The sequence below is a fragment of the Mesoplodon mirus genome, assembly GCF_964341445.2.
Source record: "Mesoplodon mirus genome assembly, chromosome: 2".
Classification (NCBI taxonomy): Eukaryota; Metazoa; Chordata; class Mammalia; order Artiodactyla; family Ziphiidae; genus Mesoplodon; species Mesoplodon mirus.
Window position 1 is genome coordinate 43526416 of NC_138977.1, and position 144179 is coordinate 43670594.

At 36.6% G+C, this 144179-nt stretch overlaps 1 protein-coding gene across 1 annotated transcript; it reads left to right on the forward strand.

The window, feature by feature from the left end:
* Positions 1 to 46947: 46947 nt before the first annotated feature.
* Positions 46948 to 47650, forward strand: NAA11 (N-alpha-acetyltransferase 11, NatA catalytic subunit; the record flags this gene model as incomplete). Its single annotated transcript, XM_082642741.1, is given in 2 exon segments — positions 46948 to 47211; positions 47213 to 47650. Coding segments are annotated over 2 exon segments (702 nt in total).
* Between the last annotated feature and the right edge of the window lie 96529 nt (positions 47651 to 144179).

Genomic DNA, 144179 nt, shown 5'->3' on the forward strand with positions numbered 1-144179 from the left:
GTGAGTGGTGAATTTGTCACTGCTAGAAGCATGATAGAGTAAGGGGGAAGAAGAAATTAGTGAGGGCCAAGTTGCAATGGATATAAAGTGCTTTTCTGTATGCAACACTGCAAGAACACCAAACAGAAATGTTCCCACTGTATAAGAAAATAATATATTTTGAGAGATGGTTTTGGAAACAACAAGCCCAGTAGAGTCTGTTACCAACTTCATCTTACTCTGCAATTCCCTCACGGCCATAGTGCTTTACCATCTCCTGTAAGTAACTTGTTCCATTCCTTCAAACTTGACTAATAATCAGAAAGAAATGTGAAAGAAGGAAAAGGAGGAGTTGGAGAAGGAGAAGAATAAGAAGTAGCAGAAGTGGGGGTCGGACAATAGCATATGCAAAGCAAATGAAGCACTTACATTAAATGAGAGAATTAGCATAAAGGGCTTAGAACTATGTCTGCAAATAGCAAACATTCACTGTGTTAGACATACATCACAAAAGTAATCATCCAAAGAGACACAGAAAATTGTCTGATAAATAATTGCCTACACTCTCAAAGAAATTACAACTGTCTCTCAGAGAGAGCAGGGAGAGAGAGAGAGAAAAAGAGAGAGAGAGAGAGAGAGAGAGAGAGAGAGAGAGAGAGATTGCTGCTATGCTCTGTTTGTGTCCCCCCAAAATTCAAATGTTGAAATCCCAATGCCCAATGTGATGGTATTAGGAAGCTGGGCTTTTGGTACCATATATTAGTGCCCTTGTAAAAGGGACCCTATAGAACTCTCACTCCTTCCCTTTCTGCCACATGAGGATATAGAAAGAAGTTGGCAGTCTTGCAACCTAGAAGAGGGCCCTCACCTGATCATGCTGGCATCCTGATCTGGGACTTCCAGTTTCCAGAACTGTGAGAAATAAATTTCTCCTGTTTATAAGCTACCCAGTCTGTGGTATTTTTTTTATAGCAGCCTGAACAGACTAAGATATATATCTTATATATACATACCCACACAGAGGAGAAAGCTGAAAAAGGAAACACAATGATACAAAGGACATTACAAAGCAACAAAAAGATTAAAATTTATGAGGCAGAGCTTAAAATAGAAATGGGAGACAAAAATAAACATGACTAGAGACATGAAACTGTGGGAAACACCAAAAACTAGAATAAATGTGACTAAAAAGCTATTGACACAAAACATGGGTGGGCTTGAAGAGCTCATTCAAAGCAAAATTGAGACAAGAAAGCTCTATCATACATGAACTACATTGGAAGCACCAAAAACTAGAATAAACACTAATAAAATAATGTTGGGGACACAAGTAGGCTTCAAGGGAATAGTCTTGAGAAATCACTCAAAATAAAATTGGCAAGAATAAGGAAATGAAAATGATTGTAAAGTTGATAATAGAAGTAAAAATCCATCAATAAGTATCCAACAAATGAAGAGTTGGTACCCGAAAAGAAGAGGACAAAAGAAATTAAATAAAAATAAACAAACAAATATATTAATTGTCTTTAAAAAAAGAATTTAATTTGCTGATAAAACAGCACACAGTGCCCTTAGGACAAACTGATATCTAGTGTTGCATACTGAATTGTATTTTGGGGCATTTAGTAACCTAAAAGAATAAAGAAGCAAGAGATCTCAATGAAATAAGGAAGCTACCACAATGCTAAACGACAGACTATTAAGCATACCAACCAAACACTGAGAAAGCTTCAATAAGCAGAGGCAGCATGCAAAGAAGCGACACAGCACATTTCTGACCTCAGGCTGGACACAATTCTTCCCACAATATAAATGTCTCATCCTGAAAGGCATAGCCAATAATCTATCTCTATACCTATCTATCTATCTATCTATCTACCTACCTACCTACCTATCTATCTTTAAAAAAAAGTCTTCAGTGCTTACTCTTATTGCTATGGTTTACATAGTCACACTCACCTCTTTGGAAAAACATTTTCTTTTTCTTAATGTAGGGAGGATAAGTAATACCAACCACTAATTCTACTTATTCTTGTAAAGTGTGACTAAGTGTTATCTGCTAGCATAGTAGTGTCAATTTGTAGGTCTCAGAGCTGTTTCTCGTATGTCAACATGTGGCAGGTAGATCATGAGCTTTCCTGACAAATTACACAGTAACAAATAAACATAACCTTTCCTTTCCACTTTGGATGAAATATTACTAATTCAGGGCAACAACACTGATTTCTAATGTTGATCTGAAAATCTGGACTGCAGTTATATGATTTTGATTAACTTTTAAATGATGTGGTATCTGAATTATTTGTTGACAAATTCAATTTGTTTTATAGATCAAACTTTTCAAAACATGGGACCCATATTCATTACAGCACATCTCATGATAATAAATGAACTTTAAAATCAATATAAGGCAGCTTCAAGACGGTGGAGGAGTGAGATGTGGAGATCGCCTTCCTCCCCACAAATACATCAGAAATACACCTACATGTGGAACAACTCCTACAGAACACCTACTGAACGCTGGCAGAAGACCTCAGACCTCCCAAAAGGCAAGAAACTCCCCACGTACCTGTGTAGGACAAAAGAAAAAAGAATAAACAGAGACAAAAGAATAGGGATGGGACCTGCACCAGTGGGAGAGAGCCGTGAAGGAGGAAAGGTTTCCACATACTAGCAGTCCCTTCGTGGGCAGAGACTGCGGGTGGCGGAGGGGGGAGCTTGGAAGCCGAGGAGGAGAGCACAGCAACAGGGGTGGGGAGGGCAAAATGGAGAGATTCCTGCACAGAGAATCAGTGCCGACCAGCACTCACCAGCCCGAGAGGCTTGTCTGCTCACCCGCCGGGGCGGGCGGGGGTGGGAGCTGAGGCTCTGGCTTCAGTCGGAGCGCAGGGAGAGGACTGGGGTTGGCGGCGTGAACACAGCCTGAAGGGGTTAGTGCACCACGGCTGGCCGGGAGGGAGTCCGGGAAAAAGTCTGGAGCTGCCGAAGAGGCAAGAGACTTTTTTCCCTCTTTGTTTCCTGGTGCGGGAGGAGAGGGGATTAAGAGCGCTGCTTAAAGGAGCTCCAGAGGCAGGCGCGAGCCGCAGCTATCAGCGCGGACCCCAGAGACGGGCATGAGCCGCTCAGGCTGCTGCTGCCGCCACCAAGAAGCCTGTGTGCGAGCACAGGTCACTCTCTCCACACCTCCCTTCCAGAGAGCCTGTGCAGCCCGCCACTGCCAGGGTCCCGGGATCCAGGAACCACTAGCCCGGGAGAATGCACGGCGCACCTCGGGCTGGTGCAACATCATGCCGGCCTCTGCCGCCGCAGGCTTGCCCCGCACTCCGTGCCCCTCCCTCCCCCCACGGCCTGAGTGAGCCGGAGCCCCCGAACCAGCGGCTCCTTTAACCCCGTCCTATATGAGCGAAGAACAGACATCTTCAGGCGACCTACACGCAGAGGCGGGGCCAAATCCAAAGTTGAACCCCAAGATCTCTGCGAACAAAGACGAGAAAGGGAAATTTCTCCCAGCAGCCTCAGGAGCAGCGGATTAAAGCTCCACAATCAACTTGATGTACCCTGCATCTGTGGAATACCTGAATAGATAACGAATCATCCCAAATTGAGGAGGTGGACTTTGGGAGCAACGATATATATATATATATATATATATATATATATATATATATATATCCCTTTTTCTCTTTTTGTGTGTATGTATATGCTTTTGTGTGTGATTTTGTCTGTATAGATTTGCTTTTACCATTTGTCCTAGGGTTCTGTCTGTCTGTTATTATTATTTTTTTTAGTATAGTTTTTAGCGCTTGCTATCATTGGTGGATTTGTTTTTTGTTTTGGTTGCTCTCTTTGTTTCTTTCTTTAAATTACTTTTTAATTTTTATAATTACTTTTTATTTTTTATTTTAATAACATTATTTTATTTATTTATTCTCTTTCCTTCTTTCTTTTTTTCTCCATTTTGTTCTGAATCGTGTGGCTCACAGGGTTTGGGTGCTCTGGACGGGTACCAGGCCTCTGCCTCTGAGGTGGGAGAGCTGAGTTCAGGACATCGGTCCACCAGAGACCTCCCAGCTCCATGTAATATCAAATGGTGAAAGCTCTCCCAGAGACCTCCATCTCAATGCTAAGGCCCAGCTCCATGCAAGGACCAGCAAGCTACACTGCTGGACACCCTATGCCAAACAACTAGCAAGACAGAAACACAACCCAAGCCATTAGCAGAGAGGCTGCCTAAAATCATAATAAGGTCACAGACACCCCAAAGCACATCACAGGACATGGTCCTGTCCACCAGAAAGACAAGATCCAGCCTCATCCTCCAAAACACAGGCACTAGTCCCCTCCAGCAGGAAACCTACACAACCCACTGAAACAACCTTAGCCACTGGGGACAGACACCAAAAACAACAGAAATTACGAACCTACAGCCTGTGAAAAGGAGACCCCAAACACAGTAAGTTCAGTAATATGAGAAGACAGAGAAACACACAGCAGATGAAGGAACAATGTAAAAACCCACCAGACCAAACAAATGAAGAGGAAATAGGAAGTCTACTTGAAAAAAATTCAGAGTAATAATAGTAAAGATGATCCAAAACCTTGGAAATAGAATGGAGAAAATACAAGAAACGTTTAACAAGGACAGAAGAACTAAATAGCAAACAAAAAATGATAAACAACACAATAAATGAAATTAAAAATTCTCTAGAAAGAATCAATAGCAGAATAACTGAGGCAGAAGAATGGATAAGTGACCTGGAAGATAAAATAATGGAAATAACTACTGCAGAGCAGAATAAAGAAAAAAGAATGAAAAGAATTGAGGACACACTCAGAGACCTCTGGGACAATAATAAATGCACCAACATTCGAATTATAGGGGTCCCAGAAGAAGAGAAAAAGAAAGGGACTGAGAAAATATTTGAAGAGATTATAGTTGAAAACTTCCCTAATATGGGAAAGGAAATAGTTAACCAAGCCCAGGAAGTGCAGAGAGTCCAATATAGGATAAATCAAAGGAGAAACATGCCAAGACATATATTAATCAAACCATCAAAAATTAAATACAAAGAAAAAAGATTAATAGCAGCAAGGGATAAACAACAAATAACATACAAGGGAATCCCCATAAGGTTAACAGCTGATCTTTCAGCAGAAAGTCTACAAGCTAGAAGGGAGTGGCAGGACATATTTAAAGTAATGAAAGGGAAAAACGTACACCCAAGATTACTCTATCCAGCAGGGATCTCATTCAGATTCGACAGAGAAATTAAAACCTTTACAGACAAGCAAAAGCTTAGAGGATCCAGCACCACCAAGCCAGGTTTACAACAAATGCTAAAGGAACTTCTCTAGGGAGAAAACACAAGAGAGGGAAAAGACCTACAATAACAAACCCAAAATAATTAAGAAAAATGGTAATAGGAACATATATATTGATAATTGCCTTAAATGTAAATGGATTAAATGCTCCAACGAAAAGACATAGACTGGCTGAATGGATACAAAAACAAGACCCATATATATGCTATCTGCAAGAGACCCACTTCAACCTAGGGACACATACAGACTGAAAGTGAGGGGATGGAAAAAGATATTCCATGCAAATGGAAATCAAAAGAAAGCTGCAGTAGCAATTCTCATATCAGACAAAATAGACTTTAAAATAAAGACTATTACAAGAGACAAGGAAAGACACTACATAATGATCAAGGAATCAATCCAAGAAGAAGATATAACAATTGTAAATATTTATGCACCCAACATAGGAGCACCTCAATACATAAGGCAAATGCTAACAACCATAAAAGGGGAAATCGACAGTAACAAAATCATAGTAGGGACTTTAACACCCAACTTTCACCAATGGACAGATCATCCAAAATGAAAATAAATAAGGAAACACAAGCTTTAAATGATACATTAAACATGATGGACTTGATTGATATTTATAGGACATTCCACCCAAAAACAACAGAATACATTTTCTTCTCAAGGGCTCATGGAACATTCTTCAGGATAGTTCATATCTTGGGTCACAAATCAAACCTTGGTAAATTTAAGAAAATTGAAATCATATCAAGTAACTTTTCCAACCACAGTGCTATGAGAGTAGATATCAATTACAAGAAAAAATCTGTAAAAAATACAAACACATGGAGGCTAAACAATACACTACTTAATAACCAAGAGATCACTGAAGAAATCAAAGAGGAAATCAAAAAATATCTACAAACAAATGACAGTGAAAACACAACGACCCAAAACCTATCAGATGGAACAAAAGCAGTTCGAAGAGGGGAGTTTAGAGCAATACAATCCTACCTCAAGAAACACGAAACATGTCAAATACACAACCTAACCTTACACCTAAAGCAATTAAAAAAGGAGGAACAAAACTCCCAAAGTTAGCAGAAGGAAAGAAATCATAAATATCAGATAAGAAATAAATGAAAAATAAATGAAGGAAATGATAGCAAAGATCAATAAAAGTAAAAGCTGGTTCTTTGGGAAGATAAACAAAATTGATAAACCATTAGCCAGTCTCATCAAAAAAAAAAAAAAAAAAGAGGAAGAAGGCTCAAATCAACAGAATTAGAAATGAAAAAGAGAAGTAACAACTGACACTGCAGAAATTCAAAGGATCATGAGTGATTACTACAAGCAACTATATGCCAATAAAGTGGACAACCTGGAATAAATGGACAAATTTGCAGGAAAGCACAACCTTCCAAGACTGAACCAGGATGAAATAGAAAATATAAACAGACCAATCACAAGCACTGACTGAAACTGTGATTAAAAATCTTCCAACAGGGGCTTCCCTGGTGGCACAGTGGTTGAGAGTCCGCTTGCCAAGGCAGGGGACATGAGTTCGTGCCCCGATCTGGGAAGATCCCACATGCCGCGGAGTGGCTGTGTCTGTGAGCCGTGGCCGCTAGGCCTGCGTGTCCGGAGCCTGTGCTCTGCAATGGGAGAGGCCACAACAGTGAGAGGCCTACGTACCGCAAAAAAAAAAAAAAAAAAAAATCTTCGAACAAACTAAAGCCAAGGACTAGAAGGCTTCACAGTTAAATTCTATCAAATATTTAGAGAAGAGCTAACACCTATCCTTCTCAAACTCTTCCAAAATATAGCAGAGGGAGGGACACTCCCAAACTCATTCTATGAGGCCACCATCACCCTAATACCAAAACCAGACAAAGATGTCACAAAGAAAGAAAACTACAGGCCAAAAACACTGATGAATATAGATGCAAAAATCCTCAGCAAAACACTAGCAAATAGAATCCAATAGCACATTAAAAGGATCATACACCATGATCAAGTGGGGTTTATCCCAGGAATGCAAGGATTCTTCAGTATATGCAAATCAATCAATGTGATAAACCATATTAAAAAATTGAAGGAGAAAAACCATATGATCATCTCAACAGATGCAGAAAATGTTTTCGACAAAATTCAACACCCATTTATGAAAAAACCCTCCAGAAATTAGGCATAAAGGGAACTTACCTCAACATAATAAAGGCCATACATGACATACCCACAGTCAATCTCTTTCTCAATGGTGAAAAACTGAAACCACTTCCACTCAGGTCAGGAACAAGCAAGGTTGCCCACCCTCACCACTATTATTCAACATAGTTTTGGAAGTTTTAGCCACAGCAATCAGAGAAGAAAAAGAAATACAAGGAATCCAAATCAGAAAACAAGAAGTAAAGCTGACACTGTTTGCAGCTGACATGATAGTACACACAGAGAATCCTAAAGACACTAAGAGAAAACTTTTACAGTTAATCAATGAATTTGGTAAAGTAGCAGGATACAGAATTAATGCACAGAAATCTCTTGCATTCTTATACACCAATGATGAAAAATCTGAAAGAGAAATTAAGGAAACGCTCCCATTTACCACTGAAACGAAAAGAATAAAATACCTAAGAATAAACCTACCTAAGGGGACAAAAGACCTGTATGCAGAAAACTATAAGATACTGATGAAAGAAATTAAAGATGATACAAACAGAGGGAGAGATATACCATGTTCTTGTATTGGAAGAATCAATATTGTGAAAATGACTATACTACCCAAAGCAATCTACATATTCAGTGCAATCCCTATCAAACTACCAATGGCATTTTTCACAGAACTAGAACAAAAAATTTCACAATTTGTATGGAAACACAAAAGACCCCGAATAGCCAAAGCAATCTTGAGAAAGAAAAACAGAGCTGGAGGAATCAAGCTCCCAGACTTCAGACTATACTACAAAGCTACAGTTATCAAGACAGTATAGTACTGGAACAAAAATAGAAATATAGATCAATGGAACAGAATAGAAAGCCCAGAGACAAACCCAGGCACATATGGTCACCTTACTTTTGATAAAGGAAGTAAGATTATACAATGTAGAAAAGACTGCCTCTTCAATAAGTGGTGCTGGGAAAACTGGACAGCTACATGTAAAAGAATGAAATTAGAACACTCCTTGACACCATACATAAAAATAAACTGAAAATGAATTAAAGACTTAAATGTAAGACCAAATACTATCAAACTCTTAGAGGAAAACATAGGCAGAACACTCTATGACATAAATCACAGCAAGATCCTTTTTGACCCACCTCCTAGAGAAATGGAAAAAAAAAAAGGGACCTAACGAAACTTAAAAGCTTTTGTACAACAAAGGAGACCATAAACAAGATGAAAAGACAGCTCTCAGAATCAGAGAAAATATTTGCAAATGAAGCAACTGACAAAGGATTAATCTCCAAGATTTACAAGCAGGTCATGCAGCTCAATATCAAAAAGACAAAGAACCCAATCCAAATATGGGCGGAAGACCTAAATAGACATTTCTCCAAAGAAGATATACAGATAGCCAACAAACACATGAAAGAATGCTCAACATCACGAATCATTAGAGAAATGCAAATAGAAACTACAGTGTGGCATCACCTTACACCAGTCAGAATGGCCATCATCAAAAAATCTACAAACAATAAATGCTGGAGAGGGTGTGGAGAAAAGGGTACCCTCTTGAACTCTTGGTGGGAATGTAAATTGATACAGCCACTGTGGAGAACAGTATGGAAGTTCTTTAAAAAACTAAAAATAGAACTACCATATGACCCAGCAATCCCACTACTGGGCATATACCCTGAGAACCATAATTCAAAAAGAGTCATGTACCACAATGTTCATTGCAGTTCTATTTATAATTGCCAGGACATGGAAGCATCCTAAGTGTCCATCAAGAGATGAATGGAGAAAGAAGATGTGGCACATATATACAATGGAATATTACTCAGCCATAGAAAGAAACGAATTTGAGTTATTTGTATTGTGGTGGATGGACATAGAGGTTGTCATACAGAGTAAAGTAAGTCAGAAAGAGAAAAACAAATACCGTATGCTAACACATATATATGGAATCTAAAAAAAAAAAAAAAAGAAATGGTTATGAAGAACCTAGGGTCAGGACAGGAACAAAGATGCAGATGTAGAGAATGGACTTGTGGACCCGGGGAGGGGAAGGGTAAGCTGTGATGAAGTGGGAGAGTGGCATGGACTTATATACACTACCAAATGTAAAATGGATAGCTAGTGGGAAGCAGCCACATAGCACAGGGAAATCAACTCGTTGCTTAGTGACCACCTATAGGGGTGGGTTAGGGAGGGTGGGAGGGAGACGCAAGAGGGAGGAGATATAGGGGTATATGTATGTGTATAGCTGATTTACTTTGTTATAGAGCAGAAACTAACACTCCATTGTAAAGCAATTATACCCCAATAAAGATGTTATAAATAAATAAATAAATAAATAAATTTTTATTTGTATTGAAGGTATTGAAGCAAATGTTAAATAGCCATTAAAAATACTGGTTTTGAAACACTTAATAAAATATATAATGTTCAGGATATAATCATAAGAAGAAAGAAAAATAGATACAAATTCATATTTATAATATCTCAATTTTAGAAAAAAATATATAATCTATACATAAAGTAACTCTGCCAAGAAATATGTTAGTCTGTTAATTGTGAATATCTCTGGGTTATGAAATTATGGTTGATCTTTAATTTTATTCTTTTTTTTTTTGTTGAATCTTCTAAGTTGTCACCATTATACATGGGTTTGATAATAAAGACATAAAATTTTATAAAAAGTGATCTATAGAAGAAAAAATGGAAAAATATCCCTTGATAATGATAAAGTTTGGAATTAGTGCCTTAATGCTATAATGGAAATTAGCAAGGTAAAAAGAAAGGTAAATTGATTACTCCATTTCTTTCTTCCAAGATGACACGTGAGCTTCTCTTTAGGCTTTAACGCTCATTAACATTAACCAATCACTTTGTTACTTGACCAGCTAGAAGAATATTCAAGCTCAGAGTAAAGATGTGACCTGCCTCCTTTAAGTCTGAAAACATAAATGGTAAAATGAATAAAATTAATGAAAATAAACAGAGGAATTATAAATTTTTTTATGTTAGCATGTTTTTCCTCTATTACATTTTATCTTTCAGTCTACTGAATAAAATATACTCAGGTAAACTCTTGTGTTTTCTATATCCTCCAACATTTATGCCATAATTGCTAGTAATAATAACAATACCAATAATCATAATAAATACAGTATGTCTAAAGCACTTTTGAATTGAAAATCATATTATACAATTTAGTTTTTATTTAATGAACCAACTAGAAATTATTAAATGTAACATATATGGTCTCAGTTGTAACAAAAAACATTTAGTAAAGAAATAATTTAGTTCTGAGTTTAAAGTGCCCTAGAATGATAATATAGACATGTTAAAATGAGTAAGCCTGGGGCCTCCCTGGTGGCGCAGTGGTTGAGAGTCCGCCTGCCGATGCAGGGGATACGGGTTCGTGCCCCGGTCTGGGAGGATCCCATATGCCGCGGAGCGGCTGGGCCCGTGAGCCATGGCCGCTGGGCCTGCGCATCCGGAGCCTGTGCTCCGCAACGGGGGAGGCCACAACAGTGAGAGGCCCGCATACCGCAAAAAGAAAAAAAAAAAAAAAAAATGAGTAAGCCTTCCAAGTTAATAAGACTGTTATTACATTTCCAGGTTTTAGGTTAAAAAGTTGCCTAGCCTCTATTTTTAAGCATTACCAATCCTCACAATTAAAAGAAGAGATAAAATTGGCAGCTGAGGCAAAGGAGAAAAGTTAGCGCCCTGGTGAATGCTCTATTTATTACCACCTAATATAAGTCAGAATTTGTTACAGTTCCAAAAAGCTTTCTGAGAAGTATTTGATTAGGTATCTGAAAGAAATTCTTTAAATATCTAATAATTTGGAGAAAGCATCTAAACTATATTTCTAGTAGGTAAGACACCCTTTAATAATGGTTGTTTTGTTGCTGGACTTGCTTTAGAAAAAGTATATTGAACCATTTCACTGTTAAAACCATATGTGTGTATATATTTTGTTCTTACATGAACTCTTTTCCAGGGAAAGCCTGTACCTTGAAGCATTCTGGTGTGTTTCCAAGGCTCTTGTTCTCAGTCAGAAGCAAAGGTGAGGTCAGTAAGGGAACCTCAACCCATTCAGTATTTGGGTCTTTGTCAGCTATCACCAATGGCATTGTTTATGACAAATGAGGAGCCAGGCTTCCAGCTGAATTTCAGTGCAGTTATTTTTGTTTTAATGTATGTGTGAATCAATTAATCCTGTCATAGAAGGGCATCATAAACTGTGTGCCAGAGTTAATGAGTCAGCCATTATCACATCATTACACCAGCTGGCATAATGTAGCATGTGTTGTTTGTCATAATATACACTGCCATGCTTAACAACCATTAATTGTTTACACGAGCAGTCATATTTTTCTTCAAAGAACCTTCAGTGTAATATTTTGAAGTCTTTTTAAGTGAATAACTATTACAGAGAAAAGATATTCTCACTAAGAGAGCCCACAATGTAAGAAACTAAAATGAGGGGAAGACATTTGGAAGACAATGAAAGTCTTGAAGACCTTTCAGATAAAACCTCAATGCTGCAGGATCAACTAAATCGTTAAGACTGACTTGCAGTGCTGATTCAACCACCACTAGAAACGACCCCCTAAATGAAAGGAAAGATAGGGTCTTAAGAAAAAGTTGATGAGGTATGAATCATTGAGGCTTGTACCCATGATTCAGGTATTGCCACCAGGACTTCCTGAGAGAAGATACAATCATGGGTTTAGAGTTTTTTATTTTTTTTTTTAATCATTATAAAAAGCTTGGCTGTTGTGACCTTGGCTGGTGAAAGGCAGTATGTGACCATCACAGTTCAAAGTTATAGTTTACCGGCTTTCTGGGGATTCGTTTTAAGCGAATTTTGAGTGTTTTCATTGACCATATGGCTTTCTTCAGCCAAACACAGATACCACAAATAAAGGCAAAGTTTTCGAAAGAGTCAGAAATAGAAATCACAGTAAACTTTATCTACTTTAACTCAAAACTTATTTTCTCAGTGGAGTTTTGGTCATAGGTTAACAACGTCTGACAGCCAAAGAAATTTAAAAGGAACACAAATTTAATAAAACCATGAGTGATTTCACAAGTAAAAAATTAAACTGAATACAAATAAGGAATTAGACTGAATATAAACAAGGAAACAAAAATCGAATAATGTATAACAAAGCACTTTGCAAAGTGTATACACTACAAGCTACTACAATTATTGCTATAATTGTATTCAGTTTTTTTTTTTTAATTGTTGGTATGTAAAAGTAAAATTGACCACAGAGACTTTCTCTCTGTTTGGGAAGAACTACTCCTGTTTTTTTGAGAATTTCACTTTCAGGCACTTAGTTTTAGAAATATACATCCCATACTATATCATATTTTTATTTTCATAAGTGCAAACATACATATATCTTTACATTTTGAAGTGGTTATAAAATAGATAACTAATAAGAACCTTATAAAAATATAAAATAAAATTCAAAAACAAATAACATTTTGAAGTGGTAGAGCAAGCTTTTTTGCTATCATCTATAGCTGCTACTGTATTTAATCCTCACCTGCATATATTCTTCAGTGACACCGCAGAAGTACTTAAAATAAACAAAGAAAAGCCAATATACAATCATCTATGATTTATTTGGAGAAATTTTTGTTTGTTTCTTTTTAAATTGATGCTATTGAAGTATAGTTGATTTACAATGTGTTAATTTCTACTATACAGCAAAGTGATTCAATTATACATATATATACATTATATACATACTTTTTTAATATTCTTTTCCATTATGGTTTATCACAGGATATTGAATATAGTTCCCTGTGCTGTACAGTAGGACCTTGTTGTTTATCCATTCTATATATAATAGTTTGCATCTGCTAACCCCAACCTCCCACTCCATCCCTCCCCCACACCCCCTCTCTCTTGACAACCACAAGTTTGTCCTTTATGTCTGTGAGTCTATTTTTTTCGTAAATAAGTTCATTTGTGTCATATTTTAGATTTCACATATAAGTGATATCATACGGTATTTGTCTTCCTCTTTCTGATTTATTTCACTTAATATGATAATCTCTAGGTCCATCCACGTTGCTGCAAATGGCATTATTTCATTCTTTTTTTATGGCAGAGTAGTATGGTTGGAGAAGTTTTTTCACACTTTAAAGTAAGGAAGACTTACCTATGATGATTATGAAAAATGCAGATTCCCAACGATTCTGATTCAGTTGATATCAATTATATATTAACTGGAACCCAGAATCTATATTTCAAGAGCTCCCTACATGATTATGATATACTATAGAGATTTCTAGGGTATAAATCAAGAAATGATAATAACAATAAAGTAGAAATGTGGTAGAAATGAAGGATAATAATAATTTTGAACTTAACAAAACTATAGAACTTCAAAACTATTTTACATTGCATTAAAAATATCACATTCTGCGATATTAAAACATTTCAAAACACTATGTTTTTAAAATGTTTTAATATTGGAGTTTTGATAAACTAATGTATCAAAAATATAAAAAGTATGCATAATTCCCTTCCATAATCTGATGATATGCAGTTAGGTAAAAGTATTTCCATAGAGCCCATTTTCTTAGCAACATCAACACGTTCACAAATTGAGGTGGCGAATAACATTCAAAATAAGTCTATGCTCTCCAATTTATTCTCCAAAAACATCCCAGTGATCTAACTAGAGATCTTCTAGGATCCATAGAACAAAAGGCGAAATGCAGACGGAACCAAGTGAAATTGCCAGCAGTCGTCTGGTTTTGACCCACAAAAAATGGTGATTTCATTTAGTTCAACCTAATATCAGTAGTGGAAAATATCTAAACCACATATTGAGTCCTGAACTAGAGTCACTAACACTTGAGGTCACACTGACATTTTAAATAGGATAAGCCATGAAAAAAGGATTGATGAAGGCAAATTAGTCCTTTAGCTGCTCCAGATATGTCTCACACCGTGAAATAGAAATGGAAATGTGAGCCTTCCTTGGAAATATAACAAAAAAGTTGTAAGACTTGCTTTGGGGCCTTTCCACTTTCTGGTCTTTTGCCTGGGATACCCTTCAGAGTGACTGGCTTCAGGTCTCAGATCAAATGTCAGTGCTTCAGAGACTTTTTTACCCATCAGATTTAAAGTAAGTCCTCTCCAGCCCATTCTCTCTCACAGAACCTGTTTCTTTTCCCTCCCACCACACATCACAATTTGTGATTATATATTTGTGTCTTTGCTAATATCACAACAGTCTGTCTTCCATATGCTATTCTAAGTTTGAGGAGGACAAGAGTCATGTCTGTAGGTGCACAATAAAAATTTGTTACATGAATTATCTAGTTAAATCTACTTCTTTTTCATTAATATACAAGCATCCACATCCCTGTGGGTTTTTTTTTTTCCTTTTAAAGTTTTAGGGATATCCCATGTAACCAAATAAACATAATGGAAAGGTAATCTCATTTTCAAAAGTAACTTCAAATAATTAAATTACATGTAAATAACTAAGAAGGTCAAAAGAGAAATCACTTTGAAAACTGTTCAAAGTGAACGTCATACACCAAATAGTATTATTCTGGTTGGCAAGATATTTTGTCATATTCTACAAACAAGATACTTTACCGGGCTTCCCTGGTGGTGCAGTGGTTGAGAGTCTGCCTGATGATGCAGGGGACACGGGCTCATGCCCCGGTCCGGGAGGATCCCACATGCCGCGGAGCAGCTGGGCCCGTGAGCCATGGCCGCCGAGCCTGCGCTTCCAGAGCCTGTGTTCTGCAACGGGAGAGGCCACAGTGGTGAGACGCCCGCGTACTGCAAAAAAAAAAAAAAAAAAAAAAAAAAAGATACTTTACCATCAAAATTCAGACCTATATGAATTTTGAGGAGGTTTTTAGAAGCTTAAAATAAGCTATCATATTTCACCAAGTAGAAGGGTAAACTTATTGGTTGGAACAGAAAAAATTAATATTTATTGTTTACACAATTATCTATTGGTTAAAGGGTACTGATTGCCTAGCTCACCTCCTATGGGATACTGCTCTTGGAACATCCTATAATACTGCTAAATACACAATGCTGGAGTGCATGCCAGTCATGAGATTGTAGTTCATATAGTTGCCCTCCTAAAGATTAAACAAATCAGGTATGTTGCACAGATAAAAATAAAAACACATAAAAGAAAGAAAAAAGGAAGAAAAGAAAGGAGACTGAGAGGAAGAAAAGGAGGGGAAAAGGGAAGGAAGGCAGACTCTAGAAATGTATTAGCAGTAAGAAAAATACATTCACAAGTAAATGTTGTCACATATAATTTGCTGAGAATTATTGAACTAAGATTTCAAAATTCATTGAATTCAACAAGAAGAAGAATAATGATTTCAGTGCAGTGAATCTGATGCTTTGTTTTTCTATTTAGGCAGATGGATTTTTTCCAAACTGTTCTAATAACTCTTGCTAACCAGTTTTCATCATAGTATATTTCAGTAATCACTGTAGTTCTTCTGACATGTTTCATAATCACTCCTGCAAATGTTTATGAAAATATTTTTATTGGAGTTCTCAGAAAATCATTACCCTTTTAGAAGGATAGTGAAAAGTTGCTCTGAGCTAGATTAATATCAGTTATATGGACATGATAATTTTCAAAAATCCCACTGTCAAGGTAATAAAAGTGGCTTATAGAATCCTGACCAATAGTCTTATTGCTTCTTTCATTATGAAGATCACATTTATTAACATACTCAATTGTATCAGTTGAATACATAGCTAATTTTGTTAACAGGTTATTCATTTACCCAAATAATAAAGGTATGAAAAAGAACACCAAGAGAAGAACCTTGGAAGCTACAGCACATGGCAATCAGCATCTGTCTGTGGCTATAGGTCACCATAATCAGCACAGGGCTTTTTGCCTCCCCTGTGAACTTTGGAATACTAACACACTGAATTCTAACAGACTCTGATACAATTATTTTCTTAATTTTAAACTATGAATAATTCAGCGCCCAGGAAATAAAGTAACCTGCCACTTTGTGTGTGTGTGTGAAAAGGTGGAAACAATTTATCTCTCATTTCTGATCACAGGTCACAACTTTGCCTGTGATTTCAAATTGTCTCAAAAGCGTCATAGAACTCTTTCAACATCTAATGAATGTAGTGTCTACAACAACAACATTGATGTCATCCCCATCCAAGCGCTCCTTTGCCTCCAGATCTGTGCTCTCTCAGTCCCCCTGCCTGGAGTGCTCGTCTGTATGTAGCCAGGGCTCCTTCCTCATCTTTCAGGTCTCTGCTGAAATATTACCTTCCCACTAAGGTCTTTTCTGACCACAATAATGAAAATTGCAAACGACCCCTATTCTCCATCTGCATTCCCAAAATTATTTTTCTACATGGTGTTTCTTATCATTCAACTCTCTCTCTCTCTTTCTCTCTCTCTCTCTCTCTACTGTGTGTGTGTGTGTGTGTGTGTGTGTGTGTATAGTGTCTCATCTCTCTCTCCTCCACTGGAAAGCAAACTTCATGTAAGCAGGGATTTTTTTGTCTGGTTGGTTCACTGCTGTTTTCCTAGTGTCTAGCAGATGTACATCTAATATTTATTGAATGTATAAATGAATGAATGGATGAAAAATGAATGAACACAAACAGCCAGCAAACAAAATTATACCCTTTGATGACAAAATATAAATGGCTGTGAAAGGTATGTATCACAAGCAAGTTTGTGTTATGTTAGGGGGCAGCAAGCAATAATACAAATACATTTGGGGTAGACTGGTTAACACAAGTTTTTATAGAAAGAAAAAGTCTGAAAGTTACAGTTGACCACAGGCAAATTTGAATGCAGATAAAAAGCCAGAAAGAAATTTGCATTTGTTATTCGTTATTCAGAATTAATCAGACCTGTGTTAGAGACTAAGTATGAAAAATGTCTAAAAACTAAATACCAATAACCTGCTTAATTAAGAAGTGTTATTAAACATTAGTATTCATGAATCAAAATTAAAGTGTTATTAGAATTTACTGAACATTTAGTATTCTGCTAAGAAGTCTGGCTGCCACACAGCATTTGGCAATATCACAAAGATCCTACTGTGCATACACATGCAGATAGTTGGAGTTCCCACAATTTCATAGAGAACTCTTTGATTTTGCTTTTAATGAATCTTCAGTGTTATTCTTGCTGTTTAGCTATATATTCCTATTATTTTTATCTTCATCATTATCAATTTAGTATCATTTGCACAAATGCTGATACATATGTTTTTTCATAGACAGTCTTTTTGTCCTTTTAGGTTCTTTTTCTGATAATGTTCCATTAAGAGATGTGTTTTATGTATGGACACCAAGGAGGGAAAGTGGTGTTGGATGGGGGGGCGGGTGGTGTGATGAATTGGGATTGACATATATACACTATATGTACAAAATGGATAACTAATAATAACCTGATGTATAAAAAAATAAATGAAATAAAATTCAAAAATAAAAAGAGATGTGTTTAAAAAATATGAAACAGTGTTCATCAAAAAACACCATTAAGAGAATGAAAAGGCCACCCACAGAGAGGGAAAAGATATTAACACATATACCCAAGAAAGGACCCATATCTTCAGAATATATAAAGACTTCCTATAAATAAATAAGAAAAATACTGGCAACCCAGTAGAAAAATAGCCAAAAAACTTGTACAGACACTTCAAAAAAGGATATCTAAAAGTCCAACAAACATGCGGAGAAGTGTTCAGTTTTATTTGTCATCCAAGAAGTGAACATTAGAACCACAATGTGGTACTACTACACACACACCAGAATGGCTAAAATAAAAAAGACTTTAATATCAAGTGTTGACAAGAATGTGGAGCAATCAGAACTCTCATACACTGCTGGTGAGTGTAACTTTGTATAACTTTGGAAAACTGTTTGGCAGTATCCATTAAAGCTGAACATATGCACACCCATGACTTAGCAAGTCCACTCCTTGGCATAAACCCAGTAGAAGTAGATTCAATAAAGTCCTAGTATCTCAATAACCAGAGCAGATATATACATACCTAACCACCCCTCAGTGTGCATATTCAGTGACACTTCATGATTATCATCAAATGTTTTTTCCCCTTCCACTGGGGAGTGGAGTAGTTAGGTCTTTCACTCTGCCTATATGGTAAAAGAGCTACTTATTGAGGCTACAAATGAAAAGGCTGTGGGTAACTCCAGGGCCCACTTCATGGGTATGCAATCCATACCCTCACATACTCACTTAGAAGGGCCCTGAACTTGATTTAATGCTCTCCTGTCACCATCTTGAATGTCTTCATAATTTTTAAACAAGGGACTCATATTTTCATTTTGCGCTGGGCCCTGCAAACTACGTGATAGTCCTGGGTAACTCATTTACCTTTTTAAAGTATATGAAGTGGTCTCCGTAGTAGAAATTAAGAAGCAATAAACTTATATTTTGGTAGGAGAGACTTTGTTTAGAAATAATAAAGGTCCAGCAGTTCAGTAAATTAGTGCCTTACATATGGACACTAAAATAGATGCCCAAAAATGAATTGATTTTTTTAAAATGACAATTTTGAGACAGAAGAGAATAACTATTAGGTAGTTTTTGTGAAAACATAAGTAATCAAGCCAAACAATATGGCATATGCCTCCTACCTGCACAATTCTAGGATATGTTTCAGTACCTTCCCATTAATTTATCTCAGCACATCAGAAAAACATTTTTACAGAAAATATTCCCTTAGGAATGTTGAAAACATGAGTTAAGAGTGTGAATTAGTTCAAAAGCATGAGATTTGTTCATTCATCCATCCAGCCATCCTCTAATCATACATTCATTCTTCTGCCCATCTATCCACTCATCCCATTGGCAACAAAAGGAATACAAACATAAATCAGACCTGGATTCCATCGGAAAAGAGATACAGCATATCTGTAAGCAAACATCAGCTATGACAGCGCATATATTCTAAAAGACATTTATTGTTCAGGAAATTCAGAAGAAAGCAATTACTTCAGGGTGGGGAAAATCAGAGCTGTCTTTATAGAAAACATCTCTATATTGGGATTTGAAAGCTAGATAGGATTTGGATGTGCATAGAAGTTTGAAAAATATTTTTCGCTTGTTCTTTCTACAATACCTAACTCAAGTATCAGCTGCTCTAGAAAATTTTTCGTCACTTTTTTCTACCCATTATAGGTAGACTGAGTCTCACAGTTAACTATTAAATGGGATAATTTTAAGGACAAAAAATAAAGAGCTTGTACCTACATATCAAGAATCCAATAAAATGTAAAAGTAAAAATTCAATAAATGTCAGTTACTTAACTGAGACCTTCCCCCAAGGTCTTCTTTGGCTTTGAAGTATAGCATAGTGAATGGTTCAGAACACAGACTCTAGAATTTCAGGTCTGCCTGGGTTTGAACTCCAGCTCCAATTCCTACTAGCTATAAAACAGGGGTAAGTTACTTAACCTCACATTTCTTCACCTATAAAATGGGGATCATAATATATTCTTTCATACAGGTTATTGTGAGGATTATATGAGTTAATACATTCAAATGATATGTATAATTTTTATTATTATGCTATTTTCCAGAAACTGTAGTCAGTATTTTATGCATAGTTTATGCATTGTCTAAGTTTAGGGACATTGGTAATGATCCTGGCCTTAAAAATCACCTTTTCTTATTCACTTCTTGTTGCCTTAATATCCACCAACACAGATCCATTTCTTTGCTTTAAATCTTGTATGTCTCTTAAAATTAAATTTACAGTTTAAGCTTGAGGGAAGGGATTATGTTTGATTTGTCTTTATGCTTCTCTACCTTTTCCAATTCCTATCATATTTTCCCTACCCTTGCCCCTTATAGACCAGCTTAAACGAAATAGCTAGAGTGATCCTATTAAAATGGTGCTTATTGGCTGCCATTGTGAATCAAAACATGCCAAAACTTAGTGATTTAAAACAACAATGATTTATTATTTCTCCTGATTCTGTGGGTTGGCTGGGCTGTTCCTCTGATGGTTTCATCTGGGCTTACTCCTGCAGCTGCATTCAGCTGGAGACTTCCAGTTGGGCTGGAAGATCCAAGACAGCCTTACTCACAGGTCTGAGGGTTGGTATAGCTGTTGGTTAGGGAACTTCAGTTTTCCACACATCCTTTCATTCTCCAGTAGTCTAGACTAGCTACACCACACATGTTGATGAAAGGCGATACAAAATAATGCAGCCATGTTTTTCAATCGATCACAGTCTACCCTCTGATTACAATTATTTCCATTCCTCACACATGCAAAAAAAATTGCTCACCCCTCTCCTCTAACTCTCATCCCATTACTACAGAATCAGGCTCAAACTCCACTATCCCACAATCTGCACCTTGTCCAGATATAGATATGACAACTTAGCTGCACTCCTTGTGATCCAGAGATCTGTTTACTAAAAAGACAAGTTATTCAAATTATTAAGACATCTGTTTCTCATACAATGGTGAGCTAGAGACAGGAGCACTGCGTTAGACACTCCTCTTCATTGAGGAGAATAACAGAAGTCACACAGCAGTCCTCATGTGTAGCAATCCTGAAATATAGCTGAGCACATACCTCTAGCTCCCAATGGGAACTGACAGATCCAAGATGGCCTCTGGGATGCCTTGGCTCTCCTTCATGTGGCTTCTCATCCTCTAAGACTTTATAGACTGGCTTCAGTATACGGTGATCTCAAGGTAGCAACCAAAGTGAGCAAAAGTAAAAGCTGCCTCTTGAGATTACCTTTGACAAACAAATAATATAATTTGCCAAATTCTATTGGTCAAGCAAGTCATGTAGCCAGTCCAGCTTCAAGGGTGAAGAAAGAGAGTTGTGTTGATTGTGGGCAATTTTCTCTCAGATCTCAACTCACTCTTCTATACTCCAGTTTGTGGTGATAGATCTGGGTTACAGCAGATGATGATATTAGATTTGGTCAGTAGGGGAGAGAAGTTCCTAGGGGGAGACTGCAAAGTCAGAGGAAGAAGGAACTTGCTTCTCCCCATTTGATTAAAAGCACAAGTCCTCCCAATGGCCACAATGGTCTCCTTGCTGTTCTTTGAATATGCTAGTTGTACTCCTGTCTCAGAAACTTTGTTTGCTCTTCCACATGACCAGAAGAGTCTTCCCCCAGACTTCTAGGGAGCTCACTTCCTACTTCCCCACATCATCACTCAAATGTCACTTTCTCATCAAGGCATTCCTTGAATACTTTATTTAAAACTGAGCGAGTCTCAACCAAAATCTGGTACTCCTTATCCTCTTTCTTCTTGCGTTTTTTCTATAGCATTATGATCAATATACCATAGCATTCAATATACTTTACAGTTTATTTATTGCCTATCTCCACTTCACCTGACCCTAAAATTTAAGTTCCAAGAGGGCAATATATTTTAACTGTTCTGTTCCGTGTTGTTGTACCCAAAATCTAGAGAAGTGTTTGGCATATAATAGATTCTCAATAAATTCATAAGTATGTGTCTATTAAGTTTGCTGAAGTAAGACTGCTTTGTAGTACATTAAGTCATAAACATTGGAGCACAAATGAGTTTATAAGATCTTTTTTTAAAACAAATCAAAGAAGTGAAATCAAGAAGAAATTAAAATATTAAGAATATGAAGTGATGGAGGGAAAAAGGCTACATGAGGGAGCCCCAGAAGAGCTTGGGGAAGGGGGTAATAAATACAAAAAAACTGATCAGCTGTGATCTAATTTGCAAAGTTAGGATGGAGGAGATAGGGAAAGCATCTTGGAGTAGAGGAAAGAACACCAAATTTGGAGTAAACTGTAGACTATCCCAGCTTTTTTTCCCACAACTTTGCTGCTTACTATAAATATATTTCTGGGGAAATTAGTTAACCTCTCTTGCTCTCAGGTTCTACATTCCTGAATTAAGGAAAATAATTTCTTGTTGTTTCTCTCAGAGAGTTGATGTGAAAATCAAATGAGATCATGTATGTACATGTACAAATGTTAAAAATGCAGACTGATGATAATGATGACGATGATATGACCTCTAATAGATGTGACTAGGAGAGCCAGAAAGGCAGGATATGCCAAAGGACTCCCTAGCAAACCCTCTGCCAAGGAGAATTGAGGCATAGCCATCTTCAGCTTCAGGGTTACTGGCTCTTCATCTGGAATGCAATTAGAATGATTGGTTTTTAAATCTGTTATGTATTTTGTATGTGTGTGCCATGCCCTTCCCATCGAGTTGGAATTCAACTGTAGTCATGTACCCTATTTAATTAATTTTATTTTACTTCGCATATTTGGCATTAGGGGCTCAGGAATGTCGTATGTAAATGTATGCAAAACAGCATGCAAATTGGTATTGAGAGCCAAAAGCCCAGATTTTTTTTTTAAACAGTAATATATCATTAGGGAAAAAAAAAGGTTCTTCTCACAGGCCTACTGTGCTGTAGCTCTTTAAAAGAGTCTTCATTGTTTAATCAGAACTTCTGGCTACAAACGATACTAATACAATTTTATATAATATTTCATGTTGGAGAAGCTCGCACAAATTAGCAACTTTGGTGTATTTGACCTAGTTCTCCTTATTGAACAAACATATTTCTGTACCTTTAAGAAATTAGCTGGAGAAGTCGGGGATGGATGGTTAGGAAATGGAAATAGGAGGTGAAGTGGCTACTGTCCTTCACACCTGACGTGCCATATGTCAAGCCACTACCTCACAAATTTCTGTGAGATGAAATGAGAAAAGCTTTTTGTTTATTTTCTTAATTAAATGAGGTCTAGAAGGAGAGATATCAAATCAGTGGGCTTTTCCGTCCCATTTTAAATAAATGATTTATCTTATAGTTAAACCTAGAGTAATTCTAAAAAGGCTCTCAATCTCTGAAAATTTTGAAGAATCTGTAATCCTAACTTGCCGTATGCAAGTTAAACTAGTATTTGGAGTATACTGTAATAAATGATCCATTCTCACAAAGCTCAAATTAGTGCAGGCTTTTAGTACAGGACACAACAAAACACTGAATATAATCATAGTCGTAAAAGGAAAGAAATGCCTGAATTCAGAAAAGTCCTTTAAGATGACACATCTTTATTATTATTTCTATACCATACTAAATCCTTTTGTGTTCTGATTACTAGTAAAAGAGGGTTTGTTTATCTACTCTAATGTAGATATACATTAGAGTAGATTTCAATATGCTTTTGAAAATTTTTCAAATTACAAAAAAACTGGCTTCACATAGCACTTCATAATTTCCCTCATCAAATCCTAAAGACTATATTAAAACATCTGTTTTTGGAATATCTTACTAACAGTAGAATGTTATACCCCCAGGGGAGTATCCTCATTTTGCATAAAATTTGCATACTCATAAATAAGTTAACATTGGGGGGACAAGTATATCATTTGCAAACAATGCAAGTATTTTCCATATATCCTTTTTATAACTGGATTAGAGAAGAGAAAGACAGATTTTTTGAAAAATAATTTTTTTCTCATTCAATCACATTTTAAATGAGACTATGAATTCTTTATAAAGATTTCCCCCCCCCAATATTCTTTATCCTGCCCTCAGAAATGCAAGGTAGCACAAATTGATTCAATATTCAGAAATGAAATATATTGCAGATGTGTGCAAATAATATTTAAAGTGTGGCATATATAATAAACTCAAAAATGGAATTTTATAGTTACATATGCATACCCTGAATTATAAGATGTATGAAGACATATGGAGTAAGGTAGATGTCCATCTTTTTCTCTTATTCTGGCACAAAACAACTTTATACTTAATGCAATCTTGGTAATTTACACACCCTAGTCAAGTACCTAGAAGTGCATTATGATTTTTTTGTTTAATTAACTGTATGCCTTCAACTCTTTGAGTTTGAGAGGAAACTAACCTTCTCCAAGGTTTATTCTGGTCTCACACTAGCCTGGGGAATAATGGAGCACAATGCGAAAATTACTCCATATAGACAACTGTCAAATCTGTTTGCTACAGAGTCAGCATTATTACATTATTAATGTAGTACATTATTACAGAAGACTATTATTCTAATATAATGACTAGGAACTAGCTCTGATTCCCATTAATGGCCAGTTTCACATACTAGGCCAGTGAGAATACAGTAGGTAAGGTTTTGAACCAGTGAGGTTTCAGGAAAGACAGAAGGTGCCTTCACCCAAATTACCTTATACCAACCACTGGATAGTACACAAAGTTACACAGTTAGAACTGTATCTTTTATTTAAGATTCTAACTGTTGTGCAAATAAAAATATTTGGGGGAGGGGTTAACACATAAAGGTATTATCTGTTATTTATAACTTAATGAATGGGCTCTTAACCTGGGACCCCTGTACCATAGACAAGATTTAGAAAAATAGTAAGCCTTCTTAAACTATATGCAAATTTTTGTTTAAATGCATTTGGGTGAATATTTGGAGGAAAAGGACTCATAGATTTTTGACATATTCTCTAGGGAGTTTACACACACACACACACACACACACACAGGAACAAACACTTCAGTGTGAAGTCTTTGAGAACTAGATTGGACAGGGGTCTGGAAAGAAAGAATATAAGATGCCTGGCAACTAAGCAAGATATTGGGAGTCAAAGTTTCCAGAATTCTGATAGACAAAGAAAGAGGGTACATAAAAAAAGATACTGAATCCATAGGACCAACTTAATTGGATTCAAAATTTTACTCAATCCAGGCAGAGGCAACATGAATTTACTGGGTCAACTTGCATTCCCAAACAATGGTATTTACCAATACTCTTTTTCTATTTCCATTTTTTAAAAATCTTTCTCCAGAATATTGTAAACACCACTTTAGAAGATCTATATTGGCTCAACTAGAACAATGATTCTGCCAATACCAAGAATTGAGTCTTAAAGGACTGAATCCAGGGCAGTATATATTATCTTTATTAATTAGGATATTTTCCATTGCTTATATCAGAAAACTCAACCCCAAAAAGGAATGTTACAGTATTATTTGAATGAAAAGTCCATCAATAGCATCAGACAATAAGCCTTGATCCAGCATGAAAAATTATGTGACCAGAAACCTGTTTCTCTATTTGTCTCCTCTATCCTGTCAGGTCTGTTCATGGCTGCTGCAGCAACCAAAACTGTGTCTCCTTGTTCAGCTCCATCAAGATCTGATTCAGAATAACCAGCAAAATACTTGAGATTAATGGATTGGTTAAGTTATGTCCATCTTGGAATCATTGTAGAGAGAAGGGTAAAATCTGCTAATTAACTTCACAAAAGGACCTTGGAATAGAATTGATCTGATCCAATTATGTGGTTGAGGATAAGGGGAGAATGATCTGTCAAAGCTAAGCTTGTGGTATTTTTACCAGAAAAAAAAAAAAAGAGAGAGAGCGATAGAGAGACAGAAAGAGAGAAAGAGAGAGAGAGAGAGAGAAATATACCAGCTATCCAAAACAAAAACAAACAAAAAAACCCCAACAAATTTCTAAGAAAATATCCAAGAAAGAAATGAAAGAGCACCTCTTAACCAAAGTGTGTTGATGTTTGTAGTCAGAAAAACATCAGATTCAAACTGAAGAAATAGGGAATTAACCAAATAATAATGTTAAGATCTAGGAACTGGATGGGAGATGGATGGGAGCAAGTCAGCAGGAGAACAAGCAACTTTCTGGGCAATAGCTATGAACCATATTAGAACTGTTTTGGTTTATGATCAGAAGGTATTTGCTGTGTGGTGGGTGAAGGCAGGTTAAAGGTACAGAATCAGGAATTCATTACCTATATCTCTCCACAAGAAACTCCTATTCCCAACATCATCAAGTTTGTACTTCATTTAAACCTTCCTTTATTGACAGCCTGGCATCAGCAGGAGTGAGTAGTGAACTTAGACTCCTCTTCATTCATTCTTTCTTGCCTTGTAATTCCTTTAATTCAAGGTCAGTTTCCCCCAGTCTCTCCTCATGGAAGAGGTAACTACTTTGGGACAGTGTTTTTTTTTTTTTCTAGAAGTATCTACCAAGAATTGTGAAGGGTCTGAGATTTTACTGTACTTGCAATCTAACAAGTTAGCCTACTACAGTTTCATGAATGATAGCAAAAGCGTCCTGGGTCAAAGATGAAGGATTTGTTTATTACTTGCAATAACAGCAGTGGTCATAGAACTATTATTTGTGCTGAGCCCCAGTTCCAACAGGGCCACAGAATAAGGGCCAGATGATATCTGCATGTGCAGTGGGTTGCATTACAGAGAGGAACTCTGAGCTCAGAAAACCCAAATCTTTTACACTGGACAGTAAGCATGTATGCCCACTGCTCTGGAGGAAAATGTTATCTTATCTTCTGAGGCTATTCACTATGGAAACATTCTTTAAATAATAGTCTATAACAAAAGCAGTCAGTTCCTCTGACCACAAGAGGTGAAGAAACATGAGAGAACCAAGAAGAATTTTCTCCCAATAATATCCAACTCCATTCTTCTAAGCCAAAGAATGGAGTGTACCAAAATTTTTTTTCTAAGAGCCACAGACACCATTCAAGTTTCTGAGTGTTTGACAATCAACTTAGAAATAGAAATAAGAATGGAGTGGAAAATAAGACATGTTAGCTAGAATTACTGGGAAATTTCCTAGATCCTGTTGTTAAAATGCAAATAAATATCTCCAGAGGAATGTCATTATAAGAGCTATTAGCTTATAAACAACTATTATAGGTATTAAATAAGTGTTCTGAATTTGTGAAGGATTTTTACAGCTACAGCTTTATTCTACCTATACAACAACGCTGCACAGCAGGCAGGTATGCCATTTAATAGCAGAATAAAACTGAGACACAGAGAGGTTAAGCAACTTGTTCAAGTATAACCACAGGAGTTATATTTGAATCATTCAATTAAATAGTAACATCATTAGTATATAGCAATCACATTTGCCCCAGAATTACAAATATTTATATGTCATTCAACCCTTAATAGATAAACATAAAACTATAAAAAATAATAGGTAAAACTTGAGTGTGAGATATAATTTTTTGAGGTTTTGGGGGGTTGTATTACAATAGCACTGCTTCAGAGTAGTATAAAATATTCAAGTGATGGACCCTAGAGTTGTTATTCTGGAGTATATTTCCTGTTTGATAAGAATATCCACAATGTTCTTGTTTAAATTCCCCAATAACTTAAGAAAAGATTACTGATACAAGCATTATTTTTCATAAGGGTGCTTCAAACTTCCCCAATTAGAGACATTTTTTTAGTGAAGTAACATCTACTAATCTGCCAAATTGAAATCACTTTACAAATGAGGAGACTAATTCTGTTTTTACCATTTACCTATAGGATATTCATCATCTGATGAAACAGAAAGATTTCACAAAATGAGCATGTTCAAACCATTTGGCAAATATCTGCTAAAGAGAGCAGATAAAAACTCTTTGGTGGAGGGGGGGAGATGATTTTTTTTTAACCTGAAACAATAGCCAATCACAAAATGTAATAGTGTTGTATTTCTCTTTTATACCTGTAATACAGTAGCAGATCGTCAAAAAGGTTAAAGACAATGTCGGCCATGACTTCTTTCAGCTTTTGAGGCGGCAACGTGTATTATTTGGCATAATGATGACACAGATCTGCATGTGTATGTCTTCAATAATTCATGTTACAGCTTGTCTCACTGTGGGGACAGATGTCAGTGAAACCAGTGACAGCCGATCATGCTGATCCCATAGTGACACTGAACCTTGTGTACATGCCCACCAAGTCTGATTGGAGTGAATAAAATATGGGCCAGCAAGCTTGGGTGTAGCTATTCATTTTGTAACTACATGAATGTACATATTTTTATGTATGTATGTATAAAAAAAAATCTTACTTCCATATAATTTCCTAAAGAATTGGAAATCTTTATAATTTGGACTAGTTATATGTGGAAACATTCCTTACATTTGAATGTCATATATATTAGATCATTTAAAATATACATAGAGGGCTTCCCTGGTGGCGCAGTGGTTAAGAGTCCGCCTGCTGATGCAGGGGACACGGGTTCGTGCCCCGGTCCGGGAGGATCCCACATGCCACGGAGTGGCTGGGCCCGTGAGCCATGGCTGCTGAGCTTGTGCGTCCAGAACCTGTGCTCCGCAGCGGGAGAGGCCACAGCAGTGAGAGGCCCGCGTAATGCAAAAAGAAAAAAAAAAAAATATATATATACATAGAAAATGTTACTGACAAAATTATTTATTGTTATGTATAGAAATGTATATCTCTCCTACAGCTGATGTATAGAATTACCAATCTTTTTCTTTCTTTTTAATAACAAATCCAATCACTTTTATTTTTATTTATTTATTTATTTATTTAAATTTATTTATTTATTTTTGGCTGCTTTGGGTCTTTGCTGTGTGCAGGCTTTCTCTAGTTGCAGCGAGCAGGGGCCACTCCCCATTGAGGTGTGTGGGCCTCTCATTGCAGTGGCTTCTCTTTTTGCAGAACACGGGCTCTAGGCACGCAGGTTTCAGTAGTTGTGGCATGTGGGCTCAGTAGTTGTGGCTCACAGGCTCTAGAACACAGGCTCAGAAGTTGTGGTGCATGGGCTTAGCTGCTCAGCGGCATGTGGGATCTTCCCGGACTGGGGCTCGAACCTGTGTCCCCTGAATTGGCTGGCAGATTCCCAACCACTGCGCCACAGGGAAGTCCCTAGAATTACCAGTCTTAATTAATCTTTCATTACTAATTCATGTATAGAATAAATTAATGTCACAATCCAGAAGATTAAACAAGCCTGATGTTTTGTTCTCAAAGACTTATCTTTGTTTCTTACAATGATAAGTATTTTCTTTTAACATTTGGCAGTAATCAAACAACTATCCTAGATACTCTAAAAAAAGTATAAATGTATATCTGTCAGTAAGTATCTATGAACATTAATTATAATATAAAATATAGAACATTGGTTAGAAACAGTCTCCCTGCCCAAAGTTAGTCTAATCCTTATGCCTTAACCCATAACAAGTTTCATAGCAAGGGACTAGAATAAGAGATGTAGCTGGAGCTGTGCAAGTCTATCATTTTTACTAGTAGCAATAGTAGCTCGACATACTTACCTTCTATTTGTGCATAAAGAAATACAGAGTGAGCAGTTCCAAAGCCTTTTCAAAGTCAAAATATTGTGTCATATTTTTAGATCCCAAGATGAGCTCCATTTATCCATTTCTTTAATAACATTAGGGAAAAGTGTCAAGCTCTACTTATAACCTGCAGAATCTTTGATTAACAACTAGAAAATACCATGTGTATGTTTGTATGTGTGGATAAATACGGGTGTGTGTGTATATGTATTACATTTTGAAATATTCAACAGAACAAAACATTCATCTTTATGTTTTTTTGAGTAACACAATATGTTCTGCAATTTTTGACTTGCTCTTAGACATATTGCTTAGCTTTTAGAGTCATTATTCTTGGTAATTTTATTGTTTCAGAGAAGTCCCTGGCTTATTCCTAATGACTTCTCTGATCTGTCCTCTCCCCATTAAGATCAGTATATTTAGGAAAAGGCATTGATTTTTCATTATGCCAGGATTAGACTATTTTCAAGATACACTTGAGTCAGGGAATCTCGTCATTTCTACCATGCATAGTGTTGCCTAACTGTGGGTGCCATTTTTCTTTGGAGGTGCATTAACATAAACATTTCTAATCACAGCTCTGTAAAGAGACATGGTATGCTTATTCATGACTTTTAGGTAATATGTCATATGAATCTTAACATATGGCATTACACTCTACAGTGGCAATCTTGGCTTCCAAAGGGACCTGGAAAACATCCAGTGAGATGAGAATAAGCCAAACTTGATAGAAAACCATATCGATGCTAATCCAGGTTTACACCTTTCATTCAGACTCAGAACTCTCCAGCAGATGGTTCAGTGTTGAAGCACTAATGTTAGCAAAATGTCAAAACTATTTTGCTAGACTCCCCAATTGTTCATACAGAGTATTTTTCAAGAGCTGGATATCAAAACAGTATTAATGAATGGTAGCACTAAGGTCTCTGATCTCAAGTCCAGGGTTTTGGTTTCAATCTCCAAAGATAATCTGGCTTTGCTCCCTTGGAATATAGCCAGTCAGTTTTACAAAGAAAATCAAATTTTAGAAGTTTCTTCCCTGATTCTTTAGCCAACAGTGGCATAATCAAGGAAGACAAAGGAATGCAGACCATTTGGCAGATAGCATTATTAGTGCTGCTATATCAATTTAGTCATCCAAACAAATGTCATGGAATAGAGGCTCTGAATCAAAATGCCTTATTCTAGGATTTGTGGACATAGAGCAAAAAAAACAAATGGGCTTCAGAGAGTCCATAAAGCATCTGAATTTAGAGGCGAATATGGATGTGGGTGTTCATATGCATACTTTTCAATGTGCACACATATTTACTGAATATGCAACGTGAATGAATGAATAGGTGTAACACTCATACTAGGATCAGCAACGGTTTCAGTATGTTACAGAAAGCCAGAATTACAGTTATAAAACAAGAACAAATAGGTTTGCATCTAGATAAAAGCATATTCAAGCACTAATTGATCACTTAATGCCTATTAGGATATATGCTGTCTTTAATATATTTTTTCTAATATTAAAAAGTATCTTATGAAGTAGGAATTAAGAGCCCTGTTTTGCAGAATTCTAACCACAAATGTCTCAGAGAGGTTTATCTGGACCTTCCCAATGGGTAGCCTGGAATTAGCTTTCCTGACTCCAAATTCCACTCCTTTTATTTTACATCACTTTTACCCCTTCAGTAATGGTTTCTACCTTAGTGTAAACAGACTACAATCCCAACAGCAAAAGATAGCGTCTGTGATAACACAAGAAGGCAGATGAATGGATTAAAAAGTTGTGTGTGTGTGTGTGTGTATACATACACACACAATAGAATATTAGCCATAAAAAAGAATGAAATCTTGCAATTTGCAGCAACATGAATGTACTTGGAGGGTATTATGCTTAGTGAAGTAAGTTAAGACAGAGAAAGACAAATACTGTATGTTTTCACTTACATGTGGAATCTAAAAAGCAAAACAAATGAACAAACATAACAATACAGAAACTGACTCACAGAGAACATAGTAGTGGTTGCCAGAGGGAAGGGCAGTGGGGGATGGGAGAAATAGGTGAATGGGGTTAAGAGGCACAAACTACCAGTTAGAAAATAAATAAGTCACAGGGAAGTAATGTATAGCACAGACAATATAGTCAATAGCATTGTAGTCACTTTGTATGATGTGTAATCTGTAAAAACATTATATCACTCTTGTACAACTGAAACTAATATAATGTTGTAAGTCAACTCTACTTCAATTAAAAAAAACAGACATACGAGTATGAGACCACTTTCAGGTAACATTCCTTCTCCCAAAATTTCTTTATGGAAGTCTAGAGTATATCTCTATTATTATCTTCAAGATGTATTTTCCTTTGCAAACTTCTTGTAGCAGCCACTATAGTATTAAATCAATCGGCATAAATTGATAAAACAGCAATGAGACTTCCCATCACATCTGTTTGAGTCCTGTCCATTAGCTCAAGGTAAAGCACGTGGGCACTCCACGTGGGAGCCAGTTCATACCAGGACAGCTATTTTTCATGTTCTTCCATAAATGTGCTTCTGGTAGTGAGGTCACTGGTAGAAAGATTCATGTTTAGCCCCTAAGAGGCTAGGCCAGATCAGAACTGAATAATGATCAGTAAAAATTGACCTGAGAGATTAAAGACAGCTGAAAAGATATGTCATGCTCAAATTAGGTCAAGCCATTCAGGACTAACCCTGTAAAGAGGACCTGAATCAGTAGGTGCCACTGGTATGTCATCGCTTAAAAGATTGTCAGGGTGGACTAAACAACATTGTTCCAATTATATAACTCTTAAAAAAGTGACTGCTTATAGGTTTTCCTCACTTCTAAACCCTAATTTTGCTCTTCTCACTATGTCTTTTATGATTAACCATGGTTTTATTTTCATTTTTGTTCACTATCAATTTCATTGCTGAAGACTGTCCATATTTCTTTAATGTGGTGACAAGAATTCTTTGCTGAAGCTAAAAAAAACAAACAAGAATGAAACAAGCTAAGAGAATAACACTGTATTCCATTTTTCCATTTAAAATATGTTACAAAACAGCTTTCAGTTTGAAAAATTTTGACAGTGTATATCCAATTTTTCAACTAACAGATGCACATACATAAAATTATATGATTGAAATTCAGTGTCAGGGGCTTTAGTCATTTAGTTTGGGCAAATTCAATGTACTGGTTCATAATATAACTCTTGAAATATCTATTTAATAATGAGAGAGTGGAGTTTCTATGAAACAGTGATATGGAAGTGCATTTAAAAAGTGTATTTATAGTGCATTTAAGAAGGATATTTTTGTGAATATTTTAAAAAAGAAATTACTATGTTTTATTTTTAAATGAAAAGTGATTTTCTTTTTTTTTTTTTTGAAATCAATTCATAACGAGATTGAGTGAGCAATACGTGGCTATTCAATGAAAGAAGAAACCAAGCCATGTCTTTGGACTCCTAGTTCAGAGTTCTTCGTTATAACTTGCAAACACCTGCTTATATTAGCTTAGACTTTCTCGCTTGTGTTATGATAATAAAGTGAATGACATCTGTTTTATTCCATTCAGGCTGCTATAACACAATAACATAGGATGGGTGGCTCTAACAGCAAACATTTATTTCTCACAGTTCTGGAGGCTGAGAAGTCTAAAATCAATGTGCCAGCAGATTCAGTATCTGGTGAGGGTCATCCTTTTGGTTCCCGGAGAGCTGGCTTCTCACTGTGTCCTCACGTGGTAGAGAGAGAGAGAGAGAGAGAGAGAGAGAGGTTTCTCTGCTCTCTTCTGATAAGGACACTAATTCCATCATGAGGATTCTACCCTCATTCTCTCATCAAACCTAGTTACTTCCCAAAGGCCTCACCTCCAAATACCATCATACTGGGGGTTAGAGTTTTGTGGGGAGACATTTAGTCCATCGCAGTAAAGTGACTGTCATCTAATATATTGTTCTCCGGATAGTACCAAATATATGTCTAAAATATTTTCAAGATAGAGGTGGGTTATGATAATTCTAGGATGGAAATGCAATCCTCCTACAGGGAAACATAGGCTATCCATTGTTCTTACAAATTTAGTGGGATAATTGAGTGTGCGCCACAGAAGCCAAAGACTTTTATCTTTTAATTGACAGAAATACCATATATATCATTTATATAATAACTAAGATCATCCCCAAAGACAGCAATTTGGGAAATCCAGATTCCTTCAGTATAGTGCAGTAATGAGGCATCCAGAATCAGATGAGCTGGGTCTGAGCTTCATTATCTGAGCTCCAACACTGACTGGGTAACCTTAGGCAAATTACTTGGTCTTTCGCTGTCCAGTTTACCAATCTATAGAACAGAGATAATCACAGGATTTATCTCCAGAGTAAGGATTATATGAGATAACCAAGTAAAGAGCTTAGCACAGTGACAGTGGTAAGCACTCAATAGATGCTATTATGTATTGCTATTTAGATATGGTGATTCCATCTAACCCAGGAGGCTCGATTTTTAAAATGTGTCAGGGTTAGCTAAGATTCCAGTGTCTTGAGTGGTAGCAGGCATTGTTATTTTTCAGAATCCGTTGACCTTAGGGAAACATGTTTTCCTTACAGACCTAATACAACCACTAACAAATATTACACATGTAATATTTTTAAAGAAAAAAAAGAAAATATATTTTACCTTTAGCTGGACCTTTTGTTCAAGACAAGACTCTATCAGAAACAATAGCTTTGTTGTAAGACATTTTATTCTAGGAATGGTTTTGAATATTCAGTAGGGCTCCAGGCTAGTGATTTTGTGGTTAGGTTTCCTGTCTTCCAGGAAGCCCTTGACAAAGGTCACAAACAATTTGCTCGTTCCTCTTATTAAAATAAAGATGGAAAGCATTGATGATAACTCTGCCCAGCAGCTAACTTCATCATCTGTAGCGGTTTCAACATATGCTTGTGAGATAATGAAAAATATAGCATTAAACACAGTGGCAGATTGAATCTTGTTTCAGGGTAAATATAGTAAGTCATTTTTTTCCCTCTTCATTTCCTCAGAACCTGTTTAGCATTAGACTGTTAATATCATCCCTGATACATGACAAAACCATTGCATAATATACTGCATTTCAGACCAACCTCCACATAAAAGTGAGCAACGGAAAACTATGAACATTAATCGGGCATTCAAAATAATGAAGTGCCTCATGCCAGCCCTCTTTAAAAGCCTTCCACTCTTATAGTTTTGTAGGAATAAACAGTTTTATAAATCTGACACGCTTTTCTGGTCCCATTTAGTGTTATGAAAATGTCATTTTTCTGAGGTACCGTGAATATTAAAAGTTTTTAAAGATATATCTTATAGCCAATAGTAAAAATATTCTATGCCATCTTTATGACATAATCTTTTTTTAAAAGCAAGTTTTGAAACTAAAATACAAGTTTATCAATATTGGGAAGGAAGGATTATTTACACTTTAATCTTCAAGGACTAGGAAAATACATATAATGATTTGGGGCAGCAAATATTTTGTTATGGTAAATATTTGCCTGGGGGAATTACAGCTATTTGAAGACTATATTTTTTATCCAAAAATAATTTAAAATTACCAATAAAAAAAACATGTAACCATTAACTTCAAAGAAAATTCTAATAAATTAACAATGGTTCAATTTGTGCTTGTGTTGAGGAGCATATCTCAGGAAAATTCTTTATACACACAATTCCAAAAAAATCTCATATTAAATCAAAATATGATTTAAGAATGAAAGTATTTACTCATTATATTACAATAAAAACTGAATTAGGAGCTGACATTTTACTGATAATTATCCTTTGGTTGGTGACTCTAGTAAAATCTGAGTTTTACCTGCTTTTACATCGTAGTTTTTGTCCCCACTTCATATGTCTTGCTACCAGATGTTGAACATGCTGCCTCTCTTTAGTTGTTTCCATTACATCAGAGGTCAGCCTAAGTTCTTCACTCTGGGTTCTCCCACCTATGCTGTTACCATCATGTTCCCCTTTCAAAAGTGACGTTCGGAAAATCATCTTCCCTCTATTGCCTCTGGTTTACAGAAGCAATAAATGGCTCAGCTGCAGCCATTGCTTCAGGATCTAATTAAACAAGGAATTGCAGATGCTGTGGATTTTTTTTTTCCTAATGATACAAGCAACTGCACGGAGCACATATGTTCCTTTTCTATTATTTGACAAAGACTGCAGAGAACCTGCACTTGCAACAAGCATGGGATGTGGTATGTTCTTAAGTGTTATTCAAGGTCACATGTTTTTAGAAGTAAAAATAACAACAATTAACCAAGTGACTTTATGTAATGTAGCCTGAGATTTAATGTCCTTTATTATTTAATGCTTAAAATTTATCATATGAGTATATTTAGCCCCAATCCACTTTGGATTATGCCTATACGGTCTTTCTTCAGAGCATCCTCCACATGTTTATTTCAGACAATTTTACATTTATCTTTTAATTGTATATTTTTAATAAACTGAAGTATATATGTAACATATATTAAAGCCTTAAAGAATAATAACAAGCAAACACTTGTGAACCCACCACCCAATCTAACAATGATAACATTAGAAATACCACTGACATCTCTTTTTTTTAAGTATTAATACATTCAGTTCAAAATACTGCCCAATTGCCCTTGTAATTTATTCTCTGACCCATAAGATATTTAGAAATATGCTGTATAGTTTCCAAATATTTGGTTATTTCCAGTATCTTTTGTTATTTATTTCTGATTTAATTCCATTGTTGTCAGAAATGGAATTGTATAATTTAACTATTCTTAAATGTATTGAGTTGTTTTATGAACCAGAATATGGTTTATTTTGGTAACTGTACCATGTGCACTATAGATTCTGCTATTTGGGGATAAATTATGCCATAAGTTCAATTAGATAGAGTTGGTTGATAGTGCTGTTCAAGTGTTCTATATATCTAGTGATTTGCTGTCTATATGTTTTATCAGTTACTAGAGCAAGACAGTGAAGTCTTCAGCTATAATTGAGAATTACTTCTGTTCTATCAGTTTTTGCTTCATGTATTTTGAAGCTCTGTTATTAGTTGTGTAAACCTTTGGAATTGTTCTATCCTGTTGTCCTGTTGATGAATTGATCTTTTATCATCATGAAATGACCTCTTTATCTCTGATAAGTAGTTTTGGTATCTAGTAGGTCATGTTCCCACATATTTTTCTTTTTCTTCAGTGGTATCTTGGTTATTCTGAATCTTTTCATCGTTCATATACATTTAACAATCATCTTGTCAAATTCCTCAAAGTCTCTATTGAGGTTTTGTTAGAATACCCTTAAAATTTTACATCAATTTGTGAAGACAGGGACAAGGATAAAGGACATCCACCCAAAACATATAGTAAGCATCATATTCAATGGCTAAGCATTAAAACTTTACCTCTAAAATCATAAAGAAAAGATAATGCTTATTATTTCTTCTATTCAACATCACATGGAGGATGTACCCAGCTCAATAAGATATGAAAAGGCAGTACAAAACAGAAGGATTGAAAAGGGGGAAAAGTTGTCATTATTAGTTAAATGACACATTTATCCACAGAGAAAATTTTTTAAAACCTACAAGCAAATTACTAAAAAACAATAAGATAATCCTAGTGAGTTCACTGAATATGATTAATACATAAAAGTTTTTAGCAAGAAAGATTTAGTAAATGTAATTTTAAAATTATAATATGAGTGATCTAGGAATAAGTCTAACAAATGATGGACAAGAATTTAATGAAGAAAATTATAAAAATTAATTGAAATATAAATTCTAATTGTTACTGAACATGTATAGAAGAGAAACTCTCTTAATGGTGGCTGCATAGATTAAAACCATTTTGAAACAATTCAGCCAAACTCAGAAGAGTTAGAAAACATATAAAGAACTTCTACAATTACAAGAAAATAAACAAGAGACACATTCAAGATTATTCATTTACGGAATTGTTTATGTGGTAGGCAGAATTCTAAAATGGTCCCCAAGATTTCCACTCTCTTGTATCCTGTATAATGCCCCTCACCTTAAGTGTGAGCAGAACTTGTGAATATGATGAGATATAACCTCCATGATTAAGTTACATTATATGACAGAGTGGATTTCACAGAAGTAATTAAGGTCTCTGATTAGTTGACTTTGAGTTAATTCAAATGAACGTCACTCTTGGTGGGCCTGACCTAATCAGGGAGCCTTGAAAAGAGGTAGAAAAGATTCAAAACTAAAGACATTACTTTTGCTGGCCTTGAATAAGCAAAATACCATGTTGTGCAACAGTTCACATGCCAGGGAAAGGTGGGTGGACTCTGAAGCTGAGAAAGGTCTGCAGTTGACAGAGAGCAAGGAATTGGAGACCTCGGTCTAACAACTACAAAGGACTAAATTCTACCAACAACTGAACTAAACTTGGGAGAGGACCTCTGAGGTGGCTGCAGCCCTGACCAACATCTTTATTTTTGCTTTAAGAGATCCTAAGAAAACGAGCTGAGCCAGGCTGCACCAAGACTCCAGACCCACAAAACTATAACAAATTTGTGCTCTTTTAAGTCTTTAAGTTTGTGGTCATTTGTTATGCAGTAATAGAAAAAAAACACAGTTTGTAATAGCAAAAAACAACAAAAAACCTTGAAATAACCCAAATCTCCATGGGTGGCAAATGAATTAATAAATTAATTCTTTGTAGTCATGCAATGTTACACTAGACTATGATAAAATTAAATAAAATATACAACATGGCAATGTTACACTACACTATGATAAAATTAAATAAAATATACCAACATGGATGAGTCTCAAAAGCTTGTTGAGCAAAAAAATTGCAAATCACAAGTATACACACTATGACTTTACTTATATAATTACTAAAATAGGAAAAGTCAAATAATAGGTCATTTAAGGACAGATATTGATGAGGAATGGTTAATACTGTACAAGTCAAGGTTGAGATTACCTCTGGGGGAGAAAGATATTTGAGAGGGTTATAAAAGTGGTTTCAAAGGTATTGGCGTTAGCCTATTTCTTAGGTTCAGCAGTGAGTACATGAGTGTTTATTTTACTATCTATCAAACTCTGCAGATATGTTACAAACACTTTTATAGTGGAAGATGTATTTCACCATTATGAGTACATAATCCTGTAAAAAGGTCCCCAAATTCTAGAAAGTTAATCTCTTGTCTTCCTAGATTAGAAATTGAATAATAAGTTCATCAAGTGGAAAAAAAAATTATGTATGGCTCTCCAACTGCATTTAAATACAGCAACAGCAGTAACAGCCATGGTTGTAGTCATCTCTTCAACCTAATTAGTGATGGCAGTTGAGGCAGATTAGCAAAGTGAGCCAGGAGACTAGTGACCCAGGTGTCGTCTTTCTTCTGTGCTGTGTGCTTTGCATGTTCAATCTGTGCTGTGTTGGGGAAGTGAAGCCGAGAGAAAACCCAAGTGCTAATAACAGTGAGAGAGAAAGATACAGAGGCAGAAAATTGAGGGAGAGAAAAATTTTAAATATGCTTCACATTTCTTGAATTAATTAAAAGTGAACCATAAACCAGTGTTTAACTTACAGCTTGACTGTGGGTGAATTATTTATCCAGTTGAAACACACAACCTATGTTCATAACATGGAGCTGTTTTGATTACACATCTTGAATGGTGAATCCGGGAAATTACTGTACTAAGGGTCCTGAGAAACTCCATCAAACCTGAACTCATGATTTTTCCAGATGAAATATTAGAAAGTAAGTCAGTTCTCTATTTTTACACTAGTTTTTCCAAATCTAATTTTGCTTCTCCAAAGCTAGTCCTGAATTTGATGACCACAATAGCTAAAGCCAATTATTTGACCTAGAGCTATGACGGGAACTACACTTTGTAGTAAGACTTTGTACAGATGTACCCATGTCTCTTGCACACTCATCACTTATAACAAATTGATGCTAAAACAGGTTTCACAAAGTGTTAATTCTCATAATCAGTTAGAATCACTGTGTATCCCTAAGTTATTGGACACTTCTAACACATTCTACTTTGCGAATTAATTGTAACCTAGAGCTACAGAAATGGTTGTAAACAGGGTGGTACTGTTTATATGTTACTGTTGAGGCTTGAGAAAGATAGCAAATTGTTTGCTACTAAGACTTTACACTAACACTGAGGAAAAGAGAATCCACCACTTCCCCCCTTTTGGTGCAAATATTTTAAGAGTTATTACTGTTAGGTTAGAAGAAATGATTTTCATTTAGTGAATTTCAGCTTAATATCACAGTATCATGTCACCACATCTTCCCTCTCCTCTTTGATTCCCACCAGCCCACTCCAACAACAGCCAAATTCATCTGTGCTAGACTAACAGTCACAGAACTTTAGAACTAGAAAAGATTCAAGATATCATGTGGTTCAACCCAACAATAAAACCACATTTGGCATGGTTGTTAAATGAAATTTCTTTTTGAAAGAAACACTAGAAAAACAAAACTGACTTTTCCCCATAGACAATTATTGAGAAGTTTTATTAGCTCTTTGAATTTGAGAAAGAAATCACTCTTTAAGCGGCTGAATTCTGCACGCACACACACACACAAAATAATAATTAAATCAGCTACTTTCAAAGTGACAGGACCGTGCAGCATGGAGATTATAAAGCAACAGCATTTATAAATGTTGGCAACTAGTTGCACACCAGGAAACCAAAAGCAATTTATGTAGGAATTTGGCATCCTCAGTTCTCTCTAAAATTCCATGACTAATTTCTCAAGTAGCTTTATTTCTCTCACTTAATCACTCTACTTCTTACTTCACAATACGATGAGAGCATTTGGTTGCATCCAATGCTCCAAAGAGATCATGGAATAAAATATGTCAGTGAGGTTTTTAAAAAGGCTGATTCTGTAACTAACAATGGAAAAAATGAGAAGATTTAAATGGAAAAATGTGAGATAAATTAGTTTTTCCTCTTGTGTCCTTTCAAAACCTAGAGACTATTGTTCCCTTGCTTTTTTGTCATTCCAGTACTACTTTTCTTAATCTAATTATTTTGAAACATATTCAAAACGTCTGCCATTCTGCGTCTGCTATATTTCCTTCACCTTGCCCCCAATTTTTGTTCTCATCAATATATTTATCAGTCAGCACTTTCAGGACTTCAAGATAACTTCTTCCACTAAAAAAAATTTATATTTGATAATAATAATAGTCCTTTGCATGAAGCTCTTATATACATTATCCCATTTCATTCTCAAAACAAAGTAGCAGGGTTAATATTTAGATTTCTATCCTCTAGAGGAGAAAATAAAAATCCCCCAAAAGATAAGTGGTCTGCCCAAGATCACAGCTAAATAAATATCTGAACCAAGAATGGAAGTCAAACTTCTTTTCACTATGCCCAGCATGATTTCTTAAAGAGCTCTTCTCTTCAGATGAATCAGCTAGTCTCTGGTCATCACTCTTTCTCTATTGCCATCTTCACTCCTACTTCTACTTCCATGCAATGATGTTTAGGAGCTTGCATACAAATTGCTTCTGACATAATACTAACTACAAGTGACTTCTGACAATCTCCACAACCCTTATAGTGCTTGACTTCCTATTGGTACTTAGAAACAACTGGGACACTTACATGGTAATAATATGGAACTGATGGAACAGGTTTCTGGTACCTCTGCCAGCAGGAATTCAATTAGTCTAAAGAGGTCTTCCCTTCTCATACCTGAGAATAGTGAATCCATGACTATCTCTGAATATTTTGTCTTATTATCATTCTAAGTGGCTGCAGTATTTAGGTTCTGTATCTGGGTCCTACGAGAAAAATAACATAACATTTTAATTTACATTAAAAACATAGTCAATTACTATAATTTCTATCAGTCGGAGACCAGCTAGCAAACCCCTCCAGGTAATTTAAACTGAGGAAATGTAATACATGGGTAATGACTGATGGAAGAGCTGAGAAGCCAACAGGGGATGGTGAAGCAACCAAAAGATTAGCAATGGCAAGAAACCACTACCACTTCTAGGGCTGGAGAGACAAAGGAGAAAGTCTTATTACCAGAGACTAGAAGCCATGATTACCGGGTGGGAAAGCAGAGGCTGTCTAGTGGGGAGCTAAAAGCACAATGGAAACCAGCCACTGCAGGAAGATGCCACCCAAGGATAAGCTAGTAGGGGAGAAATACCCTGCCTTCTCCCATTCTTCATCTCTCCCATCTCCCTTCCCCCACCCCCTCCCAGGCCTCCTATGGAGCAAATCTACCTGGAAGCTAGATGGAAAGTAAGTCTGAGACACATAGTTTATGGATGAGGCGTCGAAAATGAATATTAGTACAATAGCCAATGACCAACTCCCTTCCCAGGCATAAAAGAGAAATCTAGAGCTGTAAACTGATTGCTAAATTATGTTCAATTTACTTTTCTTTTATATAATGAAAATGATCTGCACATCTCTGAGTAGCCTAGACATTATAGCACTTGGTACATAATGTCGTTGGTTAGGGAAAATAATGCTAAGTATAGAAAGTGATGCAGCATAAGTACCATCATACTTTCTCATTACATACTTTAGCAACAATAATGGATATCGTTACATAAAAATATGTACTATAATCATACAATTTATTTGGACTGCATAAAGAAAGGATTTGCTTAGCCTGTCTTAATATATTTACACCTCTAATTACATATCCATTATATAAGCATCCATTCAAGACCTACTATGAGGCATACAATTTGCTAGTCCTTAGGGAAAAAATACTATTTTCATAAGACAGGGTCATATTCTCAAGAACCAAAGAAGATAGGAATTAAGAATAAAGTAAATGAAACACATAAAACATAGATATGATTGAGAGGAGCACACAAATAAGAAAGTAATTCATTTTTCCAGGGGGATAGGAGCCAAAAAAGACTACATAAAAAAGAGGATATTTGAACCAAATCTGAAAAGATAAGGAAGAATCAAAGCAAATGCTATGTTTCTCTGAAGCCTTCCCAGGCTCTTCTCCCATACACACAATGATCATTACAAGCATTGCTTACATATCACATTCTGGATCAATTACAATGCTGAATCATCCGCTTACTTCAAGAACATGTTTAAAAAGAATCCCTCGCATTTCTATCCACTAGACATTGCAAGAAACCTAGCAGAGATATTCTTAATTTTAAAGATCTTCCAGCATAGCAGGCTATGGTGTTACCTTCTTTTTCTGCCATTCCCAATACTGTCCCCTTGCTATCCTGATCCTGCTTGATATATACTACTGAATATTTTATAGCAGTGGATCTTTGTTCTAATTTGTTTTCTTTTCCAGTACAACCCAAGAGCCATATAGACCTGCAACTCACATTGACCCAAATTCCTTGAGACTATATTGAAAGATTTTCTTTGAACTCCCACATTTGGAAAGGAATTTAGATAACATTTTATATATTGGAAACTTCGCCCTTATCCAAGATGTTGATGACCTTCTGTTAGCCACTCTTTCACTGAAAGATGAGATATCTAAATGTTATGACTTGTGTAGACCATATGTTACAAAGCTTCTAAAAAATATATATGGTGATGCCTGTCTCGGATTCATTACTTGGGACATTACATACCTATACCAATAAAAGTGAGGTCATATTCTAGGATAAAAACCAGTCTCAGTGTCCCAAGGTCCACTTAAATTTCACAAATGTCCACCCTCTTGGGCTTAGCTAGCTACAACTTACATAGCATATTGGATATGCTTCTAATCCAGAGCTTCTATTGCATCCAATTTAAACAAACATCCCAGAGCCATGACCTTTGTCACAAGAAGCCAAATAGTCTTCTTTTCTTCTTTAAACAAACCTTGTAGAGAACCCTAGCACTAAATCTTCTTGGTAACGATAAGCCTATATATTTTTACATTGTGAGGAAAAAGAAACTATTTTATGTGTGAACACAGATTCATGAAAACAGAGAATGGCCCACTCCTTAGTATGAGTCAGTTCTGCCCTGACCTCTCTGACTATAGCTATTCCCCACACAGTCACAGCACTCCTAAAGACACAATCACATTCTAATATTAGCCTAACAAAATATGCAATTTTATTCTTCTCTGCAAACAGAGAAGGCTGGGCTCATTCTGTTTGCTCCCATTTCAATGCGAGGGGAGTTTCATAACTGTCTTACAGCCCCTGTCTACTGTTCAAATCCAGTATTAACTTCAAAAACTTTTTTTTTTCAAAATTACTGACCTCATATTTTATGTAGATTTGCCCTGTTGGTGGACAGAAAAAAGGTGGGTTTGGAATATGCAGCAACATGAGAACGTAGAAAATTCTTCTTTGTTGTCTATTCTTGTTTACCCACATGACTGAATTTATAATTTTTGGTCTTATTTATGACTATGGACAATGCAGGAAACAATGAGAGTTCATCACCTCAGTAGGTATAAAAAATGTTTATTTGTTCATTCATTGATGATCCCTTATACATTATCATATAGCTGTCATAATGTGTTTTGCTCTCTAAAAGACTTAGGCATGGAAATGCTTTGGTTCCCACTACAGCCAAAGTAACTGCCATTTTCTCTTTCTGGGTCCAACTAGGTGCCTCTGAAAACTCTTTCTGTTTTGCCTTACTCTAAGATTAGTCCTCAGATTCAGGATTAAACAGAAACAAACAAACAAAACTTACTAATAGGGTGACTCTTTTTCCCAAATTTGTACAGGCCCAAGGAACTTCTTCATCTTGCTTTCATGGCCTATGGAATGAAAAAGGTAAACAAAAGTGATGACAACATAAATGACAGATACATAATTGATATGTGAGTTTTGAGTTTTTCTAAGTTGGTCTATTTTGTCACACCTGCCTCATTTGTCAAGCCTACACTTTAGGAAGTCCAGTAAAGATACACTGTTCTATAGAAGACCACAATGAAATCAAATTCTGATAGTCCATGCTTTTGAAAGAAGTACCTATAATAGAAGAACCAAATGACTTTCTGGATTAAGTTTTTAGAGCCATGTCATCTCAAAACATATATCCTTGCCCATGGAGTAACGTTTAACATAAAACAGAAATTTCTGAATGGAAATAATACTGGGAAATAACTTTTTCAATGTATAGAGTCAATCAAAACATCAAGGATATAAAGTCTTATCTTAAATCTTATTAATGAGAACACAACTAAGTGTTAAATTACAACAAAGAATAGTGGCTTTTCAAGCTATGTTACACAAATCACATGGCTGTAGACTACTTCAGCTAGTAAATAAGTGTGTAACCTTATTGGAAAGAAGGCTGCACCCATTTTCTACATGAGTTAGAGTATAACCATGACCTAGCTAATGATACAAGAAAAGAGACTATCTAATCACAACAGTTAATTTTGGTGTGTGAGTTTCCAGGTAATGATATGACAGGAAATGGGAAAGGAAGACTGTATAAGATACATAGATAATTCTAAGGCTTACAGTCAGGTTACATGCAAGTGGTATTAATAAAATATGACTTCTTTGCACTATTAAAGAAATACCACATATTTTGCTATATCAAGGTGGTATAAAGTTTTTACAATGTATCTAGAAATGTAATTTAGGATTTATGACAAAGGCAAGAATGCAATACAGCGGAGGAAAGGTGATTTTTTTCAATAAATGGTGCTAGATGGTTAGAATATCCATGGAAGCAAAAACAGCTGAACCTCTACCTCACAACATATACAAAAATAAATTCCAACAGATTGCATATGTAAACATAAAATGTAAAACAATAAAGGTTTCTGGAGAAAACATAGAAGAATGTCTCTGTGACCCTGGAGTTAGCAAAGATTTCTTAAACAGGACACAAAAAAGCATTAATCATGAAATGTAAAAAAGTGGACAACTGGACTATGTTAAAATTCCCACTTGGTGTCAGAAATAACCATTAAGAGAATGAAAAATCAACCAGTAAGGGAGGATGCTATTCACTATAAATATATCTGACAGAAGAGTCATATTCAGAATATATATATTTTAAAAACTCTTAAATATCAATGAGAAAAATACACACAACCCAATAGAAAAATGAACAAAAGACTTGAACAATCACTTCATAAAAAAAGAATTTAGAATGGCTAATAAGCATGTAAAAAAAGGTGCTCAACTTCATTAGAGACATGCAAAATAAAACCACAATATAATACTACCATTCTCCCCCACCTCCCCACCTTGGCTAAAATGAAAAAGATGAGAAATACCAAATGTTGATGAAAATGTGCAGCAACCATTTTGGAAAATAGCTTGGCAGTATTTACATAAAAGTTGAATATGACGTTATGTTTTGACCCAGTAATTCTAATCCTAGATAAATATGCATGGGTCAACAAAAACATGCTCCAGAACATTTCGCTACACTATTCCTACTATTCCTAAATTAAAAATAATACAAATGGCCAACAACAGTCAAATAGTGAATAAGTTGTGATATGTTTAGGCAATGGAATATCAAACAGGAAAGAGTATAAAGAATTCCCAACTACACACAAGGTAGCTGAAACAAGTATCGAGTGGAAAAAAAACACACACACACACACAAAAAGAGTGTATGCATTATGATTCCATGTATATAAAGACTGTTAGAAATCTAGGTCACAGTTACTCTTGGGACATGGGGCAAGGAGGACTGGAAGGGGGCATCAAGGGGGGCTTCTGGGGTCCTCGCAGTGTCCTAGTTCTTGCTCTAAACTCCGGTTACATGGGTTTATACAGTTCGTGAACATTTATACAGATGTATCCAAATTAAAAAGTTACAATTGAGGGCTTCCCTGGTGGTGCAGTGGTTGAGAGTCCGCCTGCCGATGCAGGGGACACGGGTTCGTGCCCTGGTCCAGGAGGATCCCACATGCTGCGGAGCGGCTGGGTCCGTGAGCCATGGCTGCTGAGCCTGCACGTCCGGAGCCTGTGCTCCGCAACGGGAGAGGCCACAACAGTGAGAGGCCCGCGTATGGCAAAAAAAAAAAAAAAAAAAGTTACAATTGAAACAAATAAAAGAATAATGACAACAATGGATCAAACATTGTATTAAAACCATTGAGAGCATAATGAACTCCACTGCCATGTGCGGGAACACGCACAATGAAGTGAAAACCTCATTGGCTGGGACTAGGTGGACACTTCTGGAAGCCATATCTTAGCACCGCCCCTTCCATCTGCTGGTTATCCTGCCTTCCCGCCATCCAGCTTCCACGCCATCTGGCCTCGCAGCTTCGTCCCCCCCTGGACTCAAGCCCCCGAGGCAAACAGTGTCCCTTGTGCTTGGCGGTACCCTCTCTCCCAGTCTCTGCCCTCAGAGGTGGCTCGCTACCCGCCGCCATTATGAACATCCACAGTGCTCGGCCAGACGACCTGGTGAACCTTCAACCCTGCAACCTCCTTTGCCTTCCGGAGAACTACCAGATGAAATACTATTTCTACCATGGCCTTTCCAGACCCCAGTTCTCTTACATCGCTGAGGATGAGGATGGGAAGATTGTGGGCTACGTCCTGGCCAAAATGGAGGAGGACCCAGATGATGTCCCCCACGGACATATCACCTCCCTGGCTGTGAAGCGTTCACACCGGTGCCTCGGCCTGGCCCAGAAAGCTGATGGACCAGGCCTCCCGGGCCATGATAGAGAACTTTAATGCCAAGTATGTGTCCCTGCATGTCAGGAAGAGTAACCGGGCAGCCTTGCACCTCTATTCTAATGCTCTCAACTTTCAGGTTAGTGAGGTGGAACCCAAATACTGTGCAGATGGAGAAGATGCTTATGCTATGAAACCAGGTCTGTCGCAGATGGCAGATGAGCTAAGGAGGCAGCTGGAGCTGAAGGAGAAGGGCAGGTATGTTGTGCTGGGCTCCAGGGAGAACCAGGAAGTCCAGGGCAGCACACTTCCTGGTTCCGAAGAGCCCTGTCAAGAGAAGAACCCGGCCGCTGACGTTACTGGCAGTGACAACAAGGAACCCAGCGAGTCCACGGAAAGCCCCCGTGCCCAGGACAGCTCAGAAGACACACTCCACCTCCTAGAGCCTGCTTAAGGTATGTATTCTCTCTTCCCTGACCTAGTCCCTATCTCCCCTAAATTCCTGCACCATACCTGGGTCAGCCCAATCCCATCCCATTCTTGCCCTGATGGGTTTCACTGTGAAAGCCACATGTTGACCTTGGGCAGGAGTGTAGAGTGGGTTGGGGCAAACTCATTGCTCACTATTGGAAGTTAATAGGACTCCATGCTGAAAGTAGATTAAATTCAGTAAAAGAAACAAGCATTTATCCTGCCTTTTCGGTATGAATTGTATTTCAGGGTATCCACATAGTCACTGAAAGAAATTTCTTCTTTATAGAATGACAGCTAATAAAGACAGAAAGAATGACAGAATTATAAAATTAACATTTTGCAACTCTTGAAATAATAGATCTAGCCAATTGTCGTCAATGACTAATACCGTTAGGTGAAAGTTGGAGCAGTTTGCAATGATGGATCGGACTGGCAACTCTTGAAGTCACTGGTCAAGTGTAACATCACTACAAAGGAGACAAATATTATGTGCCTCCAAATGCAATAGGAAGTACACAGTGACACCTATGAAATATTCTTGCCAAAAGAAAATTTTGTACGTGTATAAAATTTATCTTGAATTCAAACAAGGCCCTAGATCTAACTACCATTTTTATTAAAATAATAATGATAATAATAATAGAGGGACATGTTAAGCTACAGTCAGCCATATCCAGAATGAGAGAATTTCTACAGAACAAATGACCTGGTATCTTCAACAAATAAATGCCAGTTTTTAAAGAGGGAGGAGGAATTTATCTATTAAACTTTAGAGATATGTTGACCAAACACAACCATTGTGGAGACTGTTTGACTTAAACAAACCAAATATAAGACATTTTGAGATGACCAGGCAAAATTTGAACATGGACTGTATATGCTATTAAGGAATTGTTAATAATTTTGTTAAGTGAGCTAAATGGTATTGTAGTGTTATGTTAAAAAAATTCTTATCTGTTAGAGATATATATTGAAATAGAGTTGAAAGAATATGAGGCCTAGAATTTACTTTAAAATAATCCAGCCAAAAAAAAAATAATAATCCAGGGCTTCCCTGGTGGCGCAGTGGTTGAGAGTCCGCCTGCCAATGCAGGGGACACGGGTTCGTGCCCTGGTCCAGGAAGATCCCACATGCCGCGGCTGGGCCCATGAGCCATGGCCACTGAGCCTGCACGTCCGGAGCCTGTGCTCCACAACGGGAGGGGCCACAGCAGTGAGAGGCCCGCGTACCGCAAAAAAAAAAAAAAAAAAAAAAAAAAAATACTCTAGCAAAAAAAGGTCGGGGCAGGGGGAATAGATAAAATAAGAATGGCAACATGTATAATTGTTGAAGTTGGGTAATGGGTACTTGGGGGGTTCATTATGCTGTTCTTCACTCTTGAATGTATGAAAATCAACATGAAAAGTCAAAGAACAAAAACAATTATGGTTCTTCCGACTACACCCTAATACTAATACTAAGCAGACACTGAAAAGTAGTTTTAAAAGACTATTTAATTTCCCTTAGGCTCAGTGGAGAAGTTTTAAGTTCCAAACCTACTCACCTTATGCTTACATATGAAAAAGGCAGCGACTTTCTCATAACAAAGTCCAGTCATGAGTGACACACACTGCATATAATTAAAATAAATGCTGTTTGATTAATTTACTCGTTCATAAAAATGTGTATATGCCTGGCATGAGGCTTGGCGCTTGGTATACACCAGTGATTAGGACAGGCTGATGTTTACGTTATACAGAATCTTATCTTCGTGGTTATTGGCTTCTCTTCAGTTGTTACACTCTACCTGAGTAAGATTTTAAGTAAATGAAGATAATTGGAGATTGCTTTAACACTGTATATATATATAGTTTTATATATTATATATATATAATTTGATGAATTCAAAAGCACTTAATATCTGATACGAGAAACAAAAATAACTGTCACCCTAGTAGGGGAAAAGAAGATAATAAATAATAGTAAGAAAATTATTGTGTGGCAGTTATATTACTGTAATTGAACTTTCTTTCTAAGATGAAGGAGTTGTTCCTTGTACTTAGCAAAACTGTCCTTCCATGTTGGTATCCTCTGAGGCAGCTTCTCTGGCTCCATCTAATCTTTGGTCCTCACTAGTCCCTTCTGGGTCCTTTCCAATCAGAGGCCTCTTCAGGTCTCGGGTGCTCTCTGCCATGTTTGGGCCATTTTGGTAGCAAGGGTATTAGTGTGCCTAGGCTAGTTGTCCTAAAAATTAACCTCCAAATCTCAATAACTTAATACAATAGCAGCTAATTTCTCACATCACAGTCCAATATGAGTCAGCAGTGTGGTGGGGATGTGAAGGAGAGAGGAAAAGAAGGGCCCTCCTCCATGAAATCATTCAGGACTCCATCTGTTCCTTAGCCCTCTTTGGCAATCCGGTGAAGCCTAAGGACTCCTCAGAAAATTGTCTTTTAATGGCATGAGTATCTGTGAGATCACAAAGGAAACCAATTTTATTGAAATACTGTTACCAAATTATTTTATAATAAACTTATGTTATATATGTTCCTTTTTATTAGCATATGTAATAAAAAATCTAGCAGTGGGTCTAATACTGTTACTTAAAAACAAATTGAGTGTAAATTGAGTGTAAATGGTATTTTGAGATACCTCTAACAGCTGTAATATAATATGAAAATACCTGTGATTTGTATTGGTCATAAAGTGACAAGTATTGCAAATATTACTATTCATTGGGGCCTACATTCATAATTGAAGGAAATGCTAAGTTTCAGTTAGAGGTTAGGGAAAATACAGAGTTATTTTTGTTCCAAATCCAAGTTCATGGTTCTCCTCAATTTGATTAATGGATCCCAGGTTAACCCCTGATTCAGTGAGTGCTGTTTTCTAGAATCATATGTCCTCTACTGGTTCATATACATTCAGCTTGCAGATAAGGGAAGAGAATACACATAGAGGTTCACATAAGTTTTGAAAGTCAGTCCTATTTTCCCTACTAACTGCAGGGTAGGCTAGGTAATGTAGTTTAGCTGTATGCCCAGGAGGAAGAGGAAGGAGTTCTGGTAACCACACAGCTTAGTTTCTGCAACAATGGGAACCATCCTAGTGGTGCTCTGGACTATGAGAAATTCTGCTTCCATGTCCAGATAGGAGCTTGGGATTATTCTGCTGCCCGCTCTCCATAACATGGCACAGGGAACTCTGTGCAGCTATCTAAGGCTGTCTGCTTAGTCACATGACACACATGTCTTCTGCTGTTGCACAGACCTCGGCATGGGAAACTGGGATCCTGCCACCTTGCCGCCTTTATACCTCTTGTTAAAGCCTGGAAAAAATGACCCCTTTACTTGGAAATCCCCCAGATTGTCTAAGGCTTCAGTTACCATCCCTCACCTCCATCCTATTCAACAGGGTATTACTAGGACATACACCTAGCTGCCCGAATGGGAAAAGGCTACTGTGAAGAAAGAATGGGGGAAAAAAAAAGGTTAATACTACAAAAGTATTATCTTGCCACAATTGTGGCATTCCTCATGTGGAACTGGAGTTAAAATACCTACAGAAGAAAGTCTTGAAAGAAATAACTTTTCATTTTCCCTTATCTTCTTTTGGGTCTGGGCACCAGAGACAGTTAAAGTTAGAAGATTTAGAAGTGATGGTGAGTAGGGCAGCTGGTGAAGGAAACTGGAGGTCTTCATCTACAAAATGGTAATAAAAATCACTAATAACACTATGAGAACACTATGTCATAGGAACTATTCTAGGTATTGTGTATGAATTGTCTCACTTAGTCCTCCTAATTTCCCTCTGAAGTAGGTACTATTACTCCATTTTACAGATGAGAACTGCATGTCATTCAGATAGTGAGTGGAGAACAGGGGTGCAAACTCAGATGGTGAGACTCCACTATAGTGAGCATTAAATGGACAGTCCCTGTAAATTGCTTAGCACAATACCTCACACACAGTTATTTATTCTGTAAATTTTAGCTCTTAATATAATCTGTAGTAGCTATTTAGGCTCTTTTCTTCTCCACACTAATCAAATGATAGGATGTTGTGTATGAGCAGCAACAGTTTGCAATCTTGGAAGGGAGATGCATCTTAATGATTAAAATAGCTTTCACTGACAAGCTGAATGTCAAAGCATTCAGCTGAATCAACGCTCATCAACAGCAGAGTTTCTAGGGAGCCATAGCAGTGAAGACAAGTCAGTTCAAAACATGCTAGTTGAGGCAGGAATGCCATCAAATTGATGCTCCTGACAAGAAATATGTGGGTGATTCATAACAAAAAAGGGAAAAAAATGCAAAATCTTAGAATTTTCCATTGAGCTGGCAATACTGAGTTAACCAAGGTTACTTCAGTGACTCTCCTTTTCTGGTTTATTCTTTCTGTCGCTAAGCTGTCATCCTAACAAAAAGTTGTTAAATGTTCACACGAGCATTCACTGAAATAGACTGTTCTTAATTTTACCAGACAACTAATTATAGCTGGAATGATATAATGAAATATGGAAGAAAGTTAGAGACTGACAGGTCTGGTAAATTCCTAGTATAACCTTACCCCAGATATGCCAGAAACCATAGATTTCAAATGTAGCTGCACTGTATGAAGATATAGAGGGGAGGGGGTTGGGAAGAGATAAAATATTGTTTTGAAATACTAATCAGATAGTATCATTTGTTGAATTAATTTATAATCTCCAGTAATGTCACTTTTCAATCAGTGTATGATGTACATTTAGGATGACTGAAATACCAACGTCTTTTGCTAAATTTTGTACTCTTTCCATGCCAAGGAGCTTTATGGTAGAAGAAGTAAGAAAGAGAAGATAATAACCATTCTTCTGTGAATGGCAGTGGTTCAAAGAGCCTTCCTAAAACATTCTGCAATGCTGTTTCTTTAGACTGACATCCTCAGAACATCACAGGAATTATTTTTTAAAGTCAAGTCATAAAATTCTGTTTTGTTTTCAGAAAGTAATGATAACAACATATTTCTCAGGCTGCTGTTGCCCTCCTTTAAGGAATCCTAGTAATGTAAAAATTTGTACTTCATAAGCTAATAAGGACTGTAATATTCATATTTTATCTTAATGTCTTAAACTTATCAAGGAATATTTACTGAGAAAACTAAAAGAACTATAGAATGTTTGGTTTTTATATAACTTCTTTTGCAGGCCTCTCTTAACAGTATTTGAAACAAATTGAAAAAGTGATGATAGACTTTATGGCTTATTCTCCCACATCTTATTACTCTTCCATTATAGCAAATACACTTTTTTAAAAAAACAAGATTTTGTATTATATGCTTCTGAATGTCCTGCAACTTGATTTACTGTTGTTATTCTGAGAACTGACTTCTCTGTAATTAAGATTTTGTACAAAAATGCTTTTTAACTGCTCTGTGCATAAGTCAACTTTTATTACTTCTGTGTGCATTTGATAGATGGGTAAAGAATGCATGTTTGCAGTTGTAAGGTTCTGTTGTTGTTTTGTTTTGTTATGTTTGCAGTTGCTCAGCAATGGGAAGCAATACTGCACTAGCTTTTCTTTAATTTATATATTCCATTTACATATCACACAAAACTTTCTTCCTTATTAAGAATAGGGTTCATGTCCCATTTATCTTTGTTTCCTTAACTCCTGGCACATTATTCATTCATGGTAGGTACTCAGTACATACTCATTGAAAGAAGGAAGGAAGGAAAGAAGGACCCTCCCAAATTACCAATGCAGAATTTAAAAGTGGAAAGGAGAGAAAATGTACATACGGTACTACTTCCTATTACCTAATGTAATAAGGACACTTATAAGTTATGAATAAAGAGACAGTGGGTATTTTGGTTTCATCTCCAGGTCTCACAGAAAGAAAATATGACTTACAGAATTAGACACATTGCATCTAACTTATCAAGAGCTAAAAAGGCCTTTCATTTCATTTGAATTGAGATAAATTTCTTTTTGAGTGGAGTAGGATGGGATAGAATTTGAAGATGACAAGCAAAAGTATCATGGTGTCTTTAGGTTTAAAATAGGACCTCTGAGGTAGATCTCAGCCTTTCATTGTTCTCCCTCCTACCCTTTCTCCTGGCAGAAATGGCTTTTAGGTGTTGTTAGTAAAAGTTCATGTGTCCTCATGGCAGGGAGAGGAGAGAGCTCCAGATCCATATGTGGATCTTTGTGTTGTCCACTCAATTCTCACTGGCTTCCATGGAGATATATCTAAAGTGGCTATTAATGCCTTGCTGATCTGCTGCCAAAGTCTGTCATTGGTTAAACAAGTATTTTATTCTGTCAGAGCCTGTAGCCCTCCTTTGCTCACTTGCTCTCTTTTCACTTCTCAACAGCATTGCAGGTCTTCATGTCTCGGCCACGTCTTCCCTCTGAGCCCTGGCTTAGCCTGTGAGCTCTGCAGCATCTGCTCTGGGGTCGTCTCAAGGAGACCCCAATGGCTTCTCACTGTCAACTCTCAACCTTCCACATGCCCTGCTGGGAATGAAGGAATACGCGGGCACAAGAGCCTGCTGCACAAGAGCCAAGGAAGTTTGAGGCCTTCCATCACAGAACCTTCCTTGGCCTACTCCCGCCATGCTACCATTTTATTCTGTTTGTAGTAGTTTGTCTTGCAAGGTTGTCTCTTCCGAGAATGCAGAACAGGAAGCAGGGCAAACTCCTGAAGCTCCTCTGCTTTCAGTTTTTGTCATTATTTATCTGTGTTTTCATTCTTGAGAGGGTAAGCAGGACCATCAAGTCAGACCTCATGCCCCCTTCCTCTTCCTTCTTCATCTTTTCTGGTAGAAGTTTTCTGTTTCCTCTTCCTTTCTCTGGGAACCTGTCCTCTGTCGTGTCCTCCCATTTCTTGAGGAGGTATTCTCATTCTCCTTCCCAGCAGGAGGAAGGGGTAAGTAAGGGCTTCTACTGTGCAATCAGAACTTGGAGATTTCAAGAAAAGGACAACCAGTAATTAAATTGGAATATCTAATCTGCTTGTTTGTATCAATTTGTTTTTTGTTAGTGACATAACTTGCCATTTATTGAGGAACTATAATGTTCAGGCACAATGCTAGGCCTTTATTAACAATATATTTAATCCTCTCAGCAACCCTAGGAGGTAGGTATTATTATCCCTGTTGTATAGATGGGGAACCTGAAGCTCAAAGAGGCTAAGTAAATATCTAGGATCTGAACCCAAGTTATTTGAATTCAAAGCCAAAGTTCCTTTCACTTTCCTATTGCTACTTTTTGCATTTTATTTATAAAAGTGTGAAAACCATAGCAAAAAAAAAAAAGGAGTATCTACTGTTTTAAAATGTTAAGTGTTGGGGCTTCCCTGGTGGCTCAGTGGTTGAGAGTCCGCCTGCCAATGCGGGGGACACGGGTTTGTGCCCCGGTCCGAGAACATCCCACATGCCATGGAGCGGCTGGGCCTGTGAGCCATGGCCACTGAGCCTGCGCATCCAGAGCCTGTGCTCCGCAACAGGAGAGGCCACAACAGTGAGAGGCCCACATACCGCAAAAAATAAAATAAAATAATAAAAATGTTTAAGTGTTGACTTAATACATGACAACTATATGTCATTTGTAAATATTTAGATAACCCTCTATTATAATCCTATTTACTATTTTCCCCAGTAAAAATAAGTGAAGACAAAGTGTTTTGATCGCTTTTGACAAAGTGCAGTGAAAGTCACCAGATAAATCCAGAGTTATTATTAATGTTTTTATATTCACTGAATGTGAATTACCATAGTATATAACACTTCTCATGTTTAAATTTTTATGAAAGCTAGTGTATATGGTTTTAAGTCAAAGCCCTGTCATTAACCATCTTATGACAACAGATAAATCTGTTCTCTGTAATCATAATCAGCCCTGCTAAGCTCTTCTTACAAATCTTCTCTAAGAATGCACTCTAAGAATGCCTACCTAATAGTAAATGATTGCCTGAGGCAGACACAGAAGTTTTTTTTCCTACACAATAAGGATTTGCCATTTCCTATGCCAATACAAACCTCTCATCTATCTTTCCATCTTTTTTCTTTTTAATTTTCTTTCCCAATTCTAAAACTATTTTATTCCTTCCCCTCAAGCATCTGTTTATCTCTTTATTTCTAAATATAACAGCTTTCTAACATCTGTCTCTAGGGCAGCATAATCCTACTGATGAAATATTCCATGTTTTCCTTGAGCCCTTGTCAATATGTCTTCGTGTTAACAGCTTAGCAGATGGAGAAACAGAAGGAGTAGCCTCAGCTTACCTGAATGATTTCTCTCTAGCACCAGGCACATTACTGTCTCTACTAAACTTGATGATAGGAACTGGAGTAATTGGAAAATAAGAAATGATATCTGACTTTTGCAGTGTTATTTACTAAAACTGTTGGCTGCTTTTCTTTGTTACTGTTATATCCTTTTTCCCAGTCTCATACCAGGAGAAGACAGAGTTATAGCAACCTACCTAATTTGGACTGTGCCTACTTAGATAATGGAAGTAAAATAAACAATAATACTAATATTGCTTTGGGCATAAATTAGCATGTTCCCAGTGGTTCCAGGGTGATCATGGTGATTTAGCAGCAGCCATAGCTTCTGCAGCACTGAAATTGTGGGAGCCTATAATACTGCTTTATGTAATAGCATTGTTCTTTTTACATGGGGCAAATTATTATTATTATTTTTTAATGGACTGACCACTTTTTCCTTAAGTACAAACCTAGAGAGGCCAAAGCAGGGCTTTGAAGCAAGGATATAGGATAGTTAATGGTGAATACCATTGGACTAGCTGTAGAAAATGACCCACACCCCCTCCTTTACTTGCTGCTTTAAAGAAACTACCTGGGTGGGCTCAGGTCTGTCAGCAAATTGTTCAGAAATATTATCAAGATGCAAAGTTTTCTTTGGCTAATAGAGAGAAACTTGTGAATGAAGTCTGCGAGTTACCTATTTAGAATCTGTGTGATTTTTCCCTTTAGAGATAAGAACAAGGGACAAACAATAGGTGATTGTCTAAAAATAATGGGGTATGTGGATGTGTGGGAAAAGTGGGGAGTGGTGCTGGAAGTTAGTCCAAAGCTGGGAAAATTTGGAAAGGATAAGGACTCTGAAATAGCTCAAAGGAAGTTTTCTCCAGTTTTCACATGCAAATGAGTCATCTGCGGGATCATGTCAAAATGCAGATTTTGTTTCAATAGGTCGGGGGTGGGGCCTGAGTGTCTACATTTCTAACTAGTTCCTGGATAACGCTGATGTTGCTGGGCTAGGAACCACACTTTGACTAGTAAGGGTCTTAACACTCATCTGCAACCCTGGACCTAGTCAAAAATACCTGGGACTAGCCTTTAGGTCAGTTTGGATTAGAACCTAAATAATTCGGGAGTCCCATTCTTTTTTTTTTTTTTTTTTTTTTTTTTTTGAAGTACGTGGGCCTCTCACTGTTGTGGCCTCTCCCGTTGTGGATGGAGCACAGGCTCCGGACGCGCAGGCTCAGCGGCCATGGCTCACGGGCCCAGCCGCTCCGCAGCATGTGGGATCTTCCCGGACCGGGGCACGAACCCGCGTTCCCTGCATCGGCAAGCGGACTCTCAACCACTGAGCCACCAGGGAAGCCCCAGAGTCCCATTCTTAAATACACATACAAATCCTGTTTGTCTTTGGAATTTTGTCATATAAGGTTGATGGCCTAATAATTTTAATAAAAATTCCAAATATATTTCATCAAAATGTGTAAAACAAAAACATTGTATATATAGTATATGAGATACATTGATAATAACTGACATTACATCGTCTGTTATTATTAGAATGCCTTGATATGTTAATATTTCCTCATCTTTGACTTCCAAACAAGTTAACAGTATATGAAATTTTTGAACTATCAATCAATTTATTGTGTTCGTTGGTCCATAGATTACCCTAGACACTATGAATTTTTCCCATGCTGACATTTGACATAGAAATTGAAAATGATGCATTTAAAAATTGGAGTATGAGATCTGTATGTGGATTAAAGTGGTGTGGGAAACAATTTCAAGAGAAAATTTCTATCCAGGGGTAGGAATTTCTAGCCCAGGTTTTCTCAAAGTATAGTTCATGGACCTATTGCATCAAAGTCACCCAGGTGGTATGTTAAAAATACAGTTTCTTTGACTCCAACTCAGATTTACAAAACAGATCCTCTATTTTTAACAAGCCTCCAAGTGATTGTTTTACATGCTGCCATCTGAAAATCACTGACTAATAAGGTGAATTCCTCGTGAAGGTAATTTGAAGGGCACATTTTCCATGGTGATGCTTTCCAGATTTAAATTAATTTGTCCAAAGAAGCATTTTTTTTTTGTCATTACTTGCCTGCCCATTTTTTTCCCCAGTCCTCCCACATCAGTGCCCCACTCCCCATTCCCTAGTTTTATCCTTTTTTTCCTCCAAGTTCTAGTCAAGCAAACAATAGCTACAATTTGGCAGTAGTGACATATAGCACAAGCTTGAAGAGTGAGAACACTCACAAATCACACTGAAATTTTCTTAATTTGTTTCCAGAACAAAAAGCTCAAAAATTTCAATGTTCAGTTAAGAATCAGGCACCAGGCCAGTCTGGAATCACATGCCTTTCTACTCATGTGTCATTAGCTTCTCATATCCCTTCATCATCTGGGTGTTCTGAGTTACAACTTTTATTAACAGTCCTCGGCCAAAGAACTGATGAAACAGACCAAGTGACTTATCACAGCCCTTCTTTATACTTTTTCCTAGACATGAATGCTTCTTTGAAATCTTAAAGGACACAGATCATTTCACTGAGGCACACTTGAAGCGTTATTTAAACAGCTTGTTTCTTTATATGGATATAGGAATTGAATTTTGTGAAGTTCTGGAAAAAAAATATCCTTTCATTATAAATCATACATATATTGCTTTCCTAACCAAAATTAAGATAGATTTTGCACTTTTGGAGTAAGGTCATCACCTCAACTACATATTATAAAAGCTTACTTAAAGAATACAGTCCTTAGCAAATTGAGCAATTTTCACAAGAGGTGGTTTAATAGAGTGGGATCACAGACCTGACTCCAAAGGCTTAAATTTTAGTCCCAGTTTGGCTTATTACTACCTGGACATCCTCTGGCATGTCAATTTTCTCATATATAAATTAGGGAAAAATAACTTCCATGCCCTCTGGGTCATTGTGTAATGAGATAGTATAAGAAAAACTGCATTGTAATTTGTAAGAAGATGTGTAAATGTTATTGCTAACATTTTTACTTTGCTAACATTTTAACTTTCAGAGATTTTTATCCCCAAATTCAAACTGGTGAAAAATAACAATGATCATTTTCTTTTTCATCTCTAGCCATCCAGAAAAAAAAATCAGCTTTTCAGCAATGATGAATGTGTCGTGTATGAATATTTTAAGGGATGACGTATGAAGAAGGGAGTGAATTCCTGTAAATGTAACAAATCAACTGTCTATATATTCATTTAAAAAGAAAAGAGACTTAGTAAAAGTTATTTATCTCTTGCTTTCTATGACCTAGGCATTCATATGTAATAAAATTATATTCATGTGAATCAAATTGTACTTGTTCTCCCGTTTGCATGGTTTTAGGTGAAAGAGATTCACCAAAAAATAAATAAATAAATAAATAAATGTGACCAAAGTTTTCACATACTCAAAAACTTTAGTAAACTATAGTAGTACATTAACATCTGGCTGATTTTCCATCACCAGAGCCCTAAGCAGTGTTAAGTCCCACAGTCCCTACTTTTATTGCTTAAAGGAGGTACATAAGTTAAACTTTGTTAAACAATAGATATTATAAAGAATTTTGAAAAGTTATGGACTCCCTTATATGAAGAGGCTTCTAGGAAATAAATATTTCTAATTGTTCCTTTGGCATCCAAGACAGTTTTGTGCCTTGGTAAATAAGTGTGCCCTACGTAGTGAGATTCTCAGTGAGTGAGAGATAGCATTTCTTTAAAAAGTGGCAGAATGATTAGTGCGAAGGAAAGTTGAGAAAGAAGAACCAACACCACAGAAGGGCTCTTAGGCAGATCAGTCTAGGAAGACGTACATTTGGAAGTTGAAGATACAGATTTTGAGCCCCTTAAAATTTGCCCATCCTGTATATCCCTTGTAAAGTACTGAAGTATGAAAAACAAAGATCCATGATATATTTTCTACCACTTCATACATATTCTTTAATTTTATTCTCTTCCTTATAATTGGGGGAATCAGAGGGGGCAGCGTGGGTAGATTAGTTTATATCCAGTAAGCATCTAAGGCTCAAATATCACAGCTTTTGTGTGCCTAACTAATTAGCATCTTTGTCTCAACTGTTTCAAGTTAATGGGTGGTAATATTACATAGGGGTTAAGCCCGTACATTCTAGGTTATACCTGGAGTCTCTGAAGCACCTGCTTTAGAAATATTTAAATAATTGCATATACCCTGCTTTATAAGGATGACAACCATGTCAAAATGATACATTCATGTAATAACCTGATAGTCATTTGTCAGCTGATGGTAGAAATCCAGAGTCAGAGTTAGGAAATCAATTTAGGAGTGAAAATGTCAGCTGTTACAAAGTCAAATATTGTTTATGAAATTTGTCTTAGGTCCGCTCTTATCCTTGTCCAGAAAAAATACAGATCATTTCTTTGATTACTGATTAGAATTTTATTTGGTCATTGAAAGGAAGTAGTTTCAGAATAATTGGACATCCTTAAAAAAAAGGAAGGCTGTATTTGTACTTTAAAATTATGTATACCAGTACAATTCTAATTGGAAAACATTTTGGTCACTTATGTTAAAAAACAAGTTCCTGTCTTTCATGAGGAAAAAACATTATAGTGGCTTATCATAGAATGTAAAGCTTTTAGAATCACTCTGTAATTCATGGCTTATCCCTGAGAATTCAGAGCTTTATAATTTATAAACATTTTCCAGGACAGGGTACACACTGTCTTATGTCAGACGGGGCAAAGCTAAGCCAAGGGCATAAATGAATTTTCGTTTTTTCACCCTGAATTCTTCTTCCATTCCTGATACCCAGTATTCTATTACTCTTTTCTGGATTATGTTGTACACCCCTAACCTACACCAGAATTCCTTCAAAATAACCTACACTCAGATCACTTTTTTTTTTCTTTTTTTTTTTTTTTTGCGATATGCGGGCCTCTCACTGTTGTGGCCTCTCCCGTTGTGGAGCACAGGCTCCGGACGCGCAGGCTCAGCGGCCATGGCTCACGGGCCTAGCTGCTCCGCGGCATGTGGGATTTTCCCAGACCGGGGCACGAACCCGTGTCCCCTGCATCAGCAGGCGGACTCTTAACCACTGCTCCACCAGGGAAGCCCCAGATCACTTTTTTAATATCTTTTCCCCTTCTGTCCCCACTTCCCATAGATAGATGGATGGATGGATGGATAGATGGATAGATGATAGATAGATAGATAGATAGATGATAGGTAGATAGATCAATCCTACATCATAGCTGGTAATAAGCATTTTTTTAAATGCACACAAAATTATTTATAACTGGCAGGCTTGCTCCTCTAAAGAATATTTATATTTAACTCAAATGAATCTCAGGTAGGATAAACCTGCTTCATCAATATTCTTATCCTGTCTATTGGAAGATCTAAACTAGGGCTCCATGGGGTGTCCTGCCACCTTGGGCCACAGCTTTCAAAGGAAAGAGCGAATGCATTTCTTATCTATGAGCAAATGAAGGCATAGAGTACTACGAAGCAATGTTTTCTTTTAAGACCTGAAACTTTCTTCATCTTTCCTCCAATTCTTTTTTATTCTTTCTCCCACATCTTCAACAATATTACTGTCCCAATTTATACACCTATAAAATAGGAATAATTGTAGGGTTGCTCTAAGGACTATAAAGTTATTGCAAGGGTTAAGTAAGATAACTCATGTAAATTACGCACCTATCCAGAAAATAGTAGGTGCACAATAAATATTGGTTCCAGTTACTTCCCTTCTAATTGGCAAGTAAACATTTTAATAAAGCTAATAATTCTAATACAGAGCTTTACATTTGAATAGCATTTTATGCAAAAAATTATTTAGTGATCGTAAGCTGTTTCTGTCTTCTTGGTGTCTTCTCCATTCTCTTCAGATTCATCTCTGAGTGTGTCCAAGCAATAACAGGTGCTCAAGTAAAAGCACGAATGAATGAAATGAAAGGATTTACAGATGAGGAATAATTGAACCAATGAAGATTATACAGAATCCCACTTTATATCAAATAATTGTAAAACAAGAATCCTTTACGATCAAAGAATAAATGTTTTTTAAGAAGAAACACTCCAGTGCAGTTCTGTGCCAATAGTAAAGTATTTCTATTTTCCCTCTGTTTTCAAATCTAAAAGCCAAATAATATTATCCTAATATTTCCTTGCACAAAAGGTAAAATAAGAGATACAAAATAGCTAAGAACACTTAGCAAATCTCTTAATCAAGATGTGTTTCTCCAAATATAATAACAAAAATTCATTTAAAGTAAGAAAGTATGATGACCAGTGAAAACCAGGACATTACAAACCCGGTTTTCACTTTAGAAATAGAACTAAAATAATATATGAAATGTTTTAAAAATACAATAAAATGTGGTTGTCATAGGTGTTTATGCTTTTTGAAAGGGGAAAAAATGACTACCATTTCATTCTTTGTGTGGAACAGTCTGTTTTGTCTATTAAAAAAAAATAAATGAGCAATAATCTCCAAGAAATCATCTTGACCAGCATTAATGACTAGTGTGATAGTTAAGAGCCCGAGGCATAGCCAGAGGCCATTAAGGCTCTTGTGGGGGGGAAAAAAGTTGGGGGATTGTGGTTTACCAGTAATTAACCATAGTTATGAATCAAAACTTCCTAAGAGATAAAAGTTAATCTGGATTATTCTATCTGTGTCTGTCTTTTCATGCACCCCTCCCCCACCTTTTTTAGCAAATAGGAAAAGAGGATGCTGCCATCATTTCACAAACCAGGTTGGATAGGCAATAATTCATTTAATGAAACAGGGACACTCAGGGGACCAATTAATGCCTTTTCAAGCTTAGACTAGACAACTATAAGAGCCACTTAAAAAAAAAAAAACTCAAAACTCAGTCTAACACATTAGTTGATTGTTGGTGAACTGAAACTCAATCATGAGATCATAAGGATTTTTTGGAGCTTTTTTTTTTTCAGTTTTTAATCCTATCTCAGTAAAGGTAAATACATAAGGATTATAAATAAACAAATCTGAAGTAATATAGATTGGGGAACCTCAAGAGGGTCAGGAGATAATGAAGATTATACCTCAATATTGGGATTATGAATGTTAGTTCTTTATTTCAATAAAAGTGGATAGAGATCTTTCATATCAGGGACAGGGCTTAGCTGTAAGGACAAAGTAATCTTCTGGGAATTATGCATACAGGCTTGACATCATTTTTATTGGATGGCTGATGAACTGGAAAACTCCAGGATAGCCAAGCTTTAATTTGTAATCTTAATTTTCATATAAATCGGTACATTTCAGGGGGGAGGGAGTGGGGGGATGTGGGGGACTTTGATGCTTGCTAGCCTTGTGGTAATAAGACAGCACTGGAGCGTGGGCTGCAGTACTAACTCATCCAGTATCTGAGTCTGTCTTTTCCTCTATCCATCTGTCTTCCATCTTTACATCTATCATTTGAAGAAATTTACAGCCTGCAAATACCAGAGAAGCTAATGTTAGTGCAATCTTCCCTCCACCTTCTCTTGGAATGATCTATAGTAATCTACTTATCACAGACATGCACACTATAATGTGCAATAATTTAATCTTCAGCCAGGAAAATGACTGCAGTTGTTTTCCAAGCATGCATTAATAAGGTTTTTTCCTTCTTTTTATCTTTTTTAAAGGCTATAGGGCATGAGAGAACACTGGTTTCCCTTCACAAAACAATTATCTTGATGCTTCCCATATATACTTTCACATCCATAGGATTACACAGGGGCAAAGTTATCAAACTAGAACATAGTAGTGATATATTTGGTCACACAGAAACTGGGCCCATATATTTCCAATATGGAATGCAGATGCCTTTCACACTGTAAAATAAGTAAAGTGCTATTGAATAGAATACTTTAGAAATATATCAATAAAATAGAATTTTCTCTCTAGACTGTTTTGGTCTTTTACATCATAAGTAAAATAGAATCTTCATGCAAAATTGTTATAATCAAAGACTATTTGAGTTGAATTGACCATAGAAAATAAGAGGGGAAATTTTTTGTTCACAAGCACATATTTTTTCTCTCCTTTCAAGTAATGTTTCTACAGCTTTTCAATCTAAAAATTGTAACTTGTCCTTTTGTTATTTTGTTATTTTCCTACAGCTACCTTACTTCCTGGACCAAAATTAATATGCCTTAACATTGACCACTTTCTTTCTACATGCCTTGCCTCCTTTTGCAGAAATGCTGTTATACGTCTTGTCTCTGATTAGGCTAGAATGATACAAATCTTAATCAACTAATTGATCCATCCATCCATCTATCCACTGTGTCAAGCACTGTACAGAGTGATAGATATACTCAGGATATACAGTATTTTATCTTAAGGAATTCATGACTTAGTAGGGAGATAGACTTGTAACAAAAACAAACAAACAAATAAAAAAAAAAACAGAGATGGTTTCCAGGAAGAAGTGACACTGGGGTTGAGATTTAAAGATATGAAGAGGTTAGCAAAGCAAAGATAGTGACGGATAAAATGGGATAGTACAACATTTGTAAAGGCAGAGCAAATGAAAGGGACTTTGACACATAATGCAGGAATGGAGTTCACAAGCATTTACAAAAATGAATGAGTCTAGTGAGGTATAACTTGGTTAATGGTAAGAGCCTCAAAGGAAAAGATACAATCTTCAGTTGAAGGTGTGAATCTCTAATATCGCATCAATTAGCATTTACCTGAACAACTTCAGTGACTGGAAATTCATTACAATGAAAGGCAGCTGAATTTATTTTCAAAATTCTAATATTTAGGATATTCCTAAATTTTCTAATTTTTTAGAACTGGAAAACATATTACATATACCTATCACCAAAGCTGATATGACTACCACCACTGCCAAGTGCCAAGTGTAGCAAGTTGATCATGTTGTATCCCTTTTCTCATGGAGGGTATAGCAATTTGCCTTTATAGAAATACAAGCTTATTCTGGATATGAATTTCCATTCTAGTCTACAGCACTTCTGCCAATACCATTATTTGCGAACTTAAAGAATGACTTATCCATTGCCACATAAAGCTACACAAACAAGGAACCCATTTTACAACAAAGGAAATGTAGCAATGGGCTCATGCCTGTGGAATCACTGGTCTTACCCTATGCCTCAACTTCTAGAAATGGCTGTTATAAAACAACAATAACTGAACTGAAAGCTCAGTGGTATTCAACCTTGAGAATTTGGGAAACTTTCTATATGCCTTAAACCAGGAGTCAGTGTATAGTGTTATGTCTCCAACTGTCAGCATGTACAGGTTTGGGAGCCAGGAGGTGGGATGGTAGTGAACCCTCTCATACTGTGCCTAATAACCCACTTAAGCAATTTCTGCTTGTCAACCCTGATGTCTTGTCTCAGTGGGTTTAGTGGTCCTAGTGTTCTAGAGGGGAATATTTATACCAGGTGTATTAAACTGGAATCTGTGACTGTCCCTGGCCATTTTGGGTTCCTCATGCTTCTAAACCAGCAAACCATTTTGAATAGGATGATTGATGTTATTTTCCAGGAGGAAAATTGGGTTGTTGTCACATACTCAGGCAAAGAAGACTATGTCTAGAGCCTAGGAGTTTCACTGAGACACATCTTAGTACTCTCTTGCTTAAAAGTACTGTCCCCAAACTGCAGTAACTTAATGACTTAGATCCTATGGGCATACACGTTTGGGTCACCTTCAGGTAAAGCACTCAACTAGCTGAGGATCATCAGAGGGAGAGGGGAGCATAGTGTAAGGGTGTGTCTTAGTGTGGCTAAGATATAATGCTCTATACCGTGGAAGGCTGACCTCTATTGATCACCTTAACTGGATTCCTTTGCCTTTTAGTTTCCAGCTGGGATGGGTCAATGTGACAAAGTAGAAAGAGAAAAAGAGAACAGGATATCTACCCCCCAGCTCTTCTTCCCCAGCCACAATTTGGAGGGTTGATTTATTTCCTCTACCTATGGCAACAGCTCTTGTCCAGCAGATACTCTCTCATGAGTGCTTCTTTCTTCATATTCTGGTAGTACCTTCCTCCCCTTGCACCTTCTGTCCCAGGAATGGTAGTGGCTTCCTGATGTTGCTACATCATCCCTTGTTCATCTCTTTTGTTCTTCTCAGGCTTTTATAATCAGACCCTCATTTAACTCTCTTCAGTCACCCCCTTTTTTTAAAAATTTTAACTTTATTTTGGAGTATAGTTGATTTATAGTGTTGTGTTAGTTTCAGGTGTACAGCAAAGTGAATCAGTTAAACATATGCATATATCCATTCTTCCTCAGATTCTTCTCCCATATAGGTTATTACAGAATATTGAGTAGAGTCCCCTGTGCTATACAGTAGGTCCTTTTTGATTATCAGTTTTATATATAATAGTGTGTATACATTTACCCCAAACTCCTAATTTATCCCTCCCTCCCATTGGTAACCATAAGTTTGCTTTCAGTTTGTTTTCAAAGTCTGTGAGTCTGTTTCTGTTTTGTAAATAAGTTCATTTTTATGATTGTTTTAGATTCCACGTGTAAGGGATATCATATGATATTTGTCTTTCTCTGTCTTCAGTCACCCTTTTGAATGTGTCATCTGTTCCCTGACACCACCAAAATCAATCCATCTTTATGTCTCTACATATCCTTATATCTCCATTACTTTATCAGCTTTAAATAATATTGCTATCCATCTTATGATACAAAGAGATCAGCATATTTATTCCACCTCTTACTGCTCTCCCTCTCATCTCCTCACTTTTGTTGGATATATAATTTCTATATTGTCCAATTTTTAACATTTACATTCTAATCTTTATCATAATTCTCACATTATGATCTTAGTTCCAGGGACAATGGATTCAATTCTCATAATCAGTCCTTTTGCTGTAGTCTCTCCATTCATCAAAGGAAGGCTGAAGTTAAAAAAAACTCGAAAAACTATATTCCTTGAATTCTTATATGTTCAAAATTGTTGCTTTGATGTTGAACTGCAGTTGGTCTAGTTATAAAGATTCTTGAGTCCCTCTTTTTTCAAGCCTTAATTGGCACTGATTGTTCCACAGTATTGAGTATTGATATAGAGAAGTCTGAGGTTATCCTGCATTTTTTCCCCCTTAAGTCTCTTGATCTTTTTATCTGGATGCAGACTACATGTCAATATATATTGAAACTATGAAACTTTACTAGAATGGATTTTGGTGTTGGTCATTCTCTCACTTTTTCTCTTGGATATAGCGTATGTATCCCATCTATAGATTCAAGTCTTTTATTTTTGGTAAGTTATCTTGGGTTATGTCTTTAAATATGTATTTGGTTACATTATTTTGGTTCTCTTTGACCATGACACTGATTTGCCTGTCTTCCATATCTATTTTTTTCTCTCTTGCCATTTTAAACTATATTTATTCTGATCTCATATTACATCTTTTCTAATTCCTACCATTAATTGTGCCTGTGTTTTCAGAAGAACCTATTTTCCTTTGTGCTTCTTCCAATCTGGCTCATTTCTATAGTATTTAATTTTCTTCCTTCTATTTCCCCCTTGGGGGCCACTGTTACTGACTGTAGGTCTGAAGGGGCAAAGGGAGGGAGTGGTAACTAGAATCCAAAGAGAGAGCCATTTAAAAGCCTCTCCTTCCTGAACCTCTGCTTTTCTTGATAGTTCCATGGTGGAGAATGGGGCCCCACGACAGGTCCATAACTAGGACTGCAACCTCGTGTGCATTGGCATTTTCTAATGCTGCTTCTGTGGCACACAACCAGCCTGGGCCCCGTGGCCACAGCATTGCTTCATATGAAGTTCAGCTGCCCAGATGGAGATGCAGAGGAGCTGCTGCCTTCCTGGGCAGGGTCCCTGGGAACAGGACACTCAGGGTTAAGGCAGATTGCAGAGGTGATTTGAACTGTGGCCTCCAGCAGCACCTTGAGCTTACTTTTTGTAAACCAGAAGGAATAAAAAGTAACACCCTTCAAAAAAAAAAAAAAAAAAAAAAAAAAACCTCTCTTTCCTTAGTCAAGGGATGTTTCCAGCCCAGCATGACCCCAGAGGGTACCCAAGGGAATAACTTGACCTCTTCTGCCCCTCCATTCTTCTGCTGGTACTCTCAGTTGGCCAAGGCCAAGTAGAAGCTAGAAAACCTTTTGAATAGTTTAGAGGTCAGCCTCCTGGGGAACAGATCAGAGTAGAGAAGAGTAAGGAGTGTATCTAGAGGGGCATCTTTCCTGAGCTCTTCTGCTCTACTGTGTCCATTTCTGTTTCAGTTATAATTGTCTCATTAAGGATTCTTAGTAATTCTTGATGACATATGTGGTTATAATTTTTATCTCCTCCATGCTATATTCTTCTTGGTGACTGTTCATCATCTGATATTTGCTTTTCCTATTTCTTTACCTCTTTTCACCCATAATAGCTTTGTTTAAAGCCTCTGCTTGTTCCTGTTATGATCACTCATCTTTTAAACGAGCAGCCTCCCCATCAGCCATTTGAAGAAGGTTTGGGTGGCAGAGTGGATAAGACTGTGTTTGAGGCTCCCAGCAATTCTGCTAATGACAGAATTGCCTGTGCGCCTGAGTGATTTTAGCTATTATATCTTCCCTGCTGACAAACTGCAGCACTGTTAGTGACATAAAGTGTCTCTCCTCCTTTTCCCTACAACCAGAGGTTACTTTCTGCAAATATGGATTGTTCAGGTGATTCCTCAGTTGACTCTGACTTCCAAGTATCCAGAGATGTTCCCTAGTCCCAGTGTTGTGAATACAATATGTATTATTTTATATTACACTGTCGCATACTTTTTTGAGAGATTTGTGTGTAGAGCTTTTGCTGAGCTCTGTCACTATGCAGGTCCCCTCTTTACATATTCATCTGTCCCAGTTGGCCTTTATTGCTCTTGGCAGCTCCTTTTTTTGCTTACTTTGCTATGATTGTTTGGAGGTTTCATATATTTCCCAGTCCCATCAGAGATCAAGTTTGCATTAATTTTTCTTTTTTCTTTTTTGGCTTTTGGAGGATTTCTTTCTTTCTTTTTTTTTTTTTTTTTTTTTTTTTTTGCGGTACGCCGGCCTCTCACTGTTGTGGCCACTCCCATTGCGGAGCACAGGCTCTGGACGTGCAGGCTCAGTGGCCATGGCTCACGGGCCCAGCCATTCCGCGGCATGTGGGATCTTCCAGGACCGGAGCACGAACCCGTGTCCCCTGCATCGGCAGGCGGACTCTCAACCACTGCGCCACCAGGGAAGCCCTGGAGGATTTCTTATAAAAGAATTCATAGACCTCACTCCATCATTTTCAAACCAGAAATCACACGTACCCCTTTGATCTTCCAACAAACACATATGTAAAGAACACATGAGGCTCATGTTCTACCATGTAAAAGAAAAAATCCCTAGCCAAAGCTAAAAATGTATAACTCATTAAACATAGAACATTTTCCAAGTGCCGAGTATATCTAAATGACTCTGGTTTAAGATTTCTCCCATGGTTTAGAGGTGTTTTCATTTTTCAAAGATAAGTCATCTGTTCCTAAGCCTGTTTTTCTTTATTTGTGTTCCAAAGTCTTCCTAGATGCACAGTCTCCTGAAATGTCAAAATACTACCTTCAGAGCAGAAAATAGATTCTCCCAGTCATATCTTATCCTCTTATCCTCCAAAGCTCCCAATTTGCCAGTGAAGTAACATAAAAGTTGAAGATAAATTCTGTGACTGTAATCCCAATTGGGAGGCACACTCATCTCTTAAACAGTTCTGTCAACTTGGATTTATCTTCATGGAAGGCATATAAAGCATCGTTTACATAAATAATGTGGAGCTTTGAGTTGGACAAATACCAGGGATGAGTAACTGCCCTGGAGTAGACCTATTAAATCAATCACTGGGGCTCAGACAATCAGAAAATCATTGACTATAGCCATACAAAAACTGATCACAACATAATCTTCCTCTGCTTCTTGATGAGGTAACAAAATATGCTGTGTTCATTGAACAGCTGCTTTCATAAGGAGAGCAATAATGAAAAAAATTTCCCAGAACCTTTAGTACTTTCACATGGAAACAAGATTTCCAGTGAGAAAATTAAAATGCCAACAAGATTTATACTTACCTATGTAGATGTCCTACGATCGTAGACATGTTCCATTACTTTTAAAGTGCAAGAGGGAGAAACAGTGTCATTTTTTAAAATACTGTGATTGAAATATAATAACAATAGGCATGGTTCCTATTATGGGCTGAATTATGCAACCCCCCTGGCCCCACACAATTCATATGTTGATGTTCTAACCGATAGTACCTCAGGATAAGACTCTATTTAGACATAGGCTCTTTAAAGAGGTAATTAAGTTAGAATGAGGTCATTAAAATTGGCCCTAATCAATATGACTGAGCCCTAATCCTTATAAGAAAATGAGATTAGAACACAGACACACATAGAAGGAAGGCCGTGTGAATATACAGGGAGAAGATGGCTATCTGCAAGCCATGAAGAGAGACCTTAGAAGAAACCAACCCCAAAGCCACCTTAATTTCAGACTTCTAGCTCCAGAATTGTAAGAAAATAAATTTCCCTTGGTTAAGCTACCCAGTCAGTGCTACTTTGGTGTGGCAGCCCTAGCAAACACACTTCTCTTTCTCTTTTAAAGGTAAATAAGGAAATGAAGATAGAGAGGCCCAAAGTTAAGCCATCTCTACTGTGCTCAGACAAAATTCTGACACTTGCTGTAAACATCCAGTTTTTCAGTGGTTACGTATGGAAATCAATGTTCCCTTAATTGCTTAAGCTTTGGCTGTGAATATTCTCCCATCACCCTCTCTCTATTAAGAAGAGTGAAATGTCGCATAACTAGTTGGAAAGGGGCTTGCCAGAGCTGCATACAGAAAGCATGAAACCATATTCTACATAGAAAAATCTGTTACAAATGAGTTAACTGAAGAAGGAGACATTAAGTAGTATCTGCTAATTGATTTCAAAGTGGGTATAAAGAAGAGATATGTGTAAATTACTAGTGAAAAAATAATGGAAACCAGCTTCTCAAGAATTACAGGGTTATGACATTTCAGATTTTTTTAATAGTACCTACAAAATAAGGAAAAAGGCCTAGTTTGAGATCCTCTTAATAAAGATGGCATTTTTTTTCTTCTTTAAACATTCTACCCTGCTAAGTGTCCTTATAATGAACAAATAAATAATAATATCACATCTCCTCGCTTCTGCATTTATATGAAAAGCTTCCCCATTTCACTGCTTCCTAGCAAATGAGAGCAAGAAGTGAAATAAAGTCTTTGGGAAGCAGGACATCACTCACACAAAACAAACATGGGCTGGCATCCTACTTAGACTCACATCTTAGGAAGAAGGCCCCATTCACTTGTGCTGGCTTTTCTGGAAGATGTGAACAATCTTTCAAATGACTTGGAAAATTTTAGGCACATCAAACTCTACTGAATCTAGATCTCAGAAAACCCAAAGTGAACTAATGACCCCGTGACAGTAGCAGTGGTAATGTTTCACTTTGGGAAATATATGGAATATAAACAAAATTTTTAAAAAGCAGTATGATAATAATGGCCTTATTTTCCAAGATTTCTTGGACTAATCTTTAAGATCTATGTCAAATGTTTTATCCGAGTTATTAAGCACCATTTCATTTCATGCATGATGGAGGAGGGGTCTCTCTTTGAAGATAAACTCCACCCATGGTAGTGCTGATGTATCTGGATATGTGTCAGATGTGATCCAGAAAGGACAGGGGTCAGTCCCAGCAGCTTGATAGAGAGATGCCAACCTGGTGACAGTGTCTTAGTGCAGCCCGCTGGGGCCGGGAGCCAGTGCGGGGAGGAAGAAAAGTATGCTCTTTTTTCCTAGGCTTCTATTCAACTATGTCTGTTCCTCACCACAGGAGGCCTGGGCTCTCAACATTACACCTTTTTATTGAGAGAGTACTTTTAATTTGCACCCAGGTAGGTATAGTACACTCATTATATTAGGGTGAGGGGCTCAGAAGGGGCTCCTAAGTCAGTCTTACAATTTGCCTGAAACCAGCCCTCCTCTGTCACTCTCTAGGCTCAGGTGTTATGCTGACTCCAAGTCTCTCACAAACATACTTTCTAGGGAAGATCATATAAGAACGCCAAACCAGGATATTTTTGAGAATGAAATAGGGCACTAAAAGTAGTTAAAATTATTTAATTTGTTCAAAATATGTATAGTAACTTACAATTTGGTTTTATTATGTTGGCTGTCCCAATGAAATATTTCTATTAACAGCTCTTTTCAAAAATAAAATTTGTGCTAAAAATATAAAAATAACATATCTGTACACTGAAGCAAAATAAAAATGTCTCTTTATATATTATCTGAAAATTCAAAAGTAAACGGGTAATCACTCCCTTTGCTACAACATGGATGGGCCTTGAGGGTATTACGGTAAGTAGAATAAGTCAGAGAAATACATACAAAAACTGTATGATCTCACTTATATGTGAAATCTAAAAAACTGAATTCATAGAACCAGAGAACAGATTGGTGGTTGCCAGAGGTAGGGGATGGGGGTGGGGGAAATGGAAGAAGGTGGTTAAAAAAAAAAGATAATTATTCTTCGTTCATATTCACATTCTTTAGCTAGTTTCTTAGCTGTATCTGGCTCTAACACTGTGTCACTGGCACTTCTCTGAAGAATGTATTTTTTTCAATATTGTATTGTTTTTAATCTTTTAATAAAATTGCCTGAAAATTTCTCTAAAATTGCATTTTATGATTAATAAAATTAAAATGTGTTGACACTCAACTGACTCCTCTGTAGACTATAATACTTTTAGTTGGGAAAATACTATCTACAGGTATTGAGGCTCTTAATAAGATCAGAGGAAATTCTGCTAAATAGAGGATATCCTCAATTTTAATTGCATTGAAGTATATAAATATCTCAGCCCAAATATTTTAACAATTAAAAGACAAAAGAGACACAAGAACAGGAAATATAAATTACAGATGAAGAACTCTTACTACGAAAAATATATCATGATATATATATCTGGAAATGACAAAACTCTAATTCGAAAAGATATGAACCCCAAATGTTCAAAGAAGCACTATTTACAATAGCCAAGACATGGAAGCAACGTAAGTGTCCATCAAAAGATGAATGGATAAAGAAGATGCGATACACACACACACACACCCCTGAATCACCTTGCTGTATACCTGAAACTAATACAATATTGTAAATCAACTATACTTCAATTTAAAACAGAGAGAAAGAAAAATATGCCACGAAGCAGAAGAAGATTATGGCCAAATATGTCAACATGAATTTTTTAAAATCAATAAAATGAACATATCTTAAAAACAAAAGCATAATGTAGAGATAAAAGAGCTCAGGGAAGATCTGAAGATTTTCCTCTCAGACTGGGCCATCTAGGTTCATTAGAGACATCCTAATCATTTTGGTCCTTAAAGTGAAAAGGTCTGCATTATCATACTCTTACTCCTAGAAGGCTACTTCGTTTCTATGCAAATCTTCCAACTTACTCCCAGCAAGTTGTAAGCCTATCAAGGAATATGAAAGAGGTATCATTCATTATCCTAATCAAAAGATTATCAATTATATTCTCCCCCAAAACGATAGAGGAGGCATTATTGACTTAATTCTAAAACGTCATCCAAATGGTTTTTCTCAGACCAAAATCTGTCTGCTAAAAAAGCCTTCCTGAGTTCACTAGTAGAGACAGAACAGCTCTAGCTATATTTCAGTGGCCATCTTCTCCTTTTCCTTTCCCATTAAATTAAGTCCTACCTCAACAAGCCCACCACTATTATTATCTTTTGCATCATCACTGATTAATAAAGGTCAAGAAGAAATGATGAGATTTGCATCTGAAAATAAACTTTGAAAATAGAGACTTTGCAATGTTTTTCCAATGATATATGTCATTTCCAATGATAGTAAACACTAACCTGTAAATTTACCTCTCATTTCCTTACCAATTAGGGATGATTTTGCATGTTTTTAAAAAAATATGTTGGTGCATATGAAAAAAGCTTTGAGAAAACAGGACTGAAAAGAGAAGAATGTGCACAAATAAAAAAGTCAAGATGGCAAACATATTACTTTGGGTATATTTTAAGTACCTATAACAAAAGGTCCTATATTTCAATGGCTTAAACAAAACAGAATTTTATTTCTTTCTTAGTTAAAGGTCTGGGTGTGCATTTCCAGGCTAGTGGGGAAGTTCCTTCTCTACAGAGCTCATTACTCTTCCATTTCCTAGAATATTCTTCTCTGCACTGGATAAGGTTGGATCTAGTCCAAATTCTAGCTTGTAAGAAGGGAGAAAGAGAAGACGTGGCAGGCAAGCAATTTCTTCTTTAAATCCTGTTACTTGGAAGTTACACTTAACACTTATTATGTCAATGCCATAGATATGGCATATGAAATATATGGCATATGAAATATGTGTGTATATTTATATACATACATGCAATACAAATAAATATACTAAACATATAAGGATATATACATTATATATATATTTATATTTATACAATCTCAGATGATGCAATGAAACAACTGAAATGAGACTGTTATGATGTTACAAAGCACTTGAGTGTTTTTATAAAAAATATACTTAAAATTTGTCAGATTAACATTGGTCATCAACTGCTTTTCCTTCCTTTTTTTGGCCGACCACCATTTTGATTGTTTTGTGGATTTTTAGCATTTGCAACCCAAACTGAACAGGAATAAGTCAGTCATATTCTCTTTGAATAACTATCTTGTCACATCAGAGTACTAACAGCACTTCCCACAGAATAGGAAATCAGTACATTTGGAGAGCCTGACAAAGAGTGGATAGATAGATGGAAAGATATTTCAATATGATCTCAGGAGCCATGCCAGTTTAATTCTACATGGAATTCCTTTTATGTGATATCTTTCCTTATACAGTTACAGGTGAGTTTTAAAATACAGATACTAAATGAAATAGAAGAAAGATACGACATTGAACAACAACAAAACTCATTGATAACTTGTTAAGCATGCTGCTTAGATCTTCTGTGAAAATTTCATCAAGTTATTAAAAGCAGACATCTGCAATATAATTTCAAGACATTCTACTTATATGGTATCAACTTATATTAAAGTGCATATTTCAAAGCAAAACTCCTCTGATGCTCTTGTAGCCCACATATATATTCGTACTCTCAACATATTGCATATGTTGGTTTGTAAAATTACATATGTAGTTCTACTAGTACAAGGCCAAATAAACCAACTCGATAGATTGAGAGGAAATTAGTTCAGCCAATCTTTAATTTTTTTCTACTTCTGCTACATATAGAAGCATCTTAGCATCTGCCATTTTCCAAAGAAATTAGAGACTGCTTAAAGTGAGACTGCCTCCCGTTACAGACAAATTAATTTTAAGCCTCTTAGAATACAGTAAGTTATGGAATGAAAATTAACTACTATTGAAAAGGGTATCTTTGTCTTACAAAGTAGAATCAAATTTACACATTCATTGTGAGTTATTATAGAATGGTCCTTAGACTCAACTGCTTTCTGCTTTGTCCCTCAGCTAGCTGGAGCCCTCATGCCTGCTAAGCCCCAGGTTGGAGCTCTTCTGCTTTCCCACTGGTGCCCAGTCTTTATCACCACTCTGTGCAGAAATATTTTTAATTTATTTTACTGTCCTTTTAAAGACCTGGAGCAGAAGATCTAAAAGTGGATTCTAGAATTAAGAAATGAGCCTGAGGTGAAACTGCTTTCTCTGGTTAATCTGCATTACAATTTATTTGAATTCTGGTAGGAATTGACATATTAGTCAATATTAATCAATAAACCAATTTTTATAATGATCAAATGTGTAAGCTGATGCAGGTGTAATGAAGGATACAAATATAAGAAATAGCACCGGACTTCCCTTGTGGTCCAGCGGTTAAGACTCTGTGCTCCCAATGTAGGGGGCCCAGGTTCAATCCCTGGTCAGGGAACTAGATCTCACATGCTGCACCTAAAGACCTGGTGCAGCCAAATAAATAAATAAATATTAAAAAGAAAAGAAAAAAAGAAATAACACCAACCCTTAAGGAATTTATAAATTAACTGAAATAAGAAAGGGAGCAAAATATTTAACAGCAAAATGGGGTATATGGTAAGTAACTAATGACAAGTACAGGTAATCAATATTTTAGGAACTCAGACACAGAAAAGATCACTATTCATAGGACTATTCTAGGAAGTCATGGTGGAAATGCAACAGAGCTGAGCAGATTCCATCATGGCAAAGAGGAAAGTGGAAAGAAATACTTTAAAGTAAAAAAAAAAAAATGTTGGGGGAGAATCTTCTTGCCAAATTCTTCAGCCATCTTTCTTAAAATCCATCCACAATCATAATATCAGTTAACATTGATAACTGATTGATAACAATGAGTGCTTATTCTGTGCCAGGCATTTTCAAGGATTATTTCATTGAACTAAAAACACACTTCTGATATGGATGTCAAGATAATTTTACTTTATTGATAAGGATAATGATGCTTATGTCATTTATTGATTCGTTTAAGGTGACAAAGCTAATGATGGCCGAAACAGGATGCAAACCATGTCTTCCATGCTTACCCATGTAATATACTGGCATTCTTCTTGCAATGTTATTGGAATCCACCACCCCTTCCTTCTCACTTCTACTTCCAGTGATTACCGTTTAGGCCCTTATCATAAACCACATGAACTGCTATTACAACTTACTTAAAGTGTGGCTTCCCTAATTTTAATATCTGTCTCTCCATTTTATCCTTCATAATGTCCATCCATGTTCTAATCATTTACTCCCTGTTCAAAACCTTTTAGGGACTCCCATTGTTTTAAACAGACACATACACACACATGCACATGCACACAGTTAAAACAACCCTTTAATGTCCTCATAGAACTCCAATTTACCTTTCCACACTTTGCCTTCCCTACTGCTAATTCTATTTCATATCAGATTCATTCATGTATTTGCTTGTCTTTCTCACTAGATTTCCAATACTTAAGGACAGAAGCTATGACTTTTCCTCCTTCTTTCTTCTTTAGCTTCTAGTGAAATTCCAAGCATATGGTAGACATTGAACAAATGTTTGTTTATTTGAATTTTGCTGAATCAGCAGGTTGTAAGCACGGTGAGCAGCCTGTGTGACCGGAGCAGGTGGGATGTGAAAGGAACAAGTGACAAAGTGGCAAGGTAGGTAGGCAGAATTGTAGGGGTACCTCGAACATCAGTGTGAGAAGTTTGGAGTGTAACTTAAGTGCTCTTTGTGCTGAAACATGTTTTGAAGTATACAGCAAGTATAAAATCCAATTTCATAGTACTGCTCCCTCTGTAGCCATTCTTTCTTTCCACACACAATCACGGGCACATATTTTGCACACCACCTTAGAAAAATCATCTGCCTGCATCTTTCAGGGGAAACAGTTCTTAATGTCATTCCATGTCATTATCACAACTCCCCCAAATAGTTCTATTCTCTCAGTGTCTGGGAGTCCTTGCTCCTCTGGGCATCAATGCCTCATTTAAGAAGGTAGATTGCCATTAGTAGCCTAACTGGACATGTTAAAGCATGACATCTTCATCACCTGAAAGTGCATGGGAAAACCAAGCTGAACCACACCACCACGGCTTGGCAGTGGTGGCTGGTTCAGCAGCGCTGATTCAGACTTATTAGCACCTATCCCTTGTAGTCTCCATTGCTAATAAAATTATACCTGGGATATCACAGAGTCACATCCAGAGGTTAGAGTTACCCTCTGTTGAGGAAGAAGCATGCCCTAGTATCCACAATCTGAGAGCAGGATCCTTCCCGGCTAATGTCCTGGCTAAGGTCACAATGCTAATATTGACAGAGTTGCTTCCTTTGAAATTCTTTACCCATCAGATGGGAAACAATACTTATTCAAGATATCTGACAGTTTTTGTTTTGTTTTGTTTTTGTTTTTTGGAGGGAGAGAGTGTCAACTGATATAACGGATATCAAAAAAGTTAAAGTATAAACCAAGATTCAATGTAAGGAAGTGAATTTTTATAACCAATCTCTATGACAACCGTTAGAGTTTGATTAAAAGTTCAAACCATAGTTACAACATATGCTTACCACCCTTTTCAGTCTTTTTCTGTTGGACAAATCACTGAAGGGTCTGTGAAAAGTTAACCTGATGCCATTTGGAAACTTCCAAAGTCCTTTATCCTGTTGTTATAAAACTTTTCATCTTTCAAAAATCTAGTGAAGCAACATTATATAGAGGACAGGGCTCAGGACTGAGCATAAGCGATTGCAAGGATTAGGTTTTGGCATTCAGGAAGTGTCTTAACTTCTCCATGCCTCAGTTTTCTTATTGATAAAATAGGACAAGTAATGAAATCATTACAAGTGTCTCTTCCTGCTATAAAGTTTAATGATCTGTGATAGCAAATTTCTCAAAATAGACCTCAAGAAAGAAAAATGATAAATATTTGGTAGTAGTCTAACAGTTATAACCATGGATTTTCTTATTTGTTTCATTGTCAGTTCTTAATAAAGATGAGGAAGATATAATTCTTCATCTCAAGAGGTTTATAAGCTAGCAAGAAAGAAAGAAATCTTTTTTTAAAAATGAAAAAATAAAAGCATTCAATGTAAAGCAGAATGTAGTAAAGTACTATTAGAGATCAAAAGTGGGGAGAAGGGCTTCCCTGGTGGCACAGTGGTTGAGAGTCCACCTGCCGATGCAGGGGACACGGGTTCGTGCCCTGGTCCAGGAAGGTCCCACATGCCGTGGAGCGGCTGGGCCCGTGAGCCATGGCTGCTGAGCCTGTGAGTCCGGAGCCTGTGTTCCACAGCGGGAGAGGCTACAACAGTGAGAGGCCCGCGTACTGCAAAAAAAAAAAAAAAAAAAAAAAAAAGTGGGAAGAAATACAGTCAAGGGAAATCACTGAGTATAACATGTCACTAAAGTGTTGTCAAATGATTTGAGCCTTGAAGAATCAATAGCCTTAATCATAGATGGAGAATTAGATGAGGGTGAAAATCTCACAAGAACACAACAGCAAAGGAAAAATATTCAATAGTCAATGGATGGGGATCAATGTGAAATCTCAGGGCATTCTATGACAACACTGAGTAGTACAATCTGGCATACTGAATGCATGGACAGGGCTGTGGAAGGTAAGAATGAAGGGAGGCTAGGACAAAGAATAGAGAGCCTGGAATGCCAGATGCAAGAGTTCAAAAGTAATAAGGATCCATGGTGATTTCTGAGCAAGGGAATGAAGTGAAAAGTTTAAAACTGTACTTTAAACTGGAGTCAAATTCAGTCAATTGAAGACTGAATGGGGGAAATTAATGAGGAGCTCTTACCCAGATAAAAAGGGACAAGATGTGGGTTTGGCTGCAGAGATGAGAACTTAGTGAAGTGAAGTGAAATGAAATGAGATGAAATGAAAGGAAGGACATTCTAGAGCTCAAAAGTATTCAGTTTTACACATATTTTGTAAGTGCCTGCTACGTATTGGGCACTGATTACCAAGGTGTGGGCATACAAAGATGAACAATACATGGTCCTCTCTCTCAAGGACCATGTATGAATATAGCTTATTGGTTAAAAGGATGGCCACCAGAAGCTGAAGCCTGGCTTCATACTGAGAAACTGTGTGGCCCTGGGAAAGTTGCTTAATATCCCTTTGCCTTGGTTTCCTTATCTGTAAAATGGGGATAGTTAGCAACATTCCTCAAGGCATTATTGTGACGGTTAAGTGAGTTAATATATGGTACTCAAAACATTGCCGGCCATATAATAAAAATTCAATATAGAGCTATTTCTACTTCCACATAAAATTACAAAAAATAATTAATTCCAGAAGGAGGAATTTTGATTAAGGAAAGAAATCCAAATAGCAGAAAAGAAAAAGGGGTCTCTTAAAAGTGGCTTTTAATAATCTGTCTAGAAATATTAGCTCAGCTCAAGATTGAGTACAAGCAACTAGAGCTTTCATCTAATGCAATAATTTAAAGACATTCCTCTCTCAGAGGAATAGAACTCTCAGAGCAGAAGAAAAAATTATGTATTTCATATTAAATCAATAACAAGAGTTCAGGGTTGTAATAATCAATCTGTTCTGCATTACTTTATCAATGATGGGGATAGAAAATATTATGAGAAGCATAATACTTTATCCTCGACTATCTAGTTTTTCTTAGTTATCTTTTTTGTTTAAACAAGAAAGATCTTTTACAACTGAAGATTATAAACACTATTTATAGAATATCTAACATTTCAAATATGTTTTTTTCTCTTGCGTCCCCCTCTACACTATCTGACTGGCTTGCCTCTTTCTCAATCCTGAAAATCTTGAATTTACCCAGGGAACCTAGAAAATTGGAGTGACAGATTCCCAGTGTTTAACATTGGGGATATTATGATTTTAGGCAACTAACTATCTAACTCCTGAGAGTTTAAGGGTCCTTCCTTACGTGTCTGAAACTAAACACTGAAATACTGTCATAAGCATCATTATCAAAGCTGCTTCTTTGTGTTAGCATTTATTTTAGCTTTCATCGTCAAAGATTATCCATTTCAAACTGAACATTCCTTAGTCACCAATCTCTCCTGAAAGCCTGTAATCCTGAAACAAATTTTCTAAGCAGCTTGGAGTTAAATAAAATAATTCATTTTCTAGGACTTGGAACATTTGTCCTAGTTTCACACCTTATGCTGCAACTCAGTTACTGCTTGAAAAGCAAAACGTGAAGCCAGAAAGCAAGTTCCAACCTCACCTCTTCTTTCTCATTATACCTCTTGAGCCCTTCAATAGCAGATTCACTGACATGCCTGTATGCTTTACAGTCAAGCAATATTTGGAGGAAGTCAAAATCAAAGACCTGGAGACAGATGCTTGATTTACATTCAAACAGTGTTTCAGACCTTGTCTACTATAGTTTTTATAAGCCCCTTTATTGTTTGAGAAATAATCCTCAAAATAGCTTCAGTGATGGAAAGTAAATTTATTCACACAGCAAATATTTATTAAGTACCTACTATATGCATATCACTGAAATCAATACAGAATGGGGTTAAGGGGATGGGGAGAGAAGAGTGAGGGATGAATTTTACAAAAACAATCAATAAGAAGCTTTTTCTTTGAGGAGTTCAGAATCTAGTTGAAAACACAAACAAGAGTACACAAACTGTCCATCCCTAGAAAACTATGAACTGTAATTTTCCCTTCAGATTCATTTTTATCTTTCAGGTACATTGAAATGTTTATATTTAAACTGTAAATCCTCGGGTTCCCCTGGTGGCGCAGTGGTTGAGAGTCCGCCTGCCGATGCAGGGGACACAGGTTCGTGCCTCGGTCCGGGAAGATCCCACATGCCGTGGAGTGGCTGGGCCCGTGAGCCATGGCCGCTTAGCCTGCATGTCCGGAGCCTGTGCTCCGCAATGGGGGAGGCCACAACAGTGAGGAGCCCGCGTACCGCAAAAAAAAAAAAAAAAAAAAAAAAAAATTGTAAATCCTCTTTCATTAAGGAGAGAGAGTAATGCCTGATTTCTTTATAAGAAGAAGCTGGGTAAAAGCATCTTAGTGATTTGAGTGAAGCTGCCAGACATAAACAAAGGAAAGGGGTCTTTCCTGTAAATATCAGAAATTTCAGAGATGAAATGAAGTTCATTTTTTTTTTAAATAAAGAATGGTTACTTGCTGGTTTGCATTTAGACATGTTTGTAAACGTCCCTGTTTTCTACTTGCCAAAATTCAATTTGGGTGTGTACTGTCTCTACCTTTATTTAGCAACGTATATATAAACTTCAAAACTTCCCCAGTCCCAGATGCAGGAAAATCGGGGTTGTTTGGGTATAGTTTTCACAACTAAATTCTTCTTCACCCTATATGTCTGTTCCTCAAGTGTAGGGAGAGATCAAAGGGAAACTACATGGTAATAAGTCCCAAGAGATGGGGCACAGGCTAAAACCTTAGCAACATGGCACAGGGACTGTGCTTAAAATCTAGGAATGTAGAACCCATATCTGGAATTTCTACATTAAAAAAGGAAGTTTGTACAGGAGAGAAAAATGTACCAGTTTCTTACTCAATTTCTCATTTGGTCTTTACCACATTCTCATTAGATTGAGTTTCATTTGTTTTACATAATTTCTGGGTAGGCCAGAAACTAGACGTATGACCATGTAAACACACTTAGTACAGTGTGTAAGAGCATGGAATGTAACCAGACTTCCCAGGTTTGGACCATGGTTCTGCCATTTACCAGTCATCTAAGCTTCAACAATTTTCTTCACCTCTCTGCATCTTAGTTTCTTCATCTACATAATGAAAATAATGGTATCAACCTCATAAGACTGCTGTGAGGATTAACTGAGTTGACATATGTAAAGGATTTAGAGCACTGCCTGTCACATTCTAAGCATCTCTAAGATGTTGCTGTTCCTATACTATTATCCCTTAAAATAACATCAAGAAACCCTACTGCGTCCTCCTACTTTCCATAACAATTTTTTTAGAAACAAACAAAAAAAGTCAGTACTTTTTTAAAAGTTTAAAGTACCAAAGTAACCAATTTTTTATAACCAATTTCTATGACCTAACCAGCTACCAATATTTCTCTTTACCATAGTTCAAATTAGGTCTACTTCAGTAGTCTCAACTTTACAAGATGTCGAAATAGGGAATACAAAACTCAGTGTTAAGGACACTTTCACTCTTATTTATGTAACAGTTTATATTAAGTATTAATATTTTAAACTCTTTATAAAATTGTGCTTTTTCCCCTTTCTTCCACCAATACAGCCAACATACTTTCTTTTGTCTATTTATACATAAGGGAATCAGTGAATAACTAGAGAAATTTAACACTCTTCCTCTAAAATCTAAACATAAAATCTTTTTAATCAAAACAACAGGTTAATCCTGGCTTTAGAATCAGAGAAATCATATTAAAATGCATACACTATGATTCATTCAAAACATGAATACAGCAATATATAATCCTATAAAGCCACAGAGCTTTTAGATCAAGGCAAAAAAGGTAAGTCAAACCTGAAAATGAATGGATTAGCAGAAACAGGAGCATTACTGTAATATAGAGAAGCAGATTTTGTCAAATCTTGCTTTCTAATTCCCATCTGGAAAAGCCTTGCTCTGCAAATGAACAGGTTTGAAGGAATGTCTTTAACATCTGTAAAGTTAAAAAGCATCAAGAATTGGAATGGGCTTAATCCCCCATTCCACAGCAGGTATTTTATATACAATCATAAGAAGTGATGAAAGTCAGACACAGATGTACAAATTGGTAGATTTAATCAGATTGATCCTCCACTCCTTGTTTAGTCTACCCTGTTTTAGCTTCGACTCACTTGGGTTTACTGAAGTAGATGGTCAGATATGTAAGGAATAAATCCAGGTCAAAAATCAGGGTTGAAGTGTCAAATGATAACCTATTTCAACTCCATGAACCGCCAAAGACAGAAAGTTTTTATTTATAGTTTTGTGTGTATCATTGTGCATAACAGTCTATATTAAACTGAGCCTATGAAATGGGTCTTGTGTTTGACCCGCTGAGATTCTGAAATGACAGGAAGAGACTCTGTGTCGAAGAATTGATAGCGGTGGAGAAGCCAATGTCAACAGAGGTAGTAGACGTGAGATTTAGTGGTTTAAAACACTGGCTAATTATGATGCCTAAAATGTTCTTTGGAGCAGCAGACACATTTAGTTGCTCTGAAATCCATTCTGTGTTCACAGCTCCAGCTGTTAAGTGTTCGTTTCTTTTCCCACATGGTTGTATGAAGATAGAGGAAGGAAGATGAAATTTATAATTACTTTTCAAATAGCAGGATTGGTGTCACAAGAAATTGGTTTTAAAAATGATGCATATCTATAAACTTATCCCAAGTATTTTGGGGGCTGATTTTGCTCCAAATTATTTACCATTACTCTGTCCTATTAGGAATCTATAGAAAAACTTGGAAATATGCTGGAAAATGTCTCATCAGTACCACTAAGCATATTATTATCTACTGCTGGTTTCTTTATATAGTGCAGTATATGCTCTTGCAAAGTAAACCAAAAACTTGGATAATGTTAGAACTAATACTACTTGAAATGGTACTATTTTCTTTTGCTTCTCCATTCATATACTAAAATATTTTTCAAGGTGAGTACTGTGTGTGATGTGTTTCTAATGTCTAACCCACTATATATGCATATTAGTTGTCAATAATATTATTCTTCCATAGTGGTAGAAATATCTTAAAGTTAAGGGCACCATAATCAAATAAAGCTTTATACTCAGAGAAGATAAAAAAATACCTTGTTTTGATTTGTCTCTTATTCACGCAAATAAGATAAAATTTTTCCTTAATCTCCCATCTTCATTAAATCTTAGTTTCAGTATTACAAAAAATCTGCAAACTCCATATGCAGCAACCTCTCTTTCTCTTCTGACCTCAATCCCCACAATCATAAAACACACGAAACTTTAAAATTGAATTATTTCTTACCATATGGGATCTGAGAATAAGATCAAACCCAACCTAGACAAATGCCATACAGCAAGTCGACAACTGTTCCTGGAGTCCTGGGCAATGCCTGGGAGAGTGCCTGCCAGGGCCTACTGTTTTCAAACGAGTTTCATTTCTCTAACAATTTAAATCTGCCAAGAGAAAACCGAGACAATCAAGCTTTGTGCCAAAAAGCCCCAAGCTTAAGCTAGAGATGTATCCTCTCTTTAGCCTGCTGATGAGAGGGGGAGCAGAGAGAGAGGAAAGGATAAAGATTCATAATGAGTAGGACAGAGGCTCAAGGATGCATTTGGAATGCCACAGCAGGACAATTTCTGGCTCTAATTATGTTACTTTGTGGAGCTTCATATCTACAATAGAGAATACCTTCATCCTTTCTCTTTATCGACTCCCATTACATTTGGGGTTGAATGTTGTCTGGAATATATCTTCTTCTCATCTCCCATCTTAGCCCTGCCAGAACTGTGTCAGCAGAGAGACATTATATCAGAGAGGCTGCTCCCTGCTGGTCCAATTTCAGAACAATGTCTTGGTGCCAAGGAAAGTTTCCCAAGGAAGACAACATTGCCCTGCTCTCCATTTTCTGCCTTTTTCCTTCTTTATATTGCCTCAAACTCACCCACAAAAAGGAGGTTAACAAGCAAGTCAAACTGTCGTACGGACTCCAGTTTGTGAGCAGAGGAGAGAAAATGAGAGGGCTACTGGTAGCTTCCTGCACTAGAGAGCCATATGCACTGAGAAAGGGTGAGAACCTCCTTTGCCAACCTGGCACCAGCCTTCCTGGCACCTCATGTTTGAGAAGTGAGACCCACTGTTTCTTACCACAGGTCCAGGTGGTAAAAATCCATAGTTTATCCAAGCAGGCACCTTCAGTCGTAATACTAAAATGACACTAAACTGAGATAAAATGTAGTCGTTGTAAGTATACAAATAAGCTACAATATGTGCTGTTTTGAGGTACAATATTTTCACAGTCACAAGTTATCTTTCTTGTTTTCTATAGTAGCTGAAATATGATCTTTTGGTTCATACTGTTCTGGATTCAAATGTCAGCTTCCCACCAACCAGCTATGTGACTTTAGACAATTTATTTATAAATTGTCTGAGTTTTGGCTCCATTATTTTTAAAAGGGACATAAAAAACTTATTTTGCAGGGTAATTGTGAGGATAAAATATGAGATGATTGATTAAAGCACACAGAAATGTTGCAAAGTTATTCCTAATAGATGGTAAGCACTCAGTAAATGATGACTATTAGTAGTTTTCAATTTGGGATAAAAATATAATATTAAATGATCTTGCTTATTTTGGTCTTAAGGTAATCGCTGAAAATAGTTTGCTTTTGAAATTCTTTCAAGAGATTTTCTCTCAATCATCTTCAATTAATCCTGGAAAATCCATTACTTACTATATGACATCAGAGTAAAGAAGAGCTTTAAAAATCACAATTGAGAGTGAATTTGAAACAGACGCTGTGTTGGGAGTAAAGAGATGACCCTTCTGGAGGATAATTTGGTAATACCTGTAAAGCAGTCAGAATTCCATTTCTAGAGATGCGTCCAAAAGGCATGATCAAGATATAGCTCTAATGATGGTCACCACAATTTTCTAAAAACATTGGAAAGCATCTGTATGCATCTGCAGAAGATTGCTTACATATATTATGCTATATCCAGTGAAGCATTATGTATCCATTAAAAATTTTGTAGAAAAAACTGAATTATCTAAAGGAATAATCACATAGTAAGTGAAAAGACACACTGAAACACATTACAGTATTCCATTAAAAATATATGCATTTCCTAGAGAAAAAATATTGAAAGAATACACACCAAAAGATTAACATCTTTATAGCAGCACAAATGGTGTCTTTGGTTTTGCTTTTCTGAGACTTAAATTGTTTTTTGTGGAACATGTATTGGTTAGTAATTTTAAAATAATATAAATGAATTTGCTTGAGTTCTAAATTTTTTTACTTCATTGAAAATTTGGAAATGTAAATAATGATGCCCATATACCCAAGCATAAGTCCACACATACTTACCCACACATATTTATTCATATTTTCCCCCAAATGCCAGTATATTGATATACATTATGCTTGCATAAGGAGGCATACTTTCAGTGATAAATGAAAAAGTTCAACTAATTTCTCATAGAAAAATCCTGTGTTTCTTCAAATATTCCTTTAAAACATAAATTTAAACCCTATTTAAGAAATAGTTTCAGAATATCTTTTCATGCCTCTTCCTTGTAAAGTCTTGAAATGCTGCTGACCTTGCATAATAATTTTTCCCTTACAACATATTAATTATCGTTCTGGCACCTCTGGCCTACTCATGAAATCAATGAAGTGTGAAATGCCTCTGTGCAGAGTAATATTTCATATTTGGTACTTTACGTATTAATTACTTTTCTGTTTTTGCTAATCCAGTCAGAAAAAAAATAACCTACTTCATTTTATAATGAACTGTCAATGAGAAAAACAGGAAAACAGCAAACAAGTCATATTTGCTGACCTATTGAAAGCTGCTAAACCCTTCTTATTGTCACGGCATCTTCTTATGTAAGCCTGCTGCTTACTAAGCGAAGGTCCTTCTCATAGCAGCGACTGGCTTTTGTGCTAAAAATAACAGATGTGAAGTCTGAGAAACAAGTAATTTAAGTCATACCTCACTGTTTTGAGCCTGAAATCCAAAATAAAGTCCAAAATACAAAGTCCAATTCAATGTCAACAAAAGAAGGTACACAGAGTGCTATTCAAAAATTTAATAATTTGCCAAATTATAATCTGCAAAGAGACAAAATATGGGAAGATGCTAGTGTATTAAAATTCTATTTAGTTGCCATTTCAGCTGCTCAACAGTTAAAATATAAATCAGTTTGACAATCTGAAAGCAGCAGTTTTAATCCTGAATTCCAAGAGCTTGTATGCTCTCTCTCTCGCTTTAATGCCAGCCATTCAGCCTGAACAAAAAAATTCACGTGTGACATTTCTTGATTCAGGAGCTGTGTTAAGCAGTTATAAAGCTGCTGTAATTTACAGCGAAGAATAAAACTAACCTAAGAGACCTCAGCCTTAATTTGCTAAAACTTATTACACCTCATTGGCCACTGAATAGCCAAAAGAAGAAAAAAGAATAAAAAAAACTTATCTGAATAAGAAACTTTACTAGCATTAGCTTAATGAGAAATGATTGGCTTAAAATTGCTCTGGCTACATCAATGGTTCATTTTAACACTATTTATGATGTTATGATTTCCTATTTCCTGAGTTACATAAAAGCCAAAGCAGTTACTGAAACAATACTAATGAGTCGATAGATGTTTTCAGATGTCTGTTTGACTCCTGAGTCTAGTTAAATGTCTCAGTATGACGAATTTAGTTCTCTACTGAATATCCCAGCTGTTGAATGAATTTGCTAAGAAAATACATATGTACAATTATCTTAAGCTATAGAGACTTTGAGACTATAGATATACCAGTTGTGTTGATTTCATTCACCTATTAATTTATAATTCTATGAACATGCTACACAGATGACCAAATGAACAGGCTACCTTAATAACTCTTGTGAATGACACCCCACAACTCTGTGAAGGAGAATGCACTACCTGGACTTTGCACCATTTTCAATCCATGTTTTCAATGAGAATCTTCTGCTGCACTATGTATTTCCTTTTGCCAGAGTAATTTGGGTAATGCTAAAGACATGGGATAAACTCACAGTCAGAATGTTACTATGTAAAAGAAAAGAAGTAGCAAGTGGCTGGTGTAACCTAAATTAGCATTCTTGGTCCAAAATACTGCTAAACATTCTCAAAAATTAATCCATAATGGTATATTTGGTGAGGTGACTTATTTCCCCACAATATTCTAAAACTTCCTTTGTGCATTAACAGATATGTAATACATAGTCTTTGTAGTACAAAACAACCATAGACATTAATATTTAAACTAGAAAAGAAACAAAGTTCTAAAGAGTGATTTGGGTGAATCACACATTTTTACACCTGTACCAATCAGTTGCAATATCTCATGACTTCTGAGATTTTCAGATCTGATAACTTTCCAAAATATGGGTCAGATACTAAAAACCATGTCTGTGGCTTAAGAGGAAAGAAACATTCAAAGGTATTAAATAAAGACAAAATCTATCCAATACTTCAGAATATCTACAAAAACTTTCCTTAAGAAATAGATAAAATAAACAAAGCAAACCCCCCTTCACCTTATCACCAACCCCAGCCTCATCACTCAAGAGGTTGGTGTGTATTTGCTTTCCATTTTAGGTTGCTTACTCATTTCACAACTGGTATGTTGGTACAGCTAATTCAATTATGAAAAGAAATCATACATATGTTATATATATAATGTACATGTATATTAGGATGATTTTAAATAAGTTTAAAAGCAAATCAATTCTTGCCTTTATTTAGTTTGTAGAGTTAAATTGAGTTGATCTGAGCATTATTAAAGAAAACGAGCAACATATGTTCTGCTTAGAATACAGTATAACTTCAGAATAAAATCAGAGGACTATTGAATAGAAAGAGGCCAAAGGTTAATGTTAGGAAGCAGAAATCACTTCTCATAAATTGCTGGCTTAAAAAAATACAAGGCAAACCCTTTTCTTTTGTCCAAGGTATAATTGTCCATCCCTGCTACTACCCATGGCAGTTACATAATACACTGCTGGGAGGAAAAAATGGAATATTTGAATGCCCAAGGATGCTTGTAGTATCATTCTACCAAAGCTTCCAGTACTGAAGTGTTTGTATTATTAACACCCTCTGAAATTTACTATAGTGACTAATTTGCCATAGCCACTGGACAGAAATCATGTAGCATGATTTACACTACTACAAAATCTTTACTAACTTGGGCACCATAAATTTGATCATTTAATAATTTAGTGCTAAATCTCTTCTTTTAATGAAAGGAGAGTGATCATGATTATTATTAATGCTATTTTTAGTTAGTTTTAAATTATGCCATTATGATAAAACATTCTACTTAATTTAATATTTCAAATCAAAATTAATTTCCAAAGTCTTTAATTCTAGTCAGTCTGCATAATTACAAGGTATTGTAATACTCTTGCCATTGAATCTCTAAAGTGCATTTAACAATAGAGAATGTTAAGTGGATATCTTATTTAGATATTGCAGCTTAGTGTTGGTCTTGGTTCTTCAGACTTCCAACAGACAGCATTCTAATTAAGAAATTAAAAATCTCTTTTATTCTTGAGAAGAGATAAACAAGGGATAAAGTTCTTTATAACATATTCTGATAAAAACACTGCATCATTTTAAATTGTTGTGTTATGAGAGTTAACATATCACCTCAAATGCTCTTTTGTGCCATATTCTTCCAATTTACAGCATCTGATGAATGGAAAGTGAATTTTGACATTTTGTGGAGAGTGGTAGTTATTCCACATGTTGACAGGTGTTACTGTAAAAGCAACTTGCAACTTAAGACCACCATCTACTGGCTCTGCCCAATGTTGCAAAAGCTATCAGTGTAATATGCAACTGATTCTAAATGCGCCTGACTGAAAAATCTACACTCTTGCAAAGAATTTATTAAACTGGTCACCTACCTCCTAATCAATACTTTCATATTCAATTTGCACATTCTTAAAGGCATTCACCATTCCTCAAGAAAATCACTAGAATCTGTTGTTATATGTTGTTACCTATGGTGATTAACTGCAGGCATTTTTTCACATAATGAGCCTGATACTACTACCTGGACTTGATTGATAGACAGGGATATCAAAATTGATAACCTGCAATAGATGAAGACACTCTATGACAGTCAGGATTCTATTTAGAACTAACTAGAAAGATACTTTGTTAATGAGGCCCCTTTATACTAATTCATATTGTGTTTCATTACTTTGGTGGGACACTACTGCCAGGACAGGGACATGAAATTGTAACCTAGGGTTACAACCTTCACTGGAACCTTTTAAAGTACTCTGATTAGTGATTTCCAGAGCTAGATAAAAGTTGAGTTAAATTTCCTAAGAGCTTCTTCCTTATCTCTGTTCCCTCTGAACTGAACTCTTCTGATTTTAAGTTTAGGAACAAAGCATTACATTTACAAAAGCTTTGTTTCTTTCAAGTACTATCTCTCCACCTATCTGGGAAAAAGGTCATTCCTTGCTTTCTGAGTCCTTCAAATCACATCATTCATTCATTCAACAAATATTGGTTAAGGGCCCTTGGCTCTGTGGCAGTTAATGGGGATGCACTGGTTCATTATAATTCCAATGAACATAATTGAAGATTATATATATATATATATATATATATATTTATATGCTCCCTGGTTCCACAAAGAAATAAAATATGCCACTGTAACTAATTTTCTAGTCCTGATACTAAATATACCTTTTTAGATTTTGCAAAATTATGTATTGCCCTCCCCAGCTTCCACCATTTGAAAGATATGCATAGCTAGTGAGGCAACTTTTGATCACAAACAAATGAAGTGACTACAAGGTTATTCTAAGCCCTCTGTTCTTCTCCATAGATCCTGTGAAGTTTGCATACACCCATGGTGATTTTCTACATTTTTGTGATTTGTTCCACCATTTTTCCAATACCCAGATTTGAAATTGTGCCTCAGCTTTTTTGATTAAAATAGAAGCAATGAGACAAATTCCATCTTTCCAATGCTAAAGCTACCAGTTTACCAGAACCTCTGTCATTTCTGCCTTCCTGCCAGCTTCAATGGAAGATAGGCCCCTCCTATCAAAAGTCAGGTCTGCACTGCATCCTTCACACCTCAGCCCTGGGATTTTCGAAAAATTTGCTCCAGCAATTAGAACTCTCTTACAATGCATTATCAGTTTTCCCATCTCCGTTGGATCATTCTCATTAGCATACAAAGAACCTTTAGTTTTGTGCATTAAAAAAATCTTAACATTCTGCTCTCCACTACCCCATTTATCACCCCTTTCACAGCAAAATTTCTTGAAAAATTTCTCTATAGTCTCTGCCTCTCTTGCATCACCTCCCATTTTTTCCTCATCCTGTTCCAGCAGGCTTTCTGCCGTCATCACTGAGCTTGCACATTAAGATCACTAATGATTTGCATGTTTTCACATCCAACAGTAATATTTCTGTTCTCATCTTTATAGACCTCTCATGAGTATCAGACCATTCTGTCCTGGAAAGCCTCTCTGTTTTTGACTCTAAGATACTTCACTCTGCTCATTTTCCCTCTGTCCTTCCTGGTCATTCCTTTGCTGACTCCTTATTCTCAGATATACCTAAATGTTGGAAAGCCTCAGAACTTGGAGCTGGTTCTTTAGTTATACCCTCTCACCAGGTGATTTCTTTCATCCAGTCCCATGGCTTTAAGGATTATCTATATTTCCAGTGATTCTGAGGTTTATTTCTCTAGCCTTGAACTTTACCTATATCTGACTTTTAGATCTAATTGACCTCTTGATAGTTCCATTTGTATTTCTAACATGCTTCTCATTAACATACCCAAAACAAAACTTCCAAGACCTGCAAAATCTCTCATGTTTTTTAACATGTCAATACATAGAACTATAATCTACATAGTTACTCAAGCAAATATTTAGAAATCCTTTCATTTCTTCTCTTTCCTACATCTAATCCATCAGCAAGCCTTGTCAATTCTACCTCTAAAATATCTCCTGAATCCATGAACCCCATCTCCATAGCTACTATTGGCTTCTAACATATTGCTTGGCTCCTATTCTTGACATAACTACAATTCCTTTTTCACACATTAGCCAGAGTGACTTTCTTTAAAAACAGAATTGCTATCGTATAACTGCTCTATTTAAACCTTCCAAATTAAACCCCCTAACCTTGGCATTCAGTGCTCTGTATAAAGTGGACTCTGTTTACTGCTGTGTCTTCATCTCTTTATACTCTTTGCCCACTACTTGCCTTCTTCGGGTTCTTCAAGCATGCCCAGCTCTTTCTTTCCTTGGAGTTTTTGTACTTGCTTGTTCCTTTGCTGGGACACTTGCCCTCAGATCTTTAGATGGTTGGTTCCTTCCCTTCATTCAGATATCTGTATATGTGTCAATTCCTCAGAGAGGTCTTTCCGGAGTATTCAGTCTAGATAAACAGAGCCTAATCCTTCTCTATCACTTTACTCTTTTATTTTCATCATACCATTTATTGCCACCTGATATTGTCTGTTTATTTATTTGCTTATGGCCAGTTCACTCTCAGTAGAATGTGTACTCCATGAAAACAAAAAACTTGTCTGCCTTGTTCACCACAGCATCCCTAGGAGATAGAACAGTGCATGACATATGGTAGATGCTCAATAAATGTTTGTGGAATTAGTAGATACATCACTAATTGTTTAAGTAACAGCCCTGGATTTTTCCCGAATATCAGTCACATCCAGTGAGGTCAAGTCTTGACAACTCTTAGTCTATGCTGTCTATTTATTTACCTATTCTCTTCTTCAGCTGAACCCTCCTCTCCCATCCAGTAGCACCAGGGATTTGGTTTAGGCAGGAAAGCCAGGGATATATCCTACTACCTGGGAAGTCCTGGGTTATCTCCTCTGAGACCTTGCTGGCTAACACCTCGGAAGGTAATATGGTTCTGAGATAAGCAGATATAAAACAGGTTTACAACACATTTTCAGATTAATTAACTCATTTGAGCAGGTGATTTATCTAAAATATTCTCTTAGGCACAGAAAGAGACTCAGAAGCTCTGGCTAGCACTGGATTCTCAGAGCCAAGATTGGTCATCATAGCAAAGTGATGGCTTGGAGATGAGACACTGACAGTGCCACCTTCTAATCTACTATATAATTAACTTAGTTATTATGTTTGTTTTTAATTGTCTGTCACTCCCACTAGAATATACACTCCTCAAGATCAGAGGTTTTTACACCTTATTCCCTGATGTGTACCCCAAGTCTCTATAATAGTGTCTGGCACATAGCAGGCACTCAACACATATTTGTTGAAAGAGTGAAAGGATGAGAAATCCAAAAGAGCATCCTAGGGTTCAGTCGGCTCAGCAACTACAAGGATAGTCTCTATAGCATCAAGTCCATGTGGAGTAGGCAACAAAGAGGTGAAGCCAGGAGAGATTTTCTGAGATCTTGGAACTGAGAGGCAAGGACCAGTTTTTTAAGGCATCTGGCCTTGTTCATGGGTGGGAAAGGATTAGGGACATTGGGATAATTGGGACAATAGCAATTGTTTTGTGTATACACAAAATAGGGAAGGCATTATTCTCCTTTCTAGATGAGGACATAAATTGGATGAGTCATACTCTCCAGGTTACAAGGCAAGCAAATTGAAGGGCTAAATCGAGAACTAAGGATTTAGGCAAAATTTAGTCCAGTTCAGATAAACATTGACAAGAACCAGCTAGACTTATAACTCTGGCTCCATCACTCACTAACTCTGCAACCTAATGCCAGTTACACATTCACTCTAAGCTTCAGTTTCTCAATTGCTAAATGAGAATAATGGTGGTGCATATCTCCTAGATCTACGAGGAGAATTAAGTAAGAAAATTCATACAAAGTACTTGGTTCAGTGTCCAGCACATAGTACGTAATCATGTTACTGTTATAATCATCATCACTGGTATTTTTTTATCATCAAATATTTATTGAGAACCTACTATAAAGGATACTAAGGATATAAATATCAATAAGATGCAATTTTCAGCTTTCAAGTAGCTGACAGTCTAGACCTCAAGCAGATACATTAAAAACAATGAGATATGAATGATAGTGAAAGGACCAAAAACAACACAAGGAAAACATCACTATTATGCCCTGAGAGGTCCAGAGGCTTCCTAGCAGAGATAACTGGAGAGACATCCAGAGGTTTATCTAGGAGTTTTTCAGGCAAAGAAACATGAACAGGGCATTGTCATCCAAGAAAACGGTATGAACAAAGACATACACGCAGAGTGATTATAAGCAGTTTGGGGAACACATTTAAAAATAGAGAAAGTGAAAGATGGGGTTGAAGAAGTAGAAACTGGGTAATTCAGGGCCTCGTATGTGAGGAAATTTGAACCTTCCTTTGGCAATGGGAACTAATAGGATGTGTTTAAGAAATAATACAGTGTGATCGGATGCTCATTGACTAGATCACTGGCAACTGAGTGGAAGATGAATTTGAAGAGGACAAGAATACGAATAGGGATTTCAATTGGAGGGTTATTACAAGAGTCCAAGTGGGAGGCAAGGGACAAAAATAAGGCGGTGGAGAGGAGAGATGTCAAAGAAAAAATATGAATCCCTAGAACTGGTTAATTGGATAGAGTTCAGGTTGCAGTTGACACAGGAGATAGTCATGGGGAGTCCAAGAAATAGAAACAAAAGAAAGGGAAGCTTCTGCTGGCCAAATTCTTTCCAGAGAAACTTGCAAATAAATCACTCCAGAACACCTGGTGAGACAGAGTTCATTTTCAGCTGTTCTCCTGGGGTTTGTCTCTTTCTTCATGATGGTTGCAGATATGTTTTTGAGAACTTGCCATTGAACTCTCCATTGACTCCTTCTGTCTTTTTTAGTCAAACTTTGCATTTTAAATGCATTCTCCTTACAAGCAAGAACAAGATCAAAAGAGCAAGATTTCCAAGTAGAAGCCAAAAGATTGAAAGTCATTCTTGTTTTAATTAATTACTATAAAATGGATTAGATGCCCTAACTCTCAGTTCCTATAGCTGATAAACAGGAATAGTGAAATCCATGCCTTTCCTTCCTGCAAACAATTGAGCAAGACATTGAAGGACTTTTAGCAACAGAAAAAAAAAAAAAGCATTAAAATATTCTAGTCCTTTTTAAAATAGCAAATGTATTGTCAAGGTGATTAAGCATTGGTTTAAGGTCTCCTCCCCCTATATTGTGAGGTTCCTAAACATAATTAACAAGCATTTGTTAGTATCCAACAGAATGTCAGACTTACTGTAAATTTAGCAAATTGCTACAGCATATCCTTTTAAGTCTTAAATCACCTAGCTCTGAAGATCTTCTCATTTTTCTTGAAACCCTTTCACTTCTCCTTTCAAACATCTCAATTTTATAATCCTTGTCCATAGTAAACTAGAACCCTGATCTATTTTCACAATTCTAGATTTTGATTGTACACTTATATTTCAGGATAATCTGCTATCTTTATGCAAATATCAAATATAAATTCTAAATCAATAGAATGTGCATAAAAATCAACATAACTTTGCAAGGTCTATGTCCTATTCTTATTCATTTTACTAGTATATATAACAAAAGAGGAGCTGATTATATAGTTATTAAATGAATGAGTGAAAATATTATCTTACCCTAAGATAAAGTCTCTGTCTGGTAGACTATCATTCCTAAAATGATACTCAACTTGTAGAAAAAATATTGCTTCAATTTTCCCCTTTCTTATGACAGAATTCATTCAAATTCTTCATCTCCTCCCCCTATAAGAAATATTTGTCTTCCTCAGAAATCTCCACCATGAAACTATATACTGTGACAATTGTAGTCAGGTACAGAACTTGGTCTCTATCTTTTCCAAATGATAGGCATAGAGATAATACTATCTTTCAACTTGACAATGTGTGTGTACTGTGTAACTTAATGAGCATCAGTAGGAGAAATCTACAGAAATCTCTGCGAGGAGAGAGTATTAGAATATAATTACTTAACAAATCTAGCAACAAAATTCTTCTAAGTAACCATTATCTACCTTATAGGTAGCTACTTAGACATTCCTATTTCTTTCAAACCACCAAAAACTAGGACCTGACATAGTATCTAGGACCCATCATAGGTCCTAGTCTTCAGTCTTTGGGAAAATAGCCCATAGTTCTTTCCCAGAAAGCAAAATAAAAGGGAAATAAACTATGTTAAGTTTCTTCTATGTACTGGGCTGCAGATTAAATACTTTTATGAATATTACATAAAGCTGTGATCACTATGAGGGGAGCCATCTCGAATGTTCCATGGAAGGCTGTGAGCCTAGCAGTGCCAAACACATAGTAGATGTCCAATAACAATCATAGCTACGATGGCTGGGTACTTACTATTCACTGTGAACCGTCCTAAGCACTTCTCATATACTAATCATTTGACTCTCACAGCCATGCTATAGAGTAGGTATTATATCCATTTTATAGATGAGAAAACTGAGAGTAATAGAGGTTAAGCAACTTGCCCAGTGTTACATAGGTAGCAGAGCCAGGATGCAAACCTGGCCCCCATGCTTCCTCACTATGTTAGACCTATCAGATGAACAAATCAACGTTGTTTCCTTTAGGAACTGGTGACTGTTTATATTGACAGAGTTCTGAGATTGATGCAAATGTACTTTTCCAAACCTATAGTGCTTGCCTTCTGTTGCACAGATAAAGCAGTAAGTTTCCCCTCTTGCTTTGTAAATTCGAGGTAAAAGCTCTTTCTCCCACACTTCACCTCTTGTTCTTCACAGCTCAGTACTAATCATCAGCCCATAATGCAGTGTAGAATTGCCAACACCATCCCCGTGATGTAGTTATTTCCAATTGGCACTTGGGAGCAGTAAAGATAGGAGACATTACTCATAGCCAAGAGTACAGATGTTTCTAATTGCTTTCCATTACCAAGAATAACAGCTGTTTGCATCTATCAGCAAATAATTCACAAGAGCTCCAGACTATTAAGATAACACACCCCACCTGGTCACCATCACAAGTTGTCAAGGCCAAGATAAAGGCTGCCAGAATCCCCTTCTGCATCTCTGTTCATCAACTGACAGCATGTGTCACCTTCAGATATCCTTATGCTACCCCACAAGCTCTGGCTTCTTGGTGGCCTGACACATCAAATGGACATATGGATTCTTCATGGCTTTGCAGTAAATGTTTTATGGTTATCTTGCAGCCACGGGCAGCTGAAACTGAGGAGCGAGGGACTTGCAAATAACCTGATGAAAGAATTTTTGCACTCTTTTCACAGAAGAGGAAGAAGTGTTCTGCTTAGAGGAGTTTCGCAGCTGCAATGTACTTAACTTCCTTTAACGCACCAACACATTGCATTGGGTGATAGATTATGCAGTTCAGTAGCATCCCAGGAACCTGGCCACATGCTTGGATATAATCCCCCAAATGGACACACAATGTTAACAGTTCAGTGAACTTTATGACACAGTTTTATCGGGCACAAAAGAATACAAATGTTACAACACATCATAGATATTTGGAGTTAAAAAGACCAATAGTACCTCCTTGCCAATGCAACATTGATCCCTACTGCATAGTTTTTTTTGTTTGTTTTGTTGTTTTTTTTTTTTTTCCCAGCCTAAAGTGACTCGGGCAATTGGTCTCTACTATTTTTTCTTTCCTATGGAGACTACAGCAGGGTCTAATACAACTTTCTATGTTCCAGCTGCCTCTGAATTTATGTCTAAAATTGTCTTTCCACACATTCAAACATAGTTTTTTTTAATCCATGGATTTTTTTAACCTACAAAAATAATAGAGTATCATCTATCTAAAACTACGTGAGTATCTACAAAACTATGTAAACTGAAACATTTCCTTATCCCTATGGTAGCTTGTCTCCAAAGCTAGGTAATAATTCCTGCCTTCCTTGTACTTGTATGTCATTTCCCCATCAAAAGGTGAAATCTCTGGAGTCCTTTGAAACTGGAGTGGTCTCTGATTTGCTTTGACCAATAGAACATGCCAGAAGTGATACTTTGCCAGTTCTGGGCCTCATTCTTAAGAAGACTGGCAGTTTCTGTTTCCCTCATCTTGAAACGCTTGCTCTGAGGGAAGTACCATGGAAGAATCCTTACTACCCTGAGACTTCCATGCTGTAAGGAAGCCCAAGGTAGCCACATGGAGAGGTTGTATGGAGAGAAAATGATAACAGCCTCTCCCCAGATGTTCCAGACACCCCAGACCAGGTGCCAGATGTGCGAACAAATGAACAACCTGGACAGGCCAGGATCCCAGCCATCCCAACCATCACTAGCTGTTCAAGCCATCCTAGCTGAGTCTGTAAATACCATGGAGTGGAGACAGACTGTCCTTGAATTACTGACCTACAGAATTGTAAGAATAATAAAAGGTTTTTGTTTTTAAACGTTAGGTAGCAGCTGGTAACTGGAAGTGGATCACAGCTCCCACCCCACTTTCCATGAATCTCTGATACTTCTTTAGCATCATTCCACACACTGCTGACACAAGCCACAAGAGAAAAACCCCAGTCTGAAATCATAATTCATACACAATAAACATCACTGTAGTTTCTGATCAAAAGAAACATGAAGAAGAGAAGAAAGGTAAGTGCTCAAAATGCATCTTACTCCTTTTCTCATCTAGTCCATGTCTCATTCCACTGTCAGTGAGGGCTTTATTCTACCATTTTGCCTAAAAAATAAGTGGTTATATAGTTTAGGTTTCTGCCACTGCATGGGATATTAATTCAAATCACTGGACCTAGTTTTTTGATCTAAATATATATCCAACAGAATGGATTGAATTAGAATAAAATCATCACTTCTTTCCAGGAAATGTGGTTCTTTTAGTAAAACTCTTACAAATTTTGAAAACTGTCCAGATTCTCTTATGAAAACATCAATTATAAGTCTGTAGTTGTTACTGGGAAAAGAGCTAGTTTTGAAGCCTTAAGTAGTGCTTGTACTACTTACAAAGATGTTGCTTTTACAACACAGACTTATGTATATAGCATATATAATATACATAAGTGTGTATACACACAAATATATATAAATTTTGGTGAGGAATAGTTATAATATACATTAACAAATGCGTGGCATTCTTCCAGTCACTTTACATCTGCTTAATGGTCATGAAAAAAGTACTACATTAGAACACAGATACTCTGAATTTTCCAGCCTCTCTACCACATCCTCTACCTAATTCTCAGAAGGCTGGCATGACATTTTGAGTTTGCTTTCATTTCTAAAGTTTATTATTCTAATATAGTCTTCCTATATTTTCTTACCTTACTTATTGCTTACACTTTGAGACGCTCAAAGTAAAGATATTCAAGATGTACAATCACTTAAGTTTTCCTTTTAAAACTGCAAAATGGTTCCAATTATTTATACTGCAGTAAAACACAGAGCCTTCACTCACCAACAGCCCAATCTTAAGAGTACAATGAAAAATTCTTCTCAAGGATAACCTTGGACAGGGTTGTAAAGCAGAGGAAGGTCAGCATCCTTGACCTTCATCATTCATTTTCTCATAACTTTTCCCTCAATCTCTCATTCACACTAAAGTGATCTGTAAAAGATCTAATGGAATCAGAGTTTTAATTTCTGACAAGGACTTTGTAAATGTGCACTTTATAAATACCTGAAATGATACTATAAAAGTTATTGTTTATTCTATTGATACATGAGGACAGCTTTGAGTTTGTATCGCAGATTTTTAAAAATTATTTTGAAATGCTTTTAGACTCCCTGAAAGTTTCAAAAACAATACAAAGAGTTCTTTGAACCTTTCACTCAGATTCACCAACACTCCACAGATTCTGAAGTTTCCCTTTTCCATTGTCCATATTAAAACACCATAAGATAAGTATATTCTTAATAAACATGACAAAGTTGCTCTCACGTTTGTCTTCAAGGGCTGCAGGAAGACAGCTAATTATTAATTAGATTTCAAGTTGAATGATTCTAATATAGCACTGGTGAACATACTTGTTTCCAGGCTGGCATGATATGGCATGCAAGTTGGCATGCAGTGTTATATGAACATATGGCAGGCAGAAGCTGCTGTTTTCTCCTAGGAAACAGCAACGGAAACGTCAGCTCCCACAGTATTGAAGACACACACCCCAAAACTTCTCAGTGCTGTTGAGGGCTTAGTGCACATGCCATTTCCCAGTCACTGGGATGGGGACATATACCCCTCATGTGGTGTCATGCCAGCAACCAGAGGTACTGAAAGTCTGTTTCCCCCAGTAGAGAAGGATGCAGAACCAGAAGTTCTCCCTGAAGCTGTTGTGTCAGAGCACAGCCCCAGGCTTTCTATTTGTAGTTATGCTATTTCATCATCAAGAAATTTCTACCTGGGAAAACTACAACCATTCAAATAGTTTAGCCTTTTGCCTCCAAGCAAGGATGTGCTTACAGATAACGGGATCTGTAAGGATCTTCCTCTTCATTATACAGTTGAAAAAACCAGTAATATTCTATGACTTGTCCAAACATTAAGTGTAGATGAACGTTTAAGGCTTTCAGCATTTTTAGAATTCCACTACTAAAGCGGTTTATCCTTTATTATTAGTCTCTCCCCAAGTGTAATGACCTTCACCCTCTGAAAATTCATCCAACTTTTACGTAAATCTCTACCACTGAAATTCGTTTTCTTCATTCTGTTCTCTGTGGCAAGAAAGCACATTTAGTTGTAATAAACTTGCATTTTTTGAAGTGTATTATTAGATTTTTCACAGTTTTCCCTTAGTCAAAATACATAAATAGTGTTTCTTCAGGAAGAAGGTTGTGATATAGGTCTATGTTTTGATTATTTATATCTACTCAAAGGATTCCTATTTGCTTAAATGTATAAGCTTGCTAATATGTGGCCAAATTATTCCCATTCCAGCAATTCTACCATAAAATTTAACAAAACATGCTTTTTGTCTTTCAATGTGCTTTTTCTTTAAACAGTTTGAAATTTATCATTTGGTGGAATATGTTATTCCAAAAGACTTTCCCGGTTTAATAGAATAATTCTTCATTGAAAGAGTGAAATCCTAATTACACTCTTAGTTAATATACACTTTCCTTCCTCTTGGTCCCTGCTTTCTGCTCCCAAAGGAAGTGGTGACTCAATAGAGGTAATAGAATGGGAAGGGAGGGATCCTCTGTGGTCTTCCTGCAGCCTGGAAATGAAAACTCCTTGCACTAGTTATTGGAGAAATTCTCCAGGTGCCTTCAACTGAAAGAAGATATTTTTTAAAAATTCTCCTTTCTCCACACAAAAGGATTCTTGAGTGTTGGGAGTGTAAAGCTGTCTGTTTCTCTGTGAACTCGGCGCACAGCCAACTGCAAGAGAGCATAGGATCTCAGGTGCCTGATCACTGCCACTGAGCACCTCAGTTTCTTTTGTTTCTCTTCAGGCAATCCTGTGAACATTTGGTTTTTATTGCTGCAGTTGTCATTATTCGATGTTTCCATGTGATTTGGTATTTTTCCAGGGGGCAGAGTCCCCATCAGGACACGTGCCAGACAGAGCAGAATGCCATTATGTGGAGAACTGTGGCTGCTGCGAGCTGCCTCTATCGCAGGGGATTTCTCTCTGCGAGTGCCGATCGTAATGGACTCCTTCACTAAATGACTTTGGATGAGCAGGGCTGTGGCAGAGCCCCTGCAAGTCCCACACTCTGTTATAAAACTGAATGCCCGTGTAATGGACACTCAGGAGAAGTGGGGATGTGAGGGCAGGTGGGTGGGAGAGAGTCATGTCTAAAAGGCACAGACAACAACACTGGACACAGGGAGCAGAGGAATGTGAGCTTGTGGCCAAGTTTGCCCAACAGGCAAAAGGACCAAGTGTGGACCCAACTAATTCCAGGACTAAAGATAATTTTTAAAAGGATTTTAATCATAATAATCATAATTCTAGAGAGGAGAAACAAACAATTAACAAACAAACACAAAATGTTTTAATAGGTAGGTGAAAAGTGCTCTATAAAGAAAAACAAAGCAGGGTTAGGGGACAGAGAATGATGTAGGGGGATTAGTGTTGTTTTGTAAAACCTGGTCAGGAAATGCCCCTTGATAAGTTGAAATGAGCTGAAATCTGATGAGATGAGGGAGCAAGCCCTGCATATAACTGGAAGAAGCATTTCAGGCAGAAGTAACAGTAAATGCAAAGGCCCTGAGGTAGGTGTGCAATGGCTGTCAAGAAGGAAAGGGTTCAGTGTGTGCAGGAACAACAGCAAGACACTCCCTGTGGGTGGAAGGAAATAAGCTAGAGGGAGGGGAATGGGGTGAGTCTTAGTGGGAGGAGGGGGCCAGATCAGGTAGAGCCAGTAGTCCAGCTTAATAATTTGAAGTATTTTTCTGAGTGAAAGGGGTACCAGTGGAGGGTTTTGAGCAAAGGATTGGCTTATCTGACCTAGGTTTTAAAAGAAACCACTCTGTTGTCATGTGGTGAAAAGACTGTAAGGGAGCAAAAATGGAAGCAAGAATACCAGTTTGGAGGTTATTGATGAAATCCAGAAGAGAAGTGATGGTGTGTTGGACTAGCAGAAGTAGGGGAAAATGGTCAGACTTGAAATATAAATTGAAGGTAAAGCCAACAGGGTTTGCTGATAAACTGGGCACAGAGTTTAAGGAAAGGAGAGGAGTAAAGATGACCCCCAGAGATTTTAACTCAAGCAACTGGAAGTATGGGATTACTATTTATTGAGATGTGGAAGGTTGGGAGAGGAAAAGGTTTGGGGGAGAAAAGGAGCCTACTTTAGATATTTTAAGTTTGAAATGTCAATTAGATATTCAAAAGAAGCTGAGTAGGCAACTAGATATATGAATATGCAATTTGGGATTCAGAGAGGCTCTATCAATGGGATCCAGTAATGAGAAGGGGGTCTCATCAGGCTAGAGATGATCAGCAAAGCCATGGAGCTGGATGAGATCACCTAGAAAGTGGGTACAGATTAGAAAAAGTTCAAAGACTGAGTCCTGAAGCAAACTTGCATTTAGAGAAAGGTAAGAATGGTCCATCAAAGGAGATTGAAATGAAGTAGCCAATGAGGTAAGAAAAACAAGAAGAATGATGCTCCACTAAGCACAGAAAGAATTTCGGGGGCTTCCCTGGTGGCGCAGTGGTTGGGAGTCCGCCTGCCGATGCAGGGGACACGGGTTTGTGCTCCGGTCCGGGAAGATCCCACATGCCGCGGAGTGGCTGGGCCCGTGAGCCATGGCCGCTGAGCCTGTGCGTCCGGAGCCTGTGCTCCGCAACGGGAGAGGCCGCAACAGTGAGAGGCCCGTGTACCGCAAAAACAAAAACAAAAACAAACAAACAAACAAAAAGAATTTCTTGGAGAACAAGGAGTAAAATAATGCTGCCAAAAGCTGATGAGAGATTAAGAAATACAAGAAACAAGAATGAAACATTGGATGTGGCCATGTGAAGATTACTGGTGAGTTTGACAAAGTCAGGTATTTTGGGGTGGTGTGGATAAGCCTCACTGAAATGGCGTAAAGACAATAGGAAGAAAGTACATGGTAGACGGTGAGAACAGACAAGTCTTTCAGGTAGTTTTGTTGTAAAAGGAGCAGAGAAACAGAGTGGGAGATGAAGGGGAATGGCAGGTTAAGGGAAGTTTCCTTTAACATGGGAGTTGGTACAGTGTATTTGTATAATGATGGAAATGATACAGATTTAAAGAAAAATTTTATGTTCTGAGAGGGAGCAATTGCTGGAGAGACGTTCTCAAGGGAAACAGGATCAAATGCAGTGTTTCTCAAACTATCTGGTGATGAAAAACCATGTTTTCCCCTCTACCTGTCAAAGTCCAAAGCTTTTATAAAATACAATACAAAAATTATTAGAATCATGAAATAAGAAAACACAGTCACGTTATATACAACACCAATTTTTAAAATTCTGAGATTCAAAACACATAAAATCAACTCTGTCAAATTGTTACAAAAGTTTCTATACATTTATTCTCTATTTCTGTACTTGTGTCCTCACACATGGTTAACAGCTACCAGTCCATAACCAGCAGCAGCCCATTGTTTATACTCTAAATAGGGCTGATCTAGTGCACAGGACAACGTGTTGACTTAAATAAGAGAAGGGACAGTACATCCAAAGTGAAACGTTGGCAAGGCAGAGACTATGGGCTCAGATGAGGTTACAAGAGTAGACTTCTGGGAGGGTGTGGAGGTTGTTTTCTGTTGGTTTCTGGTTCATCCGTGTAGATAGAGAGAGGGTGGATATGGGGTATGGGTGTTGGAGAATTGAAGAGAGAAGATTATAAAGTACCTAGAAGAATGAGAGTATAACTTGGTTCAGGAAATCTAGTAGGAATCTCAAATAGCATTAAAGATTTACTTGAGATTTTGGGGTCATGAATTTAAAGTTAGCCCAGTTGATATTGCTGTATATATATTTTTTTCAGCCACATATGTATGCCCTCTTGGGTGCAGGGGTAGAATAGGAGAATGGTTATATTTAACCACCGTCAGAGAGAGTGACAGAAAGAGAGAAGGCAAGGGAGGAAAAAGTGTTTTTCTGGTAATGTCTCTCAGCTAAATAAATAAATTCATTCTCCTACAATCCTGCTGCCGCTACTCATATAAAAACACTCACTGTGAAGCTTTATATTTGCTGTAATAATCCCCTAAATGATTTTTCTTTGCCACTGTATCCTGCATATTGTAACATTAATCTTGTTAAAACTCTACATTCATGATCTCATTCAGTTAGCCCAAGATCTCATGGTGCTTCCTTTTTGCTCTAGATACAAATTCTACCTGCCATTTAAAACCTCCTAGAGATTATACTTTCATCTTCTTGAGCACACATGGGGTCAATCCTTGAAGTCATTGCTCACTGTTAATTTCCCTGTCTCATATATGTACTTACACACACATACACATGCACCAACATATGTATAGACCCCAGAGGAATGATTTTCCTGTTCTGCATGTCATCCATATCCTATACTTTCTTCAAGACTGTAGAAATAATTTTTCAATTTAATAAACTTTTATTGAATGGCTACTAGTCACTGCTCTACAAAAAAAGTGATAAAAATATCATGATTTTCCTTGCTCTCTTTTTGATCCAGACAAATTGCTCTTTCCCTTGTCTGAAAGTTTATAGTATTTATAGTTTATAACATGGATATATATATATTGTGACTATACCTTAGGTATTCTCTAGCTGTTTTATTTATTTAAATCTTGTCATCCCTGTTACTGTGAAAGGTTCTAAAGGCTAGAGAGAGTCTGATGTTTCTTTCATATCCTTAGCATGGTGCTAGATATAGAATACTCATTTAATAAATACTGGGTAACTTTATAATCTTATTGGAAGCTTGGAACTGCATGTCTTTGAAATAGTGGAGTTCACAGAACGTCTAATAGTTATGCCCTTTAGAACATGTTTACTTTACCAGTTAGAGTGTATTTATGAACAGAAACTCAACTAACAATGACTTAAATACACATAGCTTGTTTTTTTATTAAATAAAAGTTCATAATTAATACTTATAATTGATTCATCTACTCAAGAACACAGACTCCACCATCATTTTGTCCTTGGTTTTCTCACTTCTTGGTAGCAAGCCTCATTTAAAGAAAGGATGCAGAACTGGAGAATATTTGCAAGAGACTTCTCCCTACCGTTGAACAGCAGCAAAATGTTTCTCACAAGCTTCTCAAATTCCCCCTACATTTCACTAGCCATTATCCAGTCACATCGCCACCCACAGCTACAAGTGAAACTAGAAAAGTGGCTATTTAGATTTCTTCATCCTCCGTAGTAAGAGGTAGCACAGGGAATTAAGAATAATTATATTAACCAAATATTTGTTTGTTTATAACATTAGTCTAGCTCATTTCTTCCAAGCAAACTCATTCATTCTTTGTATAGCTCTCCAAATCTAAAACATCACACTATGCTATATTTCATACATGGAACTCCTTTTCTCCCCATGTTTAATAAGTTTATCCTCCTATGATTTTCAGCAGGGGTTCTGGTTCTTCTTCTTATCCACTAACATAATTGGAAATTGTACTGCTGGTCACTTGATTATCCAGTTTCAGGCACTCAAATATTATTAGGATTGCTGAAAGCCTGGACATGAATCCATGATGCTGCCATCGGTATCAACTTTCAGTTCATACCGTTAGATTCAAAGATTTTGGGGTCATTTCAGATACCCACTTGTCTCTAACTTATTAATAGCTTTTTGCAAATAAAAAGAGAAGGTGGGGTGTCACCTGGAAACACCAGATTATAGATGAATAAGTGGGTTTCTAAGCTATAGTACTTTTCAGAGCTTTTATGTACTAATATCCCATCTGCTCTTCAAGAGGGGTATATAGCATGCAGTGTTTTTTAATAAGTTTAACATGATTTATTTGTTATTATTAACATTTAGTATGATTTATTTTTTCAGAGAGTATTTTTTAGAACCAATATTTGAAGGAAAAACCTTTCAGGACGCTGCTCTAGATATTTTTATACACTTGGATGCTATTCAAGAGCTAAGGACTCAGGACCTTAAGTGACTTAATATGACATAGAACACAATTATAAATGCCTAGGTTCAACCCCTGTCCCCATATTTTCCCCAAAAGCCTATCTTCTTCAAAGTTGAACTTTTAAATGATTATCTATTCCCCAGGTGATCCATATACAAGTTTCTAGTACAGAATATCAGCATCTTGTGCCCCTATCCTAGTCTATCCCTATCTCTTCTCCTACATCAGTGATACAAATTAATGTGAAAGTCATGACCATCTGAGCTTCTCCATTCCACTGACTCTTACATTCTTTTATGTATATAGTTACTTGGAAAGTATAGGGAATATAGTATAATACAAATTTCTAAAGATATACACTGTTTCCTAATGAAATAGTAGAAACATAGAAGGTGTTTCAGAGGTCATTTGGTCTCACATTCAGCCAAAACAACACCTGAAGCATCCAAGGCAGATGGCTGCCTGGCCCAAGGGTGTCCAGCCAGCTTGAATATAGAAGTCAAAATTTACCAGCGTCATCAACAAAAGGCTGTATTTTTTTAAAAAAAGTAATAACTTGTCTATTTATTATGCCTTTGTTAGAGAAATCTTTGTTGGATTTCTTTGTTAGAGAACCTTCAAATGTCTCAGTGTCATTTTAGTTTAGCACTTTTAAAAGATACTTATGTTAATCAATATAGCCCTAAGGCCAAAGAGGATCCACCATTGGTTTTTATAGCAACACAGAAGTAACAGTTCGAAAATACTTAATAAAAATAATTTAGGGCTTCCCTGGTGGCGCAGTGGTTGAGAGTCCGCCTGCCGATGCAGGGGACGTGGGTTCGTGCCCTGGTCCGGGAAGATCCCACATGCTGCGGAGCGGCTGGGCCCATGAGCCATGGTCACTGAGCCTGCGCGTCTGGAGCCTGTGCTCCGCAATGGGAGAGGCCACAACAGTGAGAGGCCTGCATATCGCAAAATAATAATAATAATAATAGTAATAATAATAATAATAATAATTTAAATGAGTGATTTGCTAGTTTTAAAGGTGCTCTCTAAAACACTGCATCTTTTTTTTTAATCCCAATACTCCTAGCCAAGTAAAAAATAAAGCATTTTAGAGATGAAAAAACTAAATTTCAGTGAGTATACATAACTTCCCCAAAGTCAAAGAGATTAATAGGTACATCATCAGGATTTCAACTCCAGTTTTCTAGATGGAGTTGAGTTTCTCCTTCCCTCTTGGTAGAGGTTATTTTCAAGCCTTCTATGTTCAAGTGGCTTCTCTTCCTTAGCCTCAATCAATGTTCAGAAGAGATGAAAATCAGCTGGCTATAATCCTGAATATACACTCCTAGCCCAGAGGATGGATAGTAGGTGTAGTAGGTGTTTACACAGCCAAAACAGAAATTTTATGTATATTATAATCTAATGTCCAATTTCATCCTACTTGACCCTAGAGGGATGGCCTAGTCATGTGTTAATCAAGTGTTCCTAGCTGGAATTTGGATATTCAGGGAGCTGACTCAAAAGATTTGTATTCTGGAGAAATGGCAACTATGATGGCAGCATAATTTTTGCATCTTACAAGATCTCCACATAAAAACATGGTAAAACAAAAACCAAAGGACAATTACAACAAAACTAAGTGTCAAAGTGTCCCAATTAACCTCAAAATAAAAGTGGATGAGGGGCTTCCCTGGTGGCGCAGTGGTTGAGAGTCCGCCTGCCAATGCAGGGAACATGGGTTCATGCCCCGGTCCGGGAAGATCCCACATGTCACGGAGCAGCTAGCCCCGTGAGCCATGGCCACTGAGCCTGCACGTCTAGAGCCTGTGCTCTGCAACGGGAGAGGCTACAACAGTGAGAGGCCCGTGTACCGCATTAAAAAAAAAAAGTGGATGAGGACAAACCACCAGCAGCCACAATATTTGTGTTTTTCTGGAATCTGTGCAGAAGAAAGCAGAAGGAAATAATAGGATGTCTGATGGACCTCAGATTATGATAACCCCAAAATACCAAACACATATTCACTGGAAAGTAAAATGAGCCACACTGACACAGCATCTAAAACTGTAAGTGGATTTGACCAGTCCAATAGAGGGTGAATCTAATGAGCGTGCAGTAAGGTATAAAGAATTATTGCACTCTGGGCCCTATGAATTCTGAAAAATGACCCATTAGATCTCCCTTCTGGAAAAGTCCCCATACTTAGAAAAAAACTTCTTGTAGTATAATAAGCTTCATTCAGACAACCAAAATGACTAGAGAAACATCACCACCAAAGACTGGTGATGAGCATTAAATATACAGTTACCGGTAGAACTAAGATTAAATGAGAAGTAAAAGAGAATATATAATGTAATGGTTACATGTTCTGTCAATATAGTAATAGTACAACTCTAAAACATGGGGTGAAAATGGGAGGGTATATGCAAAAGAAATTTAACTCAAATAATTACAGTGAGATAAAAGGAATAGTATTGTTTTCTGAGACTGCCAAGTACATACTGCTGGAAGAGCAAATGGGTAATTTTTTGGATATTCTAGCTCTATCTTCCTCTGTGAACTTGAGAATTAGGATTGGAAACAGGTGTCTCCTCATAAAATTATTCTAGCTAATTTGTAAACATAAAATAGAATTAAAACTGTGCTACTAATATGATAGTCAATAGTCATATGTGTCTATAGAGCACATGAAATTTGGCTATTCCAAATTAAGATGTGCTTTAAATATGAATACACAGCAGATTTCAAAATTTAGTACAAAAAGAGAATGTAAAGTATGTCATTAATAATTTTTATTTCGATTGCATATTAAAATAATAGTTTATATATTGTTTTAATTAAATATATACATTTATATATACACATACAGTATATTAAAATTAATTTTACAAGTTACTCTTAACTTTTTTGACATGGCTACAAGAATATTTATAATTACAGAAAGCTGGCCAAGATGTCAAAGTAGGAAGACTCTGAACTCAACTTCTCCACGGACACACCAAAATTATAACTACTTACAGAGCAACTATTTATGGAAATAACTTAAAGACTAGCAGAAAAGATTTTCCACAACTTTAGATGTAAAGACAGAACCACAACAAGATGGGCAGGAGGGACAGAGACATAGTATAGTTAGGACCTGCATACCTGGGTCTGTGACCCACAAATGGGAGGAGTATCACAATCGTAGAGGTCCTTCCCCAGGAGCAAGAGATCTGAGCCCCACATCAAGCTCCCCACCTGAAGGCCTTTCGCTGGAAAGACAAGCCCACAGAATATCTGGCTTTGAAAACCAGCAGGGTTTATGTTTGGGAGGGCAGGAGGGCTATAGGAAACAGAGACACCACTCTTAAATGGCTTGCACAAAACCTTACATGCTTTGAGCACCAGCACATAGACAGTAGTTTGAAAGGAGCCTAGGATAACCCCACTTTCTGATCCTGGAGATGCAGGAGGCAACTAGGAGCTCTCATGGGAATGGAGATGCTGGTGGCAGTTATTTTGGGGAGCTTATTCTACTGCAATAACACTGGCACTGGGAAGTGCCATTCTGGAAGTCTCCTTCTAGCTTATTAGCACTGGGGATCCAGCCCTGCCCACGAGTGGGATGGCACCACTCCAAGTCCCCCAGGCCATGCAGTCAACTGTGCAAGAAGCCTACCCTGATCTCCAGTGGGTCAGCATCCACCACACAAGGCAAGATCTCACAGCCAACCAGAATGGGGGTGAGCCCTGCCTACCAGCACACCAACAGTAGTCAGCCCACTGCAGTAGAAGGGCATACACAGTGAGCATGGGGGCACTGCTGGCTCTGGTGACCAGTGGGAAGCATGCTACTGGGCCCCATAGAACATCTCCTACATAAAGCTACTTCTTTAAGATCAGGAAACATAGACAACTTTCTTAACACAGAGAAATACACACAGAGAACTGGGTAAAGTGAGGAGATGAAGGAATATATTCTAAACGAAGGAACAAAACATAACCTCTGAAAAAGAACTAAATGAAGTGGAAATAAGCAACCTATCCAGTAAAGAGTTTAAGGTAACGATCCTAAAGATGCTCACCAAACTTGGAAGAAGAACAGATGAACACAGTGAGAATTTCAACAGAGTCAGAAAATACAAAGAAGAACCAAACAGAACTGAAGAATACAAGAACTGAAATTAAAAAAAAAAAAAGAAAGAAATACACTAGAAGGAATCAACAGTAGATTAGATGATACACAAGATTGGCTCAGAAAACTGGAAGACGGAGTAGTGGAAATGACCTAAGCTGAACAGAAAAAAAATTCTGAGGATAGATTAAGAGACTTTTGGTACAACATTAAGTATATTAACATTTTCATTATAGGGGTCCCAGAAGGAGAAGGAAGGGGGCAGAAAACTTATCTGAAGAAATAATACCTGAAAATTTCCCTAACCTGTGAAAGGAAACAGATATCTTGGTTCAGGAAGCATAGAGAGTCCCAAACAAGATGAACCCAAAGAGTTTGACACCAAGACACATTATTAAAACAATAAAAATTAAAGAGAAAGAGAGAATCTTAGAAGCAAAAAGAGAAAATTAACTAGTTACATATAAGGGAACTTCCATAGGAGTATCAGCTGACTTCTCAGCAGAAACACTGCAGGCCAGAAGGGAGTGGCACAATATATTTAAAGTGATGAAAGGAAAAAACCTATAGCCAAGAATACTCTACCTGGCAAAGCTATCATTCAGATTTGAAGGAGAGATAAAGAGTTTTACAGACAAGCAAATGCTGAAAGAGTTCAGCACCACTAAACCAGCTTTAAAAGAAATGTTAAGGGGACTTCTCTAAGCAGAAACAAAAAGGCCACAACTAGAAATATGGAAATTATAAAAGAAAAAATCTCACTGGTAAAGGCAGACATAGAGTAAATCAACCACTTATAAAGCTAGTAGGAAGGTTAAAAGGCAAAAGTAGTAAAATTATCTATATCCACAATAAATAATTAAGGGATACACAAAACAAACAGATGTAAAATATGACATCAAAAACATTAAACCTGAGGGAGGGGGCATAAAAATATAGGGTGGTTAGAAGGTATTTGAATTTAAGAGATCATCAACTTAAAATAAGCACATTTATATAAGTTGTTATATATGAACCTCATCATAACCACAAACAAAAAGTATAATAGATACACACAGAAAAAAAGAGAAAGGGATCCAAACATAACTCTAAAGATAGTCGTCAAACCACAATGGAAGGTAGCAAAAGAAGGAAAAAAAAAGAACTACAAAAACAACCAGAAAACAATTAACAAAATGGCAATAAGTACATACCTATCAATAATTACTTTAAAGATAGATGGATCAAATGCTCCAAGAAAAAGACATAGAGTAACTGAATGGATAAAAAAAAAAAAAGATCAATATACATTCTGCCTACAAGAGACCTACTTCATATTCAGAGACACATACAGACTGAAAGTGAAGGGATGGAAAAAGTTATTCCAAGCAACCAGAAATAAAAAGAAAGCTGGCATAGCAATCCTTATATCAGACAAAATAGGCATTAAAACAAAGACTGTAACAAGAGACAGAGAAGGACATTACTTAATGACAAAGGGATCAATTCAAAATAAGATATAACATGTGTAAGTTTATATGCACCCCACATAGAAATACCAAAAATATAAAGAAAATATTGACAAACATAAAGGGAGAAATTGGCAGTAATATAATAATAGTAGGGGACTTTAACACTACACTTATATTAATGGGAAGATCATCCAGACAGAAAATCAGTAAGGAAACACAGGCCTTAAATAACATATTATGCCAGATTAAATTAATAGATACATACAGAACATTCCATCGAAAAATATCAGAATACACATTCTTTTCAATTGTAAATGTAAATTTCTCCAGGATAGACCACATGCTAGGCCAGAAAACAAGTCTCAATAAATTTAAGAACATTTAAATCATATCAAGCATCTTTTCCCACAACAACACTATGAGACTAGAAATCAACTCCAAGGAGAAAACTGCAAAAAAATACAAACAGGTGAACACTAAACAATATGCTACTATACAACCAATGGGTCACTGAAAAAATTAAAGAGAAAATTTAAAAACTACCCAGAGACAAAAGAAAATGGAAACAGAATGATCCAAAATCTATGGGATGCAACAAAAGTAGTTCTAAGAGGGAAGTTTATAACAATACAAGCCTACAGAAAGAAACAAGAAAAATCTCAAATCAACAACCTAACCTTATACCATTAGGAACCAGAGAAAGAAGAATAAACAAAACCGAAAGTGAGTAGAATGAAAAAAAAAAAATCAGAGCATAAATAAATAAAACAGCGACTCAAAAAAATAGAAAAGATCAATGAAACTGAGCTGGTTCTTTGAAAAGATAAACAAAACTGACAAACCCTTAGCCAGACTCATCAAGAAAAAAAGAGAAATGGCCCAAATCAATAAAATCAGAAATGAAAGCAGAGAAGTTACAACCAACACCACAGAAATACAAAGCATCATAAGATTACTATGAACAATTTTATGGAAATAAGATGAAAAACCTAAAAGAAATAAATTCTTAGAAACATAAAATCTCCCAAGACTAAATCAGAAAGAAATAGAAAATGTAAACAGACAAATTGCCAGTAATGAAATTGAATCAGTAATTTAAAAACTCCCAACAAACAAAAGTCCAGGACAAGATGGCTTCACAGGTGAATTCTACCAAACATTTAAAGAGGAGTCAACACCTATTCTTCTCAAACTATTCCAAGAAATTGAAGAGGACAGAATGCATTCGAACTCATTCTACAAAGCCATCATCACCCTGATATGAAAACCAGACAAAGATATCACAAAAAAAGAAAATTACAGGCCTATAATTGATGAACATAGGTGCAAAAATCCACAACAAAATATAAGTAAACCAAACTCAACAATACATTAAAAGGCTCATACACCATGATCAAATGGAGTTTATGCCAGAGATAAAAGGATTATTCAATATCCTCAAATCAGTCAATGTGATACACCATATCAAAAAAATTGAAGAATAAAAATCATACGATCATCTCAATAGAAAAAGATTTTGACAAAATTCAGCATCATTTATGAAAAAAACACTCAACAGACCCACTAAGATCATGTGACTTTTCTGTACTATTAAAATTCTTTGTAATAAAATGAGAGGAAAAAAACATTCAAAAAAGTGAGTAGAGAGGCAACATACCTCAACTTAATAAAGGCCATATATGACAAGCCCACATCCAACACCATGCTCAATGGTGAAAAGCTGAAAGCATTTCTTCTAACATCAGGAACAAGACAAGGATGCCCACTCTCACTACTTTTAATCAACTTAAGTATTGGAAGTCCTAGTCACAGCAATCAGAAAAGATAAATAAATAAATAAAAGAAATTCAAATTGGAAAGGAAGAAGTAAAACTGTCCCTGTTTTCAGATGACATGATACTATATATAGAAAATCCTAAAGATGCTACCAAAAAACTATTAGAACTAACAAATGAATTCAGTAAAATTACAGGATACAAAATCAATATGCAAAAATCTAATGCATTTCTGTACACTATCAAGTATCTGTCAGAAAGAGAAATTAAGAAAACAGTTCCACTTACAACTGTATCAAAAGGAATAAAACACACAGGAATAAACCTAACCAAGGAGGTGGAACATTGTACTATAAAACTATAAGACAATGATGAAAGAAAATGAAAATACAAACAAATGGAAAGAAATATTGTGCTCATGGATTGGAAGAATTAATACTGTTAAAATGACCATACCACCCAAGGCAATGTACAGATTCAGTACAATTCATATCAAAATACCAAAGGCATTTTTCACAGAACTACAACAAAGAATTCTAGAATTTGTATAGAAACACAAAGGACCCCGAATAGCCAATATAATATTGAGAAAGAAGAACAAAAGTTGAGGTATCATGCGCCTTAATTTCAAACTATACTACAAAGCTACAGTCATCAAAACAGTATGGTACTGGCACAAAAACGAAAACATAGATCAATGGAACAGAATAGAGAGCCCAGAAACAAAGCCATGCTATATGGTCAATTAATCTCTGACAAAAGAGGCAAGAATATACAATGGAGTAAAGACAGCATCTTCAATAAATGATGTTGGGAAAAACTGGACAGCTACATGCAAAAGAATCAAACTGTACTACTTTATCACACCATATACAAAATAAACTGAAAACGGATTAATGACTTAAATGTAAGACCTGAAGCCATAAAAATCCTAGAAGAAAACATAGGCAGTGTGCTCTTTTGACATCAACCTTAGCAATAGTTCTTTTTGGATTTGTCCATTCAGGCAAGGGAAGTAAAAGCAAAAATAAACAAATGAAACTACATCAAACTACAAAGCTTTTGCACAGTGAAGGAAACCATCAATAAAATGAAAAGGCCAATTGCTGAATAGAAGAAGCTATTAGCAAATGATATGACTGATAAGGGTTTGATATCAAAAATATACAAAGAACTTATACAACTCAACATCAAAAAAACAAATAACTAGATTAAAAACAGAAAGAGGACCTGAATAGACATTTTTTCCAAAGATGATATATAGATGATAAAAAGGCACATGAAAAGATGCTAAACATCACTAATCATCAGGGAAATGAAAATCAAAACCACAATGAGATATCACCTCACACCTGTCAGAATGTCTATAATCAAAAAGATAACAAATAACAAGTGTTGGGCAGGATATGGAGAAAAGGGAATCCTGGTGCGTTGTTGGTGGGATTGTAAATTGGTGAAGCCACTACAGAAAATGCTATAGAGTTTCCTCAAAAAATTAAAAATAGAACTACCATATGATCCAGAACTACCATGTGATCCAGTGAAATCCAGATTTCACTTCTGAGATTTACCCAAAGAAAACAAAAACAACTCAAAAAGATATATGCATACCAATATCCACTGCAGCATTATTTACAATAGCCAAAAAAGGGAAGTAACCTAAGTGTCCACCAATAGATGAATAGATAAAGAAGATATGGCATATATACACAATGGAATATTAGCCATGCCCAAAACATGACACCTTGTTATTTGTGACAACATGGATGGATCTAGAGGGTATTATTCTAGGTGAAATAAGTCAGAGAAAGACAAAAACCATATGATCTCACTTATATGTGGAATCTAAAACACAAAACAAATGAACAAACATAAACCAAACAGAATCAGAGTCATAGATACAGAGAACAAACAGGTGGTTGCCAGAAGGGTCATGGAGTATGTATGCATACATATTCAGCTTTAGTAAATAACTACCAAATAGCTTTCCAAAATATCTGAAATTTATCCTCCCACCAGCTGTGTATGAGGGTTCTAGTCACTCTCTATATCTTTACCTTTTTATTTTAGCCAAAATGATATTGTACTGTGAAGTTAATTTGCATTTCTTGATGGAAATCAATTTGAGCACCTTTTCATATGTTCATTGGACTGTGGATACCCTCAGTTAGTCAAAGTCTTTTCTCATTTTGTAATGGGTTATCTTCCTTTTTTCTATTAATTTTGAAAAGTCCTTTCCTTTGTTGTTTATAGGTTTTGAGATTATTTTATCCCATTCTGTGAGTTACATTTTCATTTCATTTCTTATATTTTGATGAACAGAAGTACGTACTTTAATATAGTCTTTGGTGCATTTTTTTTAAAAAGCTTTTCTTAACTCAAGATCTTTATGGCCTTCCTTTTATCTGACTTGCCTTTCTCACAAATCATATGTGATAAATGATACAGAAGTGATTTCTAAAGAGTTAAGCAGTATCATTGGTTACTATAATTTACAATGACTATGCTTAATGAACTTCAGTCATATAGACCATAGTTAATATCTCGCCTCTGCCACTTAGTATATGAGTGAATTTAAGCAAGTGATTATTTCTCTGGTCCTCAGTTTCCTAATCAATGAAATAATAATAGAATCTAACTGATAGGGTTATTGTAAAAATTAAATTACACAGTGCATATAAAGTACTTTACATGGCATCTGGCTATGGTAAGCTAAATGTCAGTTATTATTTTCTTATAACAATGGTAGAACTGTAGGTGAACAACAGAAGATGGAGCCTAAAAGTCTTGATTCCCAGTAATAGTAAATTTCTTTAGGAAGAAAAAAACAATGAATTATTTTGTGCCCAGAATACTTTCATTTTTATTATTGATATTGATCCCTTTTTTCCTTTATATTCTCCATTGTTTTCTACTTGAATTAAAATACAATTATTGACCAAAACATAAATCTAAAAATTGTGGAAATTTTTATATTTAGATGTTATAAAATAGAGTTTTTATACAAAACAATCTTAAATTCAATCCCAACTTTGAAAAACCTTACAGTTCAACCTGGCAGACTCTATCTTCTCTATGAAGTTGACTTATTCAAGTTGGTTCTTTTATTTTCTCTGCTGGGTCCCTAGAGCTGTGGTTTTGAAGTAAGACATATGTGGGTTTGATTTCCTGTTCCTCCACTCACACCTTAATTTCCTTATTTTAAAATGGTGTAATAACTCCTATCACTCAGATTTATCATTTAAGGATTTGAGGTAAGATATATAAAGAACCTAATATGACACCTGACAAGAGTAAGTGTACAATAAGCAGTGACTATTAGTCTTGTGGACCCCAAACCATGAATCTCTCAAATTTCAAAGCAGTTTGAAATGCAGTATTCTATTTATATTTACTCCTGGTCAACAGTAATTTATTCTGAAAAATATTTTACATTAAATAAACTGCCAAACATTATGATTTGGCAAAACCATATGGTTGAATTTAGAGTTCTGAAGTCAGACTTCTTGGGTTTGAAACTCAGCTCTGCCCTTTATTCGCTGTGTAAACTTCCTTAATTTCTCCATCCCTCCATTTCCCCATGTGTAAAATTGTGACAATACCAACTTAAGAAATTAAATGAGTTAGTATTTGTAAAGCAATTAGTAAAGTGCCTGTCATAAAATAATCTTTATATAAATGTTTGACTAATATAAGTAGAATATATGTCACTTGGAAATATATTTTATCAATTTGCTCCTTCTATGAAAAAGGTCAAAGTCTTTTTAATATTCCTCTAAAGTCCCATTAATCCTAAAATAGTGTTATGTATCTCATTCATAAATTAAACAAACATTTGTTGAATAGTTAATACATTTCAGGCCCTATGGTATCTCTCAAGAAAGCTAAGACATATAGACAAGTATTTACAAATATGATAATGGTGTACCTTGCTCTTTAGACCTTTTCATTTTAATTTTCACTCTTAGATGGTGCTAAGGATAACTTAGAATGAAAGTTTAACAACTACAAAAGAAAATCAATATATTTTTATTGACACCGAGGATGTAAAAGGAACTGAGGAAATAGTTGAAAGAATCCTTGATAGATAAACAGAAATACTTCCCTCTTGAAAGATGTCTGTACAATCTAAAACAATTAATCTTGCCACAGTCAGTCAGCTCCGATGGTGCTGCCTGGCATGGGCCATTTGTCAAGGCCCACCAATCCATCACACAGGACCAGACACACAGTTTGGCAGGTCGGCCACTCCTGCCACATGCCTAGATGCCTGGGAATCTGTGTTAGGCAGAGCAAGCCATGGGAAGTTATTTATGTTTGCCTTAAAAGAGGGAATCTGGAGCTATTCATATTCAATGCTATTGATTCTAATGAAGATGTCAACAGAAAACTACCTCTTCTGATACAAAGCTCATCTATTTTGACAAATAAAAGTCTGACAATGTGTCCTCCTCTCAAACTCAAAAGTCTACCCATGATAGATCATTCTTGTCAGCATATTTTCTAATATCTCTCAGTTAAAAAATAAATAAATAAAACACTTATTAAAGTTGACATCTCCTATAACTACTGTCCCTATTCTTTTAAAGTATTTCTTCACTTCCCGTTTCTTCTTGAATATTCTCTTGTCAGACTTTCATTCCTCTATTGGAATGACTTACGTTAAGGTCACCAACAACATATTTCTTGCCATGCCCAATAACCAAACTTTAGCTCTCCTTCCTCTCTCTGTCAAACACTTTCACTTCACTTCTAGAAAAGTAACTAGTTTTCCTCCTACTTCACTGTCCACTTCTTCTAAATCTCCTTTGCTGGTTTTTCTTCTTCTTTTTCACTGCTAGACATTGGCGTGCTCTAGAACTCAGTCTACAGTCTCTTCTCTGCTCTATACTTACTCCTTGGGTAATCTCATCCTGTCCAATGAAATACTATTAACACACAGCAGATTCTACAACTTGGTATCTCCATCCTGGATGTCTCCCAAACTCCATATTTTTATATTCACTGCCTATTTGATAACTCTGCTTGAATGTTTAAGAGACATCCAAACTAGAACTACTGGTTCTTCTACCAAAACATGATTATCTCTCAGGTTTTCCTAGCTCAGTAAATGTTATGTATTCTGCCATTCATGTCCAAAACCTTGCAGTCACATTGACTCCTCTCCTATCCTCACTACAGTCCCTATAGAGTCAACCAAAAGTCAACTTTAACTTCAAAATATATCCCAAGTTGGACTACTTCTCACCATCTCTACTGTGATTGTCTTCTTCCCAGCTATCATCATCTCTCACTTCGACAACTTCAGGAGCCTCCTAACCAGTCTTCTTTCATTCTCTCTTGCCCTTCTTCAGTACATTCTTCATTCATATGTACTTTCAAAAAGTATATGTCACATCTTTCCCCTGATAAACATATTTTAATGGTTTCCTATTGCACTCAAATCAGTTCTGAATCCTGCACCACGGGTCTTTGAGGCCTTGTGTGATCTGGCCCCTATGTATTTAATGTCTTCTCGTTCCACTTCTCTCACTCCTTTTCAGCCTCACTGGCCCCATTTCTGATCCTCAAATGTTTTCCTGCCCTACATTGTTGTATTTGTTGCCTTTTCCTCAGATGCACTTCCCTCACACCTCCAACATGAATTTCTTCTCTTCTCTTTATTTAGTTATCTGATCAAATTTCACTTTTTAGAGAGGCCTTTCTTAATCAATTTCCTTCCTTCCATCATTCCCTATGTCATTATTGTCATTTTTTATGTAGCATTTACCTATAATTTATATCACATTTCTATATTTATCTGTTTATTATCTATCTCCTCAAATGTATGTCCTATGAAGACAAGTATTCAATCTCTTTTGTTCACCTTTATTTCCCTAGTTCTAAAAGAATATCTGGTGCATTTTAGGTGCTCAATGAATAGTATTGAATAAGTGGATTTTTAAAATTAAAGCATTGGGATAAATAACCTAGTAAGGTCCCTTCTTACTCTCAGATCCTTTGGTTCCAAGTCATTAAGTGTTGTCTGCTATAAGAACTACTATTGTATTTCAATTTCCTATGAAGTGGACATTTGAGAGAATATGGTAAATGAAAAAAGAATTGGGATAGATAAGCTTGTGAGGAAGCCATACCAGGGAAAACTGGAATGAAAAATTGGCAGAGGAGGGGGTGGTGGGGGGAGGTTATGAAATTCCCCAAAATTCAGCGGGGACAAAAAAATCTGGAAAAAATGATAGATTTCCAAGTGAACAATCAAATGTTTACGATACAGATCTAGTAATGATCTTCCCTGTGTATGTCTTCCTAAGCCAGACAAACCACCACTCTCTCCTGGACCTATTAAGATGAACTATCGAAACACCTATGGATAGCTGAAATAATCAATCCAAATATCCCCAGCCCTGAACTTTTTCATGATCTGTTTTTCACTGCTTTCTAAACCATACTCACCTCTGAACTCCTGGCTTTAGTATCAGAGCCTCAAATTTTACTTCTGCAGCAGCACAGTTGGTATTTGAACCTTCTCATACCCATGACTTGGCTGTGACTCCAGATCTCTGGAGCCCATGACCTTCTGTGGGAGTCTTCTTGGCTTACCTCTGCCTCTAGAAACCAAAACTGGGCCCCAGTCACTCAGGCAGCACCTACTGAGCCAGCCCCTATTATCTTGAGAGTAGGTGATTATGACAAATTAGGGGGAAAAAACCCCTAAATTTCTAGATCAAAGGAATTTGAATTCTAAGTGAATCTCTGTAATAAATGTATAAGCCAATGATTAGTGGGTTTAGTCACATTCAAGGTCTTTTTGCATTCTTTAGACAAGTATATTAATTTATTAAATGAAAGAATGCATGGTAAGTGCACAGCTCACTATTCAGCACATGCTGTGATTATTAGTACACTGCTGTAAACTGCCTCAGGAAGAGATGTAAGCAAGTTCAATTGATGAATTTATTCACATTTTTCAAAGTATGTTAAATAAGTCGGTTTTAAAGATTTAATTGCTACTTACTTTTCATAAATGGGCTGCTCTTTCTTTTTCCCTGAATATATCACTAAATTTTTCTTTTTACATGTCCATTTAGCTTAAATCCTTAATTGTATTATTTATTTATTTATTTATTTATTTATTTATTTATTTATTTATTTATGGCTGCTTTTGGTCTTCGTTGTTGAGCAGGGGTTTTCTCTAGTTGCGACAAGCGGGGGCTACTGTTTCTTGCAGTGTACAGGCTTCTCATTGTGGTGACTTCTCTTGTTGCAGAGCATGTGGGCTTCAGTAGTTGTGACACACAGGCTCAGTAGCCATGGCTCATGGGCTCTAGAGCATAGGCTCAGTAGTTGTGGCACACCGGCTTAGTTGCTCTGAGGCATGTGGGATCTTCCCGGACCAGGGCTCAAACCCGTGTCCCCTGAATTGGCAGGCAGATTCTTAACCACTGCGCCAACAGGGAAGCCCCCTTAATTGTATTTTAAAAGATTCTTTTAAATTCATATTTGGAGCATTTCTATTTAAAAAACTGCTTAAATTATCTTTTTAAAGAGCAACAATAGAATGTTTAAATGGAAGAGTAAAATTATTAATTTAAAATTTTTGTCTTGGAAACATATCATAGTGATGGGAACATTAACAACTATCACAATTTCAGTGCACCAAATAATATTTTACTAAGAAGCAGATAATGGAGAAGTACTAAGTGAAAGAAATAATAGACCAAGTGCTAAATGAAAAGTTGGGCAATATATCTGCCATTCATTCAACAGACATATACTAATGTCTTATGGTTTAGTACTATTGGAAGTAGCCTAATGAAGCAGGACTGGTGGGATTTCAGTGAAATTGCCTCAAAGAGAAGACAATAAGCGTACAAGAAATGCCATGCTGAATAAGACAGAAAAGATAGTTGCCCTCATGGAGCTTATAGTTTAGTCATGAGGGGAAGGGTGGGGAACATGCAATTTATAAAAAAAGAACAAGATAGTTTGAAAGATTAAATTACTTCCCAATTACCCATTTTTCAAACATTATTGATGTAAGTGTGTCTGAAGGGGGAGGGACATGAACCATATATTTTCTGTTTTAGTTTCCCCTGACAATTTTGTCATGATCTTTTAAAGATAATGGTAAAGGGAACACCATCTCCATGGTTTCTTCATCTTCTTTGAAGCTTCCTAGGCATGAATAACCATCAAGGCAGCCCTTTTCCAACTGAGACCATGATATAACAGTGGAGGGGTCCTGCAGTCTTCAGAACCTGAGAATATCTTTCATGGTGGGTTGTGCTCCTGGGCTTTCTTTCAATCACTTGTACATCAGAAAGAGGCCTTCATTAATCTCAGACCACTGCCCAGAGATTTCCAACTTGATCAAATTCCATAAAATGACTTGGGTAACCAACCTAAAAAACATTTGACCCCTGAAGTTCATGACTAGAGGAAATTCCATCGTTAAGTAGGTCTAGTAAGCAGTAGGATTCCTTAAACTATCCAAAGCCTAATTCTTATCTATAATTAAAATGGCTAAAGGGAATTTTAACCTTCTCTCTTACCTAAAAACCATCTCACAGGTCAGCAGTAACCCATCCTGGTGGCTCCTATAATGTGAATACTTTAACTACCATGTAGTCTATAGTTCTACTGTATCCCTGACATGCGGTTCATATTCAAGGGTAAAAACTGAATCCCAAATTGAATAATATGCACTAAGATATCTGGAATAAAATCTCCTAGACATACAAAATTTCTTCCAAATCTTACTGATAGGTAGTGTATCGGTCATGACAGAATGATGAGACACAAAGTAATTTCAACAGGGACAGTTTAATATAAGGATTATAAACATAATTAAGTACAATGGGATAAAAATGCTAGAAAATACTCTGGGGCTGAGGGACAATACTCAATGAAGGACCAAATTTAGAAGAGGATCCTCTAAATCTGAGTTCAGACCTCATCAGAGAAGGTATTGTTGGAAACCAATGAATCCCAGAGAAGTTCACTGAGTTTTCCCAGGTCAGATGGATCCATGATTGCTAGATAATCAGGAAACACCCCTGTAGGTTTCAAGTGAGCTGAAGTTGGCAGACAAGTAACTGCAGACAGAACTGTCAAGCCAGAAATACCTTCCCAAGTACAGGTGGGCTGAGACTGCCAGGCAGGGAACTATGGTTGGAACTAACAAGCAGGAAATGTCACTCCAAGGTGCAGGTGAACCACTGTTGTGAAATATGACTCCTGGAGTGTTTACAAAACTTACTGGACTCTACCCTTGTGGGTGCCTATGTAACTTGCCAAGAAGCCATCCACAAGACTGCCATTGAAGCTCAACGGGAATGAGTACCACTAGATGTCCCCCACATGTGCCACTGGCAGCCAGACATTAGGAGCAAGAAGAGGCATCTGGAGGACATTAGAACCAGGGAGGGAAGCCCCCTTCTTCCTGCAATGTTCCTCCAGTGCTCTCTACTGACAAATTTTAACATTATATCTACTGCAAAAGATAAATGCTTATAGGCCCCATCTCCATTTTGCAAAGCAGGCAATGAAGGGCAGATTTGGAGCTGAGAAGCAAACACTGATCATTGTCACAGACCATCAGACCACCTCTTTGGCTACTCAGTCTCCGTATGCACCCTTCTAACACATTTGAACTTCCATACAACAATAATACAACTCTATATTTTTACCTAATGAGATTCAGCTCTCCTAGTTACAAGTGATGAATTTTTACTCTTTCCCCAAAACGAGGAGAGGCATATGCCTAACAGTCATTGTATCCATTGCTGGACTTATCAATTATTCCTCAAGTTCTGTCATAATTCCACTAAATATGCTGTTACTTAAAGACTAAATTATAATCTCCACTGACTATTATATGAAATTAAATGGAAAGGAGAGAGAAGGAAATGTCAGTATATAAAAATATTACAAGCAAAGAAAATATAAAAAGATACTGTGGTCTTTGTTTCTGCAACTGGCCATTAGACTATAGTTGATATCGGATGATTTCTTTCACTATCCATTCCATATTTGCATATTTGCCTTGCCCTTAGCCAGAACCTCTGCTGGTTACAGTTCTTTACCTGGTAGAGTAATCTAAACTTCTATTCCCAAAGAGTCTGTGTCCTCAATCATCCTGCCTTTTTGTGGTTGCTGTAGTTTTCCACTGAATTTTACTACTGAACATGAAAGTACTAAGAGACACCCCAGAAATCCTCTGAATTTCAAACACTGTCCTCTTTACTCTCATTGTGTAGCAGCAACAAAATTTCCCCTTGATACTTGGAATCAATCACCCCAACCAGAAAAATAACACTCATTTTTCTTTTGACCTATTTTTTTCAGTAGATTAAGAATCCCCAAATAATCAAGTGGCAGTCTCATCTTCCAATTCAGGGGAATCATTATTATACCCCCAAATGGAAGCATTCCCCACCCCTCACCCTTAAACCTCAACCCCTTTGGTGATTAAGATCTACAAAGAAGCATATCTCAAAGTTTCAGGGACAGGAAGCAAAACTTCTGTGAGTAGGTTATTATGTGTTATTTTGAGAAGAGCACTGCAAATCTATCCCTTCTTTCCTAGACCCATGTGCTCTGGCTATAGAAGAGACAGCCTCATATAATGGTCTTTGAATGCATATACTGCATCATGTAAAACAGAACCCCATCCTTTCAGGATATAGTCTCCCAACTCACACCATAACTGACTCGTCTAGTAAGCCATTTCACCTTTCAATTGGGCCAGCCACTTCTGAGTGATGTCAGTTGTGGTAAGGTCAGTTAATTCCATTAGCATGAACCCATCATTACATTTCTTTTGCTTTCAAATGAGCCCTTGCCCAGACACAATCCTGTATGTAATGCCATGAAGAGGACAAGTCATTATGTTAGTCCAGTGCTGGAAGAAACTTTACAGGCAGGAAAGGAAAATCTATATCCAAAATATGTCTATTCCAAGAGACAAATCTCTGCCCCTTCAGGATGGAAGACATACAATGTAATTAATCTGCCACCAAGGGTATAGCTGGTAACCATGTGAAATGGTACCATATCAAGGGCTCAATGCTGCTCTCTACTAACAGAAGATTAGGTACTCAACAATTGTATTCATCACGTCAGCCTTAGTAAGGGGGCACCATGATGCTGAACCCATGCATAGCCTCCATCTCTGATATTGTGGCTACTTTGTTCATGGACCCATTAAACAAGCAGTGGAGCAGCTGGGGAAAGAAGAAGACTGACCACTGTAGAACATGTCATCTTGTCCACCTGACTATTCAGATGGATGCACTTTGGTGGATATTAACATTGGAAACAAATATCTTCACAGTTGTGCCCATTCCAAGAAGACCATCAGACTTTCTTGTCACCAATCTTCCTTTGCTATGCCTTCCAAGTCCCTGATCATCTAGTCCAGACATTAACAATATTGGTACTCCTGGCTATCTCTCACTCAAGACAGAGTAGACAACCAGAATAGGTTCATGAAATGTTAATGATGCGTACAAATTGCATTTCTACAAAGTGCATAACATTCTATATTGAATCCAGCTTTGAGACTCCTTAGATTTATTTCATACTACCTGACTCCCAGGTCTTGTGTACTTGATCAATGGAATCCTGGCAGCTGCCACTGTCACCTTTAACTTAATACCACTCTCTCAGTCTTCCCCAGAGTGGGGTCTGGACTTAGGCAGACCTCTATGGCCCCTGTCATGGGAGAAAGCACAGCAAGTTTACCTGTTCCTGTACAACTAAACCAGATCACACTAAGAGATGTATGGCCTGGATTTCCCCAGCAGATGCCCATATGGCCAGGTAACACAACCCAGAAGCATAGTGACACGTGTCCATGGCATGAATTTTTACCAAGAGAGATACAGGAGCAACTAAGAGCTGACAAATAAACCTATTCCTTTTCTCCTTTTGATCATTATTCTAAGGCACAGGGATTCCAGACATCATCTCAGAAGACAAATCTGCTCATGACTGAACAGTTGGCCATGTTTTTTTTTGAATCTGTAGCCAACTAGTTAACAAATGACTTTTATTTGCTTTCCTTCCTCCGAATGTCATTTCCCTTTTTCCTTCACTCTTATTACCTGGGATTGCACTCCCCAGTAGCACATCAGCTTTGCCTCAAGCTCTGCTTTCTAGGTAACCTGGGCTAATACACATCATAATACTCTAGGTGATCTTTTAATGGGAAATTGAGATGAGTCTTTTGTAATGTCCTTAATACATCTTCCCCATGTTCTCTGTTTATTATATTACATTTCCATACATTAGTTTTATTTAATGTATGGCCATCCAAGTTGTGCTTTGAAATCTCATTCCACAATTTATTTCAAGTTTTAAGTAACAATAATTTTTAAATTATAGCATACCTTCCCATCAGAGTTTTAGTGGGCTATAAGAAGAAGAGGAAGTAATTCACAGAAAATTTCAGTTAAATAACATGGATTATCATATTTTTTTAACTCAGAAAACATTTTAACAGCCAAAATAACAAGGCTTTATGGCATTTAACAAACAACTGCTCTTCACCAGTAATCCCAATGGCTTTATCCAATGGTATTTATTGGATGGCTAAAGACAATACTGAAATTGTGCTTCTTTTGGCCAACAAATGGAAAACCCAGATGCCAAGGTGAAAAAGATTTGTTCTTTGGTAGTAGCTACAGCAGCTGTCTACTTGGCATATTCCTTAGAAAGCTTTGAAGTTGCCTAGGATACAGACTTCATACACTGGGATCCTGCAGAGCCTTTAAAAAGATGTTTTTTAACTGCAAACTCCATATAGACATTAAATTGGCAATGCAGCTTCTATCTTATGCATATATGATGAATTGATTTGTTGACCTCTGGAAACAGGGAGTATAATACTCCAAATTATGGCACCAAAAAACTGCACATATTTTGTCACGACAAGGAAAATGGGACTACACATGAAGTTTGGAAGTAAAGATTTGAGGATCATATTCTTGAACCAGCTTTTCTGCAATGCTTAGACCTAAGTTTCTGTTTTCACTAATCTTCAATCATCATATAAAACTTCCCTCAGTAATTGCTAATAGTTTAAAATGCAAATAGAAATCAGAACAATCGTAACTACAACAGATTATCAAACACTGTCATAATGAAGAAGATTACCTACTTAAGTAAAAGGTGATAGGTGGTAGTGTTTAAATCATTGGATTCTATATTTAAGATGGGTGACTTTGTGGTATATAAATTATATTATACCCACTAAAACCATTTTTTAAAAGAAAAAAGAATACAAGTTATTGTCAAGAAAAGAGCACCCTCCTCCAGTCTGAAATTCCACAGCTGTTCCCTAACCACTGACAACTGGCTGTCTCTAGAAATCTAACTACACTTGCATATTACTCTGTAGAGCAGCAGCTAGATGTGAGGGCATTCAGCTTACTGATTACCTTACCATCCTTCTCATTTGGCAGTAACCACTAGAACCATCATGCCTTTAACCTCCATTGCCAATCAGATGTCCCTCTGGTATCTGGTAGATTTTAGCTATAAACAAAAGGTACGTTTACATGTGCCTTTTGCTTATAGGTACATGACCCAATATAGGCAGCCCAAGTCTCATCATTTTAGAACAGTGGAATATGCTAATAGCCACTCCCTTCAGAAAGAATATTGCATGTACCCTAAGAAAAGGGAAATACTGAGGCAGGCAGATTGATGGTATTTTACCCAGAAGAAACAGACCTTCGAAAGCTTGCCAAGCTTTGAGGAAGGGTCAGCCAGAGAGACGCCAAAGGAGGCAGCCTGCCCATCTTCCTGTCAACAACACTTAACACGCTGAGCTGTTTTATCAGACAGATGGTGGACCAGGCACCATTATGACCAATACAGTGTCAACACTTGTGCAGAAGGGTCCCAATGGCTGTGAAGCTCCTCTGCCACCTCAGACACGGTTCTGTTTGTGTGGCCCTTTACAACTTTGCTGCATGGATTCTCTGTTCCCAATGGCAGGAAGGAAACGTTGCAGGGGAACTTCAATATTCAACTTAGAATACTTCCACTCAGGTTTAATGAAAGAATTCTGCCCTATCAAAGGCCTACTGGTAGTATTACTACCAGCAATGATACAATTACAATTTTAATTAGATCATAAAATGTTCTTGAAATTAAAATTTTTCAAATATATATTGCCCTTCTGTTTGATGTATCATTTCTTTAAAATTTAAAAATCAGTGTTAAGATGGAATTTAGATTGCCTGAACCTGAGGGGGAAAAACCTATTTTTTTCCCATAAAATGAATTTTGTAAGTGATTTCAATTGATGTTAGAGATCCTTCTAAATTAAGGTGGAGATTCATGATTTTTATCTGAAGCATATTTACATTCATAGATTAGAGTCACCAAAAGAAATACTTTTCAATTTTTATGATACTTAAAAACCCGCAAAATATGTGAAATAGTGGTCAGTGGAATGGAATATGTATATCTGGACTCCTTTTTAAGCTGAGAAACACATAGAGGCTTAGTGAAAAAAGGTTATAATACCTGTAATAATTTTGTCAATACTTTATCTTTGCATCAGATAGAACAAATATAAACTGTTAACCAAAGAAAGATGCATTCTTATAAGATTTGTATAATTATGATAAATAGGTTGTAAAATTAATCTATAAAAACTATTTAACAACAATAAATAAACCAAGTACTAGAAGTATCCTCTTCATAAATGTTAGTATTTCTGGAAATAGGAAACTTTTAAATAGGAGTGTTATAAAGGGATCAAGCTGGAGACTTACTTGAGATAAGCACTTCATAACTTCAGTTCTATTCCTGAATCATGGAACTATGATCTATCTATGTGATCCAATTATCACACATTTATTTCTTTACAATGAGATAAACCAGGAGTATAGGCCTATACCTAAGGTTTTCTAAACAATGTGTGGTGAAATTGTTGGCTTAGAGTTCTGTTTGCCCCAAACTGTAACTATCCTGTCACCACTCACAACAAAAGGGAACTCTTCACCCTACGTTAGGTTCACATTCAAAAGAGGAAAACATCATTCTCTCTCAACCTAGTATAACCTATTCAAAAGCATTAACAAAATATTGGACAGGTAAATATCTCTTATGCAGAGTCACTAAGGTAGCCATTGGACCAATTCTTCAGATAATTGGTTTGATATGGGTATTTGCTTACATACATTGGATTCAGATTTTTTTTTCATTTTCAAGCTGAAGCTGTTTTCATTCACACTTGGGGTCCTCCATCTGTCGATAAAGCCTGTTAGCTCACCACCTCACTGGCTCTGAGGTGCTAGTTTTCCATCTGGTAAAGCCCTAAAGAGAACCCCAGAGTCAGAGAAGCATGAATCCTGTGGGTGCTCTCAACTCCGGGGCTTATGTCCCCAGAGAGATGGATTCTCTTTGAGAGCCTGTAAATGTTGAGAAGCAATAAAATCCGAATATGTGCATGGCTTCTCCTATGTCAGAAAAGACACCTAGTGGCAATCTAGGCAAAACACTGAGATAAGCTATTTTAAAAAGTCAGCCCCTGGTACCCTCCCACTTTCCTTTTGTTGTTCCTTTCTCTCTTTGTGGCTACATTTCACTATTTACTAATGAACAAGGAAGCATAATGTAGATATTGACATACTGTCTCATAGTGTTATGTGATAAATTAAAAGTAGTTAGGAAACTGAGGTAAAAGAAAACTAATGGCTGAAATAAAAAGATGACTGAAGGATATTTCTCAAAAAGATGTGCCATAAAATCCTATACTTTTACAAAAAATGAGGCATAAACTGAACACTAAGTACCTTAGTAGTTTGTTTAAAGAGAAAAAGTTCATGATTAATGGTATTCATAAGATTTTTTAAAACTATTCAATTGATTTGAAAAAATCAGATTTACTCCTGGCACTGAGATTTGAAAGAATTTTTTCTCATGATTCTTACTAAAAAGACATTGCCTGATATAGAGAATAAATCCTTAATGATATCCATCTAGTAACTGCAACAAGTTTCTTGGGGCTATTTCTAATAGTGACCTTCAGTAAACTAATAGCAAAGCTTTGAGGTATGGTTCAACAAAAGCAAAACAGTGTGACCTAAATTCACAGCTTTTTACTGTCTTCATTAACCCAGAAATAAAAGTGTCAGTGAGTTTGAATTTACACTGCCTGGAAAGTGGCTGGACTGTAGTTCTTTTTCTTGGCCAATTAAATGTAGACCCATATGCCTTGATAATTGTCCATCCTGGGAGTGATTAGGGTTGATATCATTTTAGGAAATGGGAAGACTAACAGGATACTGCTTAAATAGAAATCCACTGAACTTTCTTGGAAATGGGCCATGGGGCAAGGAAATTAACTCTTACAGGACCAAAACTTTTCTAAAATAATTTATAATTCTGGATCTAATCCAGATAGACATAGATAGATCTAGCTTATAGGTATATTTAAAATCAAAGCCCCAACTTTATATAGCAAAAAATAAACCTGAAATCATGTTATCCTACGAAGATTTTAAAGAAAGCATCACCTGACACAAAGAGCAAACTTAATTTATTGGTTTTACAGTTTTCTCTTTCCTGCCAAAGTTTTCCTGAAACAAGCAACTAACTCTTATTGACACAAAAGGTCTCAGTTCTCCTATCTGTTTCTCAGCTCTGTGTTCTTCTGTGCTGGATCTACTCCCAGGTAGACTTCCCCATTCTGGTGACAAGATGCCCACCAGTAACTCCAGGAATATATTCTACCAACTAAGCAACATCAATTAAGAGAGAGTGCATCTCCCTTAATAGTAATAGCAAAAGCCATGGGCCTAATTCTGATTGGTCCAGCTTAAATCAAATGCCCATGATGAGTCTATCACAGTGACCAGATGGAAAAAATATACTTATTAGCCAGTTTTGACTCTTGTGCCTATACTTGAAATTAAAAACGAGGGAGCAGGTCATCTCATCTTAATGTCATACACCAGAGGCCAGAAAACTAAGGCCCACAAGTCAGTTACCTGCTTTTGTGAGTAAAGTTTTACTGGAACATAGCCATGTCTATTTGCTCATGTATTATCTATATCTGCTTTCCTGCTACAATGGTATAATTGAGTAGTTGCAACAGAGAACATATAGCCTGCAAAGCCTAAACTATTTACTATCTGACACTTTAAGAAAAAGTTTGCTGACCCCTCACATAGACCATAAATGAGAAGGAGTGGTTCTCACAAGAAAAACAAGGGATTACCATTTTTTTAAAAAAGGATGAAATAAATATTGGAGAGACAAAATCAATACTACACCTTCAAGACAAACTGACTGCAAAAGACATCCCCTCATAACTAAATTAATTGAACTCATCACATAGATTTTGGAGGAGGGCATCTTACACAACAGTATCTGATTTACAAAGATTATCTTCTAAAGTCACCTTAATTAGTGACAGTGCAGCCATTCCATAAATACATTGAAGGAGGCTTAACTTCCTATTTTCAAGGGAGGCTGTAGAAAAACACTTGAATCCAACTCATTAAACGTGGTATTAAAGCACACAAGTTTAGGGCTTCCCTGGTGGTGCAGTGGTTGAGAGTCCGCCTGCCCATGCAGGGGACACGGGTTTGTTCCCCAGTCCAGGAAGATCCCACATGCCGCGGAGCAGCTGGGCCTGTGAGCCATGGCCATTGAGCCTTGCGAGTCCGGAGCCTGAGCTCCTCAACGGGAGAGGCCACAGCAGTGAGAGGCCTGCGTACCGCAAAAAAAAAAAAAAAAAAAAAAAAAAAAAAGCACACAAGTTTAAAAAAACAAGGAAGGAAGCTTCTTTGCTGATAATAGCTAAGACCAGGTAACGATGACTTAGACACATGGCAGACACTCTTCTAGGTATTTTATATACTCTCATCTCATTTAATCCCCACCATCAACTCTGTGAGGTTAGGTATTATTATCACCATTTTACAAATAAAGCTCAAAGAAGACAAGGAACTTGCCTTGGCCATAAAAGTTACAGTGGCAGAACTAGTTCAGAACCCATGCTCACTCTCAGTGACACATGTGACACTGTCTTCCTTGCGAGAAACAAAAAGTAATTCATGTTGAGGCTAATGGAGCATGAATCAATCCAGTGTTGGTTATTCTATCGCTCTGCTCAGTTATATCCTCATGGCAGTTGTCAAGCATTCAAGGAATCTTGGGGCTGTCAGATATTATATAAAAGTCTCTCTAACAGATGTTATCCTCAAGAACAAATTCTCATTTCATATGATAGGCCAGAAGGATCTGGGTGTTTATATGAGTCATCTGGCTCATAATTTAGTAGTAGTTGTGGATAGAAAACTACACTGAGATACTGGAGAATTAGATTCCTTTCTTCACTTTGCCTGGTACATGCTACAGAAATGTGAAAGCCAACTATTATCTTTGACATGTGGATGAAACTTTATAAGTTTCTGAAGAATGTTGTAAACATTAACATAGAAAAGAAACCTGGGTACTTATGGAAAGCATTCTTCATCACAGCACAATTTTAGAAATAGAAAACAGATCTAAGAAGAGTTGTGAAAAATGGAATGGCTGCTTTGGAGCTAAAAGAAAAATTTCAAATGTATGATCACTACTTTAGTGACTTTTTTAAAAAATATTTTTTATTATGGAAATTTTCAAACATATATAAAGGTAGAGAATTGTGGTTTATACCATGTACCCTGTCCTAGATTAAACAATTATCAACATTCATCCAATCTTGTTTTATTTATACTCTCAACAATACCCCACTCCCACTGGATTATGTTAAACTTCAGATACCATATCATGTGATCTATAAATTCTTCAAAATCTATCTCTAAGAGTTAACTCTTGAAAATTCCCTGGTGGGCCAGTGTTTAGGACTCAGCACTTTCACTGAGGTGGCCCAGGATCAATTCCTGGTCAGGGAACTAAGATCCTGCAAGCTGTGTGGAGCAGCCAAAAAAAAACAAAATTCTATTTTTTTTAAAAGGAATCACAATAGCATTATCATACCTGAAAAAATTAACAGTAAATTCTTAATGTTCCTAAATAGCTATTTATTGTTCAAATATCCCTGATTATGTCATACATATGTATTTCATACACATATACAGGTGATTTGTCCTAGAAAATATTCCACATTCAGGATTTTGTGGAATGCATTCCCATAGTGTTATTTAACACTCCTTTTTGCCTTTTATTTCCTGAAAAATGGGTAGTGGATCTAAATGCTTGATCAGGCTTATATTTAATTGTTTTTTGGCAATAATAAATCATAAAAATCATATGTTTTACCTCCCTACTGTATCTCATTAGGAGGCACATTATCTGATTGTCTCTCTTTTCATAATGTTAAAAGACTGATTAATTGGTTTAGATGTTGTCAACATGACTCATCCACTAGAAAGTATGGGATCACGTTTACAGGTGGATACAAACCTCCAAGAAACAAGCTGACAGTTTCAAAAAGGAGTGAAGCATTTTTTGGAAAAGATTGCCTTCCTACTACCAGCTATGCTGGTCTACAGTTTCCAACATGGTATTTGGTTGCCAATATTCTGAGGTGAAGAGTTAAAAAGACCGAGGTCCCCTACTGGAAGTAAGTAGGGAGGGCAACTTCTCTGGAATATCCTTTGTAGAATTATGAAGGCAATGAAGTTCAATGCCAGTGTCTTTGCCATTAGCAATTCCCTCTATGTTCCCAATCTTCTCCCCCATTATTTCACCAAAGGGAAGTTGCTAATTTTACCTATTTATGCGACTAGTACTATGCCAGACCAATAGGCTTGTTTTTCTAGAATGATAATCCATAACCAATATTTAGTCTCCCTTGTAAAAGTATACAAGGAGCCAGTTATGCTAGTGGCCCTAGTTGCTCTCTAGGTCACTTTGTTGAAAGGTATTTCTGGAACAGTTGATAAGTATAGTCATTATGCTAGGCTCTGACTAAGGCACAATCCTCCTTTCATACAATGTTTTAGAGAATATACATATTAACTGAGAAATTAAATAAAGAATTAAAATGTGTCAAGTGTTGCTAAGAAAGTAGAGAGTGTTATGATAATACACAATGGGAATCTCTGTTGCAATTCTGGGAGTAAAGGAAGCTTTTTCTGGGAAACACAATTCCTGAAGGAAGAGTAGAACAGTGGAACTGGTACAATTAAATAATTTTTCCTACTCCAATGAGTCTCTAAGTTCTCAAACAATCACTCTATTAAGATTCTTATCTTACATGGCCCTAATATTCAGGTCCAGAAGAAGTTATATTTAACATTGCATAAGAAACCCCCAAAACCTCCTAAGTTTTTTGCACATAAAATTTATTATAAACAATGCCAATGTCAGAACATCAGTCCCTCTCATAAACTCCAAAATGGCATTCTGGTCTCTCTGATAACTTCTTCTCAAAAAAGCCAACCTCGTTTTGAACAATCATTCATAAGCAATTAGTATAGTGCTTGTGTACTGTAGGCACCATAGGTTAGGAGAAAACCATGCACATGGATTATATTGGAGAATTTTCTGTACAGTCTTTTGAAAAATATAGACCAGGTACCAGGAAATGTAGGTAGACTCTTGATTTGTTGCACAGCTGGACTTTCAGTTTGACAGAATGATGTAATGGTTAAAAGCAAATAAGAGAACCTGAGTTCAGCGCTACTTACTTACTTAAACTCTGGGACCTTAAGGAAGTTACATGATATCTCTATGTCCCACTTCTTGTGACAAGGTGTAATAATAAGAGCTTCTCCAAAGGATTGTAGTGAAGCTTAGATGAGATGATGTATCCAAAGTCTTGATATCATGCAGGTACATGGCAAGCAATATTAAATATTAGCTATTATTATTACTAATAAATGCAGACCAAAAGATCTTTTAAACTGTGAAGGACAGATATAGTGGTGAGTTAAAGCAGAGTTAAGTATTTGGTCTAATATTAAACAGCATTTTTACTAGTTCATTGAATGATTCTAACTCTTGCGTGTGTTTATGATAATGTTGGGCAGGTTACCTAACCTCTTAGAGCCTCATTTCCTCATCAATATAACAGATATACTAGGATCTTCCTTAAAGGATAGATACATCTGTCAAGTAGTCCAAAAATAGACCCACAAATATTTGCTCAATTGATTTTTTACAAAAGAATAAAGGTAATTCAAATGGAGAAAGGAGAGGCTTCTGAATAAATGGTGCTGGAACAACTGAATGTCCAAATGCAAAAAAACAAAATACCAAACCATTTCTCACACTATACAAAAAATTAACTCAAAATATTCATAGATCAAACATAAAATTTAAAAGTATGACACTTCTAGAAAAAGACAAGGGAAAGCCATTGTGATTTTGGTTAAGCAAAGATTTCTTACATACAATACCAAAAGTACAATCCATATAAGAAAATATTGATATATTGGACTCCATGAAAAATAAAATGTCTACTCTGTTTAAGACACTTTTAAAAAACGAAAATAAAAACCAAAGATTAGGAGAAAATGTTTGCAAATCATATATCTGATGAAAGACATATATTCAGCCTATATAAAGAAGTCTCAAAACTTAAGAAAATGAACACCCCAAATGAAAAATGGGCAAATGACTTAAGATAACAGTTCACCGAAGAAGACATACAAATGGCAACTAAGCACATGAAAAGATGTCCAAAGATCATTAACCATTAGGGAAATGCAAATTGGAACCACAAAGAGATACTACTACACACCTACTAGAATGTCTAAAATCAAAAAGCCTGATAATACCAAGTGCTGACAAGAATGTGAAGTAACTAGCAACTCTCATACATGCTGATGAGAATGCAAGATGGTGCAGCCATTTTGGAAAAGTTCAGTAGTTTCTTACATGGTTAATCAAACATATATTTACCATATAACCCAGTAATCCCACTCCTAGGTGTTTACCCTAGAGAAATAAAAACTTATGTTCTCACAAAAACCTGTATATGAATGTTTATAGGAACTTTATTCATAATTGTCAAAACCTTGATTATAACCCAAATGCCCTCTGATTGGTAAATGGATGAAACAACTATGGTACATCCACGCAATGGAGTAACTACTCAGCAATACAAAGGAATAAACTACCGATACACACAATAACTTGGGCAAGAGAGCTGAGAACATCTTAAGGAATGGTGGGACTACAGGATGGAGAACCTCGGTCCATGAATGATCTCATGAGGCAGAGCTGTTTATTCACCCTGATTACCTGCTCTCCTCAGACTGTTTTGTAGAAAAAAAGAACCTGTTATCTTGTTTCAATCACCATATTTTTGGTCACTTTATTACAGGTAGTTTATCCCACACATAATAAAAAATTTTTTTGATAGTTAATGTTCGGATTTTGCTGAACAAAACCTGAAATATGTGGCATTCACTTAGTGGTCAGGATGTCAATGGCAAAACACACACACAAACACAGACAGATTTTGTAGACTTAGAGGTTGGTAACCATTGTTATACCATGGTAAGAAATTTTGTAAAACTGTCACATGAACTAACTTGAAAGGATATCACTTCCCCAGAGAACATATACCACAGGGGCAAGCACATGGAAAGAGCCAGAATGTAAGTATACCTTCTGACTTGACTGCACCTTGATATTTTTAATAAGACACTATAAGAGAGAGATGGATTGAAAATGCACCAGTTGCAGGTAGCTCTTTTAAGGGAGACCACCCTATGCCTGCAGCCTATAATCTATACTAACTAGCAGCCATTAACTTGGAGTCTTGTTTAGTTGGAAAAGCTTACTACTACTCACCAAAGAGCAGGCAATAAGACTCCAGACCTCCTTCAGTCTTCTTCCATTAAATCCATTAAGTCCTCTAGACCAGAAAATGGAAGCCAGCCCAGTGGCAGAGAGAAGATGAATTGTATTACCTTCTCTCTCAAGCTTATTATTTCTGAGGATGTCAAGGTAGCTACCCAAAGCCGTGATTTTTACCCACAAAATTGATGAACTCTGTTCATTTCAGGTTCTCTCCACTGTCCCACCCTAGTCCATGTTTCCATCATCGCCTGCCAAGAATACTAAGAGCCTTAAAACTGTATTTCCTGCTCCACACCTGCCGCTCAGTGCTTGGCATTACAGCCACAGTGAGATTTTAAATAAAGTAAATTTAATCATGGTACATCTGTCTAAAAGATCAGAGCTCTTCAAGTGTATTAGAAAAAAGACCAAAACCTTAAACAGGGCCTATGAGGCCTTACAAAACATAACTCCAACCACTACCTCTTCAGAATTATTTTTTTTAATAAACTTATTTTTAGAAAAATCTTCTATATTTAGAAAAATTTTAAATACAGAGTTCTCATATACTTCTATTATTAATATTAGTATGGTACATTTGTTACAACTGATGAACTAATAATTAATAATACATTATTATTAACTAAAGTCCATACTTTATTCAGATTTCCTTAATTTTTACCTAATGTCCTTTTCTGTTCCAGGATCCCATCCAGGATACTACATTACACGTAGTCATCATGTCTCCATATGCTCTTCTTGGCTGTGACAGTTTCTCAGACTTCCCCTGTTTCTAATGATCTTGACAGTTTTGAGGTGTACTGGTCAGGTATTTTGTAGAATGTCTCTCAATTTGGATTATCTGATGTTTTTCTCATGATCAGTCTGGGGTTATGAATTTTGGAGAGGAAGACCATGAAGGTAAAGTGTCACTGTCATCACATAACATCAAGGGTACATACTAGCAACATGACATATCATTGTTGATGTTGACCTTGATCAACTGGTCCCAGCATTATTTTGTTCCATTCTTTATCTCACTCTCCCACTCTCAAAATTCTAGCCACACTAGCCTTCTGTAAGTTCTTCAGACTCACCATAGTCCCCTTAAAAATGTCACTCCCTCTGCCAACTCTCACCACTCTTATTCAACTTAGTTTTGGAAGTTTTAGCCACAGCAATCTGAGAAGAAAAGGAAATAAAAGGAATCCAAATTGGAAAAGAAGAAGTAAAGCTGTCACTGTTTGCAGATGACATGATACTATACATAGAGAATCCTAAAGATGCTACCAGAAAACTACTAGAGCTAATCAATGAATTTGGTAAAGTAGCAGGATACAAAATTAATGCACAGAAATCTCTGGCATTCCTGTACACTCATGATGAAAAATCTGAAAGTGAAATCAAGAAAACACTCCCATTTATCATTGCAACAAAAAGAATAAAATATGTAGGAATAAACCTACCTAAGGAGACAAAAGACCTGTATGCAGAAAATTATAAGACACTGATGAAAGAAATTAAACATGATACAAATAGATGGAGAGATATACCATGCTCCTGGATAGGAAGAATCAATATTGTGAAAATGACTCTACTACCCAAAGCAATCTACAGATTCAATGCAATCCCTATCAAACTACCACTGGCATTTTTCACAGAACTAGAACAAAAAATTTCAAAATTTGTTTGGAAAAACAAAAGACCCCGAATAGCCAAAGCAATCTTGAGAACGAAAAACGGAGCTGGAGGAATCAGGCTCCCTGACTTCAGACTATACTACAAAGCTACAGTAATCAAGACAGTATGGTACTGGCACAAAAACAGAAAGATAGATCAATGGAACAGGATAAAAAGCCCAGAGATAAACCCACGCACATATGGTCAACTTATCTTTGATAAAGGAGGCAGGAATGTACAGTGGAGAAAGGACAGCCTCTTCAATAAGTGGTGCTGGGAAAACTGGACAGGGACGTGTAAAAGTATGAGATTAGATCATTCCCTAACACCATACACAAAAATAAGCTCAAAATGGATTAAAGATCTAAATGTAAGGCCAGAAACTGTCAAACTCTTAGAGGAAAACATAGGCAGAACACTCTATGACATAAATCACAGCAAGATCCTTTTGGACCCACCTCCTAGAGAAATGGAAATAAAAACAAAGATAAATAAATGGGACCTAATGAAACTTCAAAGCTTTTGCACAGCAAAGGAAACCATAAACAAGACCAAAAGACAACCCTCAGAATGGGAGAAAACATTTGCAAATGAAGAAACTGACAAAGGATTAATCTCCAAAATTTATAAGCAGCTCATGCAGCTCAATAGCAAAAAAACAAACAACCCAATCCAAAAATGGGCAGAAGACTTAAATAGGCATTTCTCCACAGAAGATATACAGACTGCCAACAAACACATGAAAGAATGCTCATCATTAATCATTAGAGAAATGCAAATCAAAACTACAATGAGATATCATCTCACACCAGTCAGAATGGCCATCATCAAGAAATCTAGAAACAATAAATGCTGGAGAGGGTGTGGAGAAAAGGGAACACTCTTGCACTGCTGGTGGGAATGTGAATTGGTACAGCCGCTATGGAGAACAGTATGGAGGTTCCTTAAAAAACTACAAATAGAACTACCATATGACCCAGCAATCCCAATACTAGGCATATACCCTGAGAAAACCATAATTCAAAAAGAGACATGTACCAAAATGTTCATTGCAGCTCTATTCACAATAGCCCGGAGATGGAATCAACCTGAGTGTCCATCATCAGATGAATGGATAAAGAAGATGTGGCACATATATACAATGGAATATTACTCAGCCATAAAAAGAAACGAAACTGAGCTATTTGTAATGAGGTGGATGGACCTAGAGTCTGTCATACAGAGTGAAGTAAGTCAGAAAGAGAAAGACAAATACCGTATGGTAACACATATATATGGAATTTAAGAAAAAAAAATGTCATGAAGAACCTAGGGGTAAAACAGGAATAAAGACACAGACCTACTAGAGAATGGACTTGAGGATATGGGGAGGGGGAAGGTTAAGCTGTGACAAAGTGAGAGAGAGGCATGGACGTATATACACTACCAAACGTAAGGTAGATCGCTAGTGGGAAGCAGCCGCACAGCACTGGGAGATCAGCTCTGTGCTTTGTGACCACCTGGAGGGGTGGGATAGGGAGGGTGGGAGGGAGGGAGACGCAAGAGGGAAGGGATGTGGGAACAGATGTATATGTATGACTGATTCACTTTGTTATAAAGCAGAAACTAATAAAAAAGAAGTCACTCCCTCTGTCTGGAATACTCACTTCTCACTTTCACCTTCCACTTTCACATGATTAGCACCCACTCATACTTCAGATCTTTGTTCAAGGCACCTTCTCAGCAAATACTTCTCAGATGTCCCCAGTCCAAGTCAGGGTTTAGGGGCTTGCTGGTCTTACGCTTTTGTAGAATCATGTTCCTTTCATTTACTGCACTTATTTGCCACTAAGCTAGAGACTCCATGTGAGGAAGGACTGTGTTTTGGCTGGTTGGTTTGTTTATACCCAATCGAGTATCCCAGTAATTAATGCAGTGCTTGGCTCAGAGTGGATGCCCAAGAAATAGTTGTTGAATAAAATATTAATGAAACAAGACAACATTTAAAAATATTTGGATTGAAATAATAATAGAAGAAATATTTAATAAATTTCCAGTCAACATCTATAGCAGGCATTTATGCTGTACCACATCATAGATCCTTAGCCCCACTGATTTTAATGTAGTTGTGGTGCAAGTACGATGCATCCTTGCTGTACCTTGAGGAGCCATACCTGGAGCTGATGGAGAGAGAAGTATATAACCTTTGCACAGAGATTTTCTCTTGAAGTAGACTGAGTTAATGTCTCCCTCACTTTAGTTTCCTGAGTTGACATCACAAACAAACTACTTGCACCCAAATCGTAATCTCAGGTGTCTTTTCAGAGGAACTAAGACAACATCCATGTGTCCAGGTCATCTTAGAAATCAAAACGAAAGGTAATCTGGGAATATCTATTAAAATACTAAACATGTATATCCTTGGACCCAGCATTCCCAAACTTAGGAATCTGTCTTGTGGAAATAAGAGCATGAGGATGTAGGATATATGTAGAAGTTCTTGTAAAATTATTTAAAATCACAAAGCTTGGAAACAACCTGGACATACAAAAAGGGGAGAATGTTTGAAAAAAAACTGTGTATCCATAATAATGAATGTCATACAGCTATTTAAAAACGGTAAGTTTGATCTGAACTTATAGACCGAGGAAGATGTTACTATCAAGTGGGAAAAAAAAAAGAAAAAAAGAAAAGAAGTGACCAGGGGATGTGTACACATGATTCCATTTTTTAGGAAAAAGGTAGGTAAAATACTTACATATGTGTGTATATGTTTCTATAAGCAGATAAAAATATGGTGGCATAAATAGCAAAGAGTTATGTCATATATCTCAGAAGGACAAGGTTGCAAAGGGGAGAGAGATTCCCCCCCCTTTTTACATCTTTTTTTTTAACTTACACAAATGATATGTAATATTTGTGTAATAAAGGGTTTTTTTTAAAGTGGGGACAAAATTAAAGAACAAAGAAAATTCAGAAGCATAAAGGTAGTAATTTATAGAATAAACAAAAATTGCACAAATATCTGACTTCTTAGAGGAGAACTAAAAGGGATTTGGGAGATAATCCACATGTGTTAAACGTGAATCAGGAATAAGTATGCTTTCTTCAAAGTTAGAATAGAAAAATATTAAAAGTGAGTATTTAGGTTAGGTACTTACTAAGAGTATATCAATTTAGCTTTTCAAGGGACAAGAAATAGGGAAAAGATTCAAATGATAGTAATATTAGATTTGAAAAATTATACTTATTGGGAAGTAAGAGATCTTCAGACTTGAGAAGAATAATGTCCACGATGAGGCGCAAATGTTCAGGATATTCACCGTATGAATAAAAATAAAGGGATCTGAATGAAGAAACAAACAAATGAACAGAAAAAGAGCTTATGCTGTCTATACTGAAGATTTCTGAGATTGGTAGTGGACTGAGTTTTGTGACCTGTCTTTTGACCAAAGCAACACTAGCACTAGTTGGTCTACAGCAGGGCTGACACAGGCCTCATGTCCCCTGGAGGCACATTCTTTCAGTCTTACCTTTCATTTCACACCTGTACCAGGTACTGCTTGACTACTGTCCTGTGATTTTTCTAGACTTCCAGATATGGAACCCTGCCCCTCATACATGCATGTACAACCTCCAAGTGAAGGAGAATTGACACCCTGTGATCAGCTGTTGCTTATTTTTACAAAAGAAAACACTGTAAGAATAAAACAGAAACTAAAATTGTTATCTGAATGGGGTGGAGTTGAGAGAAATATAGACATATAAGGATAGAAGAGAGGATTCTATGAATACTATTTTTTTTTTTTTCAGTACGCGGGCCCCTCACTGTTGTGGCCTCTCCCGTTGCGGAGCACAGGCTCCGGGTGCGCAGGCTCAGTGGCCATGGCTCATGGGCCCAGCCGCTCCGCGGCATGTGGGATCTTCCCGGACTGGGGCACGAACCCGTGTCCCCTGCATCGGCAGGTGGACTCTCAACCACTGCACCACCAGGGAAGCCCCTGAATACTATTTTATATATAGACTTTTGACCCATGTAAATCTTTTTACACAGTCAAAACATAAATTTGAATAAAAAAGCAATCCCCCAAACTGGAAGCAAATAAATCTTACTGTTCATGTACTCAAATGAATAACCTAATCATGCAGAATATTATTCCAAGCAACTTTTGAGTGTAATACTCTGGCTATACCTACTAAGTGGGATACAATCTAAAAAGAAAACAGCAACTCATAGAGAAATCTTTAACTTGATTTAGATGCAATATTGGTATTATAATTTAGAAACCATTGTATGTATATTAAAAACCATTTTATATACATTAAAACCATTTTATGTATATTATACAAAAAGGCAATTAAATATGTTAATGCTATTAGGTAACAATACTTTCAGCATAAATATTATATATATGTATATCATATATATGATAATCTAAGAAGCTAAGACACACTATAATATTAAAATTGAAGAGGAAATATTATTTGGAATTCAACACATGTGTGCACACACACACACATGTACACCCCAGCTATTCCACTGAAAAATCATAGAAGTAATGACATTCCTGTAGCAATGAACGTAACAGCCCATATCTTGATCTTAGGCTCCTTGGAACAATGGATGATTTCAGATCTAGGACAAGGAAAGTACAAGGTGAGCCTAAGACTATTTTATTATGCCAGAAAGCAAGGAAATGTTCAAAAACTAATGGGACTTTGATTAGATATGGTTTGAAAACAGAATGTTTTCTAAAAAAATGTTATTTGAACAATTGGAAAATTTTGAATACAGAATGGATATCATTATCATTCGTTAATGATATGCATATTTAGGAGAATACCTTATTTTTCAAAATACAGGATGAAATATTCAGGGATGGAATGTTATAATGCATGTGACATTTTCAAATGATTCAGAAAAATCTATAATATACATAATAATGTACAGATAAAACATACATGGCAAAAAATAATATTTACAGTTACCGAAAGTGAATGGTGGTTATATGTGTGATCATTGTACTAATCTTCCAACTTTTCAGTACGTTTGACATTTCCATATTTAAAAGATGGAAAAAATTTATGTCAATGCATATCTTATAGAGCAAAGAACAGGAAACGGAGCTGACACTCCCCTAAGGTCCATTTAAGTCCTCTGATTCTACAATAAGAGAAAAAGAGATTGGGAGTAGTAGTTATAGAGAATAAAAGAAGAATGGAGGGATTAAAAAACAGCTTCCTATAAGTCAGTATCATAACAGCTTGCTCATTAGATTAGTGTGATTACTTCTTTATTAGGCCTTATTTGAGCTGTCATCTGGTATCAATTAGGTCAGTTAGAGTCTGTCAGGTCTACTGGAGGGAAATGGAGCAAGGTCCATCATGGCATGAGGATGGTGTAATTAAAGCAATGGAAGTAATGGCTACTCTTCATTTAACCCTCATCCAATCAACCAAGGCCATATTGGCCATCCACTCATGTTGAATGCTAAAGATGTGGAAGGAGGGAAAAAGATACTGCCAAAACAGTTTTTAAAATCTCATTTCAACCATAAAATCAAATCAAATCATTAGTGAGGTGATGAGTTACAAATAAAATACACTGAAATCTCATTGTAGAGACTTTAAAAGGGGCACAATTCATTTGTAAATCTGTTCTCTAATGATTTAATTCTATACATATGTGTATATGTTATACATCATGTGTATGTATGTGTGTGTATGTATATACACATAATTCTCAACCAAAAAAAAGAAAGAAAGAG